The 116,395-nt window shown below is 45.5% G+C and overlaps 2 protein-coding genes across 3 annotated transcripts; both read left to right on the top strand.

The window, feature by feature from the left end:
* The first annotated feature begins 47,215 nt into the window (after nucleotides 1-47,215).
* LOC120838879 (syntaxin) lies at nucleotides 47,216-78,363 on the top strand. Of its 2 annotated transcripts, none has more exons than XM_040500492.2 (10): nucleotides 47,216-47,456; nucleotides 50,569-50,640; nucleotides 53,929-54,028; nucleotides 55,156-55,230; nucleotides 55,311-55,384; nucleotides 56,989-57,097; nucleotides 60,893-60,966; nucleotides 62,435-62,572; nucleotides 64,233-64,343; nucleotides 74,051-78,363. In XM_040500492.2, the coding sequence occupies exons 1-10, from the start codon at nucleotides 47,424-47,426 to the stop codon at nucleotides 74,132-74,134; spliced, it is 870 nt and encodes a 289-aa protein (XP_040356426.1). In that variant the 5' UTR covers nucleotides 47,216-47,423; the 3' UTR covers nucleotides 74,135-78,363. The 2 variants fall into 2 exon arrangements, with proteins under 2 accessions (XP_040356426.1, XP_040064936.1); XM_040209002.3 differs by having other exon boundaries at nucleotides 47,218-47,456; nucleotides 69,717-78,363.
* A 9,170-nt stretch (nucleotides 78,364-87,533) lies between these two features.
* On the top strand, nucleotides 87,534-115,165 carry LOC8043898 (NEDD8-activating enzyme E1 catalytic subunit). Its single transcript, XM_029966085.4, has 15 exons — nucleotides 87,534-87,658; nucleotides 88,022-88,112; nucleotides 88,219-88,299; nucleotides 88,853-88,935; nucleotides 89,688-89,768; nucleotides 90,780-90,823; nucleotides 94,081-94,145; nucleotides 98,935-99,090; nucleotides 101,190-101,292; nucleotides 104,191-104,304; nucleotides 106,789-106,879; nucleotides 109,782-109,863; nucleotides 111,521-111,621; nucleotides 113,003-113,121; nucleotides 114,982-115,165. The coding sequence occupies exons 1-15, from the start codon at nucleotides 87,645-87,647 to the stop codon at nucleotides 115,080-115,082; spliced, it is 1,326 nt and encodes a 441-aa protein (XP_029821945.2). The 5' UTR covers nucleotides 87,534-87,644; the 3' UTR covers nucleotides 115,083-115,165.
* Nucleotides 115,166-116,395: the final 1,230 nt, after the last annotated feature.

The raw sequence follows: 116,395 nt of genomic DNA, 5'->3' as shown, positions 1-116,395 counted from the left end.
TTTTTGTAGTCAATAATACGTACATCAGCTATCTTAATAAGTTGTACCACACGGCTATCAAGCCCCTCGTAAACTCTGGGGCCGCCTGTTCGATTATGGGGCGCTGTACGTCGAATTGAAGTTTCGGGGTGTATTATATAGGACAAGGGGTGTAATAATACACCTTTTTTTCTGAGAATGCAGGAAGTTTCGGCAGCCAGCAGTTGGGACGCCGCGACGACAGCGACACTCGCGTTCGCACCTGCTTTCTGCCGGACGTTGTACGACCAACCGCCAGGATCGCGACGTCCGACAGCGTGGCACTCGGGCTTTTGTGACGTCAGTTTGTCGTTATTTCGGGACCACTGTCGATGCCTGGGCGGAAATAGGACGCTGAACACACCCGTCGGAGACGCGTTCGAGGCACCGTATAGTTACGGTGCCCAACGTTCGCGACGTTAGCTATAAAGGCCAACGTGGTCACAGATTGTACACGACTGTTGTGTCAGCGGTCGGCCTGCAGTCGTGTCCTAAGTGATTGAATGCGAGTGCCACTCCAACGCTGACGCCGCGCTCGTGTTCAATTTCTGTCCCGCGTTGGCCTTCTTTGGGTAACACCGAAAATTCAGCACTGCGGCTCTGTTATCCAGGAGCTGTTGGTCCCCCTTTTTTTTTTAGATTAAGAATTTTGATTGTTTCTGTGGGAAAGGCAATAGAGGCTGGTTAGAAACTCCTCCACACCTGCGAAGATTGGAGCTTCAGATGGACTGTGTTACAGTGAACGCAAGTCGCGAATAGAGGTGTTTTGTTTTCCTACATATTTTTTGCTCATCCCGCAAATTTAGTTAATTTAGCACAATACAGAATATATCAGTCCTGCCATATCGAAACAGACCAATGTCTATCATGTTTGTCACAAACTATGTTCACTTCATTTTATCTACGAGCGACCTGTTGCAAGTTCTAAGAATTCCGTTGGTTGCGGTGCTCTCAAATTGTTCATCGGATGGAAGTGCAGGAAAAATATTAAATGTCCGGTTACAGTTTTCGCTCTTTGGAAGATGTAGTGGATTACCGATGACAGGCTTCGAATCAACGCGTAGGCATTGTCTAAAATTTATAGTGTTTTATAAAGAAGGGGAGTATACATGCAAAATCTTTATACTAAATGTAAATATATTTCTGTAAAAAAAGTAAATCCACACCAATACTAATCTGCGTCATCTCTGTTCGTTATTCCATTTTTTTTTTATCTGCGCGGAACCTGCGTTAATAATAAGCACTATGCTTGTCATATATTTTTGCCCCCGTGTTTTATCTAATAAAAAAAGTACAAACAATTTTTAAAAAATTATAATAAAAAATTGCTCTTTTATTCCTGATTATTATTGCCTATTCCGAATCATATTATGAAGAACGTGAAATGAAGGGCTTAACCTCTACACCGCCATTATGCTGTCAGCGTTATGTGGATGTTTCTTATCGGTAGATGTGATAACTCCATTTACTAGCTGTTGACAAGCTTACCTCAAAGGGCCAGTCCCTATCAAAAAACAATTGTCGCATTTCTAGCATACGGAGAGGAACCGAGGGATAGAGGCAAAAGCTATTGGCCTCTCAACTCGGACGGTGTTAGTTTAAGAACGTGATGACCATACTCTGTTCACCCTAGCGCCTCTAAATGAGTTACGCTGCAGAGGAAACGACACTTATCCATCTCGGGGCTTAAAATCACGGTTGCCAGTTATCTGAAGCTTTATCTGAAATCACAGGAAACGCTTTTCCATCCTGCACAAATGTCTAAACAGTTCGCTACAGGGAAAAGTAATATTACACGAGCTTCCCAAAACTGAATCTAATTCTGAGGAGGTCGCGCTTTTGAATCATGATGATCGGTAGGTGCGTCTGCTCCGCACACGCACCAAGATGGTGGCGCCCACAGCGATATCGAAAGACAAAGTGCCGATACTCTAAACCAGAGCCGTGTATAGAGAAAGTTTGGTCAATGGGAGGCGCGGGCAGAGCCAGGGCGTGCACCCGACGCAGAAAGAGGGCTTGACATGCTCTCTTGGCCAACCAGAAGCCGAAATGAATAATCAAGCGATGGTAGCGAGAAACAGTTTTAATCGTAGGCATATGGTTTTAATATACGCGTAAGAGTTAAATATAGTAACCCTCCGTGGTTTAAAATACGGTGCACGTGATGTCTCGATTGTGATTTTTCAGAAAGATGTAAGAAACGAATGTGCCCCTCGAACTCCGTTTCGCTCGGACAAAGTGTGACCGCTCGGACGGCAGATTCCCGTCCCTCGGCGCCTAACGCACGGATTACGTCGATCGCTCCGCTAGTCGCGCTCTTCCGCCATTTTAGATTAACATGATTGAAACATCACGTGCACCATATTTTCAGTCACTGAGAGTTACTCCGACTCCCCTATTAATTTCGTTTCTCGCGACCACCGCCAGGGTATTATTTCCGGCTCCTGGTTGGCCACCTTCGAATTTATGAAGACGCCCTGGAACACGCTCAGCATGCTTTCGGCCAATAACGTCTCCTCATTTGACTCCTATACTTTCCAATGAATGGCCAATCTCTACATATAGACATTTGCAAGCATGGAGCTCCGACTGGTGCCCCATCCGTGAAAGCACGTGCAGCGTGCGCGTGAACGTAGCTTTGACAATATGGCAATTGCACGGGCGCGCCCGCACGAGCAAAAACATGGCGGCGGCCAGTCACCCTGCTTGCAATCGTGTATACGGCCCTGCTCTAAACGTAGCTCATGTAGTGGCTCTAGGCGTGCCTGTCAGTGTCAGACTTGAGCGTTCAGTGATAACATAGCTCTAGAGCGTCGGATAATAACGACACTGAATTCTAGAGGAAGGAGTGGCTGAGTAGGTGCACGTGCCCGCTTTCTATCCTTTCAAGCGCGTGACTCTTACTCAGATTTCTGCCTGGAACACCGGTAAATCGGTTGGGCATTCACATTTTGATAACTGGATGTTAGTTTCAACAATTGACCCCTTCGAAAATTCGGCTCTCATACGGTCTATGTAAAAACACGGCAGTTTGATACTAGAGCCACTAAATGAGCTGCGCTTAGAGTGTCGGCACTCTGTTCCCCGACATTTCATTCATCTCATTTATTTACTCTCAAGGCCGAAGCATTACAGAGAGGAGTGGTGAAGCAAAAAAAAAAAAAAATACAACATGAACATAAACACAGCAGGGAGATTACAAAAAATGGTTGCAAATGGCGCTTTTGAAACGGTCGCTGTCGGTGATTGAAGCAATGGAGGCGGGGAGGTGGTTCCAGTCTGTGCAGGTTTTGGGAATGAACGAGTGGAAGCGCAAATTGGTGCGGCTGCTTGGGACGCCAACCTTGAACTGATGGTCGCTGCGGGAAGAAATGTACGATGGTGGCAGAAAGAGAGAGTCACTGAGTAGAGAATTGAAATGATAAACCTTGTGAAAAAGACAAAGACGAGATAGTTTACGACGCAATGAAAGATCGGGGAAGTTAAGATTAGATTTCATGGAAGTGACACTGGCAGTTCGAAAGTAATTTGAGAAGATGAAACGCGCGGAACGGTTTTGAATGGCTTCTATTTGAAGAATAATGGAGTTAATATGAGAGTCCCAGATTGATGATGCATATTCAAGCTTTGACCTCACTAAAGTTTTATAAAGTATGAGTTTCAAGTTAGTTGGGGCTAAAGAAAAATTACGCCATAGATAACCAAGTGCGCGATTAGCATTACTAGTGATGTAGTTGACGTGATCTTGCCATGAAAGGTTAGCAGAAATGATAATGCCAAGATATTTGTAGGACGAAACTTGCGTTAGGCGAACACGGTTAAGTAAGTGGTCACACGGTAGGATGTGATTTGAATGACGTGCAATTCTCATTGACTTACATTTAGCAGGGTTAAGTTTCATTAGCCAGGTGTCACACCAAAATGAAATGTTATCGAGGTCAGACTGAAGAGCATGATGATCAGCAGGTTCCAGAATTTTGCGATAAACAACACAGTCGTCAGCAGAAAGTTTTATAGATGAAGAAATGCAGCTAGGTAAGTCGTTAATATAAATAAGAAAAAGCAAGGGCCCTAGCACTGACCCCTGCGGGACACCGGACGTTACAGGACAGTGAGGGGAGTTATGGTCATTGGCGGTTACATATTGCGTGCGATTAGACAAGAAGCTTCTATCCATTTAAAAATATTAGGGTCCATGTTAAGTTTACTTAATTTATACAGGAGCAGACTATAACAGACACTATCGAATGCTTTAGAAAAGTCGATGAAAATGCAGTCAACAGTGATTAAGTGATCTGCAGCAGAGAATAAGTCGTTAGTAAAGGCGAGTAGTTGAGTTTCACATGAGTAATTTTTTCTGAAGCCGTGTTGATGCATACTACAAAAAGAACTAGTTTCGAGGAAGGACACCATATGACAGTATATGACATGTTCCATGAGTTTGCACGGTATACTGGTTAATGAAATGGGTCTATAATTATTGGGACAATGAGTGTTACCTGATTTGTGCAGAGGAACCACCTTTCCCACCTTCCAGTCGTTCGGGAGCGTACAGGATTCTAATGATTGTGCAAAAATCTTCGACAATATTATAGATGAATACACTTCGGTGTTCTTCAAACATTTGGGGTTAATGCCATCATCACCTGGAGAAGAGGAAAGCTTCATATTTTGAATTAATTTCATTACGCCTGCCCAGTCAATAACTATTGGATCCATCGGAATAAAATCATAAACCGGAACATCGGGAAACATACATGGCGTGCTGTTAACAAACGACGATGAGAATGCAGAGTTTAAAACAACGCTGCAGTTTTCCCTAGGAACGACCGATTCGCTATCCGTAGCAAGTTCAATTGGTTTCCTTTCACTTCCGCTCACAACGTGCCAAAACTTACGCAGATTAGTTTCCAGTAGCGATGGAAGGGTTTGATTAAAAAAAGTATGTTTGGCGAGAGACAGTGCACGTGCGTACTCATCCTCTGCACAATGATAAGCTGCCCATCTCTCTGGGATCATTGATATCTTGGCTCGTCGAAAAAGGCGTTTTTTTTTTTTTTGATAACCGTTTTAATGTTGGCGTATACCAAGGTGACTGTGTATTTCTAATTTTACGAAGGGGTATATAACGGCTAGTAAGCTCAGTTACTTTCGATTTAAACATACACCAATTATCTTCCAACGATTGCTCAGAAAATTTTTGAAGAAAATCTGATAAAAATATCTCAAGTTCATTATTAATCCCGGTGTAGTCAGCCCTACTATAGTCTCTAAATACCTTTGAAGCTGCACATTTGCGAGGCGAACTGTTAGGAATATTAAAGTGAATGACGGAATGATCGCTTACACCTGGAAAAACTGAAAGTGATTGCACAAGATCTGGATGGGTAGTGAATACTAGGTCAAGGACAGTGGCACTTGTCGGGGTTGTACGGGTTGGACATTTCACGAGCTGAGTCAAGTTAAAATCCGAGCATGTAGTAAGAAAGGAATTGCACTCAAGAGAGCCGAAGCTTGCTACGGGAATAGGTGCGTCCCACGAAACACCAGGGAAATTAAAATCACCAAGAACAAAAATGGGCAATGACGGATACCTTACGTGTAATGTATTCAAAGCATCATATAGATCAGAAGAAAATCCAGAATGTGAATTAGGGGGGCGATAACAAGCGCAAAAAATGACATCCTTGTGGTTCAGACGAATGCGCACAGAAGTTAATTCTAGAGGCGAGGCAAGCGATACACCAAAAGAAACCAACTCGTCGCAAACCGCTATCAAAACGCCACCCCCAGTTGAGGGCGCCGCCATTGTTGAGGGCGCCGCCATTTTGGTGCTTGTGCAGACCACGCAACTGCCGATCGTCATCGTTCAAAAGTGCGACTTCTTCAGCATTAGATTCGTTGTTAGGAAGCTCATGTAATGTAATATTGCTTTTCTCTATAGCGAACTGTTTAAACCATTGTTGAGAACGGAAAAACGTTTCCTATGATTTTAGATAAACCTTCAGATAACTGGCAACCATATGTTTGAGCCACAATATGGCCAAGTGTCGTTACTCTTAAGCATAGCTTATTTAGTGGCACTATTTGATACTTTAGAACCATGTTACGGATAAAAAAAGAAACAGGGCGCGGGATGGCCAAGAAAACACGTTTTTTGTGCAAGGCTCGTCAAATTATGAGGCTCTGTGGAAAAGCAGCCTTCTGCGTTAAGTCGTTATTTCGAGCACTTTTTGTTCGCCTTCCGACCATTGAAAAGCACGCGGGAAGGGCCTCGGAACCCACCTCGTATCGCTGCGCCGCAGCGTTCTTCCGCAACATAAAGTCCGTCTGCTTTCATCGCCGTCACCATGGCAACGAACGCCGAATGAATGGAAGCACGCACGGTACCGCCGCGTGAAGCCAGCAGCAGCTGACACAATTTTACGATCGCCGTCTGCTAGCCAAAGCCGAACGCGGTGTTTCAGATCGGCCGCGTTCGCCGTAGGGTGCCTCCATCTGCCGGCCGCTTCCGCTGACAGGGTGGAGACACCAGTGGATAGAGTGCCTTCATACGCTCGCGCGCTTTTGCTTTTGTGGTGACATCTCAGCCCTAATTCCGCCCAATCGTATTTTTGTGCATTTTGAAGCGCGCGCAATCTGGTGTCACTCAGCTCGAGCGCGTAGCTTTGGCTAATGCATAGACGCCATTTTACCGCCCAAGTCACGCACCCAGTGCGCGAGAGCGTCACGCGCTGGCACATACACGGCAACAATGGAAGTCTTCACCCTCAGACAGACAGACATGTAGGCACCCTACCAATGGAGCCAATGGAGTGCCACAATATGGCGCCTGAGTTCGGTATTAGCTCCACATTGAGTGTGGGTCAAGGAGGTTACAAACGTAGGAGAGGGCAGGACGTCAGCCGTGTGGCCTCCACAAGCCAAGCTCCCTTGACGCCTCGCCTCTTTCTCGTTTTCCTCCTTACTCTCCTCACTTATCAGCCCAACATGACCACATCACGTGACCATAGCTAGCCTTCGTCTAGCCTTTCATCTGATAAAACCTACCGGACGGAGCGCGCGCAGGCCTGCAAGAAATCCTACTACAGTCAACCGTCCATCTCGCACGAGACATGTCACGCGCACCAATCGCCAAAGAAATCTGGGATCACGTTGGGCACAACATCGTTTAAACTATTTATGACTAGGCTTCACACATATTGCAACGTGCCCCCTCCTATACTTTGTTTCAGCTTCCGTTTGAGCGCAGCCAAAGGCTGAGGGACGGTTCGCAACTTCGGGAAGAGCATTCCTACGCACCACAAAGTAGTCCGCAAAAGTAATTATTTTAAAATAAGTGTTTTGTGCGTAAACATTGCACAATATTCCAGATGTGTACTGTTGAGAATGATTCGCAACTAAAGGAATTAAATGTCTGAAGTTTATGTTTTTATTAATACATGTAAATTCACGTGGGTTTGTGAAAACACGTAAATTCGCTGGCAACACGGCTGCAGCGCTCGTTTTTTTTTTATCTGATTTCATTCCCGTAATGGCCGAATCATGTGCTTCGCTGTTTTCCTCACCGAGTCGCTTCAAAACGTCCTTTCGCAAAGGCACGTTTAGGCGTCAGGCGCGAGAGGTCGTGATGATTCACTACTTTCAAATTCGGCGGGAGACTCCGGCCGCGTCGTACCGCGAATGCGTTGAAAACAAGAAAAGTGTCCGGGTCACTACAGTTCACTGATACGCGGCGAAATCACCCAGGACACCCGTTTCTTTACCTGCCGATCACATTGAACGCCGAGAAGCTAATGTAAAGGACTGTGCCTCGAGCCCTGGTATATCCAGACAATACAAGGAAACATCAACGGCCGGGTCATCGGGCACCTTGCAATGTGTACTTATGTCTCGAAAAAACGCCTAAATGCCGAACAGCTGGAAAGCTCGAACAGAGATCCCAGCGGCCAGCCTACGTACTGACATCCCCTCTGTCTAAATTTCAGAACTTGAAAGGGCACTTTTTAGACCTGTAGCAGACGTTACCGTTGATACACCCGTAGCAGATGAAATACTCGGCGAGCGCGGGCGGCGCAGACGACCAGCGGCGCAGCGGAGTGATTCAAAAGTGCAGGCGAGATCGCGTGACTATATTGCTGGCGTGTGATTGGCTCCGGCCACACGTAGCTTTGGCTGCGCTCGGGCGGAAGCTGAAACGAGGTATGGTACTTAAAACCTCCTTGGTGTGGGTCCTGTAGAGTATGTGTGACAAAGTCGGGGTGCAAAAACGTTTTGTTTAGCGAAAGTTCTGGAAAGATAGACGCAATATGACGCCGGTGAGAGCATCGCAAAGTTCAGCACAAATTGGCGGGTGTCTCCACCCTGTCAGCGCAGCGGCCGGCAGATGGAGGCACCCTAGTTCGCCGGTGTGCCGCTGGCAGAGATGACGAAGCTGAGACACGCCGACGGCGATTGAGCAAGCGAGAGCAAAGCGGGACGACTGTAACGGGGGCGTTTATTGGGATCAAGGGCTCGAAATAAGCAAGAGCAATTTTTATTTGAATCATAACGCGCGATATCTAAGTTGGGGACCACATACCTTTGCTGGGTCTTTCCTGTGACCTTTTTACAGAGACACGGGGTGCCGCATTCAGAAAGCTCCGTTTGCAAAAAATGGGGGCCCTGAAAAGGGCCGTTTAGACTGCTACCAGAACCTAACTGACGTAACGAGCATTTGACAAGTGGTTGGTGCATAAGTCGTCTTTATGCACGCAGGCGGACGACGGGCTCAGCGCAGCGGATCACTCGACGTCACCGGGGCCGTCAGAATCCTCGTCCTCCGCACTATAGGGAACGTCCCTGTCTGCGTCGGCGCTGAATATATTGGCGGCCGCGGCGACGAACAACTGAAATCTATCATTGTTTCCGCGCGCCTTCTTTCTCCTTCACAACATGAACCTTGCAAGGTGACCAGTGAAATGGTGGCTCTCGCGCCGTCCGGATGGAAGAGAGTTTTTGACATGGGCCCAAGTGCCCTCCACCGTATTGGTGTGCGCAACAGTGTTCGGGTCGACAATATACGGCTTGTGGTTGACGGTGAGGTACGTGAAGCGAGCGTCATCTGCAAGCTTGCGATAGCCAACCCAACAGTCAGTGCGTGTTCCAGGGCGGACCCACTCGGCTATTAGCCCTTGCAGGGTTTTAGCGTCACGGGCCTCCACGGGAACAAGAAAGCAGCACCCGCTGCCACGCTCCACACAGCCGAAAACCCACTGGCCAGGACTTAAATACCCGCGATGATACTTTCGCCGCCGGAACATAGTCACACCTTCACCGCCAATCATCTCTGAATGCGTAAAGACGGCATTTACCACAACCTCCCGACAAAGGCTCGTCTAATCAGTTATTGTCTTACTTGCGACATCAGTCTCCCACTGAATGACGGCGCACGGTAGGTTCTGGCACCAGAGGTGATCATTTTCATGAGTTGGGGAAGCGTCAGGTGCGATCCCTCGAAAAAGGAACCGCTCTGTATACCTAGACCTCGCCCCGGCACTGAACATTGACCGGCTTTTTTTTTTTTTGGCACCTCGCGAGTCATCCATACACCGTATCTCCACGAATAGCCATCCGCAGATCTAGCGCGGACTTGCAGCGTCATCGCAGCTTCGCGCTCTAAGCACGCACGAGAACCCAGGAGGAGGCACATGCCCTGAGGCAAAATAATTGCTTGAAGACGGTCTTTCATGGCGTCGTTTTCGCATTGAACAGGTCCCAGCACTTCGATCGATGGTTAGAATACACATAAACGTTTCTGAAAAGTTGCCCAACTATCAAAAAGTTTGTATTCCTAATGTGTCCTGGTGTTCGACTAGCGACAAGTCTGCAGTTGGAGTGCACATTGATAGCGCGAAACTTCTTACTTAGAATAGGTGCGTGGAAGTGAAATGGGGTGCATCAGGGTATCTTTTCGAGATTCGGAGACGCTGCTGTACTCCAAGCTAAACTATACAAATTATTGAGAGTAGAATAACGAGTTCTACAATAATAGTGATTCATTTCTTGATCACACGTATACAGGTGACGGTGTACCATACCTACTACTTCTAATAACTTAGAAATAAATAAGGTAATTGACTATTGCATAAGATATTCTCGCTAAATAACACCGATTAAGTTTGAAACCGTTGACAACCTCGATTTTTGGTGAGCTGATGACGTCTTTATGCCCGCAAAAGATGTTCCAAAAAACACTCGACCCCAGGGGCAACAAGCCGTTTTCGAGCCCAGTCACTGAGTTTGAGGCTAGACTCTCACCAGCGTCCCTTCTAACCCTAACCGAGTGGACTGTGATTTCAATAGGCGCAGTTTCAAACGCTGCTGGCTGCTGAATTCTCGTCTTTTCCCGCTATATTTTGTGTTCCATGGTACATGTATTTTCCCGAGGACATTGAGAAAGCATTGTGCCACATTTAAAAAAAAGAAAAAAAAAACAAGCAAAAAAAAACTAAAGTATTTTTGTTGGGTACGCGCACGACAGAACGAATGCGACTGGAATGTACCGTTCTAGTTATTTTTGTATTTCTTACGATAAGTATTGACGACGACGCGGGATTCGCCGCATGTGAAACGACAAAGCGCTTTGCTGTCAAAAATAAATTGCAACAGAAAAGGGCCGAAAGGCATGCATTTTTCACGCTCACAAATAACGTGTTTACCCATGGACAGGACACGGACATACAATTGAGGAAGTGGTAACATTAGAACAATATATCGTACGTACCACACGATGCAGCGTTATCCGAAAAGATTTTATTTGAGAAAGATCTCAAATAACACAGTCACACAGTGACATCTTGACGATCGGACGGAGTCCAAGCTGACTTCGTTTTGGGGAGAGCTTCCCTTTTTCACAACCGCACCAAGGCAAAGGAACGAACGCGGCTGACCTAGGGTGCCTACATGTTTCCGCTCCGCTTTAGGGTGGCGCCAACTTCTTGTTACCCTTCTCAGACCCTCTCCCACCGCCATTTTTTCCCACTTCTTATTTCGCTAAACGTACACAACGTTGAGTTTCTGTAGTCTCGACACACCGGCAACACTGTGAGGCCACTTCCGTTTCCGTTCATAAGAGGAGTCGGAGGCTGAGACGGAAACATGTAGGGTGCCTACATGTTTCCGCCGCTCCGCTGTTTAGGGTGGCGACAACGTTTGTGATACCTGTTGCCGACAAACCAGTGTTGCCTACCTCGTTACCATGGCAACCTCCGCTGTTTTCGTCGACCATTTTGTCACACTCGCCGGTCGTGCGCTCGGACTACGCCGCTAATCCTCGTTAGGGCTAGGGAGCGCTCACCGCTCTCATTCCGACGGCGAGGTTTCGGCGTTCAATGCCGGTCTGTTGCGTTCTATTTTGTCGCGAGAACTCGCGCTTCGGTAAAAGCAACGCACACTTCCTGCTCGCAATTTCAAAATATGAAACACCCGAATAAAGAGAGCGACAGCCACGACGACCGCCATCCCGCTCAGCCTCCGACTCCTCTTATGAACGGAAACGGAAGTGGCCTCACAGTGTTGCCGGTGTGTCGAGACTACAGAAACTCAACGTTGTTTACGTTTAGCGAAATAAGAAGTGGGAAAAAATGGCGGTGGGAGAGGGTCTGGGAAGGGTAACAAGAAGTTGGCGCCACCCTAAAGCGGAGCGGAAACATGTGCGCACCCTAGTCTTCACAGTCCGAGAAAGTGGCAGAAAATTTCTAGCTAATAGAGGGCGCGAGAGTCGCACCAGCCGCATCAGCATCAGCAACATGGCGGTGGCCTAGGAGCGTTTTTTGGAAAGGTGTATAGGCGCGAAAAATCCACAGGGAGTAGGGCCTGAGTAATGCAGAGTCTCGGCCAACATCTGGGTGCTGTTGATCAGGCCCTAGTCCGTGTGGATTTTTTTCGGGCCTATAATCTAAAAGGAAAGAATGGCATACACACACACCACACGCACACGCTTTTTAAGTTGGTCCAGAAGTCCAGTGTCCCCGACGTGTTTCTGTAGTGCTTTCAAAACGGTACTCTGATACCGCCAAGTGTTCTCCGGCCCAGGATTTTGGTGGCATTAAAGGGGCGATGCAACAATTTTTGTACTTTGCGCAAATACCGCTTAGGACGGATCCCTGACGTTAATGACCTATGAAACACGCGTTCGTTTTTCACTTCACGCAATATAAGTCCCAGAAAAAAATTATAGAAAAACGAGCAGCGTTCACCCCCTCAACTCGCAGCCAGATCAAGCGGCCACGCGATCTGGAGCCGATTATATGCCGCCAATGTTGATCATAGCCACGCGCTGGGGTTGGCAAAGCACAGGACACGCGCTGAGTTCCAGACATTGTTATGGCTCGGCTATTGTCGTTGTTCCAGCGATTGGACGCGGGCAACTACCCGAATGCTTCTCGAGCTAGCAATTATCACGAGCCCAAATCGAGTGCCCACGCAGGGCTCGGGTCCAATCTATGAACCGCATTCAAATATCGTCACTTGGGTGTACTGCGATCCCCACGTTACGTCATCAAATTTTGCAAAGGAGAGATTGAACAAAAATAATTGCTTTTGTCCTTGAAATTTCACCGCAACAAAGGAGTTTCTTGGCCAGTGGCGTTGCGTGCGAGTATCCTTGAGTCCCACTAGTGCCAGTAAGCTCGTGTATAGTGAAAAATATTCCAACTGAGTATCGTTGCACAGCTCCTTTAAATGGTCTATGGTTCAGCAGTTGCAACGACCTTCTCATCTCTTCTCGTTGGGTGCTGTATTTCACGCATGCACACAAAAGATGCTAATAACGAAACTAAATAATTGGACAAATCAATTCTTTCAGTAATTTTATTGGACTAATTGTATCCACAAACAAATCCAACCATGAACTAAACTTCTATTTTTTTATACGTGGCGCTAAATTTTCACGCCCTATATTTTTATGGCGTCATGAACGAAGCAGCAGAGGAAAAGTGCCCTTCAAACGACAATAATAATAATTATTAAAAACTGCCGGATCTCCGCTGGAAACTCTGAGGCACGGTGGAGTAGTCGTCACGATAAAAAAAATCTAAAGAAACAAAATAAATAGCCTAACGGTTGTCGGCGGCGTCATGAGGTCTCGCCAAGTGCGGAGTATAACGGTATTGCAATACGGTATATATTGTGCATTCCTTCTTTTCCTTTCTTTTAGGTGCGTTGGAGGATCCATAGGCATACATTCTTATTACATACCTCTGCCGTTATACACGCCAGCGCATAAAACATTTCTCTGCGATTGCACAAACGCTGGGCAGTCGTTGTCTGTGAATGTCTCTGAAGCGCGGCTTTATTGCTCCGATTAGCTGCAAATGGGACCTCGCTTCGCGAGTGCCTTAATCATATCCGCGGTGTTATCGGACTCCTTCACTGATACCTTTACCGGATGTAGGTCTGAAATGCCCAAGAAGTATTCCAGGGGATGGATGGATGGATGAACGGGACTGAACCCTGAACCTAACCAAAGCTTTTATTTCGACAATTCACAAAACTACGAATCTCGTTTTCTCGTTTTCTTCCTCAAGTTTAATTATCCATACCAACACGCTCGTTCTGTCCTTACAGTAAGGTTTTGCCTTTTCCCCTTTGGTGCCTTTCCTTTGCCAGCCGAGTCACTGTATGTGCTCCGCTTGCGGAGCAGAGTATCGCAACGGTCTCAAAATTTTGACGTCAAGTATTGAGAGAAGCGAACGTCACTCCGCGCAAGCCCCATCGTTGCTTGGTTGGAACAGCTTTATTAAGATGGGGTGTGTGTCATTGAGCCTCGTGGTCGGGTCCCCTAGTCCAGGGCCCCGCAGGCTTGGCCACCCGCCTAGCTGGATCGAGCGGCGCGAGCTGCGGATCGGGCTGTGAGGCGAGCAGAGCAGCTTCCCGAGAGGATTGAGATGGATTGGAAATGGGTCAGGGGGGAGCCCCTGTCCGATTGTAGTGGGGCAGGCCCAAGTGCAGTGGTAAAGGGTGGGTTCGGGGGAGTGACAGCCCGGGCATTTGCACCGGGATCTGTCGGGGAAGAAGAGGTGGAGGTGGAGGAGGTTAGGAAAGGAAGCGCGAAATTAAAATATAGCGCATGTGGCTCTTTCGGCACATTGATACTTTAGACCCATGTTGTTGTAAAAAAAACTATCTCCAAACTCCGGTCTAAATACATGCTTTTCGTGCATGGCTCGTCAAATTATGAGGCGCTGGAGAAATGCAGCATTTTGCGTTAAGTCCTTATTTCGAACTCTTTTTGTTCGCCTTCCGCCCATTGAAAAGCATGCGGGAAGGGCCTTAGAACGCACCTGGTATCGCTGCGCCGCAGCGCTCTTCCGCAACATAAAGTTCGTCTGCTTTCCTCGCCGTCACCATGGCAACGAACGCCGAATGAATAGAAGCACGCACGGTACCGCCGCGTGAAGCTACCAACAGCTGACGCCATTTTACGGACGCCGTCTGCTAGCCAAAGCCGAACGTGGTCTGTCAGATCAACCGCCTCCGCCGGTGCGCCGCCAGCAAAGACGACGAAGCTGAGACACGCCGACGGCGATCGAGCAAGCAACAACACCGCGGGACGACTGCAACGGCGGCATTTATTCGGATCAAAGGCCGCCTTCGCCGGTGCGGTGCTAGCAAAGACGACGAAGCTGAGGCACGCCGACGGCGAATGGGCGAACAACAGCACCGCGGGGCGACTGCAAGTGCGGCATTTATTCAGATCAAAGGCGGGAAATAAGCAAGAACAATTTTTATTTGAATCATAACACCCGATATCCAAGTTGGGGACCCCATACCTTTGCTGGGTCTTTCCTTTGAACTTTTTACAGAGACACGGGGTGCCGCATTCAAAACACAGCTCCGATTGCAAAATATGGGGGCCCTGAAAAGGACCGTTTAGACCGCTACCAGAACCTATAACTGACGTAACGAGCACTTGACGAGCGGTTGGCGAGTCGTCTTTATGCATGCAGGCGGGTGACGGGCTCAGCGCAGCGGATCTCTCGAAGTCACCGGGGCCGTCAGAATCCTCGCCCTGTCTGCGTCGGGGCTCTAGATTTTGGCGGCCGCGGCGACGAACGACTTGAATTTATCAGTGTTTCCGCGCGCCTTGTCTCTCCCAAAACATGAATTTTGCAAAATGACCAGTGCAATGGTGGCTCTCGCGGCGTCCAGATGGAAGAGAGTTTTTGACGTGGGCCCAGGTGCAATCCACCGTATTGGTGTGCGCACCAGTGTTCGGGTCGACAAAGTGCAGCTTGTGGTTGACGGTGAGGTGCGTGAAGCAAGCGTCATCTGCAAGCTTGCGATAGCCAGCCCAACATTCAGTGATTATTCTTGTTTCAGGGCGGACCCACTCGGCTATTAGCCCTTGCAGGGTTTTAGCGTCACGGGTCTCCTCGGGAACAAGAAAGCAGCACCCGCTGCAACGCGCCACACCACCGAAAACCCACTGGCCAGGCCTTAAATACCCGCGATGGTACTTGTGCCGACCGAACATACTCTCGTCTAGTTCTACAGTCACGCCTTCGCCACCAATCATGTCTGAAGGCTTAAAGACGGCATTTACCACGACCTCCCGACAAAGGCTCGCCCAATCAGTTATTGTCTTACTTGCGATATCAGCCTCCCGCTGAATGACGGCGCACGGTAGGTTCTGGCATCCGGAGGGTGATTTTCATGGGTTGGAGAAGCGTCAGGTGCAATCCCCAATTGGGATATCGGGATATCCCCAATTGGGATATCGGGTGTTATGATTCAAATAAAAATTGTTCTTGCTTATTTCCCGCCTTTGATCCGAATAAATGCCGCACTTGCAGTCGTCCCGCGGTGTTGTTGCTTGCTCGATCACCGTCGGCGTGTCTCAGCTTCCTCGTATCTCACGGGAGTGCAGACTGGCTGGAGAAAGCGGCTGTATCAGTTAGAGAAGAAATACGGCTTCAACCCCTGTAACTATTACATCAGACAGCAAGCGGGAAATGGAGATACGAAACAGGGTGAGAGAAGAGGAGGCAGCTCAGTGGGCAGAAATGGCGAAGTCTAAGTCGACGCTATATATGTACCATCGATATAAGCACGAAATTCCGGCAGAGACTAGACTGTACGACAACAGCCTGGGCAGCCGGCTCCTCTTTGAGTCACGCGCAGGAGGGCTATACGAACGCAGGTGTATCGCCGTCGCTTCGACCAGACGGTGGAATCTGCAGCATGCCGTGTGAGGCAGATAAGACGATTGAACCCCTTGTGCTGTCCTGCACCGGTCTGCAACCAGTTCAACCGGCGGAGTGTGGACAGGCAACCCGGGAGCTCGCACTGGCAGAGGCACTTGGCTTTGAGTCTGCTTCCAGCTCAGTGGCAGACTCTGCGGGTGGGACTAACGGCAACGCCGACGCTACACCGAGAACCTACGGAGGGTAGCGTGAGCTGGTGGAAGCGAAGATTAGAGAACTGGTGGATGCTAGTTCACCAACGGGGATAACCGAATCCCCACTGGCTAGGTCCCAAACTCTACGGGACCGCCCGATTCAAGAAGGAAGAGCCGCAAACCACCTTCATGATCATCATCATCATCTCGCCCAGTAGTCATATCCGAGGACTGTACGTCCTATGGCCTATAGACCGATCTCACAAAGCGTTCGGCGCATGCGTGACGCCGCCATAACTTTAGTTCACAGGAGGCAGAAATGCCGTGCATAAGAGGGCTCATGCCGTCTCGTGCTCTACACGCGCAGAGCTCCAGCGGGGTTGTCGCACGTGCGGAAAGACTAAAGTTCCCTCGATGCATTGCGGCAGCGGTGGCGTAGTCAAACTGGCTGGTGAGATCGGTCTATTGGCGACTCCAGCGAAACCGACGAAGCGTAGCGGCAACGCCGGGAAGCTCAGGAGAGGAGATCGTTTCGAATCTGTTGTCTGCTATCGCTGCTTGGTTCTCGTAGGCAGCATAGAAACAAACATAGTTTCCAGTAATTATTTTTATGCTTCCGCCGTGTCAATATTCCTACGCACTGACTAGAAGAAGGTTTCTACCGGCGAAAAATTGCTTTTCTTTCATATCTAACACCAATTTTACGCTGCATCGCGAAAGAAAAATATTATGGTGGTCCGCGTGCTGAACGACAAAAACGACCTCCTTTCGTCCGTCCTTTTGCCTGACCAACGCGCCCCCTATAGCTCGCTGGAGTCGCGAGCGTTCGCTTCATCGTGTTAGTTTCACACCGAAGAATTAGTGGCTCGAGGGGTAGGAATATCTGTCAGTACCCAGCAATCGCGTATGGTTGGCCTGACAGACGTCCCCGCATCCTCAGATCAAGCTCCTACCTAGCGTCTGAAGAGAAGGACGATCTCGATGGTGTGGAATGCACGCTGCAGACGCGCTGTTGAGCTGAGACTGCAACCAGTGCCACAACCAGTGCCACACAACCTGCCGCCGTTAAAGGGACACTGACAGGGTATTTATGCTCGCCGAGGTTTTTAGTTGTACGTGACATATGAGAGCTCAACTACCCAGAACAGAATTTGCGGCTCGAAATTCGGTTTCTTTCCGCCCGAAAACCGCCGATCAAGAACTGGCCGGTTCGAGTCCCGCTCACTCTCTTTTTCGCGGTCACGGGCCGTTTTCTAAGGTATCGATGCGACCACCAAATTTAATCAAAGTCGTGGGTCGAAGGCACACACTTAATATTAAAAATAGAAAAAATTATGAAACCCATTTTTTGTGGCTTCTAAAAAGCTGTAAATACGTTGATTGAAAAAAAAAAGTTCCACAGACAACCGGAAGCATTCTGTGCGTTCGTCGTTTCGCGTATCGTGGAACTCGCAGGGACGGCGATGGCAGCGGACGACGGACCTCTATTTCAGAACTGTCGTTCGCGGTACCGGCGAATTCTGTCTACCGTTAAAAAAGAAATTTGGGACTGATCAAAAGAATTGGTATTCATCCCGTACGACACGCCCGACCACCAAGCCGATTTGCACGAAGACGTCGCCGAGCCGTCGCTTCCTTCTCGTGGCTGAAGACATCGCTCGCGAAAACGTCAAGCACGACGTGTCTACTTCGAGTTGAATATGCACGCGTACGATTTCTTTACTAGGTGCGAATGTCCCCAAAGCGTGGTGCTTCCCGTCTTCGACCCGGGAGTGCTTTTGCTAGAGAAAAATCGACAGCAAACTTTCCAACTTACAGTTTACCGGCTGAATTATTACTAAGAAAAGAGATCCACCACAAAAGAGATGCCCCTGTAGCTCAAAGTGGTCTTTGCAATAGGAGCCCTAAACCCGGGAAAGTCCCCTGGCCCAGACGGCCTAAGTGCAGTTTTTTATAAGACTCAGAAGCACGAGATTGCCGCAGTCCTAGCCAAGGTATTCAATGAAGCATGTGATTTGAATATGTTGCCTCCATCTTTTATGTCGTCGCACACAGTGTTAATTCCCAAAACAGATGACGCAGTTAAGTTGCAGCAGGTCACAGCGTATCGGCCGATCAGTCTGACTAATGTCGACTGCAAAATTTTAATGAAGATCTTAGCAAGGAGATTGCAATCTGTAATATCGGAAATAGTGGGGCCCCATCAAACTTGCGGCATTAAAGGAAGGATTATTTGCACCAACATCCACAAAGCACGCAGTGTTCTGGAGTGTTGCGACGCAATGCGTACTTGCGTTGCGATGCTCCAGGTAGATTTGGAAAAGGCTTTTGATCGCGTGCCTCACGACCTGCTTTTAACCATTCTCGATCATGTAAACGTCGGCGCTGTTATCCGTGAAGGTGTCAGCATGGCGTGCAACGGTTGCTCGACGAGACTTGTGGTGAACAAGTCGGTTGGAAAACGTATAAAAGTGAATCGATCCGTCCGCCAAGGGTGTCCTTTGTCACCACTTCTTTTTTGCATTTACATAGAATCCCTTTGCATTAGTATCTTTAAAAACAGTACTATCAGTGGTTTTCAGCTTCATGCGACCGAAGTTAAAGTGTTAGCGTATGCTGATGATATTGCAGTGTTTTGTTCCAACCGCGAAAGTATTGTTCAAGTCGTTCACACGCTTAAACGTTATTGCGAAGTCAGTGGCAGCTCTGTTAACTGGGCCAAGTGCCTGGGATTTTGGCATGGAGAGTGGAGCTCTACTCCTAGTTCGTTTGCCAACATGCAGCGGGTGACCACCCCCGTAAAATATTTGGGAGTGCCTCTAGAAAATTATCGCGATAGCGAACCCTATTGGCGACGGCAGGTAATGGAGCTTCGCGAAAGAGTAGAAAAAAGTCGGAGGTATGATCTGTCTATTTTTGCACGGGCCACAGTTTGCAATTTGTTTTTTGTCAGCAAACTGTGGTACGTTCTACAAGTTTTGCACTGTTCGCGGGTAAATGTGCAGAAATTGCACCGGGTATTTGCAGTGTTTATTTGGGGTTCCACGTGGGAGCGATCGAGTAGGACGAATCTTTTCCGGCGCGTACGCAATGGGGGGCTTAGTTTGACGCATTTGTTTTTACGTCAGGTTGTTAATCGGTTCATGTATTTTCGGGACATAAGTGACCCCTTTTTGCGCACCGTTTGTCAAGTGAGAGTTGCAAGCAGGTTGCCTGAGTTGATTGTTTCCACGTCATCGATGTCGGGTGGTATTCACGGATATTTAAAGGAAGTTGTTGCCTCATGTAAATTTCTGTTATCTCGTTTTTCAGTTGAGTATTTGAGTGAGGTTCCTCGGAAAAGATTGTATAAGGCTGTGTGCGATACTGTGTTTCCTGTACCTCTATACAGAGCCTTATACTGTGCAGGCCCAGGGCAAGATGTCTTGAAGCGCGTTAAGCGTATGGTGGTGCCCGCAGGCACCAAGACTTTCTTCTTTACATTACATTCAGGTACACTGCCGGTCAAGACATGGCTAAACGAGAGGGGACTTTTTGTACCGTGGGGGGATCACTGCTTTTTATGCAAGAAGCCAGAGACGGTCGAACACGCGTTTCTTGAGTGCTGGGATGGGGTCTTCTTCTGGGACGTCCTCCAACGTACCCTGAAGAAGGACCTCCCCCTGGATGCGCATGGAATCCGTTATCTATCGGTTAAAAACGAGGAAGGTTTTCCTTTTGACCTGGTTATGCTGTTGGGTCTGCACAGTATTTGGAAGTCCCGAATGGCTCTACACAACGCTGACAATAATGTACGGGAGGCGCGGGAATATTTTCGTGAAAGTGTATCTTTGTTAGTTGAAGTCAACAGAGCACAGAAGTGCGAGCCTGAGTGGCTTCCGCGCATTGAGGCACTTTTGTCCATGAAACAATTTTAGCCTCCGACGCCAGTCACTTCGGACTGGTTTAGTTTAGCCTTGCCCTGCTTCCTATGGTTTGAGCGATATGCCTGCCTATTTGACAATGTAAAAAAACCCGGCAATAAAGAAAAAAAAAAAAGCCCCTGTAGCTCAGTGGGTAGGTAGGTCCGGGTTCGATCCCCGTGATGTTCTTTTTTTTTTTTTTTTCAAACATTTTCCGATGTTTACATATCTTTTTATTTTTTTTTTTACAATCATCACTGAAGAAACAAACAAAAAAGTAACAAACAAATGTTGTGGACGATACTTCGCTGAATTAAATGGTATGGGATTTCCGTTTTGACACCTGCGAACTCAATGTGATCACTTTCCACAAAATGCAAGGAGCATAAATCAGGTAGCGTCCGCTTTCCGAGGTGCCCGTATATGTTCTACAAGAATTGCAGCCAGCCATTGGTCCCGATCCCGTTGACCTTTCGGAAACTCTGTCGCACAATGCCACTTTTTTTTCAGATGCAGGACATGTGAACCAGCTCTTCACGCAACATCTTGGGTGTATTCTTTTCGGAGCCGATCATGGAAATTCACAACGGGCACTCACTACTCATCTTCAACTCCTCAATGTACAAAACAACTCATCTTGGAGTACAGAAAAACGAGCGGAACAAACATAACTGCAAAAGTATCGCACGGCGAACAGTTCCCGCACGCCGCATGTCGTGTCGTCTGCTACGGAGAGGAGAAAAAAAAAAGACAAAAAACGCACGGTCGGGTGTAGCCACGTGACTTCCGCCACTCACTCTCTTCTCTCCACTTCACCGACCTCCGTCGGGTTTCGGTTTCGGTTTCGAGCAGTTGCGTCTTTTGGCTTTATTAAAAAAATACGCTACTCTGTTGCAAAATATTAATTGGGTAGTCCTCCGACACCATAATAAAACGCCTGGCAAAAAATAAAAATAAATTTTTGAGGGGTGTCAGTGTCCCTTTAACGAGAACTGGGGCAACCAGTGCCACACATTTCTAGCGCCCGCGCTAGAAATGTATGTCTCAAAGCTAAGAGCGCGGGCTAGCTCCCACTTCTAGCTTTGGCTGAAGTATCAGCTTAAGAGCGTTCTCCGCCAAGCCACGTTCAGGACTAAGTAACTCCACAAACGAGCCATATTGCCGCGAACTGGCGCTGACTCTTAGGAACTCATGACGTGACGGCATTCCAACGGAGCTTCACAGACCGCCACCAGACGCAATTTTGAGTTCTGTTCACTCGTTTTAAAAGTAGTTTTCTTCACTTCTCTGTTTCCAGCCCAGAAACACTAGCCTAGGCTAGTGTTTCTGGGCGGCCGGCACAACATGAACCACATCTAAACAAAGGAATAAAAGTGCAAACATTTCGTTTCTATACCCCTTTAACGGTCCTATATAGTCTGAAAGGTAGCGCGATTCCTTCTCTCCGCCCGTTTTTCTCCTCTCCATCGAGGTGATTCTTCTCTCCCTCCTTCTGCACACCGCCCCCCCCCCCCCCCCCCCCCCGCGGCCAGAGGCAAAAGACTACGCCAAGCCACGGCGAAATGAGCCGGAGCCGAAAACCGCAGATAAATCAATAGGATCCTTTCCTCCTTTCCCGTCACTCATAGAGATCTATTCGTACGAGCTAACCTCGCCATTGCAAAGCGAGTGTAATGTATACGGAGAAGTTACATGACCCGACCTTCCTTGACTTCACGCCGCAAACTTTCATTGAACCCATGTCTCCCCAGGGACTTCATTCCTCGCCGAACTCATCAATTCACCGACCTCATAAACTCACGCCTCTCACCGAACTCATGAACTCACCGAACTCATCCAATCCACGCCCCTCACTCAACCTCAAACTCCAGAGTTTTCGAGGCTTACGAACTCACTCACACTCACCTCGCGCCTGATCGGTCAGGGTAAATGAGGTGAGTGAGTGCACTCATGAGTTACTTTTACCCAGGTATATACTTTCATCACATTCTTAAGTTGTTATTGGCCAGGATGGCGACCGTTAGCCTAAAACCTGAAGAAAGGCAAAACGTGCAACTTTTTAGGAAGTTGTTGCAGTGGCTTTAAGTGAGTTCGGGACAGGATTCTCCAAACGGCGACAGTCTATTCCTTAGAAGACTTGGGTAAATAGAAACAAACAGGATGCACAAAGGAACATAGCTTGCCGGTCGACCGATTTAAACGAAGTATCCTGTTTAGGCGTGAACAATATTAGATATTAGATATTCTAGCTTGTACCGTACATGCAGTTCGACCGTCACGGCTCGTGATTTTGGCGCTTTTAAAACACTACGGTTTTCGCATAAAGGTTTTTTTTTTATATATATATCCTTAGAATTCAAAATGAAAAAAGCCACATTATACAAAATTATAACAATAGGTAAAGTATTTTTGAGGGACAACATGGTAATTGTAACTTTAAAAGCTATTTCTTTTTAATTCGCTTTATTTTTTTAATCTTCTTTAGGAAATTGGGTGACTTTTCGAAAATAAAAACTAAATTAAAAAACTTCTTCACAGGAAGAAAAATATTCGAATGCGATCGCATTATTTCATTGTAAATCACGCATTGTCCCTCCAGCGAACGCCTTTAATTTGTCGTCGGTGGAAACTGATATGGGCTATAAAATATAACCTTTTTTTGTGAATATTTACGAAATTACAATTTATAGTGCGAACTATGTGGAGCAGACGAACTTGCGGAGCGCAAGTTCGTCTGCTTCTTGCAGAGTTGCGATGATGTCAGAACGTCAAGCTCTTATTAACTGATAAAAAGAAATAGTGGGTAGACCTCAAGGCAACTTGCTTTGAGGTCTACCTACTGTCCTTCAAAAAGAGCCAATCAAAGCTCGGCGTTCTGACGTCACCACAACCCCTGCGAAAAAAGCAGACGAACTCGCACTCCGCGTGCATGCGACGCAGAAAAACTCGTTACAGGTCACAAGTGGGCAAATGCAGCTACCCGGCCATTGCATGCAGATACTCAATTAAGGCGACCTCGGCGACGTACACCCGTGGTGTCAACCCGCGGAAACTGCCGAAACCACGCTTTTCTCCCGGCGCGACACGCGATATAGATTATTCCCGCGGAAAAGCAACTCTCTATACCGCAGCCCAGAATGCGCGGCCGCTTCATTACTTACTGCGAGCTACCACCGCGGAAAGTCGCACTCATAGCTGCACTCGGGCCTCCCCTGCAGCATATTCAACGTGGTGTGCCTAAATTTCAGAGTGCTTCCCACTGCCCTTTTGCGGTCACGTGGTTGATGGGCCGCGTTTGGAATACAAGCTGCGAAGACGGGTCGAAAGCGTCCAAGTATTTGCCGTCGATCGTTCGCAAGCGTCTCCGACTTTCCCCGACTCTCCGCCCCCGATATGATCTTTGCCGCTCGACAACTCATGCATGCACACGTGCGACCAATCTCCGCGGGGGGACGACATTTGGCAAAAGGAGGCGTCCGCCATTAAATTGCAAACGCTCTCCGACGCTCGAGTTGCATCATCTCTTAAATCTAGGCTCTCGAATTTAACGAGAACTGGGGCAGGCTTGCGGCGTCATCGATCGGTGAGAGCAGACAACCGCAGAAATCGAATTGCGCCTCGACTCGTTTCCTGGCCGTCCTCATAGAAGGCGCCACAGGCCCTCTTTCCAACATCAGTTTTTTTAACAGGCCCGACAAGAGTTTGAGACGCTAACCGTTCCGTGTTTAAAGTAGTTTCAGTCTGCCATTTGGGCTTATCTTACGATAACTTGGCTTGCAAAGTGTATATCAGCAGTAGAGAGTCCGAAATGAATTATCCCATCAGAATATCTCTCAGACGTTGCTAATATTAGATTATTATTTTTTTTTTTTGCAGCGAACAACAGTTACGTGACTGCTACTTCACCTGCGCCAAATTGCGCCAGATTGCAGGCTTTGATTTAACAGCTATATGCCGTCGAAATGCGAGGAATGTGCATCAGCGTTGAGGCAAACGCCTCTACCACTTTCTCAATAACCAAACTTGTGGGAGTTTTTCCAACTTAAGATTATCGCTTCGAATTGCGTACTATTTCATTCGATCTTCCTATCAAGCGCTGAGAGCATACCTGGAAGTTCGGCGACATTTCTAGTTTCTGATGTGCTGCGTTGGTTATTGTGTTCTGTATTATGTCCATTTTGTTTGTGTGTCTGTTTATAGAGTCGGAACCTAGTCAGCATCAACGCGCGACTTGTCTCCAAGCCGTAGATGAGCAATTTAGCCAGTGCAGTGCAACCGCTAGCCTGGGGGTTTTAACGTGCACCACGCAGTAGTGATACACGACCACACGCCGGTGCGATGATCATCCAGGTCGAAACGGGCAGGGGCGGAGATGGAAGCCAGGATCCCTGGGTTCCGCAGAGCGAGCCTTCGCTCCACGCGCTCCGAGTTGCGGTGTATTAACAGGCTGGACGCAGGCTGTTCCGGCGGGTTAGAACGGCTTCGCGAGTGAGCTTCGATACCGCCCTCTGGTGCACTGAGGTGAAGCGACACCCGCCAAGTGGACATCGCGATTTTCCGCATCACGTTTCCCCGCTGCGCAGCCGCGTGCTGAGGGGAAAGCACTCCTAGATAGTGCACGCATCGGATATTTAAAAACAACAACATAATAATAATAATAATAATAATAATTAGTATTAATTATCTTAATTTTTATGCCACAAGCCTACCTGATTAAAGTAAAAAAAAATCAAAACACAGTATGATTTTTCCTGGCCGTTCCAGAATGCTTTAAATTGGGATCTTGCGTTAAGATCCTCGTAGCACTGGGACAAAGTTGGTGGCCGTGGCAGCGAGTAGAAAACGGGCAAAATTAGTTAATTACTTAGCTATCAAAACTAAAATGTTTTGAACAACTTATTTTTGCTTTTATTTCTGCAAGCATAATGTATCTGTAGAACTCACGATCAACCCCATAGTTGTCTAACCGTACCGTAAAACGTTTATGAAAAAAATTTGTAGTGGGCTTTACGTGGCCAGAAATGTCGTCCTTGTACACGGCATCAGCCAAAACTAAGCGAGTCGCAGGCAAAGTCTGCTGCGCAGTCGATGCTAGGAAGTGGTAGCGCAGGAGCGAGAAAATAAACAAGCACTGACTCTTTTAGTTGTACGAGCTAACATGGTATTCGGAGTGTAACTAAGTAGGGTTCACGGTCGCGCCCTAAAAGTACTTTTTACTGGTCCAAAGTGAACCTTTCGGTGCTTCGAAAGGTGTTCCAAAATGACTCAGCCCCAACACGTGACTATCAACGCTAATAATTTTTTCTTTATTTTTTGTCCAGGTAAACACGAATTGAATCAAACTATCGCACATAAAATTACAACACCTATCCGTGCAACACTTCACAGAACGCACACGAACCTTATCAAAACGTAAACTAGCGACCGTCGCCATCCGTTACATCACAACAGAGGCGTTTTCCCTATGCACACACACTTCTACTGCAAAATCAACATAAACAAACAAAAAATTGTTTTGATAAGTCCCCATTGTCTCGCAGCCGTCCCCTCCGCGATTGTTCGCGGAGGCCACGGCTTATCTCAAAGCCAATCGTCGCGGCGTCACCCAAAAATAGCCGAACCCAGCCTTGAGTCGCAAGATCCGTCGTAGAGCGGCAAACACTGCCGAGACGCCGGCGCGCCGCCACCCTCGCCGACGAACGTCTTTGTGCCGCCGCCGACGCAAAATGATCGGTGGCGGCCCACCCAGAGGCGCACCCAACGTCGGCCACCGGACCTGGCGCACCGGCGCCACCTGGAAGAAAGAGTCCGCGCCTTTCCCATTCTAACGTCATCACTAGTGGCTCCACGTAGCACCGCCTGCCTTACGTCAGCATCGTCGACAGCGCGTCTTGTTGGCTGCAGCTATGCGGAGTGCAAATTCGTCTGCTTCTTTTGCAGGGGTTGTGGTGACGTCTGCAGAAAGACGCCGAACTCTTATTGGCTCTGATTGAAGGATGACGGGTAGACCTCAAAGTAAGCTGTCTTGAGGTGGTGTACCCACTATCCTTCAGTTAAAGCCAATCAGAGCTCGGCGTCTTTCTGACGTCACCACAACCCCTGCAAAAGAAGCAGACGAACTTGCGCTGCGCATTCGGAGCATATCTCTGTCTTCCGGCTTTTTTGGGAGGGCAAGATGCACACATTGAACGAAGCATTTCTAGCTGGGCTATAAGAATGTTTCGATTTTCAGTGTTTTCTTTTATTATTATTTATTTATTTGCGTCAAATTTCTAGTTCTTCAACGGACTTGAAGGGTGGTCGACACTTTACAGGCAGCCAAAAAGCCTGCAACGCAAATCTAAAAAAAGAAAAAAAGATTTTTGGGTTTGGGCACATGATAGGGCGACCATGAAGTGTGTGACCGCCTGAGAATTAAGCCCAGTTGGCAAAGCACACTTACAGAATCTAAACACATGTCTACATAGGTGTTGTGTTTTGCTATTTCTCTTTTTTTCTTTTTCCAAATTAGATCTCGCTGCCGCATACCATCAAGTCCCATTACACCCGGATAGTCGGGATTTGACAGCGTTTATTACGCATGAAGGACTGTTTCGCTTTAAGCGAGTGTGTTTTGGATTAGCCTCAGCGCCAGCCACATTTCAGCAGATGATGGCGAAGATATTACAGGGCTGCAAAGGAGTGCTTTTCTACCTCGATGATGTGGTTGTCTACGGTAAGAACCAGCAGGAGCACCTGGAACGCCTGAAAGAAGTGCTCGTGCGCATATCTGAGGCTGGTATGAAACTCAACAACAAATGCGTGTTTGACGTAGGAGAAATTTCGTTCTTGGGGCACAAAGTTAGTGCTGCGGGGATTTCACCCCTTCAAAACAAAGTCGACGCTATTCGTGCGGCACCCATTCCCACGGACCTAAAGCAGTTGCGGTCATTCCTAGGAATGGTTGAATATTATTCACGCTTTATACCGCGCCTGGCTTCTGAAGTGGAACCGCTTCGAACGTACTTGAGGAAGGACACCCCGTTCATCTGGGACCAGGCAGCAGATCGAAGTTTCAATCGGGTGAAAACGCTGCTGTCCTCTGCAAGAACGTTAAAGATGTTTGACCCAGAGCTGCCTATCATCGTAGCTACGGATGCTTCAGCTTATGGAATTGGAGCAGTGTTGCAGCAGCTTCACGGACAAGACATTCACCCAATTGCTTTCGCATCACGAACGCTGACTGCCGCAGAAAGGAAGTACTCTTCGGGTGAACGAGAGGCCCTTGCGTGTCTGTGGGCCTGTGAAAAATGGCACACATATCTCTGGGGTCGCCAATTCACTCTGCGCACAGACCATCAAGCTCTCGTCGCTCTTTTGGCCACAAGAGGGACCGGACATCGCCCACTCCGGATCACTCGGTGGTCGACCCGGTTGCTGAACTATAACTTTCAAGTACAGTACCAGCGTGGCGCAGAGAATCAAGTAGCTGACGCTCTCTCCAGACTTCCGGTACCGGAAGATGAGGGAGGGACAGCATTTGACGAGCAGATTGTGTCTTTCACCGCTCTGAACGACGAATGCATATCAAAAGCTCAACTCCAACAGGAAACGGCGGATGACCCCCAGCTGACTGTAGTGATGTCTTATGTCATGTCGGAATGGCCACCATCTAGGGCGTTGTCTTCCGACGAAGCCATCTTCCACGCCACTAAAGAGACACTCTCTGTACACGACGGTCTCCTGCTGCGCGGGGAACAGTTCGTCGTTCCTACCAGTATGAGAAATGCTCTCATCGGCCGAGCACACGAGAGCTTCCTGGCTAAGCGAGGTATTAACCATCACCTGGTCTCTGTGTATTATCCACAAGCGAACGGGCAAGTAGAACGATTTAATCGTACCTTCAAGTCGTTCTTACAGTGTGCTGCACTAGAGAAGCGTCCAATCCACTCTGCCGTTCTGGATTACTTGTGCGTGTATCGTTGTACGCCGCACGCAACGACAGAACTGTCTCCTGCGGTTCTGCTACATGGACGCAAGCCACGCAACCGGCTCCACATCATTGGCCTTTCTCCATCGCAGTTCTTGAAGAACCCATTTGAGGAGCTGCAGCGTCTGCGGTGCCGAGTGCAGCGGGGACAAGAGCACAGCAAGCGCTACACAGACAGACGGCGAGCTGCCAAAGTTCCGACATTCCAGGTCGGCGGATGGGTGCGCGTCAGGAAGCCAGGAAAGGTAAAGAAGGGAGACCAAGCTTTTGGTCCGGCAATGAAAATTGTGGAGCGTGTCGGTCGATGGACCTTTAAGCTTCAGGACGGTCGGATCTGGAACGCCTCCAAGCTTACAGCGGCAACGGCTCCACCTGGCCCAGATAACGTTGAGAAGTCGTCGCAAGCAACGACACAGTCTTTTGAGCGCCTTCATACACAGGGAATTCTCAGAAAGACCTCTAGAAGCCAGCGTCCTCATCATGAGTGGCGGCCAAACAGATTAAAGCAGGCTACTCAGTGGCAGCAGCAGCAGCTAAGGCCACATACGCCTCCGCCTTTTCCACCTCCACGGGGACAAGATGAGGATGGAGACGAAGCGTGCCCAGGTAGTCCAACCGGTCTTTTTGACTCTCGACAGGGTGCCGTGACGGTGCCACCAAGTACACACCAAAGAGTGAGGTTGCCACCGGAAATTCCCGTTCCCTCAGTGGATGCTACAATTCCCCCAGTGCCAGTTTCCGTTCCCCCAGTGGAGGAGCTTCGGCGATCGACCCGAACTCGCCGACCACCGGTTCGGTTTAGAGATCTGAGTCTCTGACCCGCGGTGACAGACGTGACAGTTGACTATATTTGTCTTGGGGCGAAGAGAAGTTTACATATTTCTTTAACGCTTATTATCCGAAGTGCAATTTATTGCTGGAATTCTGTAAATAACTTGCCGTAGTTTTGTAAATAAGTTGCTGGAATTCTGTAAATAACTTGCCGTAGTTTCGTAAATAACTTGCTGGAATTCTGTAAAAAGAAACTTTCTGACAGTGTTATTTGAGATATTGTGTACAAGAGTATGAGTGTTGAGTGCGAATGCTTTAAAAATAGCCTAGGCTAAGAGTCTGATAATGAATGCTTAACTTGAATTTCTTTTGAATTATGATTTGTGCATCTTTGCTTTGTATGTATAATATCTATGACTGGTTTTGTTATGTGCATTTTGTATAGTCGTTTTTTCTCCAAAAGGGGAGGGGGGAAAATGTTGTGTTTTGCTATTTCTCTTTCACTTCTTCTTCTATGTATTGCCCTACCTATCTCACTTTAAGAATCCTATCCTCTTTCTTTTCTTCTTTTCTATGACATAAAAGCAGTTCATCACGAGGCACCGGACGAGATGGTCGTTCTTTCATAGCGGTACGCTTGCTGCTGAATTCTACAATAGGCGTAGACTATGGGGAGGCATCGGGAATCGTGTCCCCCCCCCCCCCCCCCCCCCCCCCGGGTCCGGGCCATGATCCTTACCGAGACGCTATTTACGTGCCATGTAACGAGTTTCTAGTAGTGGCATGTAAACAAAATAACGCCCACGTTGCCTTTTGTAGAAAACGCAGCCCAATGTTATTGTTTTCTACGAACGTTTTCTTGTGTATTTTGTAATCATGTTGGTCTCGTGCTAAAGCACGTGCGTACATTTTCTTTTTCTTTTGATCGTGTGGTTTTTCGCTTTGGCACGTGGCGTTCGAACCTCGTTTTCTTCAGAGCAGAGATAAACCTCGGAGTCGTTCAGCCTAAAGCCCCTCGATGTGTTTGCGCTTGTCTTGCAAGTAGCGTCAAATGCGCGAGTGCACGAGGCCCATGTCTCGAGCGGCCCTTGGAAGCAAATGGCGGCGCAGCACTGAAATGAGCGGGCCTTGGAAGCGAATGGCGGCGGAGCACCCGCTCATGGCACGTGTCTCGCGCGCTTCCACAACAATGGTTGGCGGTACTTGTAAAAAACGCTTTTATCAAGGGGCTTTAGTTCAGCCACCACCGGACGCCTGTCTTACTCGCGACGGGCTCTGCCACGTCGTAACAGTGGCGAGGAGTTTCAAGCACATGAACCGAGAGGCAGGTGATGGATAGACAACGGCAGGGACGGTATCTGGTGACGCAGGGTTTCCAAGGATAACCGGCAACGCTCCAAGCATGGCCCACCATCTTCTGCAATTTGACGACGAACAAGATCAGTAGAACGCTTACCTCCTGAAGATAGAGTCATATTTTGAAGGCAACGATGTGGTGGATGACGCTAAGAAAAGGGCTCTGTTGGGGTCAGCGCTGGGAACAAGTACGATACAAGTGCTCTGCGGAAGGGTGGCCTAACGTACGACGAAGCGGTCAGTGCTCTGAGCGATTACTACGACCCGAAACCAAATGAGATTTCGGAGAGTTTCAAGTTCTTCAATCGATGCCAAGAGGAAGGAGAAGCAGTGCACGCATTCATCGTGGAAATAAGAAGAATTGCGTATAACTGCGACTTCGGGACGACATTGGACAGGATGTTACGAGACCGAATCGTTTGCGGCGTCAGATCAAAAAATCTGCAGAAACAGTTGCTGGCCAAACGAGAACTGAGCTTGCAGGACACCGAAGCTCTAGCCGTGGCAGCAGAAACTGCAGAAGCCGACGCACAAAAAATGGCGCGGGAAAGTGGGCCATCCGAAGTACACACATTGAAGGGTCAGCAGAGGATGCCTCCCGCTGCCAGGACATCGCTGCATTCACCAGTAGGCTGCGAACGCTAGGGTAATGCCAATCACAGCAGTAGCAATTGTAAATGGCAGAAAGCAAAATGTTTCCAGTGTGGCAAACAAGGGCATTTGACTCGCAAGTGTCGTAACCCTAAAAGCGCCAGGAGACAAAACAACCAACTACGAGCAGTAGAGTCCCTGGACGAAGATGACGACAGCCTGACCACACAGATTCGGAATCTGGTAACCCTAAAAAAAGGAAGCTTGTGCCACCAGTGTGACACACGTTCACGTGGGTTGGAGTCGATCTGGTCATGGAAATTGACACGGGTCACCTGTCTGCGTCATAACGAGAGAAATGTACGAAAGGCATCGCAAAACTTGGCCAAGACTTCAAAAGCCTCAAGTGAAGTTGGGTTGCTACATTCGATCAATTCCAGTTATCGGCGAGTTAATCATGAAAGTGGTATACCAGTCGACGACCGTATACAGGGTACATTGACCGTCGTGGATTGCCGAGGTCCATATTTGTGCGGACGAGACTTGATTCAGAAATTGAATTAACGTGACGTTCATGTTTTGAGCCTCACAGCAATCCCGAAATCTCCCTGTGGCCAGCAGCAAGGTCTCCAGAGTCTACTGGACGAGTACGAAGACCTCTTCTCTCCAGAGCTTGGACTCATACAGGGGCCACCTGCGCATCTGTACCTCAAGGATGGAGCAGCTCCGAAGTTTTGCAAGGCAAGATCTATTCCGTTTGCCTTACGAGAGAAAGTATCCCTGGAGATGGATAGGCTAGAACAGGCCGGCGTTATTTCACCAGTTGCATACTCTGAATGGGCTACGCTTATTGTACCGGTTCTAAGAAAAGATGGGACCGTACGTATTTGTGGGGATTTTAAGGTGACACTGAATCCTGTTTGGGCGTTAGAACAGTACCCGCTCCCCGTTATTGAGAACATGTTTGCTTGTTAAATGGCGGTGACCGTTTCAGCTCACTAGACTTGCGGGACGCGTATAACCAAGTGCCTCTCGATGAGGAATCGCGGAAGCTTGCGGTTGTCAACACGCATCGTGGCCTCTTTTGCTATAACCGATTACCATTTGGAATAGCCTCAGCGCCCGCTATCTTTCAACGCAAGATAGAAGGTTTCCTCCAAGGTCTTCCAATGTGCAAGCCTACTTGGATGACGTCATACTTTCGGAACAAAGCTCTAACGATGGAACAAAACTGAAATGTCTTTTGCAGCGATTCCGAGAGCACGGGGTGAAGTTGCGCAAGGACAAGTGCAGATTCAGGCAGGAATCGGTCACCTACCTTGGCCATCAGATTGACGGAGAGGGGCTGCACCCAACAGAAAAGAACCTTGAGGGCATCGCTGGGGCTCCGTGTCCAAAAAATGTGAGTGAACTGCGCTCATTTATCGGCATGTTGACCTTCTACAGCAGATTTCTACCACAAATGTCCACACTACTATCGCCGCTGTATCAACTTTTAGAGAAGGGTTGTCGTTGGGTGTGGGGCCCGGCACAGGACGAGGCATTTATCAAAGCAAGGAAAGCTTTAAGAACAGGAAACGTGTTGAAACATTCCGACCCAGCGAAAGATCTGCGCTTGGAGTGTGACGCATCACCGTAGGGTGTTGGGGCCGTGTTGTTTCACCGTTTAGGAAAGGAGGACAGGCCGATCGGTTCCCGCTCACGTAGCTTTACTGCTGCAGAAAAAAAAATTTATACTCCCAGTTGGAACGCGAGGCACTCGCTCTCATTTTTGGTGTGACCAAGTTCAGCGATTACCTTTTGGGCAGAGAGTTTACCTTGGTTACCGACCACCAGCCACTCCTGAGATTGCTAAAGCTAAAAAACCCCGCCATGGCTGCTGCAAGGATCCAACGTTGGGCACTGCTGCTTGGGGGCTACCAGTGCAAGCTGGACTACCAGCCTGGTAAACGGATGTTCAACGCAGACGCCTTAAGCCGGTTACCGCTACCGACGTCTAAGGAATCATGCAGCTCAATGGAACTTCCGGAGTATGTCTTAGCACTGCATAATTTTGACGAAGGGACCGTAACCACCAGAGAGCTGAAAGACCTGACTGCCGGCGACGACGTGCTCCTAAAAGTTAAAAGATACATCCCAGATGGATGGCCAACGAGCCGCAAGCACCCCCCTAGAAGTCGAATTACAACCATTCTATGACAAGAAGCTCGAGCTCTCAGTAGCACAGGACCTCGTGTACTGGGGTCACCGGGTCGTGATTCCAGCAAAGGCGAGGGAACGACTGCTAAGCCTGCTTCATGAAACCCACCGGGGAGCATCCTCAATGAAAGCGGTCGCTCGGTCAAAGTTCTGGTGGCCTGGTCTTAACAGGACAATTGAAAGCCAGGCGGCAGTTTGCAGGGAATTTGTTCAAGCTATGCCTATGCCAAGTGCGAAAGAGCCAGTTAATTGGCCCGAGACCAAGGAAAGTTGGTCAAGAATACACATTGATTTTGCTGGGCCAATAAAGGGAAAAATGGTGCTAATTGTTGATTCACACAGCAAATGGATCGAAGCCGCACCATTGTCCCACGCGACCACTCAATCAAAGATAGCAACGTTACGTATGTTGTTCAGTCGCTTTGGAATTCCGCGCACGTTGGTCTCAGATAACGGAACTCAGGTCACAAGTCAGGAGTTTAAGACATTTGTCACGATGAATAACATTCCGCATCTTCGAACCGCTCCCTCCCACCCGCAATCCAACGGCCTGGTAGAAAGGGCCGTGCGCACCGTCAAAGACGGGATTAAAAAGATGCGAGGTGAGAACTTGGAAACTAACCCTGTTCGGATGCTGTTCAATTACAGAAGAACGCCACAAGCCTCCGGAAGATCCCCGTCAGAGGTCCTGCTGCACTATCAAATTCGATCGAGGATCGACACCTGCTTTCCATCAGTTGCACGGGACGCTAAGAATGATGACCCCGGATGGAATTTTGCTCCTGGGGAACCTGTGTATTTTCGCAACTACGGGGGTGGGGGCAACTGGACGCCTGGGGGGCTATGTTGCACGTTTTGGACTCCCAGGAGACTAGGACGAAGGAAGTGACGTAGGTGTGAATGAACGTGTCTTATAACAACTTCTGCAGATACCGTCATCAGCGACTACACCAATTAACATCCAAAGAGCGTTGTTGACGTCACTTCCTTCTCCCTAGTCTCCTGGGAGTCCAAACGTGCAACCTGGTCAAGTACACCTCTGGGTCACGAATGCTGACTGTCTCACTGCCATCGAAGGTGGTACATCGCCATGCTGACCAAGTACGGAGAAGGATACCGGCAGAGGATCACCTGCTAGACCAGCAGGCCGGTACGCGGCCTCCGACAACATCATCACCTTCGGCGGTCACAAACGATGAAAACCACCACCCAGATGCGCCGACGGCGATCCCAGTGGAACTCCAGGAAGAAGCGACGTTGCGGCGTTCAAGCAGGACCCGAAAACCCGTCGACAGGTTTCACTTCTAAAGAAGAGAAAACGCAGCCCCATGTTATTGTTTTCTACGAACGTTTTCTTATGTATTTTGTAATCATGTTGGTCTCGTGCTAAAGCACGTGCGTATATTTTCTTTTTCTTTTGATCGTGTGGTTTTTTGCTTTGGCACGTGCCGTTCAAACCCCGTTTTCTTCAGAGCAGAGATAAACCTCGGAGTCGTTCAGCCACCACCGGACGCCTGTCTTACTCGCGACGGGCTCTGCCACGTCGTAACACCTTTATTGACAAAATACATGCGAAATGGACTCCCAGCGTACTTCTGATGGGAAGCGGGGGGGGGGGGGGGGGGGGGGGGGGAATGGTGCTTTTCCGCTTGTGCGGAAAAGCACCCCCCCCCCCCCTCCCCCCGGAGAACTTCTCATGTGAAGTCTACGCCGCTGCATGTCTACATCTGAGCTCAAGGACTACACAAACGTTACCATACAGACAAAAAAGCGCAAGAGCTAAATCTAAGACTAAATCAGAAGCACAGTAGACGAGATGATTACTAAATCAAGAAAAATGTATAAAAGGTTTCATGGAACCTAAACATAAAATCAACAAAAACGTCCGATACACGCAACATAAATGCTACATATAAGAACAAACAAAAAAATAAGAAATTAAAAAAAAATATTTACAAACAGTTCACAGAATCTAAACACAGCAAGATGTACAATTTCACGAAAAAAAAAACAAAAAACATTACGATGCGCAAAAAAGGCCAAAAGCTAAATCGTCACACTGGCATTGACGTCTTCACACTGGCACCGGCGTCAAAAAGGCAAGTTTCATATGACAGTCCGGAGGCTTTCTTATCTATCTGACAGGTCAAGAACGAAGTGGAAGCTCCATCCTCCCCTTTCCACTTTAGCGAAGCGAACGGTGAAGAGGAGGTCGCCTCCTCTCCAGCGTTCGCTCTACTAAAGTGGAAAGAGCTGGGAGGAGCTTACACTTCGTTCTTGACCTGTCACCGACCTCTTCCAAAGGCTCTGGCCTCTTCTACGTGCTATGATGCGTGGCGGCGCATGCGCGTGGCGCGTTTTAGACACGGGAGGCGGGATTGCCCGCGCGGAGATCTGCTCCGATAAAAGAGCGAAACCCAGAAACGTGTCCAAATTTAGCATTTTTTTCGGAACACCGTAAAAAGCTGCGCGTGCCTATTATCACTCTAACGTGTGTGTATATAGAATGTTTTGATGACGCCTAGCAAGATTATAATTAAAACTATGCATTTCAAATCAATAATTAACAATTTAATAACTCAAAATTAATTAGTTACCCCCAGTTATATTGATCTACAATAATTTTTCTCAATGCGCTCTTTGGCCAGGCCACTACGGCATCAACCTTTTTTCTGTGCTGTGCGTAGGTTTCGCGGGAACGACTTTGTCCGAGGAGGGGAAAGCTGTTTCTTTCCTTTATTTTTTAGACCTTAGGCACCCGTTTCCGGGTTGAGCGACATCGCCGTTGCCGTCGCCGTCGGCGTAACCGCGCGTTGCATTATGGGACGCTACCCATAATGACGTCACACGTGACGTCACGTGGGACGTCACGAGGGTAAAATTTTTCCGCTATATTTATCCGCTAAATGTAGTAAAGAAATTTGACCGCAAAATTTCTACGCTAAATTTAGTGAAAAATTTCCCGCAAAATTTCGCGGGAAAATTTTACTTTCGTGACGTCACAGGTCACGCCACTCAATCTGGGAAATATTTCCGCTAAATTTAGCGGGGAAAGTTTCAGGCTAAATTTTGTTATGTGACGTCACGTGACGCCACTCAACCTTAAACAGTTTTTCCTCTATATTTAGCGGGCAAATTTTACCTTCGTGACGTCACACCTGACGTCACGTGAATGAATGGGACGTCACGGGAAATTTAGCGTAAAAAATTAAGACATTTACAATTCTTTGTAATGCCGAAGTAGAGTGAAGCTCTCAAGCAGGAGAAGGGGAGGGTATGCCCCTCCTCCCCCTCCGTTCCCTCCCCTCCTCCTCTCCTGTTCCCCTCCGGGGAAGAGGAGGTAAGGAGTTTAACTCTGATTACTCAGTTTACGAGCACGCGGGTGTCCATTTCCCGCCAATAAGATTGTTTAGCGTATTTCCTACTATGTTTCCCGCCTTTTTCGTCACATTGAGCGTTTGGGTATTTCGTGGTTGCACCTGCTCCCATTATCCACGTTGACGTGTCATTCGGTGACACCATCGAGGAATGATTAGCATGAAAATTATAAGCATATTTTTTTAGAGATCTCTTCGAAGATAATATATTCATTGTAGAACCGCCCGAGACCGCGGTGTCGACAGAAAAACAACAGGAAGAAGGAAAGAGATCTGAAACACAGCTGAGGTTTATAGAGGAATTATAAGAAATAAAAAAAAAAATAATACTATACCTTTGTTCTATGGCTGCTTTATCCTGGCAAAAGCGAATACTTTACTAGCGTTGTTGGCGTATTTCACTTTCCCCTGTTTTCCCTTTTGTCCAGTTCAGAGCCAACGTAAGTGGAGTTTGTGGGTATAAAATTCAGCTCTGTTGTGACCTCATTCCTTCTTCCTGACATGTTTCTGTCATTACCAGAGTCTCGGGTAACTAATGACGAACTTAGACCAGCACCTTTGCGCCGTCACGTTTTCTTTTATTACATATTCTACAGGACAGCATGCCGAACTCTCTTAGATAATCTACAGGCAAATCGCGCACTTTACAAATTACGGCCTGTCAAGCGTATAGTCACCATGTACGTCGGGTATCGGGCGATACGCCCCATACCCGACCAGAGAATGGACTTGTACTAGATCGTTCCGATGACTCCGATTGCGATGCCCGATCATGACTCCGCCGCCGCCTTTGCGCATGCGTCGTATCATTAGGGACTTTTAGGGAACCGTCTTTGCACACCCGATACGGTACGAACTGCGCATCTCTTCTACGGTAGCGCATGCGCAGTTCGTACCGGAAGGCCCATCGTAGCGTATCGAATGTATAAAGACGGTTCCCTAAAAGTAATTATAAATTATAATTAAAGATAATAGGGACCTAAAAGTCCCTATTATCGGGGGTATTGGAGGTATCGAAACGATGTCCGATCCCGAGGGCTGCCTATGCAGGGCGTGTTTTCTGAAATCTCAGCCTTTGCTGTGACGGAAGTGAAGGTTTTCATCCGACTCCAACCCACTAAAACACGTTTTTTTTTTTTTTTTTTTTTTTTTTTTTAACAGAGGTTTAGAGCGTGCACATCACGCGAGTCCGCACAACCACCCACACGCTCTGCTGGTGTCGTCAAGGGCTCCGCTGTTGTCGTCGGTCCCCATGTCTCCCGAAAACAAGAAAAGGGAAGAGAGGGCAGCGACGAGGCGAGGAGCAAGTTTGCGCGACCGATGTCCAAACTGAAAACGAACCCGCGCGCCGCAACTTTCACTTTTTTTTTTTTTTTTAGGGAAGTGTAAGATTTTTTGCTGTGACGGCATGAGCTGCATCTCGTTGGTACAGCTCTTCATGCGAAACGAAACAACGTATAAAAAAAACAATCATATCCCTCTCTTTAGACAGCCGAATTGTATTTGGGTGGTTTCATCTTAACTCAGGCACGGTATTGGGGTCGAAATTTAAATTTTGACGAAAAAAATTTATGTTTGGGGGAAAACCCTTCTGTGACAGGGAGTGCGAACCGCAAGTTCGGCTATTTTTTGTTCTCGAGTTATGGACATTTTAAGCAAAGCGAGGAGCAAACTGACCTTTCTCTCGCCTGTCGGAGGTGTCATGTTTCACTCCTTTCAACTTTTTGCCTTTTTCTGTTAGTGCAATGTAACTTTTTTCAGTAACTCTCAAACTAGGGATTACTGGTAGTCAATAATTTTATTGCGATTATTTATCTTCACTTTTGTTTTAAACATTGTCAAAGTGTGTCCCTTTGACAATATTTGTCAAAGTTTGACTAGCTTTTCCGTGTGATATATTTGAGATACCGTAACATATTTAGTATTTCCAGAAGGCTGAGAGTATACTCTTTCTATTGATAACAAACTAAATGTTGTGTGTAAAAGAAAAGGGTCAGTTTACTTCTGTAAAGCAAGGACTATTACAAAATGTTTGCATCATGGAGGTCGATTTTTGAAAAAAAAAAAGCTTTTATTTGGCTGATTTTTTTTTTCTCTAGCTAGCTACTGCAGTGGTTTATAAGGTAATATAAATAGAAATGTAATGTTTTGTTTGCATGGCAGCTATCAAAGCTTGAAGTCTTATTTTGTTTGACTGTTTTGTCAGTAAATCAACTTACTCGCAAAAATACGCTAATTCAAAATTGGCGCCTCTTATTTTTTTTTTAAATATACACCTGTGAACACACTTATTCTCTGATAACTAATTTTAACTCGGTCATTTTTATAAATTATATATTAAAAAATTTGAAATATGACGTTCTTGGGCGGTATTTGTCAAAGTTTACCAGCTATTCCGTGTTATCTATTGAGGTGTCTTAACGTATTTAGTATTTTTAGAAAGCTTAGAGTATACTCCTTCTAATGATAACGAATTTGATGTTGAGTGTAAAGGAGAAAGGTCAGTATTTTCTCGTAAAGCAAGGACTATTTCAAAAATTTTGCGAACTTCAGGTCGATTTTCTAAAAAGCCTACCTTTTATTTGGCTCATTGTTTTTGTCTAGCTATACCTATGAAGTGCTTTAGTAAAATAAACAGAAAATGTAATATTTTGTTTCTATGACGGCTATAAAAGCTTACATTTTGGTTTTTGTGCACTTGTCGCCCGGTAATACAAGTAACTCACATAAATACACTAACTCATAATTAACACCTCTGAAATTTTTAGTAGCTACCTGTAAATTATTTTAATAAAAGAAGATGCAAACGGCGAGCTATGCTAATAAAGCGTCTAAATCTTAATATGTTTAATTTTTTTTTAATTGTCAAACCGCCTCTGTTCAACAATATTTAACGAAGTTCAGCAAGCTGTGCTGTGTGACCTAACAATATATTTTTATGAATTCTACACAACGTAAAACTCCAATTAAACCCTTTCTTTTGAGTATAATTTGAATATTTTGCGCTAAACACATAACGCGGAACATTTGCCTGAAAGACGAATATTTAGAAAAACTTGCAAGTTCGAAGTCGATTTTTTAGAAAACGAAACCACCTATTTTTTTCTCATTCTTTTATTCACAGTTAGGTAATATAGTAGTCTGTCAGGAGCTACCAACATAAATTGTAATATATTGTTTGTATGGCCGCTATTCTGACTCGAATCTCGTGCTATGAAAGTTTTGAGCGGGACTTCGCATAGACGCTCAGTTGAGCAGAATTTTGACCTATGTAAGGTTTTTTTATTTAATGTTAGTACTTACCTGAATATCTGAGCGTAAAAGCAAGTGAAGCAACAAATATTTATCCTGACAATACTTATTTACTTGGCACTGGGGTGATTTGCAAGGTGTGTGAGTTTCGCCCTATGTATTGACGGAAAAGATACGTAACATCTAGACTCCCGGACAAACATAGGTCAAAAGGGAAAAGTCCAAGTAACCCGGCATGGATGACTGAAAATAGAATCGAAACCTTAACACATGACTAACACATTTGAAGCATTACACACTACAAAATGCTCGTTATTTTACGAAAGAGTCCGCATGTGCACAACATAAACCGTACTTTCTAGGCGTCAAATACTAAATCGTGCATATGTATATCCACTGCATATCTGTTTTACATTAAAAAAATTCGACAATTACATAGCAAGTTTGGTATTTCAAACTCAGAGCCGAAAGTAAAAGGCCCCAGAGGAATTCTCTAACGATCTGCATTCCCCCGATTTGGGAGGAATTAAGTAAGCGCTGTGCCCGCACTTGGGGATACGAACTTCTAAGTAATTTTTTTTTAAGTGCAATACTCCAAATTTTATTGATGTTTATGGTTGCATATTAAAGTAACTGCTCACCGTAAATAGAAAATCTTGCATAGGCCAAAATTCTGCTCAGCAGAGCGCCTGTGCGAAGTCCCGTTCAAAACGCTCGTAGCACGAGATTTGAGTCTTAATAGCGGCCATACAAACAATATATTACACTTTCTGTTGATATTTCCTGATAGACTACTATATTACTTAACTGTGAATAAAAAATGAAAGAAAGAAAAGGGTGGGCTTTTTAGAAAATCGAATCCAAACTTTCTAGTTTTTCGAAATATTCGTTTTTCGGGCACACGCTGCGCATTATATATTTAGCGCTACATATTCAAATTATTTTCAAAAGAAAGAGCTTAATTGTAGCTTTACGGTGATGTAAAGATAATAAAAAATATGTTGATTACGTCACAGGGCACAGCTTGCTGAACTTCGTCAAATATCGACGGAGAGAGCCGGTTTGACAATTAAAACAACAACAACAAAAAATACACATTAAGAATCTTATGACCTAGACGCTTAATCAGAATTTTAAAAAAAAGCATATCTCGAGTGTGTTCCCGAAAAGTTATATTGATGTAGCGTAAAAAGTAGAGAAAAGGGATGGAGTGAAATATGGCACCCCCCATAAGCTGCGTGGAAAAACATCAGTTTCCACCTTGGCCGCTTCAACGGTCCATAACTTAAGAACAAAAAATCCGAGGAACTTGCCGTTTGCGTCTTTTATTATTATAGGAATTGCCCGAGAACATGTATTTTTTTACAAAAATTAAAAGTTCGACCCAAAATTTGTGTCTGAGTTGAGATAAAATCACCCATTTCATTTATTTTGTTGGTGTGTGTAATTCGAGCATGACAGAGGTCATTTAAATCTTTATAGCTCATTTATAATTCATGAATTTCCCTCGCTTTCCAACATTTTTCTCTAGTTACCCTAACCATTTCCAATTTGCAAACTACAAAAAAAAAATGAAGTAAGAAATCATTGAAGAAAGAGTACAAAAACAGGCGAGCTGGTGAAAAAACTTTCATGATTATCAAAAACACGGAACGATAAAAATAAACGGACAAAGCAACAAGCTTTAAAATTAGCTTTGGGCTTTTTTGTTGTTTTTTCTAACGAAAAAGAAAGACCTCCTCTCCACTAAGTCACCGAAAGCCGAATAATCATAACTTTAAAATGCAAGCCTTTTACCCTTGTTGGTGTTAAAGATTTTTTTTTTTTTTTTTAACGAGATGGATGTTTACGTTTACACGGTTTTGAGGTCCTTGCCGAGTGGAGCCGTCGCTATGCGGACGATTATTTGATTTGTGCTCCCGAGGAAAGGTTGGTAGAGACGGTTAAGAAGTGTATAGTAGACAAGTGCCGCGATTCGACGTTCCCAGAGGAAAGCACCCTTCAGGACAAAATTCAGCACTTAGACCTCCTGTTGCAGACAGAAAAGCGCCTGTGCTGGAGGTATGGCAAGGAATCGGGAAAGCCTTTGTTGGCAGCTGAGAGCTGTCACTCGAAAATAGTTAAGAGGTGTGTAATTGCGTCTCTGATGGATAACGTCTTTAAAAGGTCCTGCATGCATTGGGTTGAAGAGGCACTTGAGTTTCAAAAGTTGCGTCTTTTGGAAGCGGGCATTCACCAGGATGTAACTGTTAGAGTTGGGCTCAGGGTATTTGGAAGGTTTAGTTCGCTTTCTGTTGAAAAAACCGGTGGTGAAGAATGTTTTCTGCGTGCTTCACTACCATGGAATCTCTCATAGTTTTAAATCAGTGGCAAAGAGGTTCGGTGTAAATTTAGTTTTCAAAGCTTATCACATATTAGAAAGCTTAACCTCCTTTTCGAATAATCCTCAAGGGTGCCAGAAAAAAAAAAAAAAAAGCATAGAATTCAAGATGTAACTTGTCAGGTAGGAGTGGTGTCCGACATTCCGTTCCGGTGTGGGTTGTTTTATGTTTGGCGAACTGGTCGTTGGAACATAAAAGGGCAGTAGAAGACCATGCGTATTTTGTTCTCTGGCAACTATGTAAGCACACCGTCCTCGGCGGGAGGCGAAGACAAGCTCACCGCAAAACCGGCGGATAGGAGAAAAGCTCACCGGTCGTTCAACAAATTAAAAAAAAAAAAAAAAAACTCTCAGATTTTTTATTTATTTAGCGGATTGTGCGTCACACATGGCAATTTAACACAATTAGAGTTCGTCACTTCATTAAAATAATTGTCCTCTTTTTGTAATATTCTTGGAAGTTCATTGGGCATATTTACTAATTCCTCAGAAATTAGTGATCACCCATTTTGTGTATTAATGACGCCGCAATTATAAAATCAGGACATCGGACATCCGTAAAAAAGACAATAACTTATTGAGAGTTTGACAGTGCGCCGTCGGTAGCTCTTGCAGAGAAAGAGCTATGTTTTTTGCGAGCTAATATGAATAGCGGTGTGTGAACTGTGAAACCATTTCAGCGCCGAAGATTGTGTGGTGCCTGATAGATAAGTAGGTGTTAATGTAATCAGTACCGGCTATACGTTTTTTTTCTTCTGTTATTTTCACTAATAAAACTTTAGTTGCGAGAACAGCTTCGTCCTGTCGTGTTGGTTGTCTTCACACCGTTTTCGTCGTTCGAGAGGTTTCCATCATGTATAATGTTTTCCAACTCGCCCAAATCGCTACCTCGACAGTGTGCAGCTCTGTAACCATGGGTAGGGTGACCAGACGTCCCGTTTTGGCCGGGACAGTCCCGTTTTTGAGGTCCACTTCTGCCGTTCCGTCTTTTTATCCCAATATAGAATCATGTCCCATTTTCGCAGGAGTACAGAGTTTCGAAATTGGCACAAACCGAGTAGAATCAAACCGAAACACTGTGCCTATTCGTTACAAGTATATTTTACAAAAGTAACCGTGGGTATTTTAAAATATTTACCCAGAGAGTAAAACTTAAAACTGTTCTTGCCAAAAAAAAACCTCTTTTTTCTCGCGAAAACGCGTGTGTAGATTCTTTTTTTTTTTTTTTCAGTTATTGATAGCACGAATGTAGAAGCAGGGGCGGATTTATAGGGGGGGTTCCGGATGTCCTGACCCCCCTCTTGATTCCTGCGTGTGTAAAATTTAGGGCGTTAAACGAGGGAGAGGTGGAGGGGGTTCCTAAACATATGGTACGCTGACCAACACGTGACCCCCCCCCACCTCAGGAAATTCCTGCATCCGCCCCTGTGTAGAAGATATAGCATGTCCCGTTTTCCACCTTGAGGAATATGGTCATTCTAGTCATGGGTGGCTCGACGCAGAAGGGCACTACGACCCAAGGGCAACGCGTTGAAACATCAGCACGAACGGTGCCTGAAATTCTCCTTCCAGCTTTTGTTAACATTTGAAAACAGGACAGAAAACGTGCATGTCCGTAGAAGAAAGAAACCTCGATATCCTACTGACCTTTCTATCCTGTTTTCAAAAGCTAAAAAAGCTTCAAAAATTCTTTCTGGCACCGCGTTGTTCCGCATGCATTCGTATTTTCAGCATTTAGAGTTTTGCTTCTTAGGTTTTAAGCATACATATTTAAGTTTCCGAAGGTTTTCCTGTTCTTGAAGTTCATAAAGTTTTCAGCGAAGCTTTCGTTGCCTAGACAGTAAACCACAGAAAACATTCGCCCGCAATAATGGAATTGTGAATAACACACCATATAAGCTTAACAAATATTACAAAAAAGGGCACTCCTTTTTTTACAAAGCTGACGAATTTTAATGATAATGAATTGATGTTACGCATGATCCAACAGCCTCCATACAAAAATAAGAAAAACAATAGGTGAGCTTTTTTCCGCATCCGCCGGTTTTCCGGTGAGCTTTTTTTCTCCGAGATTCGTCCTTGGCATTGGAAAGTGATATAAGACGTTTTTTTTATGTCTTTAAGGCCTTGATTTGTGGGTTTTACAGGACTAGTAACAGTTGTGCTTGAGTGGCCTGTTATCGCATGTGGCTGCTCAGCCACATGCGTTAGTGTTGAGCCATATATGTTCGAGGGTTCGGACCAAGGCAGCAGTGCGAAACAAAAGACACGCGAAGCCGTTTGTGAACTGTGTTTCCGGAGTGGTATACAAGCATAGGCGTGCGCAGGATTTTTCATTAGGGGGGGCGAGGTTTCCCCAGAGCGCCCCGGCCGCCCCCCCCCCCCCCCCCCCCCCCTCCCCCCCGCTTTCTATCAACGCACTCCCACTGATGTCCTTATGCTCATATTGTAGTGCTGAGACGAGATATGGTTATGAAACGTTTATTTCAACAATATTGAATTGGAACATATACAAGATATTATTAAGCAGTAGGTTTCACTTTCTTGTGAAACGTCCGCAAAGAAAGGCAGTCCCTGCGCAGCTGAGGCGTCAGTGACACAACGCGCGTACAAACAATTTTTATTCTTTCTAAACCAGAGAAAGAGACGACACATATGCCATCTTTAACAGCACAGTATATTTAAAAATATTGCCTCAGCGTGACTCTGCTTGTATGGAAAATGTAGTATACATACAGGGCAAACGCCTGGGTGCACCTACACATGGCGAAAGCTGTCATATGGCGTCTGCAACGTTCATGCAGAGGACGAAAAACGCCACCCAATACACAACGTAATGGCAAAGCTTAAAAGCACGAGAATATACCGCAGATTAAAAATACGCGAAACAGCAAGTTACAATATTTAGTAATTATTGAAGATAAACGCTATGACATGCCATTTTTTTTCTTCTGAGCATCCAAATGTACAGTTGATAATCTTACTTTCTGGCGCTTGATAGAAACATGTAATAGAAACAACAAGATAACACGCACGCATTATGTCATGCTCAACAAACATTATACAAACTAATGGATATGTTTTGTGGTGGCAAAAATATTTTATGACTAGATTACTGAAAATGTGCAGCACGTAGGAGATATAGTACTTTTCACCAATCGTGAAAAGTCTAAAGCAAAATTCTACGCGATTTTGTCGCGAACTGTTCGATGACTGACTGCGTCGCGGCGTGTTTTTATGTTTTTTTTTTTTTTTTTTTCGTTGCGCGCACTAGAAGGAGGGAACTTTGGCGTCGGTGTTTTATGCCGTCGGGCCTCCTGCGCTCCCCAGAGGGTGCTGCGAGTAAGGCTTGTTAGTACTTGTTTTTGGTAGTACAAATTTTAGCGTCTCAAACTGTCACGAATGCAGAAGCGTGCCTGCTCTGGTGCGGAGCGCGAGATCACGATGAAAATGCAAAGACGGTACAAAAATTCGAACGCCGTCAAAGCTAAGACGCTGAGAGCGTGAGCCAAGAGATGCCGTTTCACGCGTTCCGAAGTAGACATCAAAAAAAAAAAAAAAATAAAAAATAAAGCGCCGCGACACAGGTGTGGTGACGTCACCACCCAGATGTAAGAGACGGGTGCCCTAGCGGTGGTGTCATGAATTTGGCACTTTCGATTCTCTTGCAACATTGAGTTTGGCCGATTTCTAGCGTCCGAAGTTGTTTTTTCGCTCTTTAGCACCACATAGAATTGAAAAAGCTCGACCAACGTGCCATAAGTAGGGCTATGCCCAATCAGGTGAGCTTGTACTACCCAAAGTGAGGGCGCTATAGTTTGTTCAAAGCTTCACCGCAGGAGGCCTATACCGCCGGCGCCGTCGCGCCTCGAGTCGGGCCAACTTTGCGCCCCCCCCCCCCCCCCCCCCCCTAGATGATTAGAGGAGGCGGCCGCCCCCCCCCTGCCCCCCCTGTGCGCACGCCTATGTATACAAGGTCCCCCTCTCGTGTGGTGAAGTGTATATTGGACAGACGGGGAGGTGCTTATATGATAGGCTCAGGGAACACAACTATTCACAGAGAGTGACGATCGGAGGACGTTTTTCGGTGCACTGTAAGAGCTGTTTATGCAAGCCGTCCTTCGAGGATAGCACGCTTGATGATAGGCACAAAGACAAAGTGACGACGGAGGGGATGGAGGCCTTTTACATAGCGGAAAGCGGGGCGCAGTGCATCAGCGAGCCATCGGCGACGCTATCTGTGGAAGAGATGTTGTTTTCAACTTCGACAACAACAAAAAAATTAAAAAAAGGGGGGAGGGGAGGGGGGAAAGGGGGGGGGGGGGCACGCGGCACGTGGATGGCGGGTGCCCTCCCCTATGTGATGAGGCAGAAAGGTTGGCATATGTTTAGATTGCTGCCTTACTTGCTTACTTTTGATGTTTTCCGTAATAAAACCTTTAGTTGCGAGTCAGCGCCTGTTCCCTCTTGGTTGTTCCTTCGCTCTAATCTTTGCCATTCTGCGCTGTTTTACCTACATTATGTTTAGCCTACACCAACTACCCCAGCTTTCAACTCTGGTAAAACTAAAAGCTGTGTTTGAGGCTTGTTGCTTTTTCGGCTTTTTCATTGTTCCGTGTCTCCGCTTACTATGCAAGTAACAAATCGTGACCATGTCAGTGCCCAATTTCTTGCGTTCCCGTATATTTCGAAACTTCGTGCGGAAGTAGTTTTAAGAAGGGCGCGTCACAAAATGAGCATTCAATTTTGATGCTTTGAGTGAACTGCGCTGTAAAGGATCCCCAACAAACGATGGCGGGACTAGGAAGGAGACACGACATAGTGAAGTAAGACGCCCACACTGGTGCCTCACTTTGAATTACGCGCCAATGTCGGACGCCGCCACCCACGAATATCCGGCGCCGCGCCGCCGATTCCTTCGCCGGCACCGACCGCCACGACCGCGACGCCGCCGCCGGTCGAAAAGGGACCGTCGGGATTGTTGCACACCCTATCGCTGAATGAAACGACGGGGGCGCTGCTGTTGAGACGCGATTCCGCGATTCTCGGTCGGCCGTGCCTGCAAAAATCGATCTGCAGAGGAGGGAGTAGTGCAGTAGTTTTTTCCGTGCGGTGATGTCTTCGCTGGCCAAAATGGAAACGTGCCGTCTTCATCACCCGTGTGTGTTACACTAGTCGAAAGTGCCGAGCCCGTGGACTACTTTGTGACCTCGCTAGACTATCAAGGATGACCAAGGACCGACTGGCCGCCCTCAAAGCGGTGAGCTCACTCCCCAGGAATCGCAACAGCGAGCCGCGTTGGGGCGGGTTGTGGCTCGGGGCTCCGTCCGGCACTGCGCTGCTCGCACTCGCACACGCACGCACACACACACCTCGAGAAACTCTTGCTCGGGCTCTCAGCGAAGAGAACGGTCCGAAAGCACGGGACGGCCGGGCGGGCCCGACCGCCGAGCACATTGCGTCCGTGGGTCGGGTTGGTTGTTCCTCGAGGAATACGGCTGCCGCGGTGTTCGCGAAACACACGCACGTAGTTACTCACTACTACGTGCGACAGGGGCACAAACACCGCGTACGGGGAATAAAAGAATTCCTAAAAGAAAAGAGGCAGTCTGACGACGGCGGCGAGGGTCGGACGGAGTAGGGTGGTTTCCGCGTCGGTGCTCTTTTTTTTATTTTTTTATTTTTGGGGAGGGTACGTAGGAAGTCTCGGCTTGGCGTCGATCCGTCGTACGTCGGCCTTTGGCGGCGGCAAGGGGACGCCCCAAAAACAAAATGAATCAATATTTTTGACGCGGCCAGCGAGGTGCTTAAGCCTACAATCGTGGTGGGGGGTTGCTCATCGGAGCTTTTCGAGGGGGACGAGGCAAAGCACGCACACGATCGGCTATTTTGACTGATTTCGACCGGGCGCGCCACTTCGTCGCGATGACCCAGCACGTAACTTTCAATCCCGATATCGGCCCCACGTAAAAACAAAAATGTACCGAACGGTTCGTCTGTTCTTCGTCTCTAGCGGTCGTCGACGGCGGTGGGGGTACGACTACGGGAGGGGGTAGTTCGTTAAGCCCGCAATGCACGGCGTGACGTTCCTCCACCCCCTTTTCTTTCTTCCTTTTTTTTTTTCTACGCAAAGACGTCGGATCGAAGTTAAAGTGGTCGAAGGGCGTACAAATTGACGTAACTTCGAAGCTCTCACGAGATCGGTGTCCACGTCGTTAAATCTCTAACACGTTTATTTATTTATTTTTTTAATGGTAACGCCAGGAATTGGTATGTGTGAATGGAGGTTCTCTTTTTTTCTTCTTCCGCTGTTTTCTTCACACACGCACGCGCACACACAGACACGCTGTGTGTATGTGTGTAGTAGTGTGGGCTGCCCTTCATTCATGGGGGCGGTGTGGGGGCGGCCTTTACTTATGCGTCGTGGCCCGCTCTGATGGTGCCCTCCGTGAATTCGATTACCTCCTGACGCTAATTGGAGCTTTGGCGGCTGTGAGGACGTTGCCGTCATCGGTCTAAATATAAGCTGGGTGGCGGCGTTAGTTACAGCACTGCCCGATAACCCCTCGCCCCTCCCCATCTTCACGGACGCCTCTCCGGGCGAACTCCTTCAGCTTTTGGGCAGTGCGGTGTTTCGGTGCCTGACGTCGAGAAACGCTTGACCGGCGCGTACTACCTCTTCCTGTTGCCCGTTTATTGATTCACACGGCAAGGCGAAATAACTCCCCAAGCAAATGAACAAAAAAAAAAAAAAAAGCCTGTGGAAAAAAAAAAAGAACAGCTGAGAAAATAACGTACAACAGTTTAGCCGTCTTTTTTTTTTTTTTTTTTTTTTTCCGAGTTTTATCGTACGATGTTTTGAGTGCGTGCAATCTTCCTTTCGGAATTCAGAATGGGGAAAAAAAATAGTAAAAAGGTTCGTGGTGGCATGTCTTTCTTTCCACGTACTGCAACGTCAAGTCTGACAACTGTTATCCGGAACTTGCGTGCCGGGCTGTTTGTTTTTCGCGGTGATGTCACCTCTGTGTGCGTTGTTTGGGTGTGGTTCGAGCTTGCGGCGACGATTGTGTTTTGCTCCCGTCGGCGCTAACACCACGAACGAGCGAGAAGTGAAGGAACAGCCCTCAAGGATTTCTAGTAAAAACTCCACGAAGAATGAGCTCGAAAATGACCTATTCGAGCCCCTGTTCCTAAACCACCACTGAAATGAATTTGAAAATATGCACCAATTTTTATATCTACCAAACACTGAAAAACTATCTCCCACCGATGTAGGTTGTACTGTACAAGGTATTTTTCGTGCTCAATAGGTCCTTGGCCATTTCATTATCTATCCTCTAACCTTTCCTAGCTTTGACTTTTTTTTTATCCCCCTTGCTGAGTTATTAGGAAGCCATGCAGTATTCAAGCACAGACAGGTGTATGTTTTCTCATGTGCGTGTGTCTGTTTCTTGAGCTGATGTGCTGTAAACCACCAGCGATCAATGAATCAATCTCAAATAATAAGTGCAAATGGAATTGATCTTTTATCATGCATATGCCAATGGTACACAAAACAAACAGGGCTAGCAGATTTTTTTTTTATTACTTCAATGTGTTTTGTACACCATGATTTACCTGTTCCAGTCTCTAAAATCAGCATTAGCATATGGACTTTTTGTGTCTGTAACTAATCCTTTCTGACAACCTTCATTAGAATTTCTTGAGCAGTTCCCAGCTTTGAATTTTTTCACAGAGCATTTGTCAGATTTTTATCGTACTCAGGTGTCCTTGTACGAGTTCAAACTGGCATTGATTTGTACAAAGTCATTGAAGCCATCAGCTCCGATGACCTTGTACAACCAAAGCCCGTGTTCAGCGTTGATGTAGGGTTAGGGAATGTTATGAGATTGGTGCCTTATAAGTAGGCTTCCTTGTTTTCTGAGTTTTTTCTAAAATTTTTATTTTCCAAATCTGGAGTTTTTTTTTTTTTTTTGTGTTTCTTTTTTGGGGGATTTCTTTTTCTTGAGAGAGAGGGGGGTATATTTTGTGTTTTTTTGTGTAAATTGGTTATAGCTTAACCAATTTACAGAAAAAATGGTGAATCTGCGAGATAAAATGAACCCCCAAAAATATAACCACTTAATGTGAAAAAAACAACAACAACAACATCAACAAAAAGCTTTAATTATGAGGGACACTGGTCAATGTGTTCTTCATTCCGTACTGCTCTCCTGCATGTCTTGTCAACGCATTTTCTTTCATAATTTCAACTCTGAACATCAGGTTCTCGGTGTGGTTTCAGGATACGACTTAGTTGGTTTCGTTGTAGGTTAGGGGGAAAATTTGTAAAGTGAGAAGTCTGACACAATTTCCCCTTTGTGTTCTTCCAGGCGCAAGGAGAAGATGACGTCTCGGTCACGGTTGAAGATGGTGCCAGCTTCATGGACGAATTTTTTGCGGAGGTGAGTTGGGCGTTTCTTTCTTGGCCATACTCATCGAGATTGCCGATGAAAAAAAACATTTATGCGTGTGCATTGAGAGAGAGAGAGAGTAAACATTTATTTGCACCCAAAAATTTGTCCTGAGTCATTTTCTTTACCACTCATCGCCCAGCACGTTCTTAACCTGCTGAACTAAGAGCGGCCAGAGGATGAGTTCGGTCCCGGCAGGGGGATTGGCCCACTCCTCCCAGCTCCCGGGCTTAAGTCTGGCTGGAAGTGTTTGTAGTGCCGTTTTAGTTGTGACAGCTACGTTGGGGCAGTCCCATAGTTGGTGAGCATTGCTGGGGTACCGTCCGCAGGTGCTGCACTGTGGTGTGCCTTGTGCGCCGCTGATGTAGTGTCTAATGTGTTCAGTCATGAGGCTTGTAGTCTGCGCTCTCCGCACTATAGTTGAGTCTTCTCTGTTTAGTAGGTAAGAGGGGCTGTTTAGTAATGTTTTGTTTTCTCGGAGCTCTTTAAGTGTCCTCTTTCTCTGTTTATGCTTAGATGCCCTATGAATGTAGGGGTCATAGGAATGGGGCCATGGGATGGGGCCATGGAATGCATTGAGGATTACTTGGCCTGCCACATGGAAAGACATGTCTGTTTCGAGCAAATTCCTGACCTGTTTCGTGGCAAAATGTTGGCTCTCCGTGTGAATGGATAGACGGATGCCAACGGCTGTACCCTTTATATTGGGCAATAGCTTGCGCCACCTAGCCTAGAAACTAAAAACCAAAAGTATGGCTCTGCCCCTCGCTCTTCTAAGCCAATTTGCTTCCCCTCTGCAATTTTGTAGCTGCAGTCTCTGCCAGTGTTGCCACTTTAGCAGTTTTCCCACTAACTTTAGCAGTTTTCTGAGTCGTCTAGCAGGAGAAATGGTTTCTTTCCGGGTGGCGGGATATTTAGCGGCTTTCAAGTCATGTGAGCATTTTTTATGACAGTCTAAAATGTTTTAAGTTTACTTTTATGATACACGGATAACTTACCTTCTGCGTTAAGTTAGTCCTGTAGTTGTCATCTTTGCTTACTTCCAGCAACATTGTTGTCAGTGAGGGCAACAAATGCGTTGGGATATTAAGATGGCAAACCTCAAAACATGCTTTCAACTGATTCGCGCATGAATGTACAAATGCATTTTCCAAGTCTGCCACATGAAATAGGTTCAATAAACCATGCACAAAAATTAATAAAACATGGGGGCTCTAGAATTCTAAGCATCAAAACTGTTTACTGGAAGTTTCAGGTGACTTTAGACAAGTCGAACACCCTGGAAATTTGAACTTTTTGCTAAGCATGTGAATTTGATCGCTGAAGCTTTGAACTGCCACCATATATTGGGCTAGAAATCGAAATGACTCCGGTGTCCGTTTGCAGGTGTGGCAAAACAGAGTTAGATTGTGCAGTGGACATTGTTCTGTGCACGCTAGCAATCTGCACCAAACAATGTAGCTTCCTTCTAAGGGCTCTTTTATTTATTGTACCATTTTAGACTATAATGGAAATATAGCAATTTTTTGTAATTTCTCGGGTATCCTACCGCGGATGTTTTATTTTATTTTTGAGACGGCAACACTGGTCTCAGCTGCATGAACGCCAAGTGTGACTGGCAGCACTGAGAGCTGTCTGTCAGTGTTGAGTGATACTGCTCCTGCAACCACCACACTGCTTTGCAGGGCTGCCTGATAAGATTACTGTCACACTCTCCTTGAGGCCCTTAAAGATTTGTTTCAGCCCTTAGGCAGGGGATGTCATTAAATGTTATCTGCAGTTCATACTACTTCTTTTTTTTTTTAAAGGCAACCAAGATAATTAAGATCTTTGTACAGAGAATCCTAACAGCCCATTTTTCCTGTGTTTTTGATGCAGAGGAAATGCTGTTGTCAAGAGTAGTAGTGTGGTGAGATGTGCTCTTAGGAGGCAGTTATTTTGGGTGATAAAATGCATTGTTTGCTGCAAATATGGCAAAATTAAACGCAAACAAGCATGGGTGTTATGTTTTTGCTGACTGTGTAGTGCAGTCCTTATGCTCACCATTTATGGTTGCGAAACAATGGAAATGATTAATTACCGTAAAATACCGGGCAAGCACCCACTCAAACTTTAGAGATAATCGGCCAAAAAATGGGGGATGGGCGCTTGTCCGGTCATCAATTTTACATATAAATGTACTGTGCGTATTTTCTGAGATCTCACAAATTTGGTAATGGGCGCTTAATGTGGAATGGGCGGATGCGCGGTATTCTACGGTTCTTAGCATTTTCTGCAAGAAATTAAAGATGAAATCAAAATCAAATATACCTATACTGCTAGGGCACAAGTGTCTGGGATTTTGGTGAATAAATGCACAAACTGGTAAGATATATATTTACTTTTGATTTCATCAAATATTTCTTACACCATCTGCAGAGTGAAGGTGATGGCATGCTTTATAACCATGCTAACAAATTTTAGGAGCATGTTGTTGAATTACATGACTCGCAAGAGACCCAAGACACGCAACCTCTTTCAGTGAGCCCCCCCCCCCCCAGGGCTACGCTGGAGTGTTGGCATAAAACCCACCCAACTTTAAAACAGGCATTTATCATTCATGAGCTTATATCTTAAGCAATACAAGTCTGAGTGCAAAGGTTTGCTCCGAGCCCATGCTGAGAGTACCTTGACGCTATGCCACAAATTCTCACAGTAAGTATTTTCACTCGAGTAGGCTCGTGCAATATGGTAGGTCGTGCAAGGACAGACCTCTGAATTCGGAGACCAACACAAAAAGAACGGTACAGATCATGATCTGTACCGTTCTTTTTGTGTGTTGGTTTTTGCTCACCACAGCCACTGACAGGATAAGAATGATGGAGATGGTCTTTTGCTCGTCTCCCAACGAGAACATGCTGTCTTAACATTGTGAGTGTGTGTGCATGCTTGGAAGCTTACAAAGTGTGGTATGTAATTGGAGATAAAAAGTTTCCACTGGAGACAGTACAACTAAAGTGCTTTTTGTCATTTTAAGACTGTTTGAGAAGTGTAGAAAGAGGTATACGGTGGATTTTATGACGGTCTGCTTTGCACAATTCCATTGCACACGTGGCCTTTGCGTTTCACCTTTGAAAGCTTCTATGCAAGATGGCTACTGACCTTATCAATGGACTTGGCTAAATATTGCTATTGCATGACTAAACACTAGCCGTCAATGATGGGGTAACTCCAGGGGGATGTTTCTTCTACGTCCGTTTCTCCTTTTCTGACTGCGGGTCTTTTTTTCTGCTGTCTCAGGTGGAGGAGATTCGGGAAAACATCGACAAGATACAAGCCAATGTGGAAGAAGTGAAGAAAAAACACAGCGCAATCCTGTCTGCGCCACAGACAGATGAAAGTATGTGCACATCGAAGTTTATTGTTGGCTCGAAAGTTCTTGCTTGACGTCAATTGAAATTCCGCGACGTTTCACGGAGCACCGGCTGAAGTTCATAAACTTCTGTGAATTTAGGGCCTTGCAGCAGTTTCCAGGCAATACAAGACTGGAGTTTCCTTGAAAATTATATAATAACTCTTTCATCACTCGAAAAGTTTGCTGCCCTTAATGGCGTATTTTCTTGGCCTGCTTTTTGTACGTTCATGCTTCTTCTTTGCATTTTTAACATTGTTTAACACTCGCTGTGGCTTTCAGTGGAAAGCCGCAGTATCAATGACTAAAGAAGAAATAAATAACCGAGGCTGGCAGGCTCTATAAAATCTGTCGGCCGTATCTGTGAGGGACTGTGGCTTCCGAAGTCATTGTATCTCCTTATGGTGGCAGTCATGAATGCTGTTAATATAGAAGGTCAGAGGCTGCTGTGCAAGTTAACATTAACGAACCTGTCAAGGCCTTTTGTGCACTGACCAACAAAAGATGGCTTGTAGCTTGGTTCTTCTTTTTAACTATGAAATATTCTTCAGAATGCGACTCGACCTCACCCTTATTTCCAGACCTTTTTGTGCCTTGCACAGACCCTTCTTTTTTTTTTTTTAGTAGCGGCATTTGGCAGCAGGCACGTGAGTTCTCATAAGTTAGAGAACTAAGAACGCTATTTGTAAAAGGAAAAGCCCCCCCCCCAAATAAAGATTTATTCAGGGTTGATTGGGAAGCGGGCTTCGGAATCGCTCCTAACTCAAAATGAGTTTTGCAAGGTAAATGTCATAACACATATTCTTTTTTTTTTTTTTTTAAATGGGCCGAGGGGGGCGGGGGGGGGGGGTGATATTGTGTGAGTGATTCTAAAAGCTTCTGTAGTGGAGTCGATGTCTGAAATAGAAGATTGTTTCGGTATCACCCCTAACTCACAATGTGTCTCGTAACATAAAGATCGCTCTAAAGATATTTTTTTTAGAGGAGAGTTCATTTTATGGCATAAATATCCTGTCGAAGCACATAAAAAAACAAAAAAGCTTTATTGTCAAGTCTTTTTTTTTTTTAAGCAAGGACGTAGAATTGCAACACTTGTGCCTTCCGTGTTTGCGCAGAGGTGAAGCATGAGCTGGAGGACCTTATGGCCGACATCAAGAAGACTGCCAATAAAGTGCGAGCCAAGTTAAAGGGTGAGTGGCCGGTTGGGAGCGAGGGTCGCTCCGTTTCGTCGGGGATGCGCCTCTGAGTCTGTCTTCCCTCGCCCCTGCAGTCATGGAGCAGAACATCGAACAGTTGGAGCAGACGCAGATGATGTCCGCAGACTTCAGGATACGCAAGACGCAGGTGGGAACACACTCTTTGTCCCCTTTCCCCCGCTTGGGTGCCGCAAAACGGTTCCACCGTGGTGTCGTTCCGCACCAAAGGATCCAGGCCGACCCTCACGGATTCGGTCTAAAAGAATTGTGTGTTAGTGGTGCAGTGAACACACCTTTTCATGAATATTGTTGCAATAACTATTTTTTCACATTTTTTTTATGGCATCTTAAGTTTTGTAAAAAAAACAAGCCTCAAAATGTGAAAAAAAAAAGTTCAGAAATAGTTTGAAAAAGATTGCCGAGTAAACACTGGTTATAGTAGGTCATTATATTTTTCTGAATTATCCTATGTGTTCTGTTACACATCTTTGGGTGTTTTTAAGGGTGCAGATTTGTCAAAAACGTCCTAAAAACAGTTTTCAAAGAAATAACTTGTAAAGGTGGTGGTTCTAAAAATATGTACTCAATGGCCATAGATAGTCTAGAATACACACAACAAACGAGCAAAGTTAGAAAGAAGTGTTACTTTTAAAAAGCAAGAACATAATTGTTGATTTTGGTTCATTGCTAGTATTGAAAATATTCCAAAATATTCAGTTTTCAAGGCAAATATCAAAAGGTGTACAGTCTAAGACTACATAATTTATTCCTATATGTAGCTTGTAACTAAGACAACTAGCCATGTTTGAATTAAGTGTTATTTTCTAAAAGTGAGAAAAATAATCTTCAACATTGACCCAATGTAACCCCATTGTGCATAGTTTTCCGTTGGGCCTGGGGCCTTTTAATCCTAAGGAGCATGACTCAAGATGGTCCTTTTGGAAACAAAAAACTGTTTAGTAAAAACTCTGAAAACAAAATTTATCATAAATTTTCTGGTGTTTTTCTGTTGTGCAGTTTAAAGTCAACCAATAAATATTTTTTGTAATTAAAAGTTGTTTTATTTTGGTAAAAGTCTAGCAGGATAAGGTCAAAGACTGCTAGAGGCCCCATCCCCCTCTGTGTTGGCTCTCTCATTTCACTTATTAAAGGTACAAAAATATTCAAAATGGCTTAAAACATAACTTGAGACTTTTGGGCAAGATCAGTAAGTATCCGGTTCCACTGATGAATGAAGGTTCCCTGAAAACCCCATTAACACAAAAAAACGTCGAGGATGCGAGATTGTTCTTGTGATGATACAGACGGCAGTACGACCACCTGCTGTTGTCGGCCCCCTTATATATTGGACTGTAATCACTGATAGGGTAAGAACGGAAGTTGTCCCACCCCAAAATAAATATTTTAATTTTTTTTTTTAAATACTATCTTTTTTGTTCTATTTTGTTTGAATTTTAAACTATGTACTACCGTTAAGTATGTATTTTTAAACCAAGCACCTCAATGTTTTTCTTTTTTTCTTTCTATTTCGGAATATCATTGCAATTTGTTCATTGCTTGCAAAACCCAAATTTTAAAACAATATTTTTTTTTTATTTGCGTGGAGCGCAAGTTTGTTATTTTCGCCGCTGCTTGGTTTGTGCTTATGCTTGTGCAAGCAGCACACTCTAAGCTACCCTCTCACACCCTTGCCTTTCCTGATGCTTTGGTCAGTCTTGTTAGCTCTGTGCTGACTTGCTCTCCTGCTTTCAGCATTCAATGCTGTCCCAGAAGTTTGTGGAGGTGATGACAGACTACAACAAGACCCAGACGGATTACAGGGAGCGGTGCAAGGCCCGTATTCAGCGGCAACTAGAAATCAGTGAGTTTCCTTCGTTTTCGCTTCATCATCAAGCTGTCTCTGGGAAATGTGCACGAAAGAGAAAGAACACAATGCACTTCATGTTCTCTCTCTTTCGTCTTTGTGCCTACAGCACTCGTCGTTTCAAAGTTGAGCTGCCTCGCCGGCTCCGAGGCAAAGCGCTGGCCTACAGATCCCGGGTTGGGAGGTTTGAGTGCCTGTCTAAAGTGACCGCAATATGAGGGACGCTTGAGCGGACAAGACGCCATGTGATTGAGATTTCGGTTGCACTTCGGACGATACCCAGGCGGTCAAAATTAATCGTTTGTACTTCGCTGGAGCGTGCCAGATGTGTTTCTTTGTTTTGGCATGCAAAACCTCCAAATTTAGTTGTTTTTGATGTTCTTTTCACTTAACCCAACTAACATTTTTATCCCTGGGGTATTTTTTTTTTTTACTTGGGGCATCTTTGTAATACAATTGTTTCTTCTGTTAATCTTAGAATACAAGCATTCTTTGTACTGACCACTGTCACATTAGGAAAATGCAGACACTCATACTTAGCTAGAGCTGTGTGGTATGTATAAACTTGTTCCTGGCCAAATAACCATATTGTTGTGTCCAGTTTTTTTTATTTATTACTGAGAAATGAAATGTTGGGGATGCATAATTAACACCCAAGTTTAATTGAATGCAAGATTCTTTTGTAAATGTTAAACCTTAAACTGAGATTGCGACATTTTACTGATTAACAAAATCGTTGACAGGAACAGTGGTAACGTGAACCTGTTTGCAACTCTATCAAAGCTTTTCCCAACCTTTTTCACACTTGCATGATCACGCACCAAAGTTTTGTGCCACCTGGTGGCAAAAGCACTGAACGATCGAATCGGGTCGTGGGGGAGTTTTGCGGGAGGCCATTAAAACCTGCATCAGTCTTCGCCTGAAGTTTGATTGCTGTTGCTGGGTCTAATGACAATGCCAAGCAACGAGAAATGTAGAGGAGCAGGGCTTTATGCCAGCATTGAAGCGGAACTGCCTAATAGCATTGAAGCCACGTGCCCGTCTAGCTTCATTAACGATACATGACTTGCCACTTTTCTCTTTCTAGAGCCAAGTCATGCCCTGCACTCTTTAATTTTGTTTTCTTCTTTTTCCACTCCTCTTAGTCTTGTTCTGAATTTGACAGCCCAAACCCGTCAATTAGGTTCCCTCGAATTTAAATGTGTGTAATATATCATGTTTTCTCGTCTCATCTTTTTCTCCCTTTTGAGTGCCAAGTAGACTAGTATATTCCGCTTGGTTTCTAAAAACTAACATTTTCTCTCTCAGTATGCTCTCACCTTGCAGTATGCCCCTCTCTGCAGCAAATTATTAGTAGTATACTAATAGTGACAAATCATTCTAACCTCTTAATTGCAGTAATAGTTACGATCAAAGTTTGGAAGATTTCATTGTTGTACTATAATCTGTTACAACACTACAGAGTTTCACAGTTGGCATGCTGTTTTTTTCGGGAGCTTTTTAACAGCTTGTGAATGTTCACACTTGCTTATTATTAATTTACTTTTATACTGTTTTGTTTGTATAAATGCTTCACTAATGTTTTTTTTTGTTTTTCTAATTTATTTGTTTGAAGTCGGTGGTGGTATCAGGCCTTTTGCGTAAAACAACAAACCTACCCATCTGCCCATATCTCAATAAGCGCCCCCCCAGGGTTGGGCAGTATGGCAATACAAAGGTGTCGCGGTAGTATTTCAGAAATACTTTTAGTATTTAAATTTTTGTATCGTAGTACAACTTTTCAACCAGTATCTGTATTTCAGTATCGGAATACATTTTTGGCGTATTCCTTGTGCCGGGATACAATACCGGGCCAATGTATCTTGTTACAATGTATGAGAAATCAGTGACCCCCAAGCAAAAGCTCAAGGAACTGTTTCCTTTCTTTTTTCGCGCTTCCAAGGGGTAAAGGGTATAGTAAATGGCTCGAGGCTTTGTTATCGAGCAGACCAAGGTTTGTTTCAAACATTATGCCAACGAAATTGGAGACTGCCTTCCTTATTCTTCGGAGATAACGTACGTCCCCCAGGGTGCTTCAGTTGGGCTACTATTTTTGTATAATCAAAACGTTTTGAGGCACTGTTTGTACGAGCTTTACAAATCTACATTGCACTCCCAGTCCCATTTACTAGAGCGAGCGGAGAGGTTCTTCCTCCAGATCATCAAATAAAAGAACGCCATTTCATTCCAAGGCGATGTCTTGAAGTAACTGTAGAAATGGCACCGACACGGGACTTTGACTTTCCATTATATTTGGATATTCGTATATTAAACAAATTTAGAGGTTTGTGTGATATTGCTTCGAATGCATTCAATATATCTGAAGGAGAACTGCACTGCGTTCTGCGTGGAAAGTATTTTAAATCTATTGAAGAGACCCCCTTTGGGCTCGAGAGTTGTTGTTTTCACTGGAGAACTCTTTTGGCACCTTAGAAGTAGAAACCCTGTCAACAAAGCCTACATATTACTACCTCCAAGCGAGGTCTTCATACGCATAAAAAAAGAATATCTGCAGGGTTTAGAACTTCTCCACCGTGAAAGACGTGTTAACACGACTCTTTGCCCAAGTCGGCAGCAGCTGATCGACGAGCTCTTTAAACAGCTCATTTTCATCAAATGTAGCCGAGTTTAGCAGCAAAGTCATATGTTAACTTTTGTTTGGTATTGTTAAACAAAATAGAACATGTAGGAAAAGGTTATTTCATTTTTGTTTTCCATATCGGAACTTTTTGCCTGTAATACCAAAATTGACATCTCAAAAAGCTTTTTTTTTTTTTTTAAAGAAAAATGTATGGCTGTGATTGCCTCGGCAAAATTAAATTAATTTATTTGTATTTCTAAATACTTTCCTATGCCTTAAATGTATTTCTGATATGTGTCACGATGCTTCAGTATGGATGTGTTTCATTATCAGTATTTTAGCTGGCTTCATCATGTATCCCAGTATTTGTATTTTGGAACACGTTTTACAGTATTGCTGCCCAACTCTGTGCCCACCCCTCAATTTCGTAACATTCAGAAAATACGAAATGGACATACCTTCACGTGTTGTTGACCTAAGAAGTGCCCATCCCCCAGTCTTGCCAGATTATCTCTAAATTTTGAGTGGGCACTTCTTTAAAACTTTAGGATAAATATCTATAAAAGAAAACATGAAAAAAGAAAGTTTACAATAATTTGGGACATTACTTATATTTTAATAGAATCCAATCGGGGCGCCTTTCCAATCGCCACTTTTCTGGAAACATGGCGCCCTCCCTTTGTCCCTGTTTTGGAAACAGGATCCTCCCTTCCCACCCCCCTCTCTTGCCATTTGATCATTGTCATTAACGGGCCTGCAAAGTTTTTTGCGTGCCACGAAATACGAGACAAGTTCCCACCCAGAATAGAAAACAATCTTGAAAAGCTGGGGCAAGGGCACTCATCAGGTCCAAGGGTAGAAAGGCAGAAGGGACACACGAAATGGTGTGCTCCACCACCCTGCACCAGGGCGCTCGGAGAAAGGGTTGACGAGGAGCAGCTCTTCCTCAGTTGGCTAGGGGGGCTCAGAACTCTGGATGGGTACTTGATGTGCTTAGTTTTCAAACATTCCCGAGGCTGCGGGCGGGCACTCGTTGCGACACGGGCGCACGGTCGGTATTTCACGGTATTAATAATAGGAAGGAGTTGTACTAAACCAATTCTGCCGAAGGCAGTCGCTCTCGCTGTTTAGGGCAGAAAGACGACTGAGCGTGTCTCGCGTTTGCCACGCAGCTGGGCGAATGACAACCAACGAAGAGCTTGAGGAGATGCTGGAGAGCGGGAACCCTGCCATCTTCACCCAAGGGGTGAGCACTTGCCTACAGACAGCCTCTCCAATAACCACTTAGTGCGAAATTGTAGCGTATTTAGCTGGCTTACCCTCGTGGTTTGGAGCTTCGGAGACTTGAGGCTCTTTCGATACATAGTCCAGTCATTTAGTAGATACTGCTTGGAGTAGAAAGGGTAGCCTCGGAGAATTTAAATTAACTGTTGGGCTACTTGGGTAAAAGCACTTGTCCTGTCCTTGTCCCTTTTGTAATTAAGATAGCCTTGTAGTTTTCAACTTGGGTATGAATTTCGTTTGAATTCAGGATTCCACTTGGATTCAAGAAGTGTTGAGTTGTTGGAAGGCAAACAGTTGGGCATTTTCTTCCGGCCCGATTCATTTATAATTTATTTACGTATCCTGAAAGTACAGTAGACTCTCATTAATTCAATTTTCAGGATGCCACGAATTTTGTTTAAATTATTGGAAGTTTGAATTATCATAAATTCGTCTAAATATGATCTAAGATAAAATGTTGATTTGTTATATAGATGTCTACATATACAAAGCAGATACTTGATGATTTCCCCTATATGTGTGTACCTGGGTGAAATGTATCAGATGACTTAATTCATCCCTCAGAATTGTTGTCTATTGTGAACTGTTTAGACAGCACATGACACCTCAAAACAAAATTAAGTTTGGTCATCCCGTTGGAGCATGCTTGTTACCGAGTACCGGTGTGCTGTGGGGAAGGACACGCGCGGAAGCAAGCTCCGTGGGTGGTACTTCTCCACTGTACACCGGTGCTCGGTAAGAAGCACGCTCACAGGGGCCGCAAGATTGAAAAGTATGAATTACACGAAAACGCTGTTCGAATTAAGCGGTTTACGAATACATTTGAAGCATAGTGGGACAACCAAAATTTTGAAATTTGTTTGAATTAATTGGAAGTATGAAATATCAAAGCTTAAATTATTGCGAGCCTACTGTACCACTCGTTTTTCTTAATTAAACACCTTCAGCGGTTCAAAATGCAAGAACTTAAAAAAGGAAAACAAAGGAACGAGGAAAATACCTGAAAAATTGCACATGCTGTACCAAAAAAAAGCCGATGCCCTAAAATGTAAACGCTCGCATCACAGAGAGCATATGTACTAGGCAACAACAATAAAACTTGGAAATGCAGCAGGGCAAACTGAAGCGCTTTTTGAAAGCCTCCAAAAGGATTTCTTAAGGACGTCAGACACTGGGAGGCCGTCCCAAGCTCAGTCGGGAATACTAGATAAAAGTGCGAGGAAGTGAGGGCCAAAAATAGACAAAGTTTCAGTAGAGAATGCCATCCATATAAACAAAGCTTGAACCTTGTTCCACTCTGCTTTAAGGAGAGACTCTGAGAAAGCAAGCTATCAAGTTTCATGTGCAACGTCGAGGTTCGTGGGTTTAGCTTTATGCGAGCCTTGCGGTGGAGAGCACCCCTTGACGCTAGCACCCCTCCCTGCGCACAGATCATCATGGAGACTCAGCAGGCCAAGCAGACGCTGGCAGACATTGAGGCCCGCCATGCGGACATCATCAAGCTGGAGACGAGCATTCGGGAGCTGCACGACATGTTCATGGACATGGCCATGTTGGTCGAGAGTCAGGTGAGCAGATGGGCCGCCCCGGGCAAGGCCTGGGTTGCAGTTCGGCCGCTTGCTGAAGGAAGGCCGGCAAAGTAACGCCGAGGGAGGATCACCGTTGCCATAGTTCCCCGGTACATTGTCTGGTTTACAACAACGGGGATTTACCGGAAAACTTTTGAACTAAACTACGTAGCCCTTTGGGGGAGGACTTCTGGCTCTTGTAGTTTGTGCTGCTTGTGTATTCGGTACGCATTTTTCTTTTTCTCGTCAAACTGCCAGGCTGCGACTTTTGTGGGGCCTGCGATATTGAAGAGGCTGGAATTGTTTGTATGGGCACTATTGTCAGGAAAGTGCCGTTTTGAGTACCTAGCTACTGCTGCCCTAAGGCCTCTTTTTAGTTTTAGCTTACTTACACTGGAAGAGAAGTAGTAAAATTGTAGTACTACAGAGTAGCGGTCCTAGTAGTCGAACGCTTCCCCGTCATTGTTAGGGCTCATGGTTAAAGGGGAGACAAATGACGGTCTGCCCTCCGAGCAGGCTACGAGCGGTACAGCACTGTCCGATTCACACCGCGATCCGTATATTGTTCGAAGAAAAAGTTAACATCATTTGGTTGTCTTTTTTTTTTTTTTTTTTACATCCATAACTGTGATGGGTTTTTCCTACCACTTTAAAAGACATCTGTTAATGATGTCGTACTTGATGTTGTAGTTGGCGTAGTAGGGCGTCCGTCATCGATGTTGCGAAACCTTTCAAATATCTTGCCCGCTGCCCGCGGGAATCGAACCTGAATCCGCTCTGTGTGAAGCACAGGCGTTGCCACTGAGCTACGCCACAGAGTTAATAACCCACTCTATCCATTGGGTTTTTGTAGTACCCAATGCCCACTGCCTGCAGTCAAAGTTGTTGTAGCATTGTTAATGCCAAAAGCTCGTGCCGGAAAACACGCCTTCATGCACTTTGGAAAAAAAACAAACAAAAGCGTTCTAAATTTGTAGTAACCAATGCCCACTGAACGCTCGCTTTGGAGAAATAAAGAGAAATGGCCGATAGCAAAATGCCATCGGAGCACTGTTGATGCCAAGAGCTCGTGCCAGGAGATGCGTGTTCACGTGCTCTGGGACAAGCAAAACACATGCGCACATGACAAAATGGTCAGATGTCTATTTGATTTCGAAGGCTTTTGTTCACGCACCACACAGTGCGTGAGCGTGACGACGATGCCCAACTACTTCGCCGTGACTATACTCTAGATTAACACAAAACTGCTCATTTTTTTTTTTTTTTTATTATTCAGCGCTAAATTGTCTTGAAACTTGCTCGGAGCTTAGGTAATGATTCATGACCTAGCCACCTCGGTGGCTCCGAGCCAAAGCGCCGGACTACGGATCCCCAAGCCGGCGGGTTCGAATCTCTGCCGAGGTACTTGGGATACGACGGGGGGCTCGTTGCAGAGAAGGCGCAACAACGCGTAACTGAGATTTCAGTTGCGCGTCAATAGAGTCCCGGGCGGTTCAAGTTAATTCTTAGTCCTCCGTTGCGGCATGCCAGATACCCTCCGTTGGTTCGGCACATAAAACCCCCAAATTCGACCTTTGATTCGCGCCCCGTGTTATCAGCTTTCGCTGGCAATCTCGGACAGTTCTCGGTCATGGGAATGTGCGTGTCCGTGTTTGTGCAGGGTGAGATGATAGACAGGATCGAGTACCACGTGGAGCACGCCAGGGACTACATTGAGACTGCCAAGCAAGATACCAAGAAAGCGCTCGTCTACCAAAGCAAGGCGCGGAGGGTGAGTTTTTGCGTCTCTGGCAACCTTGGGGCACACCGCATCCCAAGGCTTGTTCGCACAGTTGTAGTTGCTTGCGACCGAGTTCTCGCAACCTCTAAGGACAAGAGAACACAGCTGACGCCATCTATCGAGTGGCTGTGAAATGCTTGCGGTTCTTATATATTTTTTACTTTTTACGGCGAAAGCCTTACTTGCCCTATTGAAGCGAAAATTTTGAGTAAATGGCCATAAGAATGCAATTGCGTGGCACGCGCCGCTGAGACGTATGCTCAAGGGCGATGCTGTCCTTGGCGGCATTTTGCCGGTCGTCCTAGAAGTGGTCCTAGAACTCTAGGATGACCTCACTTGTCACAGTACGTGAAAAACAAGCGGCATCAGTGGTGGCAGCGTTGTTCCCGAAAGATGTCCATAAAAGTATGTCATCAAGCGTAATCAGCATGATGTCATCATACGTCATTAGCGTGATGTCATCGCCGGAGTGTCGTGAGCAAAAGGTACCCTTCAGACTTCATCTGTGCTCGTTGTGTGCTTCGTGCGATGGACTTCGAGGCAACCGCGTCTACATCTACGGCGGATGCACCACAGCCTCCTTAAGTGTCCTCCTTTACGCGTCGTTCTCGACGTCATGCTAGACGTCTTCCCCTAGGCATCGTTCTTGACGTTGTCCTTAAGGTCGTCCTAGATGTCGTCCTTGACTGGCTTTCGTCTTCCTACACATAAACACTCTTAAGTGTACTTGCATCATTTTTTCATTTTTTTTCTCTCGTTTTTTTTATTATTAGCTCGAGACGTCATTCTTGACGTCTTGTCGTCCTAGACATTCTCAACGTCGTCCTTCAGGTCGTCCTAGAGGTCGTCCTAGACTGGCTTTCGCCTTCCTACGTGTAAGCAGGCTAAAGTGTACTTGTTTAATTTTTTTTATAGCGGAGCTGTTAAGGGGAGACACTGCCCAGAAAAAAAAATTTCTGCAAAAAAAGTTGATTTTGAAAAATGACATCTTTACATCCACCAACATCTAGAGAGTATTCCCAAAAAAGTTTAATTAATTTTCACTGTATAGTTAATTTTTTATAAATTATTTTCCGTCCACCAAAGCTATAGAAAAGGTAGGGTTTGGAGCACTTTGAACACATTTTTCTCCGTTCCACTTTTTGGTATAAATTCCATTTTAGTCAATCTATCGTTTGATAATGGCAAAACAGGGAAAGCGCATTCTTCCCTTATCCTGACCGAAATTTAATAAGGAGTGCGGCTATGGAACTTTTTTGTCACTTTACGGATGTCTTTTGTAAAAAATGTTGACATTTTGGCGAAGGCACAGAAGACCAAAAAGTTGACCAATTTTGCAGAAGAGAAAATTTATAGAAATGAATTACTTTTTAGAAAAAATGTTCCATAGCCGCACCCTCTAGGCATTCTGCTACATATCTAGCAAATAAAAATCTTTAATATCGCAATAGTTTTCTGACGATAGATTAACTAAACAACGTAGGCGTGTTGCTGATAGAAGCTACTCTTATTTCCTTCTCATTTAACCGACAGACCTGAAATTTTGTCATACACCCTCTAGCATGACCACCAGCCTACCCTGTAAATTTCGTTAATTTTAAAACAAGGGTTCAAAAGTTGACCCCCCTAGGGGGTGTGCCCCCTTAAGGGCTAGTTTCCCCAGTATTGTGTCGGCGGGCGAACAAATGTTGCCGCAAAACTCTGGACAGCTACCGCCATCTATGAGCGACGGCAGTAACCAGACAGTCGGCTTGCCGGTTGTCTTAGATGGCAGCAACCTTTCCAGCCTTTACTTTCTGGTTTTCACCAGAGTGGAAAAGCTGAATTTCTCAAGGCGTCGTCCTAGAAGTCGTCTTCGAGGTCGTCCTAGACGTCGTCCTTGAGGCCGCTTGAGAGGTTGTTCTCGAGATTGTTTAAGGAGTCGTCCTTGAGGTCGTCCTAGACGTCGTCCTCGAGGTCATCCTAGAAGTCGTCCTTGAGGTCGTCCTAGACGTTGCCCTCTGAGCATCGTCCTAGACGTCGTTCTCTAGGCATCGTAAAGATAACAGCTTCGCTGGTCCTCTATCTTCACATGAAGTGAAAGGGCTCTACATTTCTTTTTCTCGTCTTTTTATTGGCTCAAAAAACTTTGAACAGAACAAACCGATGGCCATTTCTCGTAGATGATACATACATTTGATCCTGCAAATACCGGCAAACCTTTGCCCTAGTGAAGTGCAGTTCCAGGGCCACCTCACAGATGGCGTTTGCTGTGTGCATTCTCCCATCGTAAAACATCGCGAGAGGTCGTAATGCACCCAGTCGTCAGCAATCGCAAGTGTGTGAACCAGTCTTAAATGCGGACGAGCAGCCAGAAAGGAGGGAACTCTCAATTCCTTCTCTACTTTATTTTTGGGTGATTCTAATTTCATTCTAACTTGTAATTCTAACTTGTGATAAAATAGAGCTCAGATATTTAGCCTTTGAATTCCCTACAGTTGGATTACAAAAAATATTTATAACAAGATACCCTGTACATCTTGGTGTTATTGAGTGTTTTTTCTTATGCACAAACGTATCGCTATATACTCAAAAATGTTTTTTTGCTTAACCATCTCGTGCTTTTTTTATATTTATAAAAATATAGCATTGTAAGTTTGAAGTGCTTTCTTCCATGTTTTGACTTTGCGTGCATGCGTAAATATAGGTGTGCCAGATGTTTTATAATGTTTTTTCCTTCTTCTTTATATTCTTGACGAGCACTTTTTTTAAAACAGGCCCATATTACTATCAGAACAGTATGTCAATTGCCCAGGATATGAATTTTTGTTTGTATTTATACTACAGTTGAACCTCGATTTAACAAAGTCACCGGGACCCGCTAATTATTTCGTTAAATCGGGAACTTCGTAAAATCGAGAAAGTCACTCTTCGGGCACAGGCTGCGCGGGGAATCCGAATGTGTTCGTTATATCGGGAAATCCGTAAAATCGGGTTTCGTTAAATTGAGGTTCAACTGTATCCCAAAAGACCAAGAAAAGTTTTTTTTTTTTTTTGCTTTTATTATTTATTTTGAGTATGGGTATGTTTCTCTGCGCACGGTTTGTGGTTTAAGGCACAGTTTTATATTCGCAGTGTCTAGCGTTAGATCCCACGGAACCTGAAATCGAAATTGAAGTTACCTGAAATCAAAAATGAAGTTACGTCCTGTCCGACGTAACTTTACCCCAAGGTTTCGAGTTACTTCTGACATAACCAAAAATGGAAAATAACGGGCACGTCCGAAAGAATGTGTTTGTGTGTGTTTTCTTTGTGAGTTTTAATATATATTGCTGTATGTGCCCCCTTATGTAAAGTCCCCTGAGGGCGATATAAGGCTACAATAAATGAAATGAAAAAACTCGAAGCAAAAAATTCAAGTTACATCCCACAAAACACAAAATTGAACAAAAGAAAAAAAAAAGTACCTTGAGCTTGATGTCTATGCCAGCAACGCCTTGTGAGCACTCGTGAACGTTCAAACCGATTACTAAGGGAAATAGAATGGTAATGGGATATGGACGTGTTCTGTTTAGAGCAGGTGGGTTTCCGGCAGACTTGTTGAAAACTGGCATAATCTTCACGTACCACTCAAGTCACCATGCGCGCTAGATTTGGCAGTGTTTTCTTTTAGATTGTCTAAATAAAGAGCTGTTTGGGGAAGCCGCCCAGGTGTGAGAATGACGATAGACCCTCTGCCCTTAGCCATATCAATTTTGCTCTCGGCACAAGCCAGCAAGGGCTACAAACCGGCGTAACTAATGCTAAAAAAAAAAAGGGGGGGGGGGGGGGGGTTTGGTGGTTCATTTTTCATTTGGTTAATGTTTTTTCACTTTTCTTTTGAGTGTCGCATATAGCAAGAAGTGAATTCACATTGGAAAAAGAAATCGCAATAAATCGTCTTAAAGAAGGGGAACAAAATGAAGAAAAAAAAATGCATGTGACGTGCATCGAGCCCATGTCAAGGCTTCCGCCTCGACAAATCTGGAGGCATGGATGTAGATGCGATTTCAACCGGTCTGCGAATGCTGCATGGGACGCAACGCAGTAATAATTTGCGTTATTTTTGTATTTACGTCATGTATTGGCTGTAAAGCGAAACATTCAATGAGGTTGCGTAGGTTAGGACGCTTTAACTTTTATTTCGTGCCCATCGGACGTAGCTTTAATTTTTATGTAGAGTTCCGTGGGACACAACTTTAATTTTCATTTTGGGTTACGTCGGAGGACGTAATTTTTATTTAGGGCCCCGTCGGACGTAATGCTAGGCAGTGCGTTTTACACTTGCCTCAGCCCAGCCATTTACACCGTTGAATTGATTAGCTGTCCAACTGATTTCTATGTCTTTCATCGATGGATGCACTTTTCCTGCTCCATTTCATATGCTTGTCATTCAGGGAAGAAAATTCCTATTCCCCTACAACAGAGAATATAGGATTGTTCTTTAATTAAATTTCAGGATACACATTTCCACATTGTAGCAGTCATCTGGTAATCCTTGCAATTGTCTTATTTTATAGCGGGTTCATTTTTCTTTATTTTTTTTATGGGGGTCTCTTATAGTTACTGTAAGGTTTGTTTAGTCAGATTTTATGTTCTTACGGCATAACTGCAGAACTGATAATGCATTACTCTTGCAGTAAAAGTGCAGGGTTTCTTTTACCGCTGTAGCAGACCATGCAATACCGAACGCTCATTCTCCACCCAGATATAGCGCTAGCATTCCAAGCCAGATGCAAATGCTTCAGATCTAACCGTCGTCTTATTATAAGTTTACGGGAGTTCCTGAATTGTTAGATGGGAAAATGGCGGCCGGAGAGAGATGCTACATACATGGAGCTGAATGGTACCAGTCACCAAGAATAGGCCCCACTTTCCCATTGAAATTTTTCAGACAATCGCGTACGACTTCTGAATAAGCTAAGGGTTCATTCCGAAGCTTTGGCATCTGGTTTGAACGTCTAGAGCAACGTTTCGGTGGGGGCCAAGCGTTCGGCAAAGTGTCGTTAATTTTTGCGGCGAAAAAATCCCCGTAAATTTTTTCAGGGGACACACTGTAAGTAGGAACAATTATACGTAAATGTTCCATCCAGTTTTATTTATCTTTAATTATTATTATTGCATTGTTTGTTCAGTGCTTAAAATGCTTGTTTCCAAATTCTTTTTTTTTTTTTTTTTCATTTTTGTTTTTGTTTGTTGAGTTGGTTTTCATTCTGCTCATTTTGCGTTTACCTTTTTGTTCTTTTCCTCCCCTACCTCTTCCCCCAATTTTTTTTCTTTTCACTTTTTTTTTTTGGTCTTATTACGACTGACTTGCCCACCCACCCGGCCTGCGTGGTCGTCCAGAAATGCATCATCATAATCGCCGTGGTGGCCGTGATAGTCGTCATCATAATCATCATCCTCGCGGTGAACCTGGCCTGAAGTGCTCGACGAGATCCTTCCGGAAAGGAAGGCAACGACCGCCCACCCCCAGCAATCCTCCCCAGGCGACGGAACGTGCGGCGCGAGCCAAAAGAAAAACTCGTCGTAAAAGCGTCCGTCTGGAGAGGCAAACACTGCTACCAACGGAAAGGTCCACAAGAAGGCTCCTGTTGCTGGGTTCGATCCATACTACTGTAGAGGGCTTCCGTCGACGGAGAGGTCTTCCTTAAATGTGGCTGCACAATTTTTTGTGGGGTAGGTCTTTGTTGAAGTAGGGGAAAGGCTCGTTCGCACAATTTGGGTTTGAGTGTGCTCACACGCGTCGGATTCCCTCGTAAACCAATTCAAATTCGAATTCTTCATTTTTCAGCATTGGGAGAGGGGAGGCAGAGGATGAAGCAAATTGGGAGCTGCTTTCTTCGGTCGGAAGCATTTCGGGGCCGCCCGACGGGCGACGCCGGTTAGCGCATCGGCACTGTCCGTCGGGTGGCCCCAGAACGTTTCCGACCCGCGTACGTAACTAAACGCTTCGCAGTGTTTACGAGGTCGGTTCTACGCGTCTTATATCAGAAATAGTCTCTCGTAGTGTCGCCAGAAATATTTCGATCCCAAAATAAAAGAATGACGCGTAAAAAACGCGTTGCAGGTTCGAATCAAGCGGTTACCACTCGAGCACGCTCAGACTGCGGATGCATTAAGCGGCCTGAATACGCTCCTCCGAAGCTCGCGTTTAGTCGGACAACTCCACGTTGGCCGAGAACGTCGCCGGCTGTGCCTCTCGCCCGTCTTGCTTCGTGGGGAAGGGAGGTTTGCTCGCGATTACTTCGTTACCGGCATTATTTCGTAATTCACTTTTTGGTCGAAACGTGCGCGCGCTGGGCCTGCTGGTCAGCATGGGAGCCGTGTCTTCGGATCGGTCAAGAGGAGTCCAAAGGCGGCAGACGCATTACCGCAACCCGTTTTGACACGAGCGCGAGCGAAGGAGAAGCCGCGACACTGCGACAATTTGAGCGCTCGTGAAGTGGAGGCATAGTTAAAGAACGGCACAGTTGGGGTTTTAGCGTCGGCCTCGCTTGGACTTGCGGCGAAACGGAGCGCGGGTAGAATCGGGGTGCGCGCCGTGTGGAAGGGAACGCCACGGCGATCGTTTTCCCGGTCTTCTCTCTGTGCTGCCAAACGGCGACGTTCGAGGACTCTCGCGGAAACCAGTTTCCAAATGCCTTTGCATCGCTCAACTCGAGGCTAATCTCGAGAACACTGCCGCGCCGCCGACCAGTGAAAAAGGGGCCAGCCGATCTCTCTTTACCTCTCCGTGCAATCTGGTGCTTTGGAACGAACCGCCTCTCGTTCCCTTCCGAAAGCCGGAAAACTCATCGGTCGGGCCATTGTTGGACGGTAGAAGACAACTAGACACGCTTTTGGCCGCTCGGTAAGAGCTCGGAAGTTTCGGGCTTTTATATTTGCCGAATAAGTGCTGCTGGGGGAACAATGACTCTGCTTGTGTGAGCTCTTTCTTTTTACTCGCAACTGGTTCCAGGGTTTGCCCCTGCTTGCCTTTGTGTAGGTGGAGACGTTAACGGTTCCTATACGACGGAGGAGTATTCTTTTATCGGTGGCAGTTATTGCGCCACTGTTGTCCTGCAATGTTCCGCGGAGGGACAAGTTTCACAACGCCTCTGCCCGAAGTGCCTGTCCGTCCTCTTCCGTGTCAACTCTGCAAATATGCTCCCTTTTTCTCTCTCGCCGAAGGAGTGCATAAATCAGTTTAATGCTTTTGTTATTTATTGATATGTATACATGCTCTTTAATTGTACGATTGTTTTTTATACATTTTTCTTTCTTGGTTGTTTTTGGTTTTAAAGCTCAAGCTTCTTCTTGTTTGTGGCTTCGAGACTCGACCCTACTGTCTTCCATTTTGTGATTTGCTGGGGCCTTGGAACTCTCTGCTCGAGGCATTTGTGGTGTGTAGCGTGACGCCAAGAAAGGATCAAATCTGCAAACATAAAGGAGCGAGTCATAAAAAAAAAATGTGGCGTTGCGTTTTATTTAACTTTTGCGTGGACATGCTGGTGGTCGCACTCCCGCAACGCACTTCTCACACACACACACATTTGACACTATGTGTTACTTGTTGAAGCATGCGAAATGTTTACATGGATTGGAAGCAAGGAGGTTACTGCCTCGCGTTTTATTTCAGGGCTTCACCTATTTCGAACGTGAACCTGCTGCACGTTGGTTAGTCTGTAGAGATGTGCAGGAGAAGCCGACGATACATAACATGCCGCCATGTAAATCGGATAATCACAAAACGCACCTGTTGCGTGTCATTGGCCGTATTTGGGGGTAAACTTCTATCTTTGAAAATGGGTTGCGGCTCAAGATAGATTGCTCAAAATATTGGATTGACCCAAAAATAACGACCCAACTTTTATATCTCGATTGAAACCATAGTCATGCATTCGTGTAAATGTGGAACTTTCTGTAACTGAAATATCACCGTGGCTGAGTAAAAATCTTGGGAAAAGAACTGGCGGTTTGGTCTAGAGTCGCGCAGCATTTAGCGAATATTCGAAGCATTGACTACCATCTGCCTCTGTAGCATGTAATGCCGGAGTGCCAGCTTAGATGAATTTTACATTCCTTTCAGTACTTTATTTGACACGGGATCAAAAGCCTCGCTGGAGCACTAAAACTGACGGATTACAGGCCTTCCTTTTTCATAACCGCCTCTGTTTCGTATCTTAGTGCTGTCAAACATGTCTGCAAAACTGGTTCCCACCTCATTCCTCCGACGATTCTCTGTTGTTTGAAACTTGTTGTAAAGTCTCTGAACAAACTTATTTTACCTTTGAATTTTGTTTGTCACACATTTGAGAGAGTTCTCTGCTCTTTCCTGCTAATCGACTAGTTTTCGCTAAGCTTGGGGACTCTGATTTTCGGAGGCCATCCCACCAGCTGATGGAGTGATGAAGAATGTGGTTTGCTAAAGTGGTTTTTATTTTCTTACGGTACTGTCTCTTTTTGTTGTTGTTCTAATTTCTGTATTTCTTCATTTGGTTTCGTACAAACATGACATTCTCTTCTGATGTTTGATTCGGACATCGTGTGGCAGATTAGCGGCACCTGCGTATCCCATCGGTGAGTCAGGTTTTTTGTTTTTGTTTTGTTTGTCCTTTTGTTCTTACAAGTTTTGCTTTGTTCTTTCCAATTTTGAGCTTGTGCAGCACAAACATGTTGGGCTCATTATCCCCTGCTGCTGTACTGTGCTTGAGTCATCTAATGAAGCTGTTGTGTCACATTTATTGAGATGTAAAATACACTTTCAAGGCAGCACATTTACCCAGCCAGTTGTGTCAGTTCAGTTCTACCGTGTTTTTCACACTGCTCCGGGTGAAGAACGTCCTTATTCGGGTATTTTTTAGCCCCTTGTTAACAAAGGCTTTTTTTTACCGCTCTGGCTTCCTAAAATTTTATTTAGCTTTCAAATATTGTTTGAAAAGTAATAGTGTAATATGTAAATGTTGATATGCACTTTTTTTTTTTCCATGTTGTCTCAATGTTTTGATAGTTTCAAGGAAATAACTATTTTTTATAACTGTGAATTGGCGGTTAGACCAGTGCTGCACAATTGACACACGGAGGTCTTGGGATTGCGAGGTAGTGGAGCATTATAAAAATGTCAAACTCTGTCCGCATCAAAGTTGGCAAGTGCGGTAAATCTCGTAATTCTTTGCAAAAATGTTCTGTTCTGATGAAAAACATATTTCATACTTTTTTTTAAATCAACAGAACTGTGACCTGAAACCCTTTTAGAGCACGCCTCCGAGGCACCCATTTCCGTGTTTTGCGGCGTCGGCGTAACCGCGCTAAATTTAGCCGAAAAATTGACGTCACGTGACCTCAACACGAATTCAATTCCCTGGTAAATTTAGCGGAGAAATTGAATTTGTCCATGGGTGATACGGCACGAAATCATGTGACATCGTTTTTCCCGCTAAATTTTGCAAGTCCGAAAAATCGGTCAGCAGCAGTACTAGTCTTCTCGCGCTGTAGCAGAATCAAGTCTGATTGATTCTGTAGATGTTCGAAGAGCAGGAAGTTAATTTTTTCTTAAAGTGCGGAAGCTTGTGTTTATGCTTTGGTGGGCCAAAAAGGCCGATACAGCATGACTTCTGTTTTGGGTTTACATGAAGCTTTAAAGGCCTCTTGCGACTAGAGAAACCAGTTGACTGCAGTGGTGTCTTGTTCATCCGCAGAAGAAAATCATGATCCTGATCTGCGTGGTCATTCTGGTCATCATCCTGGTCTCCACGCTGGGCAGCTGGTTGGGCATGTCCTAAGGACGTCGAGAGGAAAGCAGCCGGTGACATCTGGTGTCCGACCCCAGGAACTCCCCCACGACCCGCTGCAAGATGAGGAGAGCTCTGCTTTTTCGTTGTTTTCATCGTACGCTAGAGACAGAGGAGACCTAATGTCCTGCAAAGCGGCAAGAACCCCAAAGAGTAGTTCCTCCGGATCCCACCAGGGGGCTGCATGCACGCGGTAGCGCCACCTGCCGGCGGTTGGGAGGAGCGAGGAGTGTGTAGACCGCTTGCGTAGAAAGCGGCGTGGTAGGCCGTAGAGTCCCGCAGAAGTTTAACGAGTCGCTGTCACTCGGGGTAAGGAAACGGACGTTCCCAGTACTGAATCTCGTTAGTATGTACACAGAGTAAGCATCGCTCGAGGAATCGCTTGCAGATGAACTGTCGGTTGCGCTCGACTTCATTTCCGTGGGACTCTGTGGAAGGCGTATTGTTGTTGACTGCCCCGGTTTTGCGGCCTTTGAGTGTCCTGTTCCTCGGTGCGAGTACCGTAGATGTGTCTGCGTTTGTTCGACTATATTGGTTTGGTTCGTTCCTTTCCACTGGTGTGCTGGCAATAACAACCCCCAATTTTGAGGAGTTGGTGAGGAAGGAGCGTGGTCATACTGTTGGCCGGTTCCTGGCCGGCTATTGGTCAGCTGCTGGTTAGTATTGGTCGGCTGCTGAATGACCATCGGTCAACTGTTGGTCAGTGGCTGGTTGACCATGGGCCAGCTGTTGGACGACGGTTGGCCGTCTGTGGTGTGGTGCATGTGGTCACTTTCAACGGGGCAGCCCCAAATGAGACTGCAGAAGGTTGCTTTGTGGTTGCCGACGAATGGGTCCGCCTGAACGACGTTCTTTCACAACAATCATGCGTATCCTCTTTCTTGCGCCAACCGCCTGTCCGGGGACCGCGCAGTCGCCGGGACTCGTCCAAGGTGTCGGGTCTGTTCCGGCGAGGCGCCTGTTTTTCGTTTTCTCGGTCCCCGAGCGCGTAGAAAAGGTTGACTCTTCTTCTCGTTGTCGCTGCAAACACAAGCCGATACTGCCAGTGACGTCGTTGGTGACATCACAGATCTCCCCGTCTGCCTCTCCCATTTACCGTATTGGCGCGTCAGTCAGGTCAATAGTGCTACTTCACCCCTCGTCTTTTTCCTACACGTCTTTCTCTCGCCGACGGGTCGTTGCGTCGTCCGTGGGCCGAGCATTTCTAACCTGCCCCATGTTTGTTCTTCGTTTCCTTGTTGTTCGTGTCCTTCATTTCGTCTCCGGGACGTTCCTCCGACGTTCCGCGTGGCTTCTGCGTGCGTTCTTGAGTTCAAAAGAGAGAGAGTCTGCCGAGAAAAAAAAAAAAAAATGTGTGTGTCACTCTTTGTGAAATGGTGCTAAGTTGGTGTACCCGCCCGACGGGGGAGGGGGGGACACAGGCGCGCATGGATGTCTAGCGGTGCGTTGGACTGCCTCGAATTCTCTTGTCGTTTCAGACTATATACATATATTCTCCTATACATAATGTATAATTCCGTGTGGAAGCTGGTGACGGAGGAGTAAAGGAAAAAAAGGGCGGAAAGCTGTAATACGGTCTGTACTAGGCAACACAAGCAATAGCTCTCTTTTGCACTCCTGTGGGCGGTTCAGGAACGTGCGGAGCAGATCTGACTCAGGTTCTATCTCGGTAAAATGTCTGTGCTAGGCCGTCGTAGCAGCGCATCTCTTGTCTACGTGGGGATTTAAATCGGTGTGCATTCTATACATGGTTTTTTTGTTTGTTTAGTTCTCTAAGGCTTGCCATCAGGTTGTGCACTCTTCTTCTGCCAGTTGCCATCACGTAGGAAGAGAGCGCGGGCAGAACAAGCGACCAGAACGGTAATAAAGACAACGACTGCGTCTCGTCCTTGAGTGCCGATCGGCCCTTTGGCCGATCGGTGCACGATCGGAACGTTGGCTGCGGGAAAGGAGGAAAAATAATAATAATAATAATTGCTGTTGTTTTCACCATAGCAATCCCCGCGTCGTCTTATCCTCAGTTTTCGTAGGTACGACTTCTCCGGTGCGCGCGCAGCAGTGTCTTGTCAGCATCACATTCTGTAAATGTCCCTCTCTCTCGCTCTCTCTCTCTCTATCTTTGATCTAGCAGTTTTTTTGTACATAAGTACAACTCTGTAAATATATACACGTATATAAATAAATATATACGATATGCATACATGCGTACCTATAAGCTTGAGCTCTCTTTTACTTCTCAGATTCGCGCCCCCGCCCCCTCTTCCCTCACCAACACCTCATACTCGGTTTTAGCCAATCAAATCCATTGTTGACACTTATAGGGCAATCTAATCGCTGGCAGTGCCGGCACGTTCCCTCATGTTTCTGTGGACGTGCGCCCGTTCTTACTACTTTTGTTTTTTTCTTTGATGGTGCACCAAGCTTCGCGAGATGCAGTGGTCTCTTTTCGCTTTTCCGATCTGATGACAAACGAACTACTCGGAATCTGACTGCGCATGTCGACCGCTAAAACAGAAGCGCCCATATCATCCATCTCCGGGAGCGCAAATATACCATTTGGAAGAAAAGAGAGAAAAGTGCAATTGAGCGTATCCTGTATTCCTGTTGATTGTTTGCGTCTGCCAGAGACGGTTGCGGAAGCGTAAACGTGGAACCCAAGCGCACTTCGACTGCACGCACGTTTCCAGCATCGCTTCGAGGAAGCCCGCAAGAGAGGAAAAATGATGTGCAGCTCTTTGGCGTTTTCCATGGGTACCAATTACCTTTACATAGCAAGCAGTTGTTCCTTGCGGCAGGAGGTTGTTGCTTATCTGGTTTCCGCTCCCGGTCGTACGAAGCCCCTGTACATTTCGGCCTGCTACGATCTCTGTAGCCTCCGTTTATCAGTTGCAGAATATCCGCAAAAGAGTTTCTTTTCACCTTCCTTTTTGTTGCAACAAAATTGCTTCGCTTTGACGTGATATCTGTCTTTGATAGCCCCGCCCCGCTCGGAGGTTTCGACGCGTATCGTTTGATGATGGAGTTGGCTTTGGAAACGTGTCCGCCTGCCGTAAACGTCTCCCACACCGGGCACACGCTTCAGATGTCTGTTCGGCCACGACGGTTCCCCCACTAAATTTGGTTATCATAGTCCATTTGTCAGTAACATTACGAATGAACTGTGCATAGAGCAACGAATTCTTTTTTTTATGAGCGCTTTTTTGCGAGGCGCTGTGAAAACAACAATCTTGGAACTAGAACTTTGTTTCCCAGCACGCCTTCTGCTCAGTGTTGCTGGACGTTTCTACAGGTTAACATTGATTCCGACGGACTCTTTTATTTTTTCTTTCTCGTTACTTAAGCTTTCCATGTTGTAGCAATCTAGGACTGTGTATATAATATACGATAATACCTACCTGTTGGAATAGATAGGTATTGCTAATAATATATGTGTGTGAATCAGAAAGCGCTCATCTGTGACTCCTTCTACAGAGAATGGCACCTCGAGAATACTATTGTCCATTGGAACTTCCCGCGCGGAAGCCACTTTCTACACTATCTAGGTAAAAATAGTGTTAAACCCATGATGCTTCAGGCTTGAACTGTGTAATGGCTGTTTCCGAGACTTCAAACAAGTGCTTCTTTTTATTCTTTAAAATGTTGATTTCTGCATTGTATCAGCTCGAACTCATGACTTGTCTTTCGCCATTGACCACTGCAATTGTTTTGTGTTTTTTTTTTTTTTGTTTTTTTTCATCTCGCCCGGTGTTGAAAACACAAAAGAATAAGGACTGCCTCTTTTTAAAAGTGGTCTCTGTCGTGTAATGAGAGGAAAACCAGTGTCTATATTGTTAGTTAGCTTATACGAGTCTGAAATCATCCAGTATTGCTTTAGAGTTTTGACGCAGGCTTTCAAAGCGGACTCCCGAGCAAGACGGTGTCATTCTTCATTTGGAGCTTGTTTTAATAGCCAATGTCTTCCGTACAACCGACCATCACACGCGTCTTGTTTGTTTGTTACTCATTCTTTTGTTTGGTCGACGCGCATTGCGTTTTAGATCATTCTGCGGAGTGTTTGGGGGCAAGCTGGTGCATTCCACCTCGCCTGCGCTTCAAGTTTTTCTGTTTGTGAGCGATCAATGTAGATGCCTTATTGACACACGAGGGAATGTGAATCCGAGAAAACTTCTGCTCCCGGTATTTCCCTCACTTCGTAAAAATAAAATAAAAAAAAAAGAATCCCTGGCTGTGATTTTTTAAGAGTGGCAGTTTGCAACATTATATGACCCGTTTGCTTTTTCCTGTTCAAAGCGTTCAATTTATGTGGCATGTTGGGCGTTTCAAGCTTTTAACTGTTGGGCTCTTGAAATATCAGCTTGAGAACAAATATGAAAAAAAGAAAAGATGCTGAATGTTGGCACCTTTGTTATCTCAGGCTTTTTTTCTTTGTTTTTTCTTTTTGGCTATTGGTACTGTTAACAATGTTTGATTTAATTAAAAAGAAAATGATATGCCTATGCACTCTGTTTTAATATTGTTTCTGTTTGTGTACATAAGTGATATAATTTCAAATAAACAATGATTCTGCCCTCTAGAACACATTGTATTGCCTAGCATCCAGATGACATTTACACCTCTTAGCTTGTAAATATTTCACATGTTTACATTTGAACAAATATGGGGGATCATGAAAGCGCAACTAGATGGAATTGTTAAAAGGAAGCTTGGAAGAAATATTGATATTGATTTTTATAAAAATTTTTACCATGTACTAAAAATCACTCGTGAGTATGCGTACGAAATATTTAATCATAATGTTCATTTTCTTTTGAGAAACTTGAAAGATGGACTGTTGGTAGTGGTTCATGGTGAAATAAAAAGCGCACAAAAACCAGGACAAAGAAAAGGACACATACAACAGACAAGTGCTTACAACCTAAAAGTGTTATAAAACTAAAACCTTTTTACCGGCTGCACATGCGCCGTTTAATAACCCTCCTAATATAATCAAAAAATGGGGGTGAAAAAAAAAAAATTGTTCAGCCTTTCCACTGTTGTGAAGAAGGAAGACCAGCGGAGCTGTACTTTATACACTGTGTGCTTCTTCTTTGTCGTCGTCCGTTTTTCGCGCTGTTTCCTACGATGAATTTCCACCAAAGCGCCCAACTATCCATTCTTCTATTATAGCTGGAAAGGTTGCCGCCATCTACAAGCGACGGCGGAAACCAGACTGGTTGTGTGCTTGCCGCCGTCGCTTACAGATGGCGGTAGCTGTCCAGGTAGGTTTGTATCAACATACACGGACACGATCCTGGGGAACCTAGCCCTTAGCAGCTCCGCTGTAAAAAAAAAAAAAAAGCTTAATGTGCTTGTGGCATTGTCGCCGATAAGAATGCTTCCTCAGCATCTGTAAAAGCAAGCGACTAGTGACTTATGCAGCTATCGCCCAAAGTTTTGATATTGAAAGCCTCCGAGACGTCCCGCACTCTCTGCTCTTTAAATCATTCTAAAATATTTGTATTTTCAAACACGGGACCGCACCCACACCTGCCGCAGTGGACTGCTAAATGGCCAGCCTGAGTCTTGCAAAGAGTTGCAGTGCTCCCTCAGTCTGTCGTTAATACAGCGTCCTGTTTGGCCCACATAGGCCTTACTACAAGACAGCGGAATGCAGACACACAATACCCAAATGGCAATGGACAAAACGATTTACGTGTTCCCACATGAAAAAATGGCATTTTCCTTTCCTGACAAGTGGACCTTCGTGCACAACTGTATGAATTTGCTGGTAGCGCTGAAAACAACTGGCACATCATACTGACGTTTTGAACATTATGGGGCACGCTGTGGAGGAATGGAAGCACTACCGGCCTTACAAATTTCTTTCATGGCGCCCAATTACCCTTCAGATTTTTTAGTAAAACACCAGACACCACCTCCAGCATGCGTGAAGGAAATCCTGCCTCTTTTTTAATTGTTTCACCTGTCCATTAAAGCTTTGTCACGCGTCGTGATGGCACGACTTGTTCAGTGCCGAACCGAGGCAAGCCACACACCGCGATGCCTCTTTTAACAAGTTTTGAATGAGCACGCTCCAAAGGTAGGCGGCCTTTGTTTGAATGGGGACTATAACCAGTTCCACACGCACGTTGAAACTTTTTTTAGGTTATAATTTGAGGGATGGGAGGGAATGGTGCATGGTGCAACCAGGTATAAGGGGCTATCCTTAGTTTTTTTTCCGAAGTCCTATTAACCCTTTACCGCACGACTTATCTTACGTCGTCAAGAAAAGTATATTTCATACAGCTGGTGAATATAAAAACATAACTTAAAATGTGTCTAAAAAATTAATATAAACATGAGATTTTTATAAAATTCAGTTTGTGCCATATAGTATTTCACAGTATGCGGTATGTGTACTTTTATTGCAACCACGAGAAAATGTAAACTTATTTTTACCATACAGTTTGTGGCAATAATATAAATATTTATTGTTTAGAAAAAAAAATGACAGATTTGTGTCAACAACATACAATTTTAGGACGTGTGAAACCTCAAGAAATAGTTCCTCTTTGTTCAAGCAGAGAGAAACATTGTATTTCTGACATGCCGCGAATGATTTTGCCTGGTAACTCTGCAACTTGCATCTTGCCCGTGCCTCAATCCAGAAGGGAGAAGTGGTCTGTCTTGTCCAGGTGAACGTCCTGTGAGGGCACTGCAGCTCCAGGACCGTGTCTACTTTTCTCAACAAGTTGAGCCTCAGCTTCATTGCTCAGGCACCCTCATTTTCTCACGGCAGGTTTTCCAGCTTTGCAGAGACCTTCAGCTACAGACAACTTGAAGTCGGCTAGCTGCATTCCTTTTCCATTCCTTCGCCTCCAGAGGAGCCAAGAGTTTACTACTGTCAAATCTAGGATATGAAAAAAATATCTTGAAATACCACTGCTTTGATCTGGTTTGAATTCTGTAAAGCCCTAGCTTTGAGTCCACAGAGGGCACAAAACCATTAGGTGTTTTTTTCAGTCCTACCCTCCGCTTCAGCCATTGGGTCACTTCCTACATGGGTATACTCCATGTCTCTAGTCGGGTGCAGTACAGGCAAAGGCAATGCCAGGCGAGGGGAGAAAGTGCAAGCACTAGGAAGGCTGGGAAGGAGAGAAACCACCTCTCTAACGTTCCTAGTGCCCTCCCTTTCTCCCCTCATCCTCCTCTCCCACCCCGTCTTCCTAGTGCTCGCCCTTTCTCGCCTGGTGTTGCCTTCGCCTGCACTGCGCACAACTAGTGACACTGAGTATAGACAAAGTGTCACCACCTTGTACCACGCCACGACACACACATCAACACCGTCGATTGCTGTGGTTCATTCAGTTGTGGTGCCACGTCCGTTGGCTTTCATCTCTGTTTCTTTTGGTATCTTGCACCCAGGCAATCTTTTTGCTCTCTGTTCCTGAAGGAAGCAAGCTTTTCTTGGCGAGTTGAATTGCAAGTGGCACACTGGTCAACCAGTTGTCAAAAACAATTTTGTGGTTCTTTTGCTCAGGAACAGTCTTGCACAGTCGCGAGACTATACGTTGCTGCTAGCACCGAGGTCTGGACATCCAACTGGTACGGTGTTCTGAGTGCCAACAAACACCTCAATGTTGTACTGTTTTTCTTTCGTCGCGATTAGCCGCCTCGGTGGCTCCGAGGCGAGAGCGCCGGCCTACGGATCCCCAGGTGGCGGGTTCGAACCCCGGCCGAGGTGCCCGCAATCTGACGGAGGCTTATTGCGGAAAAGGCGCCGTGTAACCGAGCTTTCGGTTGCACGTCAAAAGATCCCCAGGTGGTCGAAATTAATCCTCAGTCCTCCGCTGGGGCGTGCCAGATGCCCGTCGTAGGTTTGGCACGTAAAACCCCCCAATTTTTGTCGTCGCGATTATTTGCTCATCTATCGCAAGATGCTCTTCTCTAGGAATCAAGCACACCCACACATTCAGCATGTCCAGAAGCGGTCTGATTTTGTGCAGCTTGTCGTGAGATGGATGACCGACGGGAACAAACGTGATGTTGTCTTTGACATGGAGGAACTGCTTGAGCTCCTCCCATCGGTTGCACGATAGAATCTCCAAAATAATGTGCTGCCCGATGTGGCTGCTTCAATAAAGCCTCGTTGCTCGGAGCTTCGCAATGAACATGAAGAGAATTGTTCCAAAGAACTGTTCAAGTTCTGCTCCAGTTACACACACTGGCTTGTTTGGCTCACACTGTACTGAGTACAGGTTTGCCTGATGGACAATGTGCTTCACAATCTCGGGTGTAATAAAATATCTGAATTATTGAAGAGGTGCGTCGAGTTAGGTAACCTCTCGTGGAAGTGTGGTATCGCCAGAAAATTTCACAGCGTCAGGATCATAGACAATTTTGTTTTTTTTCCGAGTTGGGGTATTATGGTATGTCATCAATCGATTCTCTGTCGGATGACGAGTCGTACAGGGATACAGTCTCTTCTCCTGATTTCGTGTAAGGGTCGTCACCATCATCAGACTGTCCTCGCTTTCACTTTCATTTCCAGGTGGTCCCTCGCTATATAATGTTTGAGAATCCACAGGTCTAAGAAGTGTAAGACGTGTACATCATTTAAAATACATGTTGTACCATATCTGGCACAGACGTAAAAGAGTGTGTTGCAAACAAAATATAACATCAGTGTTGACGTGTGTCTGGAGTATCCTAAACAGATAAGGGCTTTCCTCCATCTGGCATACCCAAATTCGCTGACCAAGGTCGCCCGCTGACCATAGTTGCCAGATTGCCGCTACTCCAGCGGGTGTAGGAGGGAAACTGAAAAGCATTTAACGAAGTGAGGGGAAGGAGGTATCAAAGAGGAACAATATCGGTATCAAAGAGGAATAATCTATCATTTTAGACAGTAACTCATTTAGCGATGCAAACGGGGATTAAAGTCTGAGGGTCTCGGGGTGTTAGACTCCCCACTGACATTTTTACGGATAGGTGTGAAACCCTCCTCCCCAGCATTAGTGAAATCACAATCGTATCTTGCGATAAAATAGCTTGTTTTTCAGGGATGTGACATTTGGGGATTAGCAATTTGAGGGCTGCGGGTAGAGCGTGGGCAAAGTCGGCAGTGGGGCTTATTTTATGTGCATCTAGCATGTCTTGTCAGAACCCCCCCCCCCCCCTTTCTTGTAGGGACCCCCTCAACCTGCGCGAGACTTTAAACACTGGATGCAATCCCATTTTCATGTTAACAGATTTTTGCATCTGCTCCAAAAGTGTTTTCATTGGCTGCTCCAAACCGATAATTTGCCTGCTACAAAAGCTGCTAGAAAAGGTCCAGCCACTGAGGCTCTGTTTTAGATATTACCCAAATGGATCCGAGTTACTTTGGTGGGTCGTGTCACACGACAACGCAGATTGGAAAACTTTAGAATGCCAAAGTACATAACCCTTACCCTGGAGAAAAATGGAGCAAGTTTTGGAACACGGCATGAAGCGCCCATGTGCTGATGTTTATACATCTGACACCACAACAAGACAGCCGACAAGTAAAGTTGCAGGTGTTTCAGTTATATTACATGGTGTTTCTGTGATTAAAAATTATTTAAAAGTTTTTGGGAGAAATTTATTTGCTGCTCTAGGCTCGGTTTATTGTAATCTTTCAGAAAATACAGATATGCTCAGTTGAAAACGTTCAGATTGACGCGGAGCTCTCCTTTGAGGATTGTGGGTAGAGCCCGCAACCCTCAAAGTCACGGTACAAAACATAAGTTTTTGTAACAAGGCCGAGAGTCTGAATTGATTTGCAGAAAAATTTGCAATAAATTATTCTCGGCAAGAAAACACGTGTCGATGGGCGAGTTTTTTTAATGCGAAAGCACACTTTTCCATGGAGCAAGCCAACATCATCAGCTTTGAAGCCGCGCCAAACAACACCTAAACTCCTTTCACCAAGTGAAGCTGCAATCTGGTATCTCCCAACTTTGAAGCCACGCGAAAAGCCTAGCCAAGCGGCACTTAGTTCCCCCAATCCCAAGGAAGCGGAGTGAAGCTGATGGATTTCGGCTTCGGTCCCATTGGCTGGCACGCGTTATAGTTTCAAGGAACGAGGCTCTCATTGGCTACTGCGCGTCAGTTTCAACGACTGCCACCCCATGGCGCTGCGTGTCTGCGCCACCAGTGAGCCAGTAGAGGTGCATTCACACTTCGAAAAACGTGCATCGTGGGTAAGTTTTTTGCTTGTTTTTGTATTTAAAAAAGTTGCGCGCAGAGTAGGACGACGCAGGGAGACGACGCCTCTGGACCCAATTTTTCTTTCGACACGCGCACTTGAGCCAATCGGCAAGCAACCGGACGTGACGTGTCGCCCTTTTCTGGTTAGGACATGCTTTCGCACAAAGAAGGCGAAAAGACCGAGGTCGAGGGATTCATGCAGTCGCCAAATGTGGCGGGAAGCATTTCAGCGTGGAGAGAAGCAATTGGCTGACTGGAACATCTGACTGTAAGCAATGTTTTATGTGCGTGTACGTGCGTGCGTGAAAGCTGCCACTGAATTTTCTGGTGCGTTCCGACCTCCGACTGTAAAAAAGTGATCACTCCCAGTGTGTTCTGTGTATTCTTTGTGTGCACACCACCACTTCATAATACAACAGTTCTTCGAAAAACACTATCGCCCAAGCTGCATGCTGTGTTAAAGGTACAGACGTGCAGGCGTAGCGTGCTTTGTTTGCACAAAAACTCGGCAAAAGAGCACCATCTGATCGAAGCTGCCCGCTTGAGTCCATGCCATTCGCATATGCTGCATACAACTGGAGTGTAAACGTGTATCTAATCATCGCCGCTGTCCACTCAGTGAAGACGGATGTCTCCGAGCGCATATGCAATTGCGAAGGCAAGGCAACAACAATCGTACGAAGCAGACGAATAAAGAAAATTCCGTGTTCTCTCGACAAACGCAAGAGGTTCCCGGAGATGACGCCGACGTCGGGTGGACCTGTGCGACTGCTTTGTCTTTTCCGACTTTGGCATGGACGTTGACCACAACGCACGTTTTTTGCTCAGTGTAAATTGCGCCTCAACACGAGGCGCCCAAGGTCAGAGCAGCAAGGAGAGCACGCGCTCTGCCGTCGACGCAAGTACGCCACAGACGAAATAAGAGAGCAAAAAAACGGCATGCATGCATGCTTTCGCATTCACAACTCGTAAGAATTGCTTAGGTGTACCTCAGCCTTTTTTTTTTCTTTGCTTGTTTTTGAATTGAAAAACGCGTCGAGGGCGACAAAGCCAGACATCTCTGGACCCAATCTTTCCATCGACGCGAGCACTTGAGTCAATCAACGGGCGACCGGTCGTGATGTGTTGACTTTTTTCAGTTGGGAGGTCTATTTGCTGTCTTTATTTTCGATAAATAAGGTAGACAAAAAATCTGAGGGGCCGAGGGATGTGGGCAGTTGCCACGAACGTGGCTAGAGGCACAATTTCAAAGTGGAGAAAAGCGAGCCGATTGGAATATTTGACTGGGAGCTGTGTTTACTGTGCGTGTACGATGCCGTGAAATACTCTTCATCGTTTGCGCGAAAGCCGCCACTGAACGACGAACTTTGCAGCGTGTTCCGACTGCGCGAGAGCAATCGCCCCCAGTTTTGTGCATTCTTTGTGTGGGTTGCCCACACAAGCGACACGCACTTGGCAGACGAAAGATCTGGGTATGACTAGATGTATGACGTAACAACTGGTCGGGGTTTTTTCGTGTCTTCTTGAGTTCAGTTACATATCTTCGGGGAAAACGAAGGGGAAAATGAACATGATATTCAGATTCATGGGATAAAAGTACTCTGGAATTCACCTCTTTCTTTTTTTAAACCAAAAGCATTAACTGTTTCGTAGAGCAGAGCCGGCATTGTTCGTAACCAGAAAAAACGGCAGAAAAATTCCCTTCGTGGAACGGCTCTTAAAATGGCTGCGACGCGGCCGAAGCGCCGGATAGTTCCAAAGTATGCCACCCCACAGAGCGGCGCTGCTCCCGCGCGCCAACGCAGCAGCCAACGTTGCTAGATTACCTCAGCTGTGGAACTCCAGCGGAAGGCAATACTCCCCCTCACTCACTTCAGTCTGCCTCCTGTCGTTTGAAATGCCATCTAGATTTTCGTTTCATAACTGCATGTTCATAGAGTACGATGGAACGCTGTGCTTCAAAACATACTCATTGCATAGAATACACGGCAGTTACCAAAGCAGCTGTCCGGCGCATCGAACGACGGGAGGCGAGTCCTGGTGAGTAAGGCGGGTACTGCTGGTGCAAGCAGCACCTATGAGCAGTTCCGTAACTGCAGCTAATCTAATAACATTGGCAGCAGCGTACACCCGCCACACTCCCCAGAGTCGGCCGGCAGGCATTCGCAGAGGCTGCCGGGCTGACCTCTGCGTAGGATAGCGGGGCGCGCAGCTTGTAGGAATACGCTACGTATACGAATTCTTTTGCATTCCTACACGTGTCCTTCTGCAATTTATTTTTCAATAACCTGTTTTTTTTTCTTTGCTTTGAATTGAATGTGGCAGGTGCGCACTGGAAGTGAAGAGGGGTGCGTAAAAAGCGTACTTGGGTAGTAATTCATTTACAGTAATTGAACTTCTGTAATTTATGTACTTTTTCGTAATTGTTTTTATTATTTTCGGCTAGGAGGAATTGTAATTTAATTTCTTTCTAGCGTCAGTAAGTGCAAAATTTCAGCCACAATTAGGATTACTTTTGCAAGTCTTTCCGGTGCCGACGGAAGCTGTCTGAAAGCCTCAGCACTCGCACAAGTGGCTTAGCGCTCATTAACACGCTCGTACATACAGGCATAAGCACGCGCCCACACGCACAATAAAAATAGTCACGTTGTTTGTTGTTTCGTTACTTACGCCGAGGGCTGAGAGACAGTCCTCTTTGGAGCCTGCCTCAACGGTGCCGTCTGCGATGCAGGCAGAAAACAACGCGGAGCGCAAGTTCGTCTGCTTCTTTTGCAGGGGTTGTGGTGACGTCAGAACGCTGAGCTCTGATTGGTTCTTAATGAAGGATAGTTAATAGACCTCAAAGGCAGCTTTGAGGTCTATCCACTATTCTTCCAATCAGAGCCAACCAGAGCTCGGCGTCTCTCTGACGTCACCGCAACTCTTACGCGAGAAGCAGACCAAGTAGACCACAAAATATTGAAAGAAAACAGAAATTGGCCTTGAGCTTTCAGCCGAGGTTGGGAATTTTTATTATCTACGAATTTTTGTTTTCTTTCTATGGCAGTTTTTTTATGCCCCTTCTGCAGTACTTTATTCAACGAGCTTGAGCTTCACCCGTTTTGCCAGTTTCGGTTTCAATCATGGTTTCAACGGACTCGTAGTTAACTTCCGATCCAAGCCGTCCAAGCTATGATCCAATACTATCCGATATCTCGTCTGCGCTGTCTGCGCTGGTGCTGAGATATTTGCTTTGCCGGTCTTTGATACCTGTGGTTTTTTCATGCTTGTCAATTGAGTTTAGCTAATCAAAATGGACGTCGATAGGTGAGTACTTGTTGGTAAACATCCTTACCGTTTGTTCATAAACAAAGCGTCCGAATTTTCTTTTTTTCCCCGTGCAATCTGATTACGGCCCTTTCCGTTGTGAAGGGGCGATGTCCAGCCGTCCTCGTCCGTTACTGAAACATCGCCTCAGCCTCTGCCAGTTCAGGGCGAGATCATTTCTTTATGTCTGTCTCTGAACCGGGGAGCAGAACAAGGAAACGGGCACCGGGGGAGGCACGACCGGTCCCCGTTTCGGATCAAACGCTTAGTCCGCTTCGCAGTCTCTTCATTTTAATGCCTCGCGTGTTGTCCCGCCGAGTTGTCAACTTTGTTTCCCAACGAAACTGCTGCGCGTTTTTCAAGTGCGGACTGGCCCAAGCGATGGACCCACTTGGAGAAGATACTGCACAGGCACGGCCCCTTCGCCCACCCGGACTTCGAGCCTGGCCCAGCAGTGAGCAACGTTTTTTGCTCGACGCGGTTGACCGCCTCGCTCTCCGTTGCCGTAGTCCGAGTTTGCCCTTATAAATATAATGGCAATAATGTGCGCTTCTTTTTAGGTACTGGAGTTTCTGCGGAGCACTTGCAAAGTCCTAGTCATCGGAGCTGGTGGACTCGGCTGCGAACTTCTTAAAGATTTGGTCAGTGGGCTTTGCTCGGATGACGATAACGATTTCAGCAAGCGTCAGAAAATTACAGTCGAGGCTGATTAATGTCGAGAGTTGGGATAGTTGGTATTCGTTGATTATAATGTGAAAACAGCGCAAACAAACACGGACGAAGGAGAAGAAATACGCAGACGGGACTCGCAACGAACGCGGTGATAGCTTTCAGCGCACCAAAAGGCGCAACGCCGAAGCTCGGTAAGTGCTGAGCAACGGGCGTACACAAATCGGAGTAGGCCACATATTCTCGGCCCCAGGCTCACTTCCAGGCGGTGCAACCTGTACCAAGAGCCACGTGCTCCTCTGTTCGTATTTCGTTTTTCCCCGACAGTACTGGGCGTATTCTTTTTTATGTGCCTTTCAAAGTTGTAAATTGTCACTAATGTCACCTGTGCTCTGGCAACAGGTCTCTTTTGATAGTCCTTGGGAAAGACGTTTTTCTCAAGGACCCAAGGACTGACAGTTTTTTTTCAAGACAACATTTTGTTTCTGGGCTTGAGAGTCTTTTGATGACAATGTTCTGTTTCAGGCGATGATGGGTTTCCGGAAGATAGATGTCATCGACATGGATACAATTGATCTGTCAAACCTTAATCGGCAATTTCTATTCAGGTGCGTGGAGCTACAGTCTCCTGCTGTATGAAATACCCACTGGGAGCGCATGGCCGAGATGGCGACGGGCGGAGGTGCGGCGTGCGCTTCAGGCGATTCCATTGTGCTTTGAGGGAAGGACACTGACATGAGGCTTAACCGGGCCTAAACACGCTTTTGGTTTCAATTTAGCGGAAGAGCGCTCTTCGTTGCCGTCATGCCCAGAAATATGCTTACAAAGGCTCGAAACAAGCTAGTCATCGCTGGTTTTTATCGGTTGTTTCTGAAGTAAAATGTCAGAACCGGCACTGTTAAATAACCAAACATTGAAGTTATACCTGAGTACTATATTTAAGAGATAAAATTTGTTGAAGAGCACATTCATTGGCTAGAAAAATGTCAGAAATCTCACGCTTTAACAGAGTCAGGACAATCGCCTTGGCTCAGGCTGCCCTCTCTCAGACAGCAATTGTGGCGTTAGAAAGACATAGCCTTGCACGACGCTGACAAACAGCTTTCCGCTACGAAACCAAAACTGTTAAGCGCACGTTGCGCTTTCGCTGAGCCCCGAGTGAGTCCTCCCCTCGGGGTAGAATGGAATCGCCCGGAGCACGCACAGCGCCCTTACCAGTCACCATCTTGGCCATGCGCTCCCAGTGGGTCTTTCATATTGCAGGAGACTCTACCTTGAAACCTTTTTGTTCATTGTAGAAGTGGCACTTGGTCTTGTGGAAATGGAGTTAGAAGCCACCTGTCAATTAATGTTGTTTCAGGAAGGGTGACATTGGGAAGTCCAAAGCAGAAGTAGCGGCAGCCTTCATCAACCAGCGGGTTCCCGGTTGTCAAGTTACTCCGTATCCTTCGACTACAAACTTTTGCAGCATACATTTTCCAATTTATTTTTTTGTTGTAAGAGCTCAGAATTGCAAACGTTCCTCTTGAAATTCGCTAATTGTATAGCTCATCGGTCAACTTTTTATAGATTCTTACTCCAGTAAAACTTTGGAGCACTATTTTTTGTTGGGAAGAAAAAGCTGTTGTGTAGTAGAAGACTGCGTGACATTTTTTAATTGAAATGTGTAGTTTACAGATGTGTTTGTTTGTAAGAATACACAACATGTTTCTGCTGTATGTGTAATCCAAAATTTTGCAGAAAACTATATTCCAGCATTGTATTCAATAACATATCACATACCCAATTCACAAAGTATTTGGCCCTCAAACACTAGAAGATGTCCACAGTATTTTGTTCACTAAAAGAAAATTACATTGAAAAGAGCCACTTCCCAGCCAAAACTAGATGAATGTCTTCTCTTTGCCATGAGCAAAATTAAAGTGCTAATTCATGCATTCAGGAGTTGCATGACATGAAAATTTTCCATGTCACATACCCCGTGTCGTGTGGGTTTTCAACAATCTCGTACGTCGTGGCTTCACGGGAATTCCACAAGGGGTTGATGTTTTGACGACAGCTTAGGATGGGGACATTCATATTATCAATCCTGAGTTTGGCAACCACTCGTTTAAACACCTGGCCTATTGTTTACTACTCTTCCTTCCATAATTATGTGAATTATTCGCTGTGGTTATTTACTAGGAACCAGGACCTGGCCTCATTTCAGTGGTTCTTATTCAAAGTAACATAGTCACAACAGATTGCTATTGCAAGTTGTTTGACCTTTGAAACGAGACACTTTTTTTTTTCCATTGTGGTATATGGCACAAAAACGCTCATTGTCCAAACTGCCACCTGGTGTGCCCATAAACATACGAGGATGTTGAACCCTGCTACACATTTCTTGTCGGCTGTCCTTTCGTTTCGGCGGGTTCCTTGACTGAGTCTTTTTACATGGATCCATGCACAGACATTTCAAGAAGATTCAAGATTATGACGAAAGTTTCTACCGAAGTAAGGTTTGCACTATAGGATGCACGTTAGTTTTGGTCAGGTGCCATTTCAGTCCAAAAATGCCCAAGTACAGCAAGTAAAAAATGTACGTCGAATTTCTAGGCAATTGTGTTGCATACGTGAAACGTAATGGCATCACAAACATTTAGCGATACCCTGAGTTTCCAGACACCAGACGAGACGCCTACAATCACGGCGCTCCTCATCGTATAGTTTACGCGTACCATGAATACTCTTGATAGTTGTCCCTAGAATGAGGCGATACTACCGCTAATTGGGCCGATAAACCTGGCGATCTTCCGGAGCCTTCCATACTCTCAACCTCCTCCTCCTCGCCTACCGCTCTGATCACGTGGCCTCCCCCGTTAACCAATGAGCATCGAGCTTCGTGGCCACGCTTATCAGGCTTCACAAAATGCTAAACAACTAACCAAAAAATGTTTCACTTGCCGAGTGCTCAGTCTTGGCCCAGATGTAGTACTAGCGGTCTGGACCAGAGACCAAAGTTTTAGAACTAACTGTTGCTAAAAAAGGACAAGTGATTTGCTGAAATTTCGATGGGAAGGTGGGGCCCACTCCTGGTAGTCGACGCCATTCATCCCCATGTATTCGTGGGCTTTTTAGGGGCAAAGCTCCTTAGGGTCTAGCCTTGCCCGTCCGGCCGGCGTCCGTGCTCACATAAAAAGAAAAAACGTTTGCACAGTCGATAGGATTCGAACCTGTGCGGGGAGACCCCAATGGATTTCTAGTCCATCGCCTTAACCACTCGGCCATGACTGCGGTACGAGTAGGGGGCTCTGAGATGTGGTAGTAACTCGAGAGCTGGGGTTTCTGTCATGGATGAAACGTTGCATGTAGCCGCTCAACGTCTATACAGGAGAGGGCGCTGCGGTCAAATGCGTATATAATCGCGTAAAACCTTGCATGCATTGGCTCAACATTTATAGACGAGAGGGCACTGCGGTCAAATGCTCAAAGGCGTATATAACCACGTTCCATACCACACATTCTCTTTCTGACATGGACCGTTGACTTAAGCGGTGGAGATGCATTCCCACGGCTTTTAGCGGATCCAAGCTGATCCGCTAGAAGAACCACTGGCTCTGCATTTCGCCGACCATAAAGCAGTAATAATGAAGTCAAAACGCAACCCGGAACTCAGCACTACCTATGAGCAATAAAAAAAAATCAGCATCATCAGCACTACCTATGAACTATAAAATCAGTATCATCAGCACCACCAGAGCTTCGCCCCAATCAACATCATTCACCACGTGCAGATGCGGTAATTTTTTCTGTCACCATTTTCCCATTAAAAATCTTCGAAAAATGCTCATATCTTCTAAATTGGGTAACTTCAAGCTCTGAAATTTTGGCAACGGGCCTGGACCACTAACGCAATGTTTTGGAAGAGTCTGAGCATTTGGTGCTGCATAATGTAAAGTCCCAAAAGAATGTTTGCCAAGAAATGAAGAAATAAATGTTGAAATATAAAATGTGACTGCAAAATTTCGTTAAAAAAAATTAGCGGTACACCCTGGGGCCCTGCTAGGAACCGCGTAAAACTGGAACCGACGCCACAGACCGCGGACACGGCAAATTTTCGTTCCATGGTGTGATAAGCACGCGAGAACCCGCTACAAACTCGCGTATCAGGGGAACTGATATCGCGGACAGAACAACGCTGGAACCAGCTAAAAACTCTCATGTCGCGGGAACGAATACCGCAGATTGCGGACGCAGGATATTCGCGTGTCATGCCGCGATAAACATAAACACGAGAAAACCGACTGCAAACACGCTTCTCAGATATCGCGAGGGTCGATGCAATTCCCGTCAGACATTGCGTGATCAATATCTGGTGGGAATCGGGGGGCGGGCGACGTTTTGGAATTTTCATGTCGTAGATGTTTGCCCTTGAAAGTGAGGCGGTCGATCTCTTGGGGGCGGGCGTTCATGCGGAATTTTACGACACTTTATTTTTGCAGCGAAGGAAACGCAAGTTTTTTTTGGGACATTTTGTATTACCACACTAGTTCATAGATGCCTCTTGTCTGGAAACTTGCACCGCACCGTGGTAGAGCCTTCCCTCAGGACAGGGTGAACTATCGGAGGCACGCCAGAGTTGAACCGATCAGAGAGAACGTGGAGCCTATGAGAGAACTGGAGAGAGGTCCATACTTGCCTCAATATCCTGTCATATGTTCAGATTGGCTTCGGGGCTTTCCCAGCATTTTGAAAGACGGTATCAGTAACCGACCTCTAATTCGGCATCACCAATAACGCGTCCGAGGCCGTTAAAGAATGCGCGCAAAACGCTGGCGTTGGAGGTTGCAGCACGAAGACGCTCGGCAGTTTGGGCAAGCAGTCTTCCATTTTTGCCGGGAGTGAAAATGGAGAACTGGCTCCCTATCGCAGTGGCTTGTAACCATCGAGAGTACCGAAATACTCTCCATCCGAATGCTGTAGTACCATACTTTTTCTCAGTTTAACGTAAATTTACTGCAAAAACTATGAGTGTGAGCTCACTGCGTTTGAGCGCGCCAAGCTACCCGCTTGTGCTTGTAGCCTTTGCAGTTTTTGTATGTCGTCGTGAGCCGGAGTATAGTAATCTGCATGCATACCGTCATAAATCTTAAACTTGAATTGACAAGTTTTGCCTCTAAGACGATTTGGTTTCTTCCGTGCTTCTTTTGGTTGCTTGCTACACCACTGACCATCAGTGTTACCCGACTCTGGAAAAATGGAGCACAGCGTGAACTGGCGCAGTAACAGGACCACGGGTGCCTATGGGCCGGGCTGTCACCGGTCATGGACGGCGACGGTCGAATCTCGTATCTGGAAACCTATTGTGTGCTCTGTCGGTTCGCGTTTTTATCTAAATCCAGCACTGCTGCGTAAGAAACTAAACCTCACCGTGCTTTTTCAACTCGCTCATTGAAGTGGTCCAAACACGAGGCCGGATAATTTGCAATGGTGTTTGTGTTGGTTAATGGGTCATGCATGAACAGAAGTGGACGGAATTACAGGGCTGACTACACTGCTTTCAACCTTCAACATGCTCTTTGTCTGTGTTGTCCTTCTGTCCGTTTCTTTTATTTGTCTATGGACCGACTTTCTCTGGCTTAAACCTTCACGCTACAAATTTGACTGGACTGAGACTGAGTGCTTATTTATTAATTTTTATAGTAATATTAAATAATATGTTCTAAAAGAAAAGAAGGGGTCTTAAATTATTTTTTTTCTTTGTACTTCAGAATTTCACATTGTAGTCTGTGGCCTGGATTCTGTGGTGGCTAGGCGTTGGGCCAACGGCATGCTGGTAAGCCTGCGTTGCATTTTCTAACACAACAACAGACTGTGCGAATTGAAATGTTGGACAGACTGTGAGGTATCGGCTGGAACATTCCGCTCAGTGGTGCTTGTAGATACTGCGGAGACCAGGCTTGAGACCGTGCCTTCTATGCTGCCATGAAGGTATTTATAAAGCATACGCTCGGGACCTAAAGCCATACACGAGAGAGTAGATATAACGAAGAGATAAAATAAGAGCTCAGTTATCAGTAGTACGGTAATTAAAATGGTTAATTGTTATACAAGTGTTGGGGAAGACATTCTCGAATTGTTGGTCTGTGACCTAAGATGTTAATGCCGGCAGAGAGGTGCATTCTTCGGACGTGCACTGTAAAAATGACTGCAGGAAAGCGTTAGCCCTGCACGATGGAATTCCAACCTGACGAATATGATCTAACTGAAACAAGACGTATTGGCAGTTTTAGGTAGGTTACTTTTTAAAAGTTGTTAGGCAGTTTTAGAATAGCGCACGCTAAAACTTTGCGTACATAAAGAATGGCGTCGTCGCCACTGAGCGTGCGCCGAATGCTAAGCGCACTTTGCATACGCTATTTTTTGGAAATTAAATGCCTATGCGAAGAGTCTTTTGCGCTTCTCCAAGGAGGATTCGTGATGAGAGGTTGGCTAAAGCCAAGACGAGCACGGTTAAAAAGTGACGACTGCCAGGACCGCGGCTGCGGCCGCTTTGGCACAATCGTGAGCGCGACGTCGGTGACATTCTTGCGACTGCGATTTTTGCATTCTGTTTGGAAGACCCAGTAAAAGACTGCCCAAACAGGATACCCCGAAAATCGTAAGGCAACAAGACTCCAACATAAATCGTGTAAATCGAAGCGTCTGACGTCTGTTTGGACGCCGGCAAAGCGAACATCATGATTTTCCTCCTCGCTTCCTCGGCTTTTCGGTGGCCTCGGTTCTCGTCAGACTTGACTTCACATGCCACCTGCCGGTGCAGTCCATCTCTTCGGCCAGGCACTCGAATCCTTGGCGTGTCCCAAAATTTACTCAATCTTACTCCAGGGTAAGGGGTTTTGTACTTTTTCGTTCAAGAATGTACCTGCATCTAACGTCGCTCTATTTGTGTTATCACGTGACACGACTTGCCAAAGTAACTCGGACCTATTTGGGCAAGACTTTGAACACAGCCTTCCCCGTTTTCTGGACCTGAAGAGCAGCGGAGGCCTGGAGCGATTGTCCGACAGCCAACAGAGCTTGTTAGTGGCTCCCCGGACCGACGTGACGAGCATGCTCAAGGCCCCCGTGAAATCCACGGGTGACCTTTGACGGAGAGAACTTTTTCCCGGCAAAAAAAAAACTGACTGAAGCGAAGCGCCGGACGATTTATGTCGGAGTCGTATCGCCTCACAATCTTTCTAGTATCCTGTTTGGACAGGCCTTAAGGTGGGCGACGATCGCCGGCAACTTGATACTTGCGACGTGCAAATATTTCTCAGTGAAGGTGCGGTGTGCAAAGGTCGATGCACAAGACCTTTCTTGCCGAAGTGACACAGGCATACACAACTGGTTCATCGCTTGTGCTGCATTCTCATATTTAAACAAATCTAAAATGTTACTCTGGACCAAAAGACTTGTTTGTTTTTTTAAGTGACAGCATTTTGTGTGCAAAATAAAATTTGTGACTGTATCACGGTGGAGTTGCAAGTGCGACGTGCTTGGGCTTTTGCATCGCAGCAGAGAAACGCCATTCTAAAACTCTTGCACTAACCAGACCTGTACGTAACGCGTTAGAAGTAATAAATTACTTGTAATGATTACATTTTACTGTGATTTTATAATGCTTCATTTACTTCCTTAAATGAGACACAAGTCCTTGTAATTGAATTACTTTTTTGCTGGAATCTATTACAAAATCACCCATTACAAATTTTTTTTTTTTTTTTTTTTTTAGATGGGGGGGGGGGGGGGGGGGGTAGATGTGCTGGAGTCCCTCAGCTCTCGGCGACAGTAAATTTTCTTTTTCTTTCTTAAAACCACGAAGAATGGGATCTCAAGGATTACTAGGCCACTTTACTATGCTTCGTTTCCTGGGTACATATTTTTTTTTTTTTTGTTACACCGGAGATTACGTTTGGGTATGAAAAATGACCTTATTGAGCCTCTTGTGAGTAATGTATTTAAACAGTGCTCTTTTTATTGATTTTTTTCACGAGAGGGATGGGGTGTGTTGGCGTCACTCACTCTAATCTACGCAAAACCAATCGAGGCTTTTTTTTTTTTCTTCGAAACAACTGTGCGCGGGATGTTAAACACTATGCTACTGTAATAAAAAAAAGTTGAATGAAAAGTAACGTGGGTAGTAATTGATTACTTTAAAGTAATTTTTTCGATTTTTTTTTTTTTTTTTGAGGCAGTTGTTTCGGTGGTTTTGAGGCGGGAGCGCTGGCCTACAGATCCCCATGTGGCGGGTTTGAATCCCGGCCGAGGTGCCCACAATCTGACGGAGGCTTATTGCGGAGGAGGCGCCGTGTAACCGAGCTTTCGGTTGCACGTCAAAAGATCCCCAGGTGGTCCAGATTAATCCTCAGTCCTCCGCTGGGGCGTGCCAGATGCCCGTCGTTGCTTTGGCACGTAAAACCCCCAAATTTGACTTTTGACTTTTTGAGGCTGTAATTGTAATTGTAATCGGTTACTTTTTACAGTGAAATAATTGTAATTGTGATCGGTTACTTTTTTTCAGTCATGTGTACAAGTCTGGCGCTAATGCAAACACTAAATTTAGTGCTTAGCGTGTGCTAAAATTGCATACATTATTCTAAAACTCCCTATTATTTACAGTTACAGATAGTTGCCCAACATTGTAGTTCAGTTAAAGTTACTTAAACAAAAAAAAATAGCACATTACGGTTGCTGTTACTTTGGCAGAGTACTAACTTAGTTGCTTTCAAGATAAGCTCGTATTCTTTATAGGAGTGTATAAAATGTATAAAAAAAAGCAATGCAATGCAGCCTAGCACTACTGTCCAGAAATACGGTTCAAAGCTTGCCTGAAGGTGCTTGGAAAAGATTGAATTAGGGCTGCCAGGCCGCATGCTCTTTTACAGTGTTTTTATTTTTGACGACATCTCTTTTGAACGATCAGTTTCTAACTTTCTATCGAATTATTTCTCTTTCTACTTGTAACTATTTCTCTCTCCTTCTCTTTTTACTCATTTTTTTTTAATATATGAACAAACAGTTTGGTTTATTACAAGAATAGGGTTGGGATCAAGTAGGCAGACAATTATGGACTGGGCAATGCAAAAGACAGTTAGTATCAAACAAAGGTGTAGAAAGAAATGAACAAAAACAGCACAAAGTCGTTTAAAAATGTGTTCCAATTTTTCTTTTGAGTTTATTCTATCCAGTGCCGAGCACAAAAGTCAACCTTGGGCCCACGGCCCCTGAAAGAGGGCAAGGTGGCCAATAGAAATGTTATCTGCGGCTCGCTTTCGTAAAGAGAGCGTGAAGACTAGCCTCAAAGCAGGTGCTTTGCAGCTTCGAGTGTAAACAAAAGTGTAGCTTCGCGACCGAAGAAAAGAGATCCTCGACCCCTCGTCAGATGCTGAGCAGTTGACCGTCGTGCGTCTCTGCAAGTCGGCTTTGTCGGTTTTTGGAAGAGGCGGGGGTGTCTTGAGGAGGTCGGAAAGGGCAAACACTGAGCGAGAGAGACGTGCGCAACTGTTTGAAACAAAACAAAATGCCTTTACCCTCGTTATAAAAGAAAGGAAGAGGGAAGTAGAAAAGTGTCTTCCACCCACGGCAGCGCTTTGTAGTGAAGGCAAAAACTCTTTATTTCTTGTTCCATGTTTCGCTTCTGCTGTCGGGCCCAATGTCTTCATAGGCTCAAGCCCACTGCAGTCTTAAAAAAATAGGGCCCCTTTTTCTGACAAGTAACTGTATCTTTGCCATAACTTCTTAGTTACTTTTACAAAAAGTAATTAATGTCTGGGAAGGGGGGATGTTAGCCCCTCCCCCTACCCTTCCCCCCCTCTCCCCCCTCAGACAGTTTAGAAATTTAATGGAAACAATACGGGGGAGGGGGCACAAAATTGCCATCGCACCCCCACCATGACCACTGTCGCCCCCCATCTCCTGAATAGATCCAACGCCTCTGCAAGTGACCGAAAAAAATAACAAAAAAAAGCGAGTTACAGTATTATGGTACTAGTAATTTGATACTACCCAAGACTGTGTATTGGGAATGTGCTGTAAGTTGTTTAGATTGGTTAATCAGGTTTAGGTAGTCTTCTGAGTAGTGCAACACGCTGCTTTCCCCAGCCATCTGGTATTGGCAGTGTCATTACTAAAAGGCTTAACCTTAGTGTTTTGTATAGGGCATGGGTTCTCAAACTGGATTCCAAGGAAACCAGTTGATCCCCAAACTACCCTCAGGAGTTCCCCAAGCCCCAAAATTTTCTTGACCATTCCTGCCTCTAAGTAAAGCGGTTTCCCCGTTTCAGCACTACTTCCGCAGTCTTCAGTCACTCGCTGATATATAACTATGTGTCAAGCACTCCCTAGTGCGTGCATTATTTGTTTAGAAGACTCGTAGGCTGCTGTACTGCTTCGCTGAATCAATGCCAAGGCAGGGTTTCTCAGCTGCCATCCAAGGCAAGCAGGAGCTCCTTGAGATAGAAAAGCTTGAGGTCCCCTGATGTGGAGGTTAACTGTTGCTGTTAGGAACTGCTGCTAGGTGGTGCTAGCTGCCATCAAATTAGATGGGTTTAGTCGTATGCATCCTGGTTGCCTTTTTGCAGCTGAGTCTCCTGAACTACGACGACGGCATGCTGGACCAGCAGTCTATTGTGCCCATGGTGGATGGAGGCACGGAGGGATTCAAGGGCAATGCCAGGGTTATCCTACCCGGCATGACCGCCTGCGTAGAGTGCACCCTCGACCTCTACCCCCCTCAGGTGTGGAACCAGATGATGCGCTACATCCACCCATTCTTTTCTGATGGCTGAAACCTGCTGGCTTCAGCTAGCACAGTTTGCAGGCGTCTGATGGTACTAGACCACGATGTCTGTGAGCTCGCTAGGGTGTTTGTGAAGCCCTTGCACGCTAAATAGGTATTCTTTTCGGGAATGGGGTAGATAAGACAATGGATGCAACGTCCATGCAGCGTCCAGCTGTTTGAAGTTGTTTCCTACATGAGAAGACATAGCAGTGCCAGCTGGTGAAGTTTTGTCTTTTGATGACCGTACAATGCCGAGCAAGTGCCCACCCAAAATTATAATTTAGTCTTGAAAAACTCTGAGGTAGTCTTGAAGAACTTGGGAATAAGCACCTGTTAAACCAAAAAGCAAAAAAAAAAAAAAAAAAAAGGATGTTTATGTTTATACGGCAACACTGTTTTAACTGGTTTACGCTGTAGATGAGAAATTTAGCCAGTGCAGTACGAGTGCTAGCCTGGTGTCTTTAATGTGCAGCTTGCAGTACTTGCACCACCGCACGCCGTTAAGATGCTCATCCAGATCGAAACGGGGAAGGATGGGAATGGATACCTGGGTTCTGCGGTCCAAGAGCAGAAATACAGAAGGGGCACATGATAGGGTGGGCTTCACCGCATTGCACTAGCGTGCTTAGAGAAGTGGCTAACAAGGAACACCTTGGTTATAGCCAGGTGGGCTCAGAAGTCTGGGGTGGGCACCTGATATATTCTTCGCTTAGTTTTCAGGCATTTTAAAAGTAGTGGGTGGGCACTTATAGGCCTCTTAAAATAATTATGCCCTCTTACGGTAGATCTGAAGATACTGCAAAGTGGCGTGCGCGAAAGACACCATAAAAATTGCAGATCCATCAACTGTATGCAGTCTGTTGAAAGTGAGTTTCATAGTCAGACTTGCCTACTTGCCACTGTGCAGTATTTTCACATGTACCGTAAGAGGGCATAATTTTTGAAGGGGTCTATTAATTTGTGACATGGAAAAATTCTTGATATTTTATTGTAGTCTTCACCTGTTACTTTTGCTGGGATATTTGAGAGTGATACAAGTAACGACTGGGCCAAATTTGTGTTTTGTAGTGTAGGGTTATTCCTAGCCTCCTTTTTACTAATAATGCCTGCCCAATAGACCTATTGCTAAATTACCTATACATCAAGGAGAATGCAGGGATCGGTGTTCCACGTGCCAGACGCGTACACCTTCCTCGTATAAAAGATTCGAAGTAAATAGCCAAAATAAAGCCTTCCTCTGTCCTTGCAAAAATTCGCGCTGTTCCATTATAAATCCATACCAACTCGCCCAGTTATCCTGTTTACTAAAAATAAAGCGTTGACGAACGTGCGTGCACTACATCATTCCTAAGGCTAGTGCGTGCAATCGCTAAGTTTGCACTTTTGCTTGCTTTGTGATGGCATTAGATACAAGTGTGATTCTTCCTTTTGGAAATTCTAATGATTTCAGGCCTGTGAGACGTTCTTCCGCTTTGTCTGGTATAGGAATGTTTTGTCAAGGTGGGATTGAGGAATACAAACGATCTGCTTCACTGCGCTTCCAGCAATTCCGCTATTTTGCCAATCTGATAGAGATGACAGTGTGCCATTCCCATTTCTTCAGCGAGTGATGTGGCAGTGAATGTATTGACTGGAGTTACATTCTTTCTTCAATAACTTTTATGTTTGGTTTGGCTTTGACATTCTTTTGTTTTTTCCCCAAATGTTTTTGGTTAGGCACCGAAACAGCAGTCACCTTCCTTTATTATTTCTTTGTTCTATTTATTTTTTCTGGAGTGGGCATGGAAGCAGAATACATATTATGGTACTTTTCTTTGTATACTTACGGCCCAAGTGATGACTCGCGAGAATTTATACCTCACCTCTGTCCTCCAAATTTGGATTGTTTTGAGAGAACATTTTTATTTACATTAAACAACGTAGGCATCGATTCTGTCGCGTGAAACTAAGGCCGTCGCCCGTTTGTCAATTTGCCTTTCCGACGAAATAAAAATAAAGAAAACAGTTATGCAGCTTTGATGGAGACTAGCTTTGTGTTTGTGTGTGCGTGTGCAGGTGAACTTCCCCCTGTGCACGATTGCCCACACGCCGAGGCTTCCCGAGCACTGCGTGGAGTACGCGAGGATACTCCTGTGGCCCAAGGAGCAGCCCTTTGGAGGTGCGCGTTTTCCTCGACCAGAGGCAACAAGTTTGTTGCTGCCCGCTTCTAACAATGTCACACTGGTCTGGTTGTGCAGTTGGTTAGACTGTGTCTTCCTTAGAGGAATACTGAACCAAACAATTTAGTGTCCATGTTAAGTAGCCCACATTCTTTCCACGAGGCAGCAGCTGCTGGTGTGCGCAAGCACACTCAACGATATTGATGTCATAGTCCCCTATTCGCACTTAAGATGACAGTGAAATGAATGGGCTTCAGGCCAAAGGAGAATAAAGACGGGCTTTTCATTTCCACAAGTGAAAGCTATGTGCTTGTTAAACCAATTAATCGCTACCATTTTACACCGGACTCCACTGTGGAGGTGAAAAGCCTTTCTTTATTCTCCTTTTGTCCATTCCAGAAAATACATTTCACTGTCATCTGAAGCGTGAATGGGGGACTATGACATAAATTTCGTTGAACGTGCTCGCGCACACCGGCGGCTGCTGGCCTGTGTAAAGATTTTTATAGACACTGAAATATTTGGTTCAGCATCCTTTTAAGGGATGCTGAACTAAATACCCAAAAGGGAACTTTTGCACTTGTGGCTTTATACGAATAAAATATGTGGTATATAGTGGCAGTTTTGAGGCAGAATTCAGTGCAAAGTTTCATCTACATACATAAATTGTAAAATAAATTATAGTCGTTTTTATCGGGAACACACCGACTTCTAGAAAAACCACCATTAGAAAACTAATGTAATGCTGTAATTTGTGCCAAAAAGTGGAACAGAGAAAAAAAGTGTTCAAAGTGCTCCTACCTCTAACTTTTCTTTAGCATCGGTGGACCAAAAATAATTTATAAAATACAAAAAATTTATCAGAGTGTAGGTTTACTATGCTGCATAAATTTCCGTAGAACTACGGCCACAGCTGAAGAAACGTCCACTGGCCTCTGTTGCACGACGATGTCGGGTGCGCAGGAAGCGAATGCCCCTGGCTCGGAGTAACTGTAGAGGCAAATGTGCAGCCCCACGGCGCCATTCTGAGGTGCATGTGCGGAATTGCGGGCAATTGTTTTTAACGCTTTGCTGAGTCGTGCGAGAGAGTCGCGTGAATTGACCGTGCCGCACAGCACGCAAGTTCGGCCGCTCGGCTGCTGTCCAGAGCGGTGAGTGAAGATTGCGGAATCATGGCTGCCGGAGTGGCGTCTGTCGCGATTTCAATCCGACAGGAGTTTTTCGCATTGAAGCGAGCAAACGAGCAAGCCAGCAGAAAGAAAGGACGCGGCGCGTGTGTGGTTCTCGACAACAGCCTGCGCGCCGTCGGAAAGCTAACGTCGTTGGGGAGCGCAGTGATGCGATTCGGTCGGTGCTCCAGCGTTTTCTGTGTGACGTCACTTTTGTGACCTAGTTTTTGTGCCGTCGACCTCCCAACTTTGCACCCCCTGCGAAGCGTGGAGAAAGACATTGTTTGACGTAAAATAAATAACTATGCAGTGTAAAGTAATGAAATTGTCTGTGAACACTCTCTAGACATTGGTGGATGTAAATACGGCATTTTTCAAAATCAAACTTTATTGCAAGAAATTTGTTTTCTGGGTAGTGTCCCCCCCATAACTGTCTTACACGATGCGCAGTGACGTGTATGCTGCGCCATTTGCCACGGTAAGTGCTTTAGTGCATTTTGGCACAAATTGTGCCTAACTGCGCCAAAGCACTTACCCTGCTAAAGTGGTTTCTGAAAAAACTGCGGCTAGTGTATAAATGATACATTGCAATGTTCTGATGACAACTTTTTTACATTTTTTCACACAGACCTTTTAGGTTCCATCTGTTCTAGAACACAGTGAATATAAAAAATTAAAACTAAATTAGCTGGAGCAGTTAATGCAAGCCTGGGTATAACCTGAACATGCTCAGCGGGATGGTTCGTTTTTGCTTCTTTTAAAGAAAGCATAATTATTGTTCACAGGCTCATCTTTTTTATAATCATGTTCTGCTTATAACATTTAATAAATCTTCATAATCAAATAACAAAAGCTTTGTATTTTATCTAAATCATGAACTGCAGTCTTACTTACAACCTTTAGAACTTAAAGAAAACATCAATTTAAGTGCTCAAAATTATGTTCTAGCAATATTTCAGTGGGCTACCATAAAATACCGCGCATCTGCCCATTCCACATTAAGTGCCCACACCCAAATTTACAAGATCTGAGGAAATATGCGCAGTACATTTATATGTAAAATTGATGATTGGACAAGTGCCCATCCCCTATTTTGTCGCGATTATCTCTAAATTTTGAGTGGGCACTTGCCCAGTATTTTACGGTATACTATTTGGTTAACGTTTGATTTCATACCTAAAATATCCATGCACAGCAGTCTGTACTACCCTTCATCAATTGGCATCTTGTTAGTGTGCCTTGTGCTTCTACATGCACCCGAACTGGTAGCTAGGGAGTCAAGCCTGCCGTGCTGTTGATGCCATCAAAAGGCTGCACAGAAGCAGGAAGCCAGAGTAGGTATAGGCACATCAATTTTAACGGGATATTTGCACCGGTGTGAATGAAAACGAAGTGTCCACTCATGCTCCAGATGTACATTTTGCTGCTCCAAAATTGACTTTTGGCTGCTCCAAAAAGGTGCTCCAAAACGACTCGAACCAATCACATCGCTGGAGGCACCAATGTTTGCACCACAGTGTGCCTAAATAGCTGTCTATTGCAGTCACTGCAACAGTTCTACTCAGTGATTCGGCACTCGCAGGCACTGTGACTGCGGTGCTTGTGAAGAGCCTTTCCCTCTAAAGAAGTGGTCAGGTTTCCTTGCTGGATTGCCGACAGACGAGTACTTCACGTAGCGTAGTTTGTCAGTAGCAGGCAGGCGGGAGTTTTAGGGGCAGTGCTTTGCAGATGGCATCTTCATTGACGGAGACAATCCGGACCATGTGCAGTGGGTGCACGAAAAGGCGTTGGAGCGCGCCAAGGAATACAACATCGCTGGAGTCACCTACAGGCTTACGCAAGGTGAGGAGCGTAGTTATAACATTGATACAAATTGAGCTAAATTGTGTTGTTGATGTGCACGGGCTGCTGCAGCATTCTGTGGCAACATCGCATTCTGGAAGTCGCTAATAAAGTAAGTTTTAAGGCACAAAAAGGGAAACAGAAAAAATCTCACATAATTACTTAGTTTGAATACTATGCTCTAGATGCAACTGCTATCATACAATTGAGACACCATGTATTCAGATATCCTATACACAGACCCCTGCATGGATAACAGTTTGATCATCCGCATCGGATCCGCATCCGAACTGCATCTGCAATGTTTTTAAATAATTGTATCTGCATCCGATCCCCATCCGCAGACTTTGCATGCGCATCCAAACTGCATCCGCGAAATTCAGAACCGCATCAGACTTAATCTGCGCATTCATTTTACATAATAAAATCAAACATGAATAAAAAAAAATTAAAAAAGCATGTGGATGGTATTTTGTAAGCTGTCTCCCTACCTTTCTACAATGAACTCTTCATGTAACAATATGGTGAAGCTGATTTTATTATATTCTGTTTGATCGTATTTATAAAATAAGCGACCGTCCTTCCAGAGACACTTTGCATCGCTCGAAAGATGATCACAGTTATTAGATCGTCTTGGGAGTCCGTGACACTGACACTCTTTCCAGAAGATCCGCTCAAAAGGAAGGGAATTTATATTTATTTTTATTTTTGCTTTGTACGACCCACTTGAAGCAGACGCATATTTTATAGACAAAGGACAGACCAATAACATTGTGTCTGTTTATTTAGACCAAAGAATAAAAACGTGGCAGAGGAGAGGTGCTCACTTGCCACAGAAAAATACTTGTGTATGTGTGGTAAGGCGCGAGTACACCACTGGGGACAGTATCACAATATTCAGTAATGGCAACACCTCCAGTCGGTTAAAGCTTTAAACACGAACCCTCAACTGCATGCTCGGAACCATATACAACTAAGTGCCAACTGTCGAAAAAAAGAAAACACACACGCAACATTTCACTTGTCAAGGTTGCTGTGCAGAAGAAACAGAATATCATTAACTCGGACGGATTCAGACTGGTTCGTCATTAGACCCGCTAACGAGAAGTCTCTCTCCGTTGGTGCACTTGATGCTATGACGGTATGCACTAACTGCGCTACATGAATGAAGTCCAGAAACTCGTGCTGGCACAAGTTCCACCTCTCCAGAGGGTCGAGTTCAGTCTCCTCAGTATATACTTGTAGGCAAAGGAGCCACTTGCAGGCTTCTTTTACTTTCTTGTGGGTTGTACGTTTTGGGTTTTCTTTGCCCAAAGAATGTTTTCTGCTCTTTCCCTGCCAAACAAGAACACGCTTCTCAAGACGACCGATAGTTCTGCATTCTTTACTTTCTCTAGGGACATTAGTTTTGGTGATATAGAACGTTCAAAAGCGATCTTTGGTGAGAATCAAATCTTTTTTGACGCAAAGAACATTTTTCTCCCCGATTTGCACCTTTTATCTAAACGATTAGTTTGCCCCCGCAATACATTCGAGGATGCACTTCATGGTGTCATTCACTTATTCACTCTGCACTGTACGGTCGCACACGTTTCTGGACTTCCTTGGCAAAAATGGATCCGGATCTGCGGATATCCGCATCCAAAGCCCTATGGTATCCGCATCTGATCCGCAATCCGCCAAATCTTATTCATTTTTATCCGAATCCAACAGTTTACTGCGGGTATCCGCGGGAAATCCGCAGATATGCAGGGCTCTACCTACCGTAATATCCCGAGAAATAGCCCCATCATAAAATTGAGAGCAAATCGGTGAAATAAAGAGTGGGCTAACTTTCGGGGTGTACCCAAGAGAAGTTAAAAAAACTATTTTTAGATCATGTTTTCCCGCCAAACTTATTATCACCGCGGCGAGGGACAGCGAAGCAGAGATGGCTGCACAATTTCCACTTAGCAATGTCCGCTTATATCCCGCCATAGCTAACTAGCCGCATTTACGCCAAGGTCATCATTGATCCGAACACTATGATTACTAGGAGTGGGCAATCTTTCGGTGTTTAAAAGAAAATACCAAATCAAGCTAAAAATAGGGTTGGGTTATCTTTCTGGGGTGGGGCATCTCTCGGGATATTACGGTATACAGTACAAAAATGAACCACCTTTTTTTATTTTAGTCTTAATTCTTGGATATTTTGTTTTTGTTTTGAGTTTTATAAAGTTCTTAGTGTATAGGCATACTTTCTTTCACTGTACAGCCTCCTAACTTAAAGGAGAAGCAGGAAACGTCTCAATCACACGCAGGGGTTTCCCCAGGAATTGAAGTTAGGGGGCATGTCTAAAGTTTTAGGGGGGGAGGGGGGTTGGGGCATTGAGAATAGGGGAGTCGTTGTGAATTAAGAGGGTGCCTTCAGAGAAACAAGGGGAGTGTACACCCCTCCCCTGGGGGTGTGTAGGTAAAACACTGGTCACACGTCTCTATGTTCAGGTGTCATCAAGAGGATTATCCCGGCTGTGGCTTCAACCAATGCGGTCATTGCAGCCATCTGTGCTAACGAAGTCTTCAAGATTGCTACCAGGTATCGACATAGTTTGTGTACAACAAATGTTTTTTTGTTTTTTTATACACCAACTCATGTTTACAAACAAACCGGAGCGCCCCTAGCAGACGCCACCGGCGCCGCGCATGCGCGGTGGACGGTGGGCAAGAAGCTCGCTGTCGCCCATAAACAAACCATTGAATTGCATTGTTGTCGGCGTCGGTGTGAGTCCCCGTGCTCTTTTTTGCGTTGGAGTTGTTGATTCCACGTCTTCCTAACAATGTCTGACTACTTGAGCGGCTTCAGCAAAATTAACGAGGCTCGTTACACCGCAAAACTTTGCGTGAATAATGTGACGTGCAGTGATTCATTTCACGTGGACGCCGCAGAATGGGCACTAAAGCCCGACTCCCACGATGAGATTCATCTCGCTATTTTCAGTCACGGTTGTCGCTCGGGCTGCAAAAGCGTGGACCGTAGCTGAGATGGTGGACGTCGATACTGAAAACCGCAAGTAGAATCGGGCATCACAAATCGGTGACGGCCACTGGTGACAATGATCAACCTCTTCTTGTATCTACTGTTTACACTTAGCCTACTTACCCCAACCAACCTTCAAAAGTGTTCTGAGGCCTGCACTTACTTCTTATCGCAATCACTGGGTCAATGTTTGGTTTACGGGTCGCTGTCATTTGAACGAGCTGACGACAAAAAGTAGACAAGTTTGAAAGAGCAGACGACAGTTCGAACGGATGCGCAATGGAGTGCGGACAAGAAGACCCGCGTCCCGCGTCAACAAACCATTGGAATGTAACGTTTTCAGTGTCTGTGTGAGTCTGCATACTCTTTTTCGCGTTGGAATTGTCGATTCTACATCCTCTTAGCTATGTCTTACCACTTTAATCGCCTGAGCGAAATTATCAAGGTTTGTTATGGCGCTAAACTTTGCATAAATAATTTGACGTGCGGCGATTCATTCGCATGAACGCCGCAGAATGGACGCCAAAACCATGATGAGATTCTTCTAGCTATTTTCGGTCGCAATGTTGTTCGTGCTGCAAAAGTGTAGAAGGTAGCGGCGATGATCGACGTCGATACTGAAAATCGGAAGCGGGAACAGACCAAGCGTCACAAGTCGGTGATGGCCACTGGTACCAATGATCAACATCTTGTATCTACTGTTTACATCGAGCCAACTTAGGTCTTTTGAGGCCTGCAATTACTTCTTATTGCAATCAAAGGGTCAAAGTTTGGTCTACGGGCCGCTTTTGTTTGAACGAGCAGACGACAAAAAGCAGACAAGTTCGAAAGAGCAGACGAAAGTTCAAACGATCAGGCGGCCGTGTGAATTTAAAGACGCACTGAACCCTCGGGTGGTCTGGACAACTTGGCGGTTTTTTATCTTTCATGTTGGAACACAACAACTACATCTGGCGAGCACAAAGTGTTGCCTGCACAAGCAATTGTAGTTCGACAGCGTCTGGTTTGCCCTTGTCACGGCTACTATCCACGTTCTCGAACGAACGGAGGGGGCAGAAACACATGAAAACTGATCTTCAAACCTTTCCAGACTCTCTTGGTACAGCCCCCGTCGCAGCATTTCGACGCTAAGGCAGGTTTTTTTGTCTGGTTTCTCTTAAAAGAATGCAGGAATGCATGTCTCGCACCGCGACTTCTGCCCACCACCCCAGACCGGAAGTGCGCCCGACAGGCCACCACCGCGGCATGACGTAGGAGAATTGAGTTTGTGTATAGGACTGATTTGCTTGATGCTTTTTCCATATAAATTTTTTTGGAAAAGGCTATTATTTTACCGTTCTGGGCATAAGGGCAATAATCGCCAATGAGGGGTGAAAATATGTCATCTACTCCACATATAATTTATAAATTGGTCATTGGGACCATCAACTCTTGATAGAAATAAACATTAGTATTATTATTACTGTTGAAGAGGTGTCCATATTGCGGGTTCCAGTTTTGATGCCAATATACTACTTGTGTTTTTAAGAAATGTCTTCACCCCTCATGTGTTGCTCATTGTCCTGTTTGGTATTCTTTAGCTGCCTGTCAAACAGCTAAAAAGAAACTAAGTTGTTTATTAGTTTCTTTCAATTATTTTTTTCTGTAAGTAGGATTATGAGTGGGGTGCTCAAAGCAGAGAACACTAAGCCCAACTTATCCCTTTAACAATGGAATGTCAAAGCCAAGAGAACCTCGTGTCATTTTATGCAGGCTGTTCCATCTCGCCTGAAAACATTTGGTTCCAGAATTACATACATAAGGGATGCATCCTAGGGGAAAGCTTTCCTTCAATCACACTCCACCGGCAAACCTGTAAAAATCTTACCCAAAAATAAATGCCCAACTTGATTTGTTGCTGGACGAGAGAATTGAATAATAACATTTGGTAATTCTGAGGGTGCACATTGTTCTCCGATTCAGTTGCTTCTAGTCTCTTTTCGACATTTTTCTATCAGCCTCTTCTTACGGCCAATGAAGGTTGGCTGTTTTTTGCACAAATGTCATATGCTGAGAATGGGCAATACTTTTTATATTACTATTTCATTCTGCTGGGCAAATATTTCCAATGATTCCACATTTTCCAAGTTCCGATGCTCCACGGTATTTGACACCAACAAAACTGATACTAGAGGGTGAAGCTAACAGCCGTGCTCCGTCCCACAAACCTGTGGCTTGGACGGGCTGATACGATACATTACCGAATCATCCAATAAAATTACTATTTTAAGTATTCATATTGTTCTTCAATGTTCGTGCATAGGTTAGAGGTTTTAAGACCAATATTTCGGGGAAATAGAACTGCCATTTGTAATAAGCGAGGTGGTGTTGCTGTGTGAACATATTGCGGATGCAGCGTACAAATCTGAGATGGTACCGAAATGCAGGGTGTAATGCAGACATTCTTTTGCTTTGTTTTCAGCTGCTCCAATCCCCTGAACAACTACATGGTGTTCAACGACACTGACGGACTCTACACCTACACGTTCGAGGCAGAGAGAAACGTTAGTTGCGGCTAGCTCAGCTTCTGGAGTGTCTGCATGCCCTTGGCACTCTCAATTGAATTCTGGCTACTTCATTCCTGAAGATGGAAAGGTCTTAATCATGCCTGTTTGGTACTTGTAACAAGTACAGTCAGGTTGTTTCTCATTGATCAAACATTTGTGGGTATATAATTGCTCATTTCGTGTATGCTTTATTTTATTTTCTCTACAGCGAGCAAACTGGTAATTTGATTATTTTCAGAGCTCATAATTTTCACTTTTTGAGAGGTCTCCCAAATTGCTCTTACTGCATTGATTAGTAGCAAGAAAAAAATCATTTGAATTATTTTGCATTAATTATCGTTTTCATTGTATGTGAAAGAGTGGATGAATGGAAATGGAAAAAAAAACAAAAAACATTACAGGCATGTCATTGTTTCTTGTGGTGTGCATACAAAGTATGTAATATACAGTTATTATTTCTAATTATACAGTGAAACCCATTTATAACGAACAGCAGGAAACACTATGATCAGCTCGATATAGCAAGTAATTCGATATAGCAAAAACCATTTACAACGAACTTCCACAATGTGTTCGTTGTAAGGCGAGAGCTTCTCTTTCTTTCTCATCTCTTGACCCTCCACCTTGTAACAACGTGCAGTAATTTTTTTGTTTTTGTTTTGCATGCATGCAAAGTTTTCCTTTTTTTTTTAGCTTATCTCTTTTTTTAAATGCTTCTCTTCGTGAGCGAGCGCTTTGAAATTAATTTTTTTTGTTTTTGCAAGCAGAATATTTTTTTAGCTCTCTCCGCTTCTGAAACGCTTCTCTTCGCTCAAGTTTGTTCGCAACTTGAGCTTTTGAAATTTTCTCTCTTTCCCACTTCTTTTTTAGGGAAAGGGAAAGGCTAGAAAAAGATTGTTCTTGCGTTTTGGAAGCCTTCCCGGGGGAAAAGTTTGATATAGCCAATATTTTGTTCGCAATAAAAAGTACTTTTTACGTGCATCTTTATTTAAATTTTCCGTGACTTCAATATTGACAATAATTCGCTGTACATGTATTCATTCTAAACGGGTTTCACTGTAATCATTTGTAACTTTTAGCATAGTCTAATCAACCAGATACTCATTCTTTCTTATGGTTGTAATTACTGGTTTCGATGCTTTTTGCTCGGCGAGGTGTGTAGCGTAATGTGATAAATGCGGACGGCACGTATTCGTGTCGGCAAATAGTCGTTAAACCGCGATTGCTAGGTTGCACGCCTTCTTTTTGAAAATATTTTGTGCTATGTAGTTGAATAACTGATTATAGCAGGGTTGTGAAAACAACCGGGAAAGGGTAGGTTGCATTTATTTCACGCATTGGCCAAAGGGCATTGTTTCACGGGGTAGTTTAGGTCATCAACTGATGGCCACGCAAGCCAGCACCATCCACCACGATTTTACGAATTCCATTGGAAGTGTTGAGCCTCATTTTTATTACGGTCACAGACAAGGTAAGAATGACAGGGAGGAGAAAGACGCGCCTTGTCGTTCTCACACTGTCGGCGACTAATACTGCAGCACTTACCTTATGTTTGGAGAGCGTGAGCCCATTCCGATCAGAGATCTTCGTTGGTGCATTTTCCTTACCTCGTATGCATTGTGAGGGTGAATGCGTGCGTGACCGGCGGGCGCAGGAGAAGTGCCTGGCCTGCAGCCAGGTGCCGACCACGCTGCAGTTTGATGAGAGTGCCAAGCTCCAGGACATCTTTGACCACCTGGTCAGCAGGCCCGAGTTGTGAGTGGTCCTTTCACCACCCGGTTCGCCTCCTGCTCGGGCTGTGTCGCCTTGCTGTTTTCCCCTCCACTGGCGTTGTTTGTTTTTTTTGTACGCTTCTCTTCTCAGCAGTTTTGTTCATTAGTTTTTTTTTGCGCATATTTTGGGTGCAACAGCTTCATTTGGTGGTTAGAGCTATAATTCGAGATTCATTTTACGCATATATACTGTACTTCTTTAAAAAAAAAAAGTTTATTTGGTCAGTTGTATGTTGTTTCTTTTTGTATTCAGGGTCCTCAAAATTAATAAAACAACATATCGGTACCCAGCTGCCCCGCTCATTGCTGGTATGAGCATAGTCCTAAAATAAATGGAAGTCTACCTGTACCTTCACAATTGAGGCAACTGCCAACTTTAATCCATTCATCCCACCATCTTGAAACTTATGCTTATGTTGGCAGTAGTTGTATCTACATGCAGGGCCGTAACCAGGGGGGGGGTTAGGGGGTTCTGACCACCCCGAAAGTTTTTTCTGGGTACGGCCCTGGTCGGTGCACTGGCAGCCAGCCGATTTTAATCTCCACCTCTGCGCACGCGCAGTGGCGCCGGTCGGCTACCGGGTACCAAACCGGGACCGGTTCTCCGGTTTGCTGTAACTCTTCATTATATGCCACCGATGCACATGATTCATAGGCGAAAATAAGACAGTAGACACTTTCAAAATGGCCACCGTTGTCCCCGAAAACCCCCCCCCCCCCCCCGAAATTTTTTTCTGGGTACGGCCCTGTCTACATGGCTAGTTAGGTACTTATAGTCGGTGGCAGGTTTAGAGCTCAGGGGAAGCTCCTACCACATCTTTCTGCTTTAGCAGAGCAAATGCTGGAGAGGAGCTGACTCCCTTCAGCATTCGCTCTGATGAAGTGGAAGAAGGTTGGAGGAGCTTCGCTTGGACTCTTAAAGTTCCCTTCTGTACATCCCTCTCAGCCTGTTCTTTGAAGTTATGTTCTTGCTAAACAAGGGGGGAAGCTGGCCTGCACGGGGCGTGATCGACATTGGATTATTTATCTGGCATCGACAGTTACCTAGAAAAAAAAAAAATTTACCCTTTTTATATTGTTCAGAGGTGGAGTAGCGCACAGCACAAACCATGAGGCCCCACCACGGCGAAAGAGGAACCTCGTCATAGTTACCATCCAGAACTTGTGTGACCGACTGACTGAGTAAAAATGCAGTTTCTGCGGCATTGCTCTAGGTTCACCGCGACTCTGTTGGTGGGCGAAAGGATGGCGGTATTTGGCAGACCGTCCTTTGTTTCCGCTTCTTTCTAGTGACCCTAGCTCGGGCTGTCTCGAGGGAAAAAAAAATGAATTGTATCAGGAACACTTCTTTTCATGTTTTCCAGTCAAATGAAAGCTCCTGGCATGACTACGACCGTGGCAGGTCGCAACAAGACTCTCTACATGCCCTCTGTGGCGTCCATCGAGGAACGTACCAGGGCAAACCTCAAGAAGACACTCAAAGGTAAGGCAGGCCTAGCGAGAGCCTCTTTGTTTATCTCGTCGGCAACTTTATGTGCAGGCTGCACAGCTCTCAGTCATCACTTGGTCTAACATAGGAGAGACCTCTGGTTCTGAGTTCTATTGGGTTGCCTTAGGTCATACTTTGCATCTAGAAATATTTTTTCTTAAAAAAGCCGCAGTGGCTTTGAGCTTGCTAATGCAGTGGACTTAAAAGGAAATCTCTCGAAGAGAATCCCCCAGGTAAGAGGAATGCTTTGAACCTGTTACAGTAAAATCCCACCCAAATTTGGAGATACTCATGTAAAACTGGGGGATTGATGCTTGTTAGGTCAACAATATGTAAAGATATAATAAAACTTTGGTTGGGGCTAGTTGGTTCATATCGATTAAAAGGTTAAAAGGCGCGAACAAACAGGTCGAAAAAAGACACACGTACGTGTGTTGTTTTTCGTCCTGTTTGTTTGCACCTTTTAACCTTTTAATGTAAAGATATGTTCTTTCTGTATTTTCAGATTGTTACGAAATTGAGGGTGGGTGCTTATTGTAGAATGGGTGGATGCTCGGTGTTTAGTGTAGTTTAAGTTTCATAGGGTTCACCCAAATTCTCTATTTTTGTGATAAAAGGAATCCAAACTAAAAGAAACCAATTGGAAGGTTCGCTACAGGATTCTTTTAAAGAGCTACTATGCAACCAAAATTTGATGTCAAAACCTTATGTAATAAGAAAATTATGATATTTAAGAGTTAAAAGGAAGCTGAAGAGGTTCTTGGAAAAAAATTAGAGAGGTGAATTCCAGCATATTTTTGTCCCATGAATTTGGATTTCACGAGCATGTGACCTGAATGTATCAATGGACGCGAGAAAAACCGAAAATCCAACTGCTGGGTGTGATGTCGTACGCAGAGGTTTCAACTGCCTTTGCGCTTGCCGCTTGTGTGGGAAGCTCAGGGAACCCATGCAGTGTTTTTAATTGCTAGGGTGAGGCTTGCCGAATGCGTAGAAATGTTGATATCTCTGTATAATACGTCACAATTCTCTCGCCGGGAATGACGGACTTCAGCGCTATTTTGAATCTGCTGTTGTGGCAACTTGGCCCATCAATCTGAAATATAGTTTTGATATTCACGATCCTGAAGGCCAAATGAAGACACTGGCAGTTTCCGTATACTTTAAACGACTTAGTTTTTGCAAAAACCTAATGTTTGCAAATCGCCTGCAATTCGCGAAAAATAGGTCTCGCGAACAATACTGGTAAAATGTTAACAGATTGGAATCTATGTTGAGGTCCCACCGCGTCGCGAAAATTAGAACCCGCGAATTATTCCAAACCTTAAGCTTTTACCTAAATCGCAAAATATTGAGCCCGCGAAAAATAAGTTGGTCAGTGTATTTCCTAGTTGTTTCGCCCATTGTTCTTTTTAGCCTCAAAAATCTTTTGGCAATGTTATAAACGACCATCTCTCATAGATAGTACTATGTACTTGTGACCTCATAAATACTGCAAAACTTTCGCTTTAGTGAAATGCAGCTCCAGGCAGGCACGTAGCCAAGGGGTGGAACTTATGGTGCCCCCCCCCCCCCAAAATTTTCCGTTTTGCTGGGTTCTCCTCTTTCCCCTCACCCTCATACAGCATTTTGTCAATGGCGCCCCCCCCCCCCCCCCCCCCCCGCCCTCCCCCCCTCCCCCCGAAACAAAATCCTGGCTACGTGCCTAGCTCCAGGGTCACCTCACAGGTAGTGCCATCATGCCAGTGTATTCTCCAGAGAGCCTAGATTTAAGAGAGCTTCCAACTGCTCGATCACGTCCCACTTGTTGTTTCAGTATCATGTCCCACTTGTTGTTTCTTTTCCCACCTCCAGAGCTGGAGTTTGTTGATGGACAAGAGCTCGTTGTGGCTGATGTGACGTCCCCCATGTCCATCGTCTTCAAGGTGGCGCTCAAATCTTCTACCGACGGCTGAACAAGACGCAGGCATTGTAAAATTTGAAAAGAAGGGGACTGTTTCTTTATTTATAATAAAAGAATGCGTGGTTAGGCTCTTTCCTCTTGTGCCTCAATGTCTTTTTTCTCCATGCTTGTGATTTTGCAGCCATTGGTGAGTCATCATGCCAACTTTTGCAGTTGAGAACTGATTCAGAGTTTAATAGATAAACATGTAGCTCGCGTTAATTGAATATGGAGCCCTTGGAAGGCTGCTAGATCCTTGGGAAGATATATTGAAAAGTAAAAGGAACAAAATTTTAGTTGCGAAAGCAGCGCGAATGAAATTTTAGCTTCTGTTGCTACATCCTCGCTGCACTAAAGTCCGCACTTTCTATCGCTCGCTTACTCGTGTAAGGCTCCCTAGCAAACGCGCAGCGTGACGCGACCCATGAAGACCTCTACGCATGTCCCGCGGGACACATTGTTTGCCACGGGCGCGGCGAGGTCCCGCTTGGACAGTCCCAGGACAGTGGCCCAGCAAGGAATTTTTTCGAGGGGGGGAGGGGGGCGGGGCTGAGGTGAGTGGGATGTCTATGACTTGGGGTACAGAGAGGGAGGGGGGAGGTCAAAATGCATGTGTATATAATGGGGTCGGCTGGATTTTGTGTGTGGGGGAGGGGGGGGGGGGCAGTGCTGAAGCCCCATAAGTGCAGTTCGGGGACTGCTGCGCCAGCGTGCTTAGCCTGCTACATCCTGCTCGATTTCGGCTAAAACTAGACCAAGCAAAGGATTGAAAAGAACAATAGTCAACTGTGTTAATAAGTTTTAATCGAGAGGTCAGAAATAAAATCAAATGCTTCTTAATCCTACAAATAAAGTGGGGAGACACTGAATGTTCAGCGTCTTTAGCTTCTCCCAGAAATTGGAATGATGGTTTTTCCGGTAGCATGGCTAGATATGCACCAAATGTAACCATCCTAGCACAAGCTCGAGCGATTCGGATAAAACGCGAAAGTCGGAACATGACATTACCTGGATCAAATGATAGTCGAGGAAAAAATCAGACATTAGCAAATCTCTGTAACGGGAAATTAGAATGCAGCTCTTAAAGGGGCACTGACACCCCAAAGGTCGTATTTATTTTTATTGTCTTTATTTGTTGCAGTCATAGACACGCAAAAAAAACCTCATCGCGTAAAAAATTTTTCCCGCGCGCGCGCGCGCGCCTTTTTATTTTTGGCGTTTGATTTTCCCGCCTCTCGCCTCCTCGCTTCTTTTGATCGGTGACGTCAAAAATCAGGAAATTTAGAAGCTTTGTAGGCGACATCTCTATAACATTTAATTACGGCA

This window comes from Ixodes scapularis, unplaced genomic scaffold (assembly GCF_016920785.2).
Source record: "Ixodes scapularis isolate PalLabHiFi unplaced genomic scaffold, ASM1692078v2 PGA_scaffold1__304_contigs__length_218370807, whole genome shotgun sequence".
Lineage (NCBI taxonomy): Eukaryota > Metazoa > Arthropoda > Arachnida > Ixodida > Ixodidae > Ixodes > Ixodes scapularis.
This window is presented reverse-complemented; position numbering and strand designations above follow the sequence as displayed.

Excerpts from the sequence above, each read along its gene's own strand:
- LOC120838879 (XM_040500492.2), top strand. The coding sequence starts at position 47,424 with ATGACCAAGGACCGACTGGCCGCCCTCAAAGCG. Across the intron at positions 54,029-55,155 it reads TGCGCCACAGACAGATGAAA|AGGTGAAGCATGAGCTGGAG; the intron begins GTATGTGCACAT and ends GTGTTTGCGCAG. Across the intron at positions 60,967-62,434 it reads CTGCCATCTTCACCCAAGGG|ATCATCATGGAGACTCAGCA; the intron begins GTGAGCACTTGC and ends CCCTGCGCACAG.
- LOC8043898 (XM_029966085.4), top strand. Across the intron at positions 94,146-98,934 it reads GTTGGGCCAACGGCATGCTG|CTGAGTCTCCTGAACTACGA; the intron begins GTAAGCCTGCGT and ends GCCTTTTTGCAG. Across the intron at positions 111,622-113,002 it reads CTGGTCAGCAGGCCCGAGTT|TCAAATGAAAGCTCCTGGCA; the intron begins GTGAGTGGTCCT and ends CATGTTTTCCAG.